This window comes from Salmo trutta, chromosome 14, assembly GCF_901001165.1.
Source record: "Salmo trutta chromosome 14, fSalTru1.1, whole genome shotgun sequence".
Taxonomy (NCBI): Eukaryota; Metazoa; Chordata; class Actinopteri; order Salmoniformes; family Salmonidae; genus Salmo; species Salmo trutta.
The window spans coordinates 48,812,723-48,956,901 of record NC_042970.1 but is presented as its reverse complement, the minus strand read 5'-3'; the positions used below and the strand labels follow the sequence as shown (position 1 = coordinate 48,956,901).

The window sequence follows — 144,179 nt, the reverse complement described above, 5'->3', positions numbered from 1 at the left end:
AGGTAGTCATTGAAAAATCATGTTAAACAGTATTATTGCACAGAGTCCATGCAACTTATTTGACTTATTAATCAAATTTTTTCTTCTGAACTTATTTAGGCTTGCCATTACAAACGGGTTGAATACTTGACTCAAGACAGCTTTTCCTTTTTTATTAGTTAGTAAACATTTCAAAAAACATAAATTCCACTTTGACATTACGGGGTATTGTTTGTAGGCCAGTGACACAAAATCTCAATTAATGAATTTTAAATTCAGGCTGTAACACAACATAATGTGAAAAAAGTCAAGGGGTGTGAATACTTTCTGAAGGCGCTGTATTTCAACATTATTTAGACATTGTTGAATCAAGTCAATTTGTTCATTCAATTTCACTTCAATCAGCTTAATGTTATCGTTTTTTTCCCCGTACTGCAGCCATATAAGTAGCCTCCAGTAAAACATATGTCTCAGTCATATACCGATACAGTCAGTCTAGCAGGGCCTCATACTATGGACAAGAATATTGAACTTCTTCTGGTTCAGTGTGTACCCACTACCCAGCATATCTTGCCGTGACATGAAACACTTTATTCTAAATGTACTACATTATACTTTTGATGAAAAAGTTAAGATTCAAGACCTCAATCAAGATGCAGTCTACAAATAAAGTGTTTAAAAAAAACATGATAGCTATTAACACAGTTTGAATAGGTGCTCTTACTTTAAATGTCAAGTTTTGATGCCATGGAAACAACTAAAGGTATTAATTTATTTTCCATCTGCTCTCAGTAGCTCATACTCCACAGCTCTGTATTTGAGGTTACACTGTAGTTACTGTGCAGCACACAGTAAGTTTAACAAATCAAGAGTCCTAACCTAGTACATGAACACTGCATTTATACAGTATATATTGCGTCTTAGATTTGAATTTAATTTTAAAAAAAGAATACATTTAATCAATCTCATAAATATGGTGGAAATATACATTTATTGGACAGCTTTGCAGGTTGTGTGTTAGGAAATAATTAACTTGTTCCACCTATAGGTTATGGGACAGAACCAGTATAGTCATTGCACATAATTTCATCAACTAACCTGAGGTCAATACAGGTCTCCTAGTATTTTTCAAACTTAAATGTACCCTTTTGTCTTTGAATTTAATAAAATGTTATGCCCCTTTAGGAACGGTCTTATCTCAATTTAGCAAATTAGTTAGCAACAAGGCTTGTCAGAGAGGCAGAAAATGCCTTTTTCAAGTGTGTCATTTTAAGTTTATGAGCACTGGATGGCAGAGCCCGCTCTGGTTGTCACTTTCGATCAGTCAGAGGACGGCACAGCAGCAATATGCAAACAGGTCATGATTGGCAAAGCAGCCATCCTTGAGAGAACATAGAAGATGGGAAAGTTGAAAGAGTGGTAGAAAGAAAGAGAGGGTTGGTGGGTTAGAGAGAGAGTGACAGTGAAAGAGAGGAGAAGAATATAGGGTGACAATGCAAGAGTCACTGTGAGAAGAGGGGAAGAAAAGGCAGGAGACCCCCATTCCTCAGTTGTTTGCTTTTCCTGCTTAGATGCATCTGCTATCGGCAAGTATAGCCATGGCAACCATGGAAACTGACATTTTTTATGAGGTTTGTGTGGGCCGTCACATGACCCATTCCACTCCTATTCTGTTCCCGTCATTAGCCAAGTCAATGCACATGCAATAAAACTCTTGCCTTCTTTGTTCACGCCACTTACTGTATACTATACTGTGCGCATCCCATTACCAACAATAAAGAAATCACTGCATCTGAAACACATTGCTCCCCTCTTGGAAAGGATCTAGATGTGAGGATTCTTGGAGAAAAATGTGGATGTATGCTTACAGAGGGAGAGAGGGGGGCACTTACCACTAGGCAGAAGAGGCAATTGCCTCAGGACTTACATCATTAATTTTAAGGTGCCTCGTGAGCTGGGAATAAAAATATATAGTGTAAAACAGTTATATATTATTATTTATTATTAAAACATTATTTATTATTCCTACGCTAGAGGAAAAATAAATTAAATAAATAAATGCAAATATTTTTTTGCATCTCAATCCAACTAATCCGCCAATGTCGGCCTTCCGCATCTGCGGTGTTTGTCAGACCAGGAGACATCTCGAAAATCTGTCTTCTCACGAAAACGTCTGTAGCATCTGAACGGTTTGGCCTACAAATGAATATGAGACATTCACGAATGTGGTGGTGTTCTCCATTTTATTTTTTGTGGGGACTCATCTGAAGGTAACCCAATACTGGGATAAAAAAATGTATGGAAGTGAATAAAGCATTTCCATCAAAGGTATACAGGTAATTCCACTCTAAAAAAAAAAAAAAATCCTGAGCTTTATTGGCTAAATTTTGTAATGTTTTTTTTCCAGTTAAGAATCTGTTATTGTGTTTATATGGGCTAATAGCAGTAAGGCCAAATTCAATGTTTCGTCAAATCATTTTTTTTTATATCATTTTTAGACCGACGGGGGTCCTAAAATTCCAAATCAAATAGTTAAATGATCCTTTGTATGACCATCTTAAAACAATTTCATACAGCTCACGTCGCTTTCACAACTCCCTTGCAGGTCTGGAGAATTTTGTATAACAATGGTCCGCTGGGAGCAAGATTTCGATTCGATGTTAGGCTGCATTTCAAGAACTCTTCAAGAACTCTCTCACTCGTTGGTGCTACGTGTTATGTTCGTCACAGTTTTCAGACCAGAAAGGACAGATTTTGCAGAGAGTTGCTAATTTCCGTTTCAAAAAAGTCCTACAGAAATCCTGCATGAAACATTTAGCAGAAATAGGAAGTCCTGCTGGACATCCCACAGGATTTTTGGGGCCACTTTCCTGTAGGACAATTCCCGATGGATCCTGTAGGAATTATGCAAGTAGCCCTTCAGGAAAAAACATATCCTGCAGGAAGGATCAACATTTATTCAAAGACTCCAGTCACCCAAGTCATGGACTGTTCTCTCTGCTACTGCACGGCAAGCGGTACCGGAGCGCCAAGTCTAGGTCCAAAAGGCTCCTTAACAACGTCTACCCCCAAGCCATAAGACTGCTGAACAATTAATCAAATGACCACCCGGACTATTTACATTGACACCCCCCCCCCCCTTGTTTTTACACTGCTGCTACACGCTGTTTATCATCTATACATAGTCACTTTACCCCTACATACATGTACAAATTACCTTGACTAACCTGTACCCCCGCACATTGACTGTCTGTATACCCTCTGTATATAGCCTCATTATTGCTATTTTATTGTGTTATTTTTCATTTTATTTTTTACTTTAGTTTATTTAGTAAATATTTTCAGAACTCTATTTCTTGAACTGCATTGTTGGTTAAAGGCTTGTAATGAAGCATTTCAAGGTAAGGTTGTTGTAATCAGTGCAGGATATCCAAAAGGATTTTTGGGGCCACTTTCCTGTATGACTATTCCTGCAGGATCCTGTAGGAATCATGCAGATAGTCCTTCAGAAAAACAATCCTGCAGGAATCCTGCAGATATTTCTCAACCTCTAGGAATTGTCCTACACAAAAATGGCCCCAAAATCCTGTGGGATATCCTGTAGGTAAGAGTGTCACACGCTGATTTGTTTCACCTGTCTTTGTGCTTGTCTCCACCCCCCTCCAGGTGTTGCCCATCTTCCCCATTATCTCCAGTGTACTTATACCTGTGTTCTCTGTTTGTCTGTTGCCAGTTCGTTTTGTTTCCTACCTGGGTGCATACGTGGTTGACTGGGGTGGTTTTCCCCATGCTCCTGTCTTCCCTAGTTCCTGTTTTCTAGCTTTCCCGGTTTTGACCATTCTGCCTGCCCTGACCCTGAGCCTGCTTTCCGTTCTGTACCTTGTCACACCCCACTGGATTACTGACCTCTGCCTACCCTGATCCTGCCTGCCGTTCTGTACATTTCAGACTCTGCTCTGGACTACTGACCTCTGCCTGCCCTTGACCTATCCTTTGCCTGACCCCTGTTTCTGTAGTAAACTTTTGTTACTCCAAACTGTCTGCATTTGGGTCTTCTCCTGAGCCTTGATAAAGAGTCCTGCAGGTAATTCCAGGGCCAAGATTTCCAGGGCCATTTTCCTGTAGGACAACCTGCTGGATTCCTTCCTCATCCTTTAGAGAATTTCATGTAGGACAATTCACATTCATTCAGAAGAATGGACAGATTGCGCAAGATATGTGATTGCATGGACATTTTATTATCCAATGAAGCAACAGCTGACATGTTTGATTGTCCATTTCACCAGCACTGCATAAAAGATGATTCCTAGAAGAAAATAAAAAAATGAGATTGAATAAATGGATGTCTGCAATGGTAAACTTGGTGATAGTTGGTTTTAATATGGCTGGTACACCAACAACATCTGTGAGTATGCATGTGTGTTAAGCTCTGTTTTAAAGGGGGAAATTACAGGCTGAAACTGTGTGTGGTGCTACCTTCGCCTGCATGGCTGTCCAGTGCTGCCTTCTGTTTTAGTCAGTCTCATTGTTGTTTACAGGCCCTGTCTTAACTGGGGAGGACAGGAGATAGATGAGAGGGGCAGAATAGCAGCAGAACAGAATGTAACAGCAGAAACTCTCTCTCTCTGTGTGTGTGTGTGTGTGTGTGTGTGTGTGTGTGTGTGTGTGTGTGTGTGTGTGTGTGTGTGTTTGAACTAGTTAGGAAAGGCTAAAAATGAGAGGGACAGAGGATGCAGTACATAACAGCTGAAACTGTGCTGTGTTACCTTCGCCTGCATGGCTGTCCAGTGCTGCATGTGTTAGTCTCACTGTTGTTCATAGGCTCAGTCTTAACTGGGGAGGAGAGGAAAGAGATGAGAGGGGCAGAGTTCACAGGATGTAACAGCAGAAACTGTGTGTGTTACATGACGAACAGTGACAAAGGAAATAACAAGTAACAGCTATGTCATACTTACCAGAATAGTACTATCATCAATCCAACTCAATGAAAGGGGTCGTACTTGGAACAGAAACAGAGCTGATCGTTGTTCAACATCGTTATTAAGCCCATATATGCAATATTACTAATAGGCTGTTAGCCCAGTCACATGGGTAATGATTGGCCTATGTAATGATATACTATTGAACATGTAACAAAAAAACACTGAAGACAACTTCCTTTTTCCTTTTATTAAATATTGATGATATTTTCTCTCTATGCTGAAATTAAAAAAGCACATCTCATTGGTCCGAACCATGCAAATGGCCTCATTGAAGTGACAACACTACAAAGCTCAGGTGTTGTGGAGCCTTCCACACAAGGCTCCGTTCCAGATGAAAAAGTTAAAAAGCTGACCCTCACCGGGACAAGTAGGAAGAAAAGCAAAGGAGGGGTTATATTATAACTAAATAAAAGGGTTGCCCATGTAAGCGTTTTTTGTCTGAAAAAAACAGAAGAAATGGTAATCCCCTCTGCCGATGGTCCTGACTGTATAAATGTTAACATAATCATACACTTATCTTAGCTCTGTCCAACGTTAAAAGATGACAAACACACTTTTTGAATGGCTAATTAAGCACTTACCTTTGGGGCTTGTGGTTGGGCAAGGACCTGAGAGGCTCGAGGCTGGGGCACAGCTTCAAGTTTTAGAAGCAAGGCGTTTCATCAGATTGAAAAACAGAAACAAATAAACCTATTTTCAATTCAATCATTTGAAAAGAGTGAGAGACAGACAGAAGAGAGACATTCAGGTGATTCCTTAATAACAATACATGCTTATAGCAATACAACCTCTCTGCAGAGACATGTTCAGGGTTGTCAGTTCATAGTTTTGGATCTTCAACTGTTTCTCCTCTTTTTCAAGAGCCTTAATCTCCTCTTCCTCCTCTTCCTTAGCCTTACTATCCCTTTCTGTGATCTTCTCCATAAGGAGAAGATCCTTTGTCCCGTCAGCAACTTAATCAGTCATATGTTTAATGTGAGAAATAGGAGCTCCTAGAAATTGACAGAGCAATTGAATGACTACATTTAAGTACCTGCACAAGAATAACAACTCTTGGGCCTACCTTGTCTTCTTTGTCAGATTGGCTTTAGTCCTGGCAGACTTTGGAGCGCTGTTGGGAGTGCATGGGTGCTTGGTCTGAGTTTGTTTTTTGCTTTTGGGTTCTTCCTCTTTCCTTTGACTTTTAGGTGCCACGAGTTCGAGTCATTTCTTCATAAATCTGTCTTTGTGCTCTATAAAGTGTGAGTTGATAGACAGCAACAATTAGGCAAACATTGCCTAAGAATGGCAAAATATAAGCCACCAGTTTAACATATCCATGCAAACATTAGAGACATAGAAGGACAACCAGCCAGACAGACTTGTGACAGAGAACTGATGTCACATAAGTTACAAACAGAACTAAACCTACCACTTGTTTCAATCACTTTGACAGAACTCTTGTCCTCCCACACAACATCCACTATTTCCCCCAGGTAGGAATCTATTTTTTGCAAGGTAGAATATCAATTTTGGGTGCTCCCCCTGCCACTCTATTAGCACCCACTTATCTGTAGGTTAAGCATAGAGAAATCATTACAATGGGGTCATTATCAGTAGGGATATGCCTTAGACTACGCAGCTATGTTAACGTTATAGCTAACTTTGTAAAACCCTTTAGCTTTCGTCTAATGTTAGCTAACGTTAGATAACCATGGCCTCCAACTAACCTACTGTTATGTGACTTAAGCTAGCAACTGTAAAGTTATGTTGTTTATGTCAGATCGCTAACTAGTTGGATAGGTGGCTAGTTATTCAATAAGACAAACTTATTACCAACATTTTTATTACCCAACATATTTACTTACTTGAATTTCATGCCATTTTAGGAGTCAGGATTGGAGAGTGGAATAGCTAGCTAGTGTAAAATATTACTGTTGGAAGAAATGTGAACATTCCTGTCTCGCTTTCCCGTCGTTCTCGCTGTCGTGTCCGCTCTAGCTACACCATTCTAAACCAATCACATGAAAGGAAATCAGTCAGGTTGCGGGGGGCGGGAACCACTTCAATCTAGCAGGCGGCTACATCAGGAGAAGACCAGATGTAGCCATGGTAAGTCTGAGCTAATTACTACTTATAAAGAATCTGTCTTTTTACATAATGTTAATTTGAATATACAGATATGTCGCTCTTTGTTCAATTAGCTAGTATGTTGTTTGGATGTTAGCTATATACAGTAGTTTGCTAGCACAGTCATGACATGGGTAGCTAGCTAACGTTAGCTAGCACAGCCATGACATAGCAGAATAGCTAAGTAGCTAGCTACATTAGCTAGAGTAGGAATATTAACTGAAAATACAAATTAGCTAGCTAGCTAGTGGGGATTTCAAAAATATACTTATTCTCCACCATTTTATTCTAAAAACAATATTACTCTTCTTCACTATAGGCTCAAGAGGGAACATCAACAGAGCCTAGATAGATAGATAGGTGGTGTTGTGGTGTTTTTTTCTCTGTCTGTCGCAACCCAGAACCTGAAAGGTCAGTTATTTCGGCAGTGTTTCCCCTATTCAGCAGTGGACAATGGTTTATATATATATATATATATATATATATATATATATATATATATATATATATATACTGCTCAAAAAAATAAAGGGAACACTTAAACAACACAATGTAACTCCAAGTCAATCACACTTCTGTGAAATCAAACTGTCCACTTAGGAAGCAACACTGATTGACAATAAATTTCACATGCTGTTGTGCAAATGGAATAGACAACAGGTGGAAATTATAGGCAATTAGCAAGACACCCCCAATAAAGGAGTGGTTCTGCAGGTGGTGACCACAGACCACTTCTCAGTTCCTATGCTTCCTGGCTGATGTTTTGGTCACTTTTGAATACTGGCGATGCTTTCACTCTAGTGGTAGCATGAGACGGAGTCTACAACCCACACAAGTGGCTCAGGTAGTGCAGCTCATCCAGGATGGCATATCAATGCGAGCTGTGGCAAGAAGGTTTGCTGTGTCTGTCAGCGTAGTGTCCAGAGCATGGAGGCGCTACCAGGAGACAGGCCAGTCCATCAGGAGACGTGGAGGAGGCCGTAGGACGGCAACAACCCAGCAGCAGGACCGCTACCTCCGCCTTTGTGCAAGGAGGAGCAGGAGGAGCACTGCCAGAGCCCTGCAAAATGACCTCCAGCAAGCCACAAATGTGTATGTGTCTGCTCAAACGGTCAGAAACAGACTCCATGAGGGTGGTATGAGGGCCCGACGTCCACAGGTGGGGGTTGTGCTTACAGCCCAACACCGTGCAGGACGTTTGGCATTTGCCAGAGAACACCAAGATTGGCAAATTCTCCACTGGCGCCCTGTGCTCTTCACAGATGAAAGCAGGTTCACACTGAGCACATGTGACAGTCTGGAGACGCCGTGGAGAACGTTCTGCTGCCTGCAACATCCTCCAGCATGACCGGTTTGGCGGTGGGTCAGTCATGGTGTGGGGTGGAATTTCTTTAGGAGGCCGCACAGCCCTTCATGTGCTCGTCAGAGGTAGCCTGACTGCCATTAGGTACCGAGATGAGATCCTCAGACCCCTTGTGAGACCATATGCTTTTGCGGTTGGCCCTGGGTTCCTCCAAATGCAAGACAATGCTAGACCTCATGTGGCTGGAGTGTGTCAGCAGTTCCTGCAAGAGGAAGGCATTGATGCTATGGACTGGCTCGCCCGTTCCCCAGACCTGAATCCAATTGAGCACATCTGGGACATCATGTCTCGCTCCATCCACCAACGCCACGTTGCACCACAGACTGTCCAGGAGTTGGCGGATGCTTTAGTCCAGGTCTGGGAGGAGATCCCTAAGGAGACCATCTGCCACCTCATCAGGAGCATGCCCAGGTGTTGTAGGGAGGTCAAACAGGCACATGGAGTCCACACACACTACTGAGCCTCACTTTGACTTGTTTTAAGGACATTACATCAAAGTTGGATCAGCCTGTAGTGTGGTTTTCCACTTTAATTTTGAGTGTGACTCCAAATCCAGACCTCCATGGGTTGATAAATTGGGTTTCCATTGATTATTTTTGTGTGATTTTGTTGTCAGCACATTCAACTATGTAAAGAAAAAAGTATTTAATAAGATTATTTCATTCATTCAGATCTAGGATGTGTTATTTTAGTGCTCCCTTTATTTTTTTGAGCAGTATGTATATATATATACACATATATACACATATATAAAGTTTTCAGACCCTTGACTTTTTCCACATTTTGTTGCATTACAGCCATATTCTAAAATTGATTAAATGTTTTCCTCATCAATCTATACACAATAACCCATAATGTCAAAGCAAAAACAGGTTTTTAGAAATGTTTACAAATATAAAACTGAAATATGACATTTACATAAGTATTCAGACCATTTACTCAGTACTTTGTTGAAGAATCTTTGGCAGTGATTAGAACCTAGAGTCTTCTTGGGTATGACAGTACAGGCTTGCGACACTTGTATTTGGGGAGTTTCTCCCATTCTTCTCTGCAGATCCTCTTTAGCTCTGTCAGGTATTTTCAGGTCTCTCCAGAGATCAAGTTCAAGTCTGGGCTCTGGCTGGGCCACTCATTGACATTCAGAGACTTGTCCCGAAGCCACTCCTGCATTGTCTTGGCTGTGTGCATAGGGTCGTTGTACTGTTGGAAGGTGAACCGTCATCCCAGTCTGAGGTCCTGAGCACTCTAGAGCAGATTTTAATCAAGGATCTCTCCGTACTTTTGCTCTCCGTACTTTGCTCGACACAGGCTGTCCTGTGCCTTTTACTGAGGAGTGGCTTCCATCTGGAAACTCTACCCGAAAGGCCTGATTGGTGGAGTGCTGCAGAGATGGTTGACCATCTGGAAGGTTCTCCCATCTCCACAGAGGAACTCTGGAGCTCTGTCAGAGTGACCATTATGGTCTTGGTCGGGCGGACAGCTCTAGGAAGAGTCTTGGTGGTTTCAAACTTCTTCCATTTAAGAATGATGGAGGACACTGTGTTCTTGGGGATCTTCAATGCTGCAGACATTTGTTGTACCCTTCCCCATATCTGTGACTCGACACAATCCTGTTTCGGAGCTCTACCGACAATTCCATCTCCACCTCATGGCTTGGTTTTTGTTCTGACATGCACAGTCAACTGTGGGACCATTCCAAATCATGTCCTATCAATTGATTTTACCACAGGTGGACTCCAATCAAGTTGCTGAAACATCTCAAGGATGATTAATGGAAACAGGATGCACCTGAGCTCAATTTCGAGACTCATAGCAAACTTATGTAAATAAGTACTGTATTTCATTTATTTTTTATTTTTAATACATTTGCAAAAAATTCTTAATCTGTTTTCGCTTTGTCATTATTTGGTATTCCTTATAAATTGATTAGGAAAAACATGTATTTAATTATATTGACTGGTACTATCTATCTATCTATCTATCTATCTATCTATCTATCTATCTATCTATCTATCTATCTATCTATCTATCTATCTATCTATCTATCTATCTAGATAGATAGATAGATAGATAGATAGATAGATAGATAGATAGATATCTATATATATATATATATATATATATATATATATATTAGTACCAGTCAAAAGTTTGGACACACCTACACATGCAAGGGTTTTACTTTATTATTACTATTTTCTACATTGTGGAATAATAGTGAAGAAATCAAAATGTTGAAATAACACACATGGAATCATGTAGTAACAAAAATAGTGTTAAAAACAGCTTAGCAACACTAAAACAATATGGAAGAAAATGAAACTGATTCTTCAAGAACTAACATCACTCCCTAAAAACATACCTTAGATAGCTTTTCAAATTCACAGATAAATTGGCCCACATGGAAAACTAAAGGCATAGAAACTGTAAATGACTAAAAGTAGAGACTCAGAGCTATACAATTTTATATCATACACTGCAGTTGAGGAACAATATGAAAATAATTCTGCTTTGAAAGTTGATAAACTTGTAACCCTGCGTTTGACAAAATGGCCCTTGAATGTTTGGTACACCTAATGGAGAGCTCTTCTTTGTCTACACCCATTCAGCATCATTGACAACCTCTTAAGCATTAGCCCCACCCATCTCTTTAAGGATTCACATGTAAAGCCATGTGGTAAACACATGCTAAAATCTAGGTTTATTTGTCACATGCACAGGATACAGAAGGTGTAAACGGTACAGTGAAGTGGTTACTTGCACAGTAGCAATATCAAAAACAGAAAGTGTCCAGATAAAATATTTTAGAAATATTTTATCATTATTAGATGACGCTTACCTGGCACACTTTTCTAAATTGATGGGTCATATGAACGACGTGCTATAACCACCCCCAAGCCACATCTACTAAGTGGATGAGTCACTATTGTCTAGACATGTACACATGTTCATGAAATACAATAGATGGCCGTAAATACCCCCAGACACACCTGGCTAATTTGATGGGTCATGTAATAATACTGCTGCGCAGTACACCCTCACCTTTCATACAGTGGCAGCATCCAGTGGATGGAATGAGCCAGCGCTCCGCACCTTGTTCAGAAGAGGATTGCGTGAGGAGTTCCAGTCGGAGCTGGCATGCTGAGACAACACTCTCTCATTGGATGCACTCATCATGATGGCCACCCATCTGAATAACCTCCTCCTGTCACATCTCTCCCTTCTTTTGACCTGGAAGTTTACCAGGATCTCCGGGAGGTTTTGTCCAAGACTTGTGCCAATTGTCTCCCTCCTCATCTCCCCTGAGACTGTACCATTGACCCGCTAACAGACTCCGCGCCTCAGCACAGCCACATCTACCCCCTGTTGGTGGCTGAAACCAAGGGTATGGATGCGTACATCCAGGAGGCTCTCTAACAGGGTTTCATCCTCCCATCCATCTCCCCTGCACGGGCTGGTTTCTTCTTCGTGGCCAAGAAGGGGGGGGGGGTCTTCGTCCGTGTATTGACTACAGAGGTCTCAATGCCATCGCCACCAAGCACCGCTATTGAACAGCTCCGCGGGGCCAAGCTGGACCTTTTTACCAAGCTGGACCTGCGGAGTGCCTACAGTTTGATCTGAATCCAGGAGGGAGATGAATGGAAGACGACCTTCAGCACTGTGTACTTTGTGATGCCTTATGGTTTAGCCAATGCTCCATCGGTGTTCCAGGCATTCGTGAACGAGGTGTTTCGGGACATGCTTGGGCGCCAGGTGGTCATGTATATCGATGACATCCTGCTCTACTTGGCCAGCTTGGAGGAGCACATCGCCCACGTCCGGGTAGTCCTGGGACGCCGCATGGAGAACCATCTGTACGTCAAACCTGTTCCAACAGGCCGCCATCTCCTTCTTTGGATATCGGATCAGCCTGCAGGGAGTGGTTATGGAGGAAAGGAAGGTACCAGTCCCAACCACCATAAAGTGACTACAACGGTTTGTGGGGCTGTTCAAGGTCCTCCAGAGGGTCAATGAGGTAACATACAGGTTACACCTGCCCATTAACTACCGGATCTCACCATCTTTTAATGTTTCCTTCCTCAGGCCGGTGATTCCTGGTTCCCTGGCTGATGCTGTTCCCCACGACCACCCTCCCCCGCCTATGTTGTCAGATTACTCCAGGACTCCCGACATCGTGGGGGTCGACTTCAGTACTTGGTGGACTGGGAGGGGTACGGTCCAGAGAACGGTGCTGGGTTCCGGTGGACGACATTCTAGATCCCAACATCAATTCCACCTTCGCTGTCTAGACCGGTCCGCTCCTAGCCCTCGGGGCCGTCCTCCTGGCCCGGCGTTGTCCTGTGGCTGGAGCCACGCGTCGGGGGCGGGGGGGGGGGGGGGTACTATCACATCTACTCCTGCTCCCCCTCTGCAGCACTCAACGTCGCAGGTCTACTAACGACCGGTCCTGGCAATCCCTCATTACGCACACCTGGCATGAGGCACACCTGGACTCCATCACTACCCTGATTACTTCCCCTTTATCTAACACTCCTTTGTTGTCACCCACCAGGCAAAATTGTTCATGTTTCCATGTTATACGCCTCTCTTGTTTTGTATCGTTCCATGTTCTTCGTCATTAAACTCACTAACTGCACTTGCTTCCTGAATCCCTGCGTCTACATTACAAAGACCCTGCATGTGTATGTAGGATGTGGTGATTTGTGTGCTCTGGTGTCCTTTGTCAATGAAGGCTCGATGGCAAGACAGATAAAAGGTCTTAGTCCATCTTTTGTGGCAAAGGATGATGTCAAAAGCGGGTAGGTGTAAATACATGAAAAGACATACATGAAAGTGCCATGGCCTCTTGGAGCTGTGGCTTTGAGAAGCCTGTATGTCTCCAATGTAGAGTCTTACGTGATTGATAGTATATTTTAAAGTGTGCCTTACATTCTGAAACTAATTTCCATAATTTTTCCATGCCAAAAAAACGATATAAACATTTGATGACCTTTCCAGGATTTTCATGACCATACGAACCCTGGATTTCACAACTTGAAACAGCGCATCGTGCCCATTCTCAAGGTGTGCATTCTTAATCTCGAACAGCCTCCTAGCCACTGTGTGTGAATCTGGGCCGGTGATAGGCTACTTTGTTTTATAGAGGAGTCAGTACACAGTTCCCCAAAAGGTAGAGCTACACCTCAAGTTAAGCACTGGTTAGTTATTCATAGGGTATGTTAAGAAACAGAATGCTGGACAGCTCTGAAATTAGAGCATAGAGTCTGTCAGGTAAAATCAGAGACCGTGGTAGACAATGGAGATGTCTGAGATCTACACCAATGTTGAGTTTGGCGTTGACAATAATGGGGCTGCAGAACGGGTTGAGAATCTTTATGCCAATGAAGATGGTATAACTTCTTTATATCAATTCTCATGACTCCAGAAGCAAGGAAAATGATTTCACCCCAAAGAGCAGACAATGGGCTAAAAACCCAGGTACTGAGAGTTCAGAGAGGAGACTGCTGCAGTGTCTTGTACTTCTGTGTGTTGTCCTACTGGCTGGGATCATAGGCCTCTGTGTCTACTATAATGAAGTGAAGGGCAGTTTTGAGGAGAACATCTTAGTTTCTAAAACCAACTCCTCAGCAGAAAGAGACCAGTTCCAGACCAGGTACAATGCCATGACTGAAAAGAGAGACCAGCCCGAGGTATAGAGAGAATATTTCCAGGCAAAGCTCTCTGTGCTAGAACAACGTGTAAAACAGGGATGGGGGTATTACAGGTCCAGTTTGTACTTCATCTCTACAAAGAAGAAAACCTGGGAAGAGAGCAGACATGACTGTCTAAGAAGAGGAGCAAAACTGGTGATCATAAACAGTAGAGAAGAACAGGTCTTTATCCATGGATTGAAAAAGGAGACATTCTGGATTGGTCTGACTGAAAGAGTTGAAGAGGCACTCTGGAAGTTGGTGGATGGCACAGCCCTGACCACAGGGTTCTGGTGAAGTGGACAGCCTAATAGTTATAAGGGCATGGAAGAGGATTTTGCGCTGCAATGGTTTGAGGATTCTACCCCAAAGGAGGTTTGGCATAATGCATCATGCAAACAATTGCACTTGTGTATATTTGAGAAAATGGCCTACGTCTACCTCTAACTGAACTATAACCAAAATAAGCCAATTGTGAGTAAAAAATACCAATGCTAACGTTTTCCTATTTCCTATTTTATTAAGTTTTATTTATTTGGTTTTACTGTATTTGATCATCTCTTGGAGAGACATCTTAATAATCTTAATATTTCAATAAAATAAATAATGCACAAATTGAGTCTGGAAAAACAGTTCCAAAAAATGTATCTAGTAAGTGGTGGACATTTCCATTTTCAGCATACCCTCTCTTTCCTACCCGCTCAGGACAACTGCTTACAATACATCTGATTTCAACTTCCTAATCCATTACTACAACAGAATACCGTTCCTAAATATTCTAGTTCAGTAAATATTCTGTTACTGCATTTCAAATGAAGTGTTACAAAAAACATTAGAAGACAGCTGAGTATAAAGATATGAGAAGTCACACATCTATTTGGAGACCATTTATCAAGATATGCACACCAAGCTTATTATAGTTTTGCGATTTAATATTTGTTTTGATTTCTATTCGTTTTTAGATTTTTATTTGAAATTCAGTTTAGTTTCAGTTAGTTTTGAGACTTGATTTTCTAGTTTTTATTTCGTTTCAGTTTTATAAAAAACATTTATTTCGTTTTTAGATTATTTAGTATTAGTGTTTTCGTGTTAGGGACAGAAATTAGCCTATGCGTGGGAGGATAGGAGCCATTTATGTGTCCAGTTTATACTTAATCTCTACTGAGAAGAAACCCTGGGAAGAGAGCAGACCTGGTGATCATAAACAGTAGAGAGAAACTGGTCTTTATCCATAGGGTGAACAAGGAGACCTTTTGGATTGGTCTGACTGCCAGAGTTGAAGAGGGGATCTAGAATTAACCCTTCGCTAAGCCCCGCCCCAGAATTTTGGGCAACCAGTTGCAACGCTCCAATAGAGAGTAACGGTCATCAATTCCGACAACTTGGACAAGCTCACTTAAATCGCATGAAAGCCAGTGAGGGCAATGACAAAAAACTGAGAGTTTTCTTTAGAAAATAAATGTTTAAATGGCTGAATAATTGAACAGTGCACCTGGGGTACTTGCTACTGTGATTCCTGAAATGCAGAGGCTGTTGGAGTATTTTTCAAATCTGAAAATATACTTTTGTTACATTGTTTGCTAGATCAGCTGGTTAGCAAGCGCTCATTCTCATTGACCACCAAACGTTACTAACGCTAGCTAGCTAGCCACCCACTAAATCTAACTTGCTTTCTCAAAATGTCTTAGCTAGCTAAGTTACCAGTGTCATGAATACTACTCCCATCTGCTGTCGATCTCAGGATATGATTTGAGAGCACTAGTTAGCTCCAAAAGTAGTTATAGCTTTGACTGCATGCTGACAGTGAATTCAGAGGCATTCAGTGGCTAGCTACATTAAAAACCTAATTTGACCAATTTACCATACCCAATAGTTTCCTAATTATCAATGAGTAGTCTGTGTTTAATTTAATTATTTATTAGAAACACAGTTTGGGATCATTGTGAGAGGATTTTGCCAGTGGTTGAATGGGAAATTAGGCTTCCTGGGAAAATCTAACCGAGGGGGGAAGGGCTTAGCGAACGAAGGGTCAATTGGGTGGACAGCACATCACTGACCAGAGGGTACTGGTGGAGAGGACAGCCTGATTGGGGCATGGAGGATTGTGCTGCACGATGGTCTGATGTTTCTACCCCAGAGGAGAGTTGGTATGCTGCAGTGTGCAACAGATTGCACTTCTGAATATGTCATAAAATGGCCTACCTGTCACTGAACTGTAACCAAAATAAGCCATTATAGCAAATTATGGTTCTGTCACATTTATATACAGTACAATAATACTGTACCAATGTTTGTGTTTTATTATACAATTATTATGAATTTCTTGTGTCTTTGTTTTTACTGTATTCAATTTCTTGGAAAGACATCCAAATAATCTTAATCTTTCAGTAAACAACTCTTTTCTACACAAATTGAGTTTGGAAACTTTCTCAGATTTCCTTTCTTCTCCTACATAAGTTATCTGGTAAGTAGCGGACATTTCCATTCTCAGCGTACCCTCTCTTTCCTACCTTCCCATGCAGTCAACTGACTTCAATTAATTTTGACTGTACCATTCCGTAGCCCATGATCCTGCGCTCCATTGGTAATAGACACGTCTCTAAGCGGCCGGTCCTCCATTAGTGACACTGATTAATCCCCGGGTGTCTGTCCGCTCTTTAGCTGATGGGGCCGGACAGGGGATGTCTTGGAATCAGGGCGGCCAGGAAGCGAGGGACACCAGCAGCTTTGTTAAAATATATGAGTTTTATCAAATCTCATTGAGGCCACTTCATTGTCTGATTGAAACAGAGCCCTATAAGAGTGCCATTGGATGAGATTTGGTATTTCCATTTTCACCGAGGTGTTGACCACCAGGCTGCCAATTTGGAAAATAAAAAAATGGGCTTGCTCAAATGTGTTCCCTCCTCATAGCATATGGCTCGATTCTACTACTGAGAAGCAGAGAGGATGGCTTTTACACTGGTAGGGGAAATAAAAGTGTTCTGAAGTGTCTTCGGGATGTTTTTGAAGCAAGAAAAAGGGAGATCTTGTTTTTTGCATATTGCAGAATTAATAAGCATGCGTATGTGCTAACAAACCTCAATGCAAGATGATTTTATGAGATTTGATCGTTTGAAAGATCCAACTTTTGATACCAATGTAGTGACACCAAGTCAGAGTATGTTATCAGACTTATGATCCATAACGTTATAAAGGTTATTAAGGCTATAAAGGTTAGCATATTACAAGCTCACACAAGTTCTTGCCGCATATCTATTTATTTTTCATCTATGATGAATTTGTCTTCACGCGCCAACAAGGCCAGGTGAGAGTTACAGTATCCATTGACATATCTTGGCAGTTAAGTCCAAAAAGAAGTGCTAGGACTGAGCTATGGAAACTTAATGAAATACACCAAAAAAATGTTTTATGTTACAATACATTTCTACAGTGTTCTGCACATGTTTAAACGGATGGCTTTCGATCAACCAATTTGAATCTTCTTTAATGTTGTCAATTACATAACGCATGAGAGATCTAATCACCCACCAGGCTGGCTGCATTCACCAACAGAACCTCTGACATATTACCTGGACTGGCTGAGTTTGTGAGGCGACCCACACAAAAGTGAGAGCTGGGAGAGAGAGTATGAAGGTTTTCATTTATTTTCTGAGATGGAGTGGGTGATGGAATTTCCTGAGCTATCCAATCAGAAGATTGAATGCCTTGGAGTCCTTGGGAAAAACTAGTGCCAGTAATTGAGTTGGTTCCGTTCGAGACAGTGGCAGTTTGGGTAGGAGGCTTACTCTTTCTCCCTCGATCTCCCATTCTCTTCCTCTCTTTCTCCCCTTCCCCTCCCTCCAGGGGTGGACTTAGTGATTTGGAGGCCCCAGGCAGAGGCCAGTCTGAGAAATGCGTATTGTATCCTCGTAGAGCCTAAGGGCCCGGGGCTGGGTTTCTACTAAGCTACCCTTGTCGAGAACCAGGCTTCTCTAATACGGGTAAGCTTGGGGAAGTTCATGGAAAAAAATAGCGAAATAAGGGTGGCGAACCGGTGTAAATCAGTGACGCCTCGCTAAATGTCAAACCAATCAAATGCATTGCTTGGGCAGAGCTCCTACAGTGCTCATCAGATTAGTGTAGTTGGTGCAACAGCGTGTGACAATTATTTTCACAGTCTATGGTGAGCCTCACAGATTAAAACACCATCAAAATATGTTGATGTCGATAATGTGTATAGAGCACACTTCTGACAAAACAGAATTTAATTGAATTTTCTGCAATGTTGCAACCCTTACAAAAAAGTCCTACAGAAATTCAACCTTTTGTGAAGTTATTGTGCAGGTGTCCTCCTGCAGGACTCCTGGAGGAGTATGGCTTGTCCTGCAGAAATGTTGAATATTTCTGAAGGATATAGCAATTCCAGCAGGACCAAGTCAATTTCAGGTTGAATCCTGCAGGACCAAAATCTGCAGGATTGTGATACTCGTACAGGATATGACAATACCTGCAGGACCAAGTACACTCCTGCAGGAATCATGCAGGACCAAAACCTGCAGGATTTTGATATTCCTGCAGGATATGGCAATTTCAAGTTAACTACAAGATGTGAGATACAGTATGTTGTGAAAACAGAAATAAGATACTTTTGAAATGTAGTGCAATATCAGAAATTTCTACTCAGCAGATGAGAAATGTAATAAATGACAATGTCCACATGCAATAAATATAGAGTATTCTATTTTTATTTGATAGATACCAACACAATTGATAATGGTTTCAATAGGCCCACAGTTCAGTCAGTGTAATTAATGTCAATGTAATAATGCATTGGTCATGCTGCCAGAAACACCTTCATTCATACATATTCTGAATAAATAAATACAATGTAAAAAAAGTTGTTTACAGTTAAGTTAAGCAGGTAAACCCTTTCTCATTCAATCTCCCATTTGTTGGGCTATAAAAGCATAGCCCACTTCACTGCCAACGTCAGCAAAAGACCTGACCATCCCCACTGACATATGTTAGGCGATGACTACATGGTTTAATCGTTTCGATAAGGTTCTTTCTGTTTTGGAAAGAATGCAATTCCCAATAACGATAGTTCTGTGGCGAAATGTACCTGGTTCTTTGTGAGTAACATCTGACTCTCCAAGGAGAAAAGCCTCCCTTGATGTAGGGTTCTGTGCAACAGGATACCCTAGTAAAAATAGTTGTTGTCGAGTTTGTAGCCCCTTAACATTTTTTCAACAAACCTTTTGCTAGCTTGGTTTGATTCTGTGCTGAATGTAATAGTGAGTAGTGTCGGGATGTGTTGGTAGATTGTCACAGGGGTCGTGGAATGGAGACCAAGACGCAGCGTGGATAGTGCTCATTCTTAATCTTTAATGAAGACACTTTAACCAAAAAACAACAAACGACCAACAACAGTCCCGTCAGGTAAAATGACTAAAACAGAAAACAACTACCCACAAACCCCAAAGGAAAACAGGCTGCCTAAGTATGGCTTCCAGTCAGAGACAATGAAAGACACCTGCCTCTGATTGGAAACCATACCCGGCCAAACATGGAAAAACAACACATAGAAATAGAAAACTAGAACACTCCCACATAGAAACAAAAAACCCACACCACCGCTGAAGGCTCTGGGTTGCAGACCACCGCTGAAGGATCTGGTTTGCAGACCACCGCTGAAGGCTCTGAGTTGCAGACCACCGCTGAAGGCTCTGGGTTGCAGACCACCGCTGAAGGCTCTGGGCTGCAGACCACCGCCGAAGGCTCCGGACTGAGAGGCGTTGCCGGAGGCTCCGGGCTGAGGAGCGTTGCCGGAGGCTCCGGGCTGAGGAGCGTCGCCGGAGGCTCCGGACTGAGGAGCATTGCTAGAGGCTCCGGGCTGAGGAGCATCGCTGGAGGCTCCGGGCTGAGGAGCGTCGCTGGAGGCTCCGGGCTGAGGAGCGGAGGGCGCACTGGGGGACGAGTGGGCGGAGCCGGCACCGGATATACTGGGCCATGGATTCTCACTGGAGGTCTGATGCTTACAGCTAGCAGGACGAACTGGGCTGTGCTGGGGAATACGGGGTACCGTGCGTGGAGCAGGCGTAGGATATACTGGGCCATGGATTCTCACTGGAGGTCTGACGCTTACAGCTAGCATAACCCATCCTGGCTCAATGCTGACTCTGGCCCGGCAAGGGCGAAGCGCTGGCACAGGACGAACTGGGCTGTGCTGGAGAATGCGGGGTATCGTGCGTGGAGCAGGCGTAGGATATCTTGGGCCGAGGAGCCGCACTGGAGGCCAGATACGTTGAGCCGGCGCACTTTCACCTGGCTGCCGGCTAACTGTCGCACGACAACGTTGAGGAGCCTGTATCGACCGCACCGGACTGTGTGTGCGTATGGGCGACATATTGCGCATTACTCCATACTGCATTGCTCGCCCCTCTGCGCGCCTGCTCCGTCGTGCCCTTTCCGCCAGTCCCTCTCTCCGGAATCTAGCGTCGTACTCCGCTCTTGATTTCCCGACTGGTTCTGGTTTCCTCCATGGCTCTCTCCGAAATGCCCGGGAAGTTAGGTCAGGGCTCCCCCCTGACCTAGCCAAACTCCCCTTATGCCCCCCCCCCCAATTTTTTTGGGGGGGGGCTGCCTCTTCACCTCCTCAATTGGAGGATACAATGCCTCATAATACCGTTGTTCCCTCTTCACTTCTTCCAGTTCCTCCTTCGGGCGCTGGTACTCCCCAGCCTGACTCCAGGGTCCCTTTCCATCTAGGATTTCTTCCCACGTCCATGACTCCAGGTACTTCCTCTCACGCTGCTTGGTCCTTTTATGGTGGGTAGTTCTGTCACAGGGGTCGTGGAATGGAGACCAAGACACAGCGTGGATAGTGCTCATTCTTAATCTTTAATGAAGACACTTTAACCAAAAACCAACAAAAACGACCAACAACAGTCCCGTCAGGTACAACGACTAAAACGGAAAACAACTACCCACAAACCCCAAAGGAAAACAGGCTGCCTAAGTATGGCTTCCAATCAGAGACAATGAAAGACACCTGCCTCTGATTGGAAACCATACCGGGCCAAACATGGAAAAACAACACATAGAAATAGAAAACTAGAACACTCCCACATAGAAACAAAAAACCCCACAACCCACACAAAACAACCCCCTGCCACGCCCTGGCCATATTACTATGGTAAATGACCTCTTTACCTGGTCAGGAAGTGACATAGATGGTGAACATTTCCAGTATTTGTACACCTTGAGTGCCATGGAAGAGTTTACCAAGTCTCCCATTACTACTTTCAAAGAATACACTTTGAGCACAAAAGGTCCCCAGGTTCTGACAGAGGTACAATGCCTTGCAAAAGTATTCATCCCCCTTGACGTTTTTCCTATTGTGTTGCATTACAACCTGTAATTTACATTTATTTTTATTTGGATTTCATGTGATGGAAAAACACAAAATAGTCCAAATTGGTGAAGTGAAATGAAAAAAATAACTTGCTTCAAAAAATTATTATAAAAAAAAGGAAAAGTGGTGCGTGCATATGTATTCACCCCCTTTGCTATGAAGCCCCTAAATAAGATCTGGTGCAACTAATTACCTTCAGAAGTCACAGAATTAGTTAAATGAAGTCCACCTGTGTGTAATCTAAGTGTCACATGATCTCAGTAAATATAAACCTGTCCTGAAAGGCCCCAGAGTCTGCAACACCACTAAGCAAGTGGCACCATGAAGACCAAGAAGCTCTCCAAACAGGTCAGGGACAAAGTTGTGGAGAAGTACAGATCAGGGTTGGGTTATAAAAAAATATCTGAAACTTTGAACATCCCGCTGAGCACCATTAAATCCATTATTATAAAATGTAAAGAATATGGCACCACAACAAACCTGCCAAGAGAGGGCCGCCCACCAAAAATCACGGACCAGGCAAGAAGGGCATTAATCAGAGAGGCAACAATGAGACAAAAGATAACCCTGAAGGAGCTGGAAAGCTCCACAGCGGAGATTGGAGTATTTGTCCATAGGACCACTTTAAGCCATACACTCCACAGAGCTGGGCTTTACGGAAGAGTGGCCAGAAAAAAAGCCATTGCTTAAAGAAAAAAATAAGCAAACACGTTTGGTGTTCACCAAAAGGCATGTGGGAGACTCCCCAAACATATGGAAGAAGGTACTCTGCTCAGATGAGACTAAAATTGAGATTTTTGGCCATCAAGGAAAACACTAAGTCTGGCACAAACCCAACACCTTTCATCACCCCGAGAACACTAACCCCAGTGAAGCATGGTAGTGGCAGCATCATGCTGTGGGGATGTTTTTCATCGGCAGGGACTGGGAAACTGGTCCGAATTGAAGGAATGATGGATGGAGCTAAATACAGGGAAATTCTTGATGGAAACCTGTTTGTCTTCCAGAGATTTGAGACCGGGACAGAGGTTCACCTTCCAGCAGGACAATGACCCTAAGCATACTGCTAAAGCAACACTCGAGTGGTTTAAGGGGAAACATTTAAATGTCTTGGAATGGCCTAGTCAAAGCCCAGACCTCAATCCAATTGAGAATCTGTGGTATGACTGAAAGATTGCCGTACACCAACAGAACCCATCCAACTTGGAGGAGCTGGAGCAGTTTTGCCTTGAAGAATGGGCAAAAATCCCAGTGGCTAAATGTGCCAAGTTTATAGAGACATACCCCAAGAGATTTGCAGCTGTAATTGCTGAAAAAGGTGTCTCTACAAAGTATTGACTTTGGGGGGTGAATAGTTATGCACCTCAAGTTTTCTGTTTGTTTTGTTTTATTTCTTGTTTGTTTCACAATAAAAAATATTTTCCATCTTCAAAGTGGTAAGCATGTTGTGTAAATCAAATGATACAAACCCCCAAAAATCTATTTTAATTCCAGGTTGTAAGGCAACAAAATAGGAAAAATGCCAAGGGGGTGAATACTTTTGCAAGCCACTGTAGTAAACTGTACATACGTACATTTGTGGGTGTCCCTCTCAACTGGCATGTCAAGCCCTCACCTTCAAGTGAAAAACACACATCCACAAAGGGCTGAAGGAAATAATTAATTATCGGCTCTTTGGCCCAAACCACAGCCCCACAAGAATGATGTGCTTCGCTCTTAGGTTTGGGGGAAGTTCATTAACTGTGACTTATAGGGGGCAGATGTGAAAGGGAGAGGACTTGAATATTGGAAAGCCAACCACATTCCACGAGAGTGAAAGGTTAATTACATCAGTGTCATTAAGGGCATCTATTGACTTATATAGTGCACCATCATAAATGTCATCTAAACCATCTGGACTGCTCTTGGACCTAGAATACTTATATTCTAATGCTTCACAGAATTTGGTGTCCGATAACTTTTCCTCTAGTTGCTTTTTGACTGTCAATTTCATGAACACTGATGCACTCTCGACAAGAGACGGCATATCCCCACATGGGATAACCACATGATGTGCAATGATCTGGCACTTCACCGCCAAAGAAATCCTGGCAAGTTGGACAAATACATTGCCTTTCAAAAGTGTCATTACAGTCAAAATACTTCATAAACCTGTAGAGACTGTTGGGAACGCCGTTTTTTCCCCACCGGACAATGGAGATTTATAATGTTGAATAAATCACTGAGAGAGAGAGCTATCTTGGTGGTTGTGTGTATTAGAACATAGCAGAGTATTGAGAGCAGAGACTCATCTTCAGTCATTTTAGCATTTGGATGGATTTAGCCTTTTCTCCCCCCTCCTTGTCCTCCGACCTGATTTTATGATGTCCCTGTTGTCTCCACCTGCGTTGTCTCCTTGTAAGCACATGAAATACCCAGATCAGAAGGAGGCTTGTAGACATAGTGTTAACATGAAGGAAGGCAGATCACTAAGAATCAGACAGTGGAACAGAAAGTAGACAAATGCAGGAGGTGAATAATGAAACAAAGGAGAAGACAGCCAACAAAAACTGTTGGCTTGCACCTCAGTCATCAACCTGTACTTTTGTATTGTTCCCATTTATTGATTCTACCCTGTATTCTTTTGGTAAGAGTTCCTCTTTTGAAGTCAGAAGGTTGGGTGTTCGATCCTGGCCAAGCCATACCAAGTTTTTGGAAAATGTGACCGTATGAGTCGCTGTTAGGCACTCAGCATTAAAGATATTGCACAGTGGATATTTTTAACACCACCCCCAAATATCTGACCTGTTGAGGAACTACATTCCCATTTTACCTAAAAACCTGCCAACTTCTAGGAAGGCTAAGTGATCATTGCAGTTACTTTTCACCACAAAGGTTGAGAGTTCAAGTCCCTCCTATGACCAATTCCCTACTATTTAATGGTGTAAGTATACCTTCTAAGTTCATGCTATTTCAATTGCTATGTTATTTTACCGGAATGGATGGATGCTGGGCGGTCTTGGGTCAAGCGCCGATCAACATCGCTCTCGGACGAGCTGCCCTGTGCGGAAGAGCCATGCATGTCAGGTGACTGTTGCAACTGTCAGTAACATTTCAGAAAGGAGTGAGTGTGTAGCACTGCTATGCTGTTTTAGCTGAGTGGAATACTTACTTGTAGCCATGACTTATAAGCCTTTTTCCTCTTCCAGTCTAAGGAGGGTAGATGTTGATGATAAGATTAAGGATACAGCACAGACAAAATCCAACCAATCATCATTATCATGCTCGGGGGAGTGCTCGGAAGTTCGGATGAATGACGTGCCCAAAGTAAACTGCCTGTTACTCAGGCCCAGAAGCTAGGATATGCATATAATTGGTAGCATTGGATAGAAAACACTCTGACGTTTCTAAAACTGATTATTTTTTTGAGGTCACTGGCCATTTCAATGATAGCCTATGGGAAAAACAAATAGATAGGACCCAGATTGCAGTTTCTATGGCTTCCACTAGATGTCAACAGTCTTTAGAAAGGGTTTCAGGCTTGTTTTTTAAAAAAATGAACAAGTAGTTCTAGTTTTTCCAAGGTGTCCCTCATTAGAAAAGTAGTCTTGTTGCGCGCGTGAATGAGGTGCGCACTCTTCGTTATTTATCTTCCCTATTGAACATACTATTCTCCGTCTTAAATCTTATAGTTTATTTAGATATTAGAGTACCTGTGGATTAATTAGAAACATCGTTTGACTTGTTTGGACGAACTTTACCGGTAACTTTTTGGATTCGTTTGTATGCGTGTTGAACTAGTGGATTAGTGAGATTAATGGCGCCAACTAAACTGACTTTTTGGATATAAAGAGGGACTTTATCGAACAAAACCACCATTCATTGTGTAGCTGGGACCCTTGGGATTGCAAACAGAGGAAGATCTTCAAAGGTAAGGGATTTATTTTATTGCTATTTGGGATTTTGTGAAGCCTGTGCTGGTTTGAAAAAGTATTTTGATGTGGGGCGCTGTCCTCAGATAATCGCATGGTATGCTTTCACCGTAATGCCTTTTTGAAATCTGACAACATGGTTGGATTAACAAGAAGTTAAGCTTTTAAATGGTATAAGATGTATTTTCATGAATGTTAAATATTATGATTTTTGTATTTTGAATTTCGCACTGCAATTTCACCGGATGTTGTCGTAGAGGAACGCTATCGGGACACCGATCCCAAAGAGTTAAGTCCATATACTGTAGGTACATTCGATTTGTTATGAATGTCTGAAAATCATACAGTAGCTACCTTTCTTGTTGTTGACCCGTGGCCATCTCCTTTTCATCTGTCTTGGGACTGGAGTAGGATCTTGGAGGAAGGCCTTCAATTCCATAACTAGGCCTATAGACTAGATGAAATGAATGGGGCTGAATAGGTAAGAGGATATTGAAAAGGAGATTAAAACCTCTTAAGGGTCGGCCCCTTTATTTTAAATTATCGCCTAAAATGACATACATGCAAGGATATGCATATTCTTGATACCATTTGAAAGGAAACTCTTTGAAGTTTGTGGAAATGTGAAAGGAATGTAGGAGAATATAACACATTAGATCTGGTAAAAGATAATACAAAGAAAAAAAAACGGCGTTTTTTGTATTTTTTTTGTACCATCATCTTTGAAATGCAGAGAATGATGCTAGGTAAAGCTCCGCCCTATCTCAGTTCACTGGTCACGATAACAACACCCACCCGTAGCACACGTTCCAGCAGGCATATCTCACTTGTCATCCCCAAAGTCAACACCTCATTTGGCCGCCTTTCCTTCCAGTTCTCTGCTGCCAGTGACTGGAACGAATTGCAAAAATCGCTGAAGATGGAGACTTTTATTTCCCTCACCAACTTTAAACATCAGCTATCTGAGCAGCTAACCAATCGCTGCAGCTGTACGTAGTCCATCTATAAATAGCACACCCAATCTACCTACCTCATCCTCATACTATTTTTATTACTTTTCTGCTCTTTTGCACACCAGTATCTCTACTTGCACATCATCATCTGCTCATTTATCACTCCAGTGTTAATCTGCTAAATTGTAATTCTTCGCTACTATGGCCTATTTATTGCTTACCTCCTCATGCCTTTTGCACACACTGTATATAGACTTTATTTTTTTCTACTGTGTCATTGACTTGTTTATTGTGTTATTGGCTTGTTTATTGTTTATTCCATGTGAAACTCTGTGTTGTTGTCTGTGTCACACTGCTTTGCTTTATCTTGGCCAGGTCACAGTTGTAAATGAGAACTTATTCTCAACTAGCCTACCTGGTTAAATACAGGTGAAATAAAAAATATATACTTTTTTAAAGAATGTCTTCAATTGGTATTACCAAAAATAAATGTTAAAACTTTGGGAGCCATGCCATTCTAAAGAGGTTTATTCTACCTGTAAGATTTATGGGAAGATTGTTCCATTTAATTAGATCTGCGTTCATGTTGTTGAGTAATGGGATAAAGTTATCTTTATATATTTGTTGTTTGTTGTTAAGCATCGTAAGTATTCAATATTTTTTTTGTGGTCCACTTACACGATTGCTGTAGATCATGAGTTATTATTTTTATTTTTCCCCATTTCATTTTTTCCACGTTAATTTTATATCCTGAGATTTTAAGAGTATTCTGGAAATATTTTTTACAAAGGGGGCATTGATTTTTCAATTTTAGTCAGGTATATCAGGAGATCGTCTGCAAATAAGTTTATACTTACGTTTACCAATACTGATACCTGTTCCTTGGGTCCTTTCTAATTCTTTCTGCAAGTGGTTCAATTGCCACTGCAAACAGGTGGGAGAGAAGACGTCGCTGTCTTCTGCCCCTTTCTAAAGCGATTTTTTATTTAACTAGGCAAGTCAGTTAAGAACAAATTCTTATTTACAATGACGGCCTAGGAACAGTGGGTTAGCTGCCTTGTTCAGGGGCAGAACGACAGAATTTTACCTTGTCAGTTCAGGGATTTGATCTAACAATCTTTCGGTTACTGGCCCAATGCTCTAACCACTAGGCTACCTGCCACCCCCCAAAAATGTTTATCAGATAATGTATTATTGGTATATATTTTTGCTTTAGAATATTTATATAATGTTTTTCTGAAATGTATTATTTCATGCGGAAAGTTAATGGCGTCCAAAGTTTGGACTGAAAAAGGCCATTCAAGACAGTCGAAAGTCTTTTTGGCATCAACAGCTACTATTGATAAATCTACATCTTGATGTTTAGCTTATTGTATTATACTGATACATTTGTTTGTTAGTGTCTATTTTGAATAAACCCATGTTTGATTAATATGTTTGAAGTCTGGTAAGACTTTTGCCATTCTGTTGCTTATAAGTTTTGTTATTATTTTATTGCCGCAATTTATTACATTTATAGGTCTGTAATCTGCAGGGGACTCCAGATTTTCCTGGTTTTAAATATAGCTGAGATTACTGTTTGATACATGGAACTAGGAAGCACTGAATTGAGTGACGTGTGTTGTCATTTCAGTAAATAGGTGTGCCACCCCCAGAATGCTGAATAAAATTCTATGGGAAATATACCTGCTGCTTTTCTCTGCACGAATGTTTTAACAGTGTCTAACGTAACACATTTCCGTTTGTTGGCAATGTCAACTCTTGCTAGCTGGACAGGCAAACGCCACTGAGTACTAAACTCTAAACCAATCAAAACCAATGGACTATCCATGGTACTATCTCTGCTGATCACGTCAGTCAATCACGTTATCCGTACCTAAGGTCGTAGACAGCTGGTCGCAGCTCAAGAGAGATCTCCATCCGACAAACTGCTATCATGATACCATCATTGCAAGCTGTAAAATAATTCCCAACTTAGAACGCAGCAACCTTAGTAATGTAGTTAGCTTGCTAGTTACCTAGCTAGTAATCTCTCGCTGACAGATTCACATGTAAATGTCTAATTATGTAATTACGAGCAGCAGTAGTTCCTCATTTTGGGTTTTCTTCATTGATTATTTGGACGAATCAGGATTAGCTAGATCCCATTAGCTATCTAGCTAGGTCCTACAGATGTAACCTGTATAATCCTGGAGTAACTTCCTGTCAGAGAGACTGTGATTAGAGGGTTAGGCAGGAGGCCCTGGGCCAGTAGGAGGCCAGAGGTGAGGGTTCTACTTCAAGCACACTCACTACCTCTATCCATCTCTTTCCAGATGCTACAGAGACCGAATGGTACAAGGACCTCAAGAGCCTTCTGACCAACTACCTGAAATCTCTCCAAAGCTCAGAGAAGTAAGCTCCACTCATAATAGTATACTTGATGCACCCTGTTAAATCTTCGTCACTATAGCAGTCTGCCTGCGTGATGGCATGGCATTTTATCCAGGGCGACTCGTTGGATTAGATTTAATGTACTTACTCAAACTCATGCTCTCTCCTCCCTGTAAAAGTCTCCCAGACTTTCATAAAAACTAACACGTGTCCATCCCCTTCTGGGCTATGGAACTCTTCTGGGCTATGGAATGCATTAAAAAAACTGCCACCCTGTTATCAGTTATCTGTAGGCAGTTCTCTGAGGAAGGATGAAACTAACTAACTACACTGAACAAGATATAAACACAACATATAAAGTGTTGGTCACATGTTTCATGAGCTGAAATTAAAGATCCCAGAAATGTTCCAGAAACACAAATAGCTTATTTCTCTCAAATTGTCCTCACAAATGAGTTTACATCCCTGTTAGTAAGCATGTCTCTTTTGCCAAGATAATCCATCCACCTGCCAGGTGGGGCATATCAAGAAGCTGATTAAACAGCATGATCATTACACAGGTGCACCTTGTGCTGGGGACAATAACAGGCCACACAAAATTGTGCAGTTTTATCACACAAGACAATGCCACAAATGTGAGGGATTGGCATGCTGACTGCAGGAATGTCTACAAGAGCTGTTGCCAGAGAATGTCATGTTAATTTCTATACCAATGTCGTTTTAGAGAATTTGGTACGTCCAAATGGCCTCACAACCGCAGCCCAGGACCTCCACATCCGGCTTCTTCACCTGCGGGATCGTCTGAGATCAGCCACCCGGACAGCTGATGAAACTGTGAGTTTGTACAACCGAAGAATGTCTGCACCATGTCAGAAACCGTCTCAGGGAAGCTTATCTGCGTGCTCGTCATCCTCACTAGTGGGCAAATGCGCACCTTCGAAGGCCACTTGCATGCTGTGCGGACAGATGGCAGACAGCGTGTATGGCATTCTGTGGGCAAGTGGTTTGCTGATGTCAATCAACAGCCTGATCAACTCTGCGAAGGAGATGTGTCGCGCTGCATGAGGCAAGTGGTGGTCACACCAGATACTGACTGTTTTTTTGATTAAGGTATCTGACCAACAGATGCATATCTGTATTCCCAGTCATGTGAAGTCCATAGGTAAGGGCCTAATAAATTCATTTCAATTGACTGATTTCTTTATATGAACTGTAACTCAATAAAATCTGAGAAATTATTGCATGTTGCTTTTATATTTTTGTTCAGTGTAACTTACCCTTTCTTTCAATAGCCACAGTTTAGGGGTTGACCAAATGCAATACAGTTTTGTATTAAAAAATCATTTTCATTTTTCAATTGTTAGATTACAAAACAATAATAGCATGTTTGGCATGTTGGTCTTCACTTCTTTTTTTTTATTTTACTTCTGTGGTAACTTCAACATCAAGACATAACTTAAAGCTTATGATTCAAAAAGTCTGATGTCCAGGGTGAATACATTTTAGACTGTTGCTGACGGGAGGAGCTACAGGATGACAGGCTCATTGTAATGGCTGGAATGGAATCAATGGAACAGAGTCAAACATGTGGTTTCCGTATGTTTGATACCATTCCATTAATTCCATTCCAGCTATTACAATGAGCTTGTCCTCCTATAGCTTCTCCCACCAGCCACCACTGGCTCCCAGGTAAGGTCCTTGCTTCCGGTAACACTGAAAGCCCCCAGTATTCAGTCAGGCAGCTTGAAGATGTGTCACAATCCAGGCCCGTGTCACGGCATGCAGTGGCCTGATAAGGAGAAGACAATAAATGCATTATGTACCTTTCATCAGCAAAGCCATGTTAGCATTTACTGCACATGTTGCTCAACAATTCAACATATTTGTTAGTGTCATTGATATATGGAAATTGACTTACATTCAGTTCATAAGTGTCGTGCCGTGACTATCATTAATGCGATGACGGCTATTCATCGAATAATTACATACATGTTCAATTATTCTGCGATTAACTTCTATAGGCTAGGTGGGACGCTAGGGACACAGCCAGTGAAATATCAGTGCGGCAAATTCAAAAACAACAAAATGTCATAATTCAACTTTCTCAAACATACAACTATTTTACACCATTTTAAAAAGATACACTTCTCATTAATCGAACCACATTGTCCGATTTCAAAAAGGCTTTACAGCGAAAGCAAAACATTAGATTATGTTAGGAGAGTACATAGCCAGAAATAACCACACAGCCATTTTTCAAGCAAGCATATATGTCAATAAAACCAAAAACGCAGCTAAACGCAGCACTAACCTTTGATGATCTTCATCAGATGACACTCCTAGGACATAATGTTATACAATACATGCATGTTTTGTTCAATCAAGTTCATATTTATATCACAAACCAGCTTTTTACATTAGCATGTGATGTTCAGAAAATGTATTCCCACCAAAACGTCCGGTGAATGTGCACATCAATTTACAAAAATACTCATCATAAACGTTGACAAATATCTAACAATGATTTAAAGAATTATAGATAGACTACCCCTGGATGCAACCGCTGTGTCAGATTTTAAAATAGCTTTACGGAGAAAGCAAATTTTTCAATATTCTGAGTACATAGCTCAGCCATCACGGCGAGCTATTCAGACACCCGTCAAGTTCGGGAAAACCTAAACTCAGAATTAGTATTAGAAATATGCTCTTACCTTTGCTGATCTTCGTCAGAATGCACTCCCAGGCCTGCTACTTACACAAGAAATGTTGTTTTTGTTCCAAATAATCCATATTTATGTACAAATACCTCCGTTTTGTTCGTGCGTACAGATCGCTTATCCAAAGGCATAACGCGCGAGCGCGGAATGAGAGACAAAGTCTAAATGTCCCATTACCGTACTTAGAAGCATGTCAAACGCTGTTTAAAATCAATCTTTATGGTATTTTTAACGTAGAATTGCGATAATATTCCAACCGGACAATAGCATATTCATTCAAGTACAAAAAGAAGGAACGGCGTGCTCGCGTGACCGCGCATATCCAATCCCTTTGTTGCCAGGCAGACCACTCAGTATCTGAGCTCCTATACTCTGCCCAGTGACAGGAAAATGCTCAAACCACTTTCTGAAGGCTTTAGACAGCCAATGGAAGCCTTAGGAAGTGCAACGTCACCCCACAGACACTGTAGCTTCGATAGAGAATCAAAAGAAGAACTACAATTCTCAGATCCTCCACTTCCTGGTTGACTTTTTCTCAGGTTTTTGCCTGCCATATGAGTTCTGTTATACTCACAGACACCATCCAAACAGTTTTAGAAACGTCAGAGTGTTTTCTATCCAAATCTACTAATAAACTATTCTAGTTTCTGGGCCAGAGTAGTAACCTGTTTAAATTGGGTACGTTTTTCATCCGGGCGTGAAAATACTGCCCCCTAGCCCAGACAGGTTATATTAGACATTTTGTTTCATTCTCCACTTTTGGATGATTGAGTTTTGGCAGGAAGAATGTCTTTGTTCCCCAGAGGTTCTCTCCCTCAAGACTCCATGGCAGTGAAGATACATTTTCTGCAAGGAATTTACGACGGTCATAAAGCGGCCAACTTCACCCCCTTTCCCCCCTTCCTCTCTGGTGGGAAAGAGGGGGGGCTCTCTCTGATCCTCACCCAGGAGGGAAGTCATGACATAAGCATTGACTGTAATACCTCTAGTTTCCTGTGATGAAACGACTGCTGTGCAAGGTATTGGGAAACAGTTTTCTTCCAGGGCCCATATTCCCAAAGCGTCTTTAGAGTAGGAATAGTGATCTGAAAGGCAAAACTGATCGTAAATCAGTACTGCTACTCTGAGATGCTTTGGGAATACGGGCCCTCGTCTGTCAGCTGCTTTCTGTGAGCCAACCCTTTCCACCTGAAATGCAGCAACATGAGTGACAATTAGCCTAGTCAGTCAGTAACTTAGCTAAGTAATGAAGCACTCAGGTAAATGTGCATTGTGCACAAGCCTAATCAGCAAAATTATATCAAAACAGCCTATTAGCAGTAAAATCAGTAGGGGAATTTAGCTAGATTGCCAACTTTTTCATTCTCCAATGCGTCAATAAACAGGCATGGGAACAAAAGTAGTTTGACAAAAAGTATTCAATAGTCAGTAACTAGTCTTTAAAATATAGCTAGCAATTATATAGCTAGTTATTATCTAGAAAACCTAGCTACAGTCCACTTCGCTAGCAAAGGTGAACTTAACTCAGACTGATGCTGGGAATTAACGTTTGCTAGCATTCCCCAGCAGTTTCAATCTTCTATCAAACTAGTTCATGGAGTTTTCTCAACTTCATCAATCAGATGGATAGCTAACAAATATATTTGTTTTCCCTCACATATAAAGCTGCCTGATAGAGTTTGACAGTAAGGCAGGATGAATGATACAGCTAGCTAGTTGCAATGGCAATGCCAATGGCTAGCCAGGAGTTTGTCTGAAATGTAGACTTATCAGTGAACAACAGTGTGCATTTCATCCACAGACAGTCCTATCAACTGCTTGCTGAACACGGATGTTTGCAGACCATCTCTCCAATATCACTTGATATGTTAAACTCTTGCCATAACCAGTTGCCAAGCATGCTAAAATGTCCCCTTTGCCAGTCAACATTTTTAAGCACAACTGTTGCAGTGGCTTAAATGACGGGATGGAATGGAGTCTGCTAAGATTCAAAATAGCTGTGTTGAAAACTCACTTCCATATTTACTGCTTTGTGTGTTTCCACACGGATAAAAATGAAATTAGCTTACATTTTAGTCATTTAGCTGACACTCTTATCCAGAGCGACTTACAGTAGTGAATGCATACATTTCATTTTTTATTTTTTTTGTACTGGCCCCCCATGGGAATCGAACGCACAACCCTGGCGTTGCACACACCATGCTGGCGTTGCAAACACCATGCTCTACCAACTGAGCCCTTGAGGGTTTTGGCTGAGAGTTGCCTTTTGCGAAAGAGGAGCCTTCGCTTCCTTCCTTCACACAAGAGAAATCACAATTGTTAATGTCATTCCCCCCAGAAGTTAAATGGGAAGTGACAACTTTTACTAGAAATGTACTTCTGGGTAAGCAAGATTGGCTAGCTAGTTACAACAAATCGATATGCTGCTAGCTAGAAGGAGCTAATATCTTGATCACTAGCTCACATGCCATTCCGGAATAAGGAGCGTTTTAGCTATCAGTTTATTCCAATTAATAATTGAAGACTACAAAAATCTATAGGAAAGCAGTCTAAAGTAATATAGTCATCAAGGCAGGACCCACTAATTTCATTCATACTGACAAATAAGAAATGCCACATTATTCCTGTCAATAGTTGGAGTATGATAATTGCAGAGCACCCTGCCTCAGACTGTCAGGATGTTCATTTTGTAGCTCACAAACTACATTCCTTTGCTGTGATGATTTATTTTATTTCTCACTTTTGTCTCACATGATCTATTCAGCTCTCCTGTGTCCTGCTCCCAGATATCAACCAAGTGCTATTCACCAAGCATGGGCTGATTCACTCACCTGTGAAGAGAACCATCCTACAGCAGTTTAAACTCGCCCTGCTGTAAATATTTTGATATTGGGACCACATCTGCATTTGTCTGTTGTAATTTCGATGTAGATTTTATCTTACACAATCTAGTGCATTTTAGAGTTGAAGAACACCCACTACAGATACACGTTTGTCTCCCATGATCTATTCACCAAGTCCTGCAGTTTGAACTAGCCCTGCTGTCACTACTTAGACATTTAGGACCACAAAGGCATTTGCTTGTTGTATTTTCTTTGTGGGTTTTATCTTGGTCAGGGATGTGACCAAGAACCCGATAGTCACTCTGACAAAGCTCCAGAGTTCCTCTCCGGAGATGGGAGAACCTTCCAGAAGGACAACCATCTCTGCAGCACTCCACCAATCAGGCCTTTATGGTAGAGGGGCCAGACGGAAGCCACTCCTCAGTAAAAGGCACATGACAGCCCGCTTGGGGTTTGCTGAAATGCACCTAAAGACTCTTAGACCATGAGAAACAAGATTCTCTGGTCTGATGAAACAAAGATTGAACTCTTTGGCCTGAATGCCAAGCGTCACATCTGGAGGAAACCTGGCGCCATCCCTACAGTGAAGAATGGTGGTGGCAACATGCTGTGGGAGGTTTTTCAGCAGCAGTGACTGGGAGACTAGTCAGAATCGAGGGAAAGATGAACGGAGCAAAGTACAGAGAGATTGTTGAGGAAAACCTGCTCCAGAGGGCTCAGAACCTGGGGCGAAGGTTTACCTTCCAACAGGACAATAACCCTAAGCACACAGCCAAGACAACGCAGGACTGGCTTTGGGACAAGTCTCTGAATGTCGTTGAGTGGCCCAGCCAGAGCCCGGACTTGAACCCGATCGAACATCTCTGGAGAGACCTGAAAGTAGCTTTGCAGCGACGCTCCCCATCCAACCTGACAGAGCTTGAGAGAATCTGCAGAGAAGAATGGGAGAAACTACAGGTGCGCCAAGCGTCGTACCCAAGAAGACTCAAGGCTATAGTCACTGCCAAAGGAGCTTCAACAAAGTACTGAGTTAAGGGTTTGAATATTTACGTAAATGTGATATTTCAGTTTTTAATTTGAACAAATTAGCAAAAATGTAATAAAAAACATGTTTTTCTTTGTCATTATGGTGTATTGTGTGTAGATTGATGAGGAGGAAAAACGTTTTAATCCATTTTAGAATAATAATAACGTAACAATGTGGGAAAAGTCAAGGGGTCTGAATACTTTCCGAATGCACTGTAAATGCATGAAACATACATTATGGAAAACATGCCTCACATTTGGTCATAGTTAATAGAATAATGAATGGATTGGCAAGATTTTGGCACTGTCAACATTTACAAAGTTAATAGGAAAGTGAATCATTGAAACCACCTAAATATATACTCACATTCACTGAACATTTAGTATTTTAAACTTTAACGTTCATTTTCCAACTGCTTTTTATATAATCCTACAGGCTCTGTATCATTCTCCATACCTTATATTCCAATTCATCCAACATTATGCATGCCCCCCATGGTATTGGGCAGCTGCCATTTAAGAACTCATCTGGTTTAGAAATCAAACTCTGGTTATCTTATTGCAGAGCACATTGTACAACTGTTTTTATAATAGATTGTATTGCAAAAAATGTTATATGTGTCAGCTATTCCATATGTATTGGCTAATATGCATATGCAGCTGTCATTTTTAAATCTCCATTATAGCATGTATGACACACACACATCTTTCTATCTATACACTTTTATTTGGGTGTCAATGCAAATTATATGATTTAGTGTTTCTTTAAGCCTGCAGCTAGTCACTTGAAATGAGACAGTCATGCCAAAACAGGATTCAAAACTGACAGAGATAGCTAATGAAACACTAGCTTCCAAAACAGGCACAAAGACATTTACAGTATAAGCTGCCAAAGCTAGTCAACTGTAACCTTGGCTAGCTTTCAATAAATTGGGTAATTGGTCAACGGAGTTCTCTCTTCATATGATCAAGACCATTCGTATTGCATGCTTCATATTTTTTAAGAGCACTCGAAAAACATATCTTATTTCAGTCATTGGAAGCTAATTTTAGTTATTCTTTACACACTGACTGCAGATCACGATTTCATGGTGATTGGTTCAAAGTTGAGCTGTTTGCAATTTTGCCAGAGCAGAATGTTGAAATATATTTTTTGTAGAAAATGTGCGAGAATTAAAGGTGCCAACAAATTTTACAGTAATCATACAAATATTTAATTGTCATATAATAAAAATCAGCTTCTCCCTCAAAGTAGATCGATCAACTTCACTGTTTTCACCGCCGGCCCACCATCTAAATAGTCTACTTGCCGATCAAGGAGGTGGAGGAGCACTGAGAAACAGCTAAGTAGGTAGTGGAGTAGGCAACAGCTATGGAACAAAATCATGCACATGCGCAGAAATCTCTGTATCTTTAGCCACGGAACATTTGGGTTCCAGAATATCCAGAACCGCAGCCACTCTGATAAATACATCCGTATTTTGGCTTATGGCCACATCTACAACCAACTTCTGAAATTTCTTAGGAAGAGTAATATTTAGGGAACATGATGCCATGCATGTTGTTTTCACATATATAGCCACTCCTCCCCCTTTTTGTAATCTATCACACCTGAAGATATTGTAACCACCAATTTCAATGTCCTTATCCTAGACCGAACCATTCAGCCAAGTCTCTAAGAACCAGAATATCAGGGCTTGTGTCCTGCACCCAGATATCAAGAAGGTCAATTTTTTTAAACCGAAGGGGCATCCATATTTATTTGAATTAACCTCTTACATCTAGACATTCCGCTAGCGGAACACCTGCTCCAATATCCAATGATGGGCGTGGCGCGAAATACAAACTCCTCTAAAATCCGAGTTTAGCCTTCACCAAAATCAGATTTACTATTAGAAAAGTTTGATTACCTTTCCTGTTCTTCGTCAGAATGCACTCCCAGGACTTCTACTTCAATAACAAATGTTGTTTTGGTCCAAAATAATCCATAGTTATGTTCCAACAGCGACGTTTTGTTCGTGCGTTCTAGACACTATCCGAATGGTAAATAAGGGTCACGCGCATGGCGCCTTTCGTGACAAAAGATTTCTAAATATTTCATTACCGTACTTCGAAGCATGTCAACCGCTGTTTAAAATCAATCTTTATGGTATTTTTCTCGTAAAATAGCGATAATATTCCGAATTTGGAAATTGGGAAAATTGAGAGGAGCACTACAAACCAAGGCTTATCCCACCACAAAATGTTCAAAGTTATCAAAAATGGGGATGGTATGCTTTGGGCGTTCGCTGTTGCCCTTATTAATAAGCATCAGAGATGAGTCCTCCATCAGCTGTAACAATCACAGTGTTGCACAGTAAATGTTGAATAAGTACTATGGCGTTCATTGAAATGCAATGTAACAGGCTACAGCCGCTCTAGAGTAGCAAAAAAAGTGGTTGGCTGGCAGCAGCTGTTGCGCGCAGGGCTCAGTATTAATCTAAATCAGTTGGTGCCAAATTACCTTCAACGCAGCGAGCAGGTGGATAATGAGCTGAGGCAGGGGATGGTGATCTGGAACGTGGGATGTGTTTGTGCAGAAACTAGCAACTTTAGCTGGTCTTTGCTGGGCTTTTGACCGGAACGTTCTTTATCTGGCCCACCTCCATCGAGAACCTTTTTCTGCAAATATAGCCTTTGATCATTTCAAGAGTTCTTCTGTGCAAATAATCTCGACACTCTCGTGATGACAAATGGTTTGGCTCAATTGAAGATAGTGTAGCAACATGGTGTTGTGTTTCCGCAAGTGGTACACAATGGTTAGAGATTGCAATTGGTAGCATTGGTTAAGTGTGTTCTCAAGTACAAAACCACTACATTTAAGCAAACTGGTTATCCCCTTGCCGGCATTGATGAGGGTGGGGACGCCAACAGACATGAATATAGCTGCAAGAACAGGTAGAGCTACAATTTATTGAGGTTGTCGACAAAGGTTAGGCTAGACTAAAAGTTAAAGTTAAGGAGGCATGTGAAGCCTCAGACAACTATCATCTTTCAATCTGTCATCTCAAACCCCAGAGATTTGACGTGTCTTGTCAAATTACATTTAAAATGTCTGACTCGTGGCCTGGGTGAATAGGTGTCTCAGAACTTTAAGGTTAATTAAGTTCTCCTTCCCACCACACATACACACACCACTTCACCCCAATGATAGGCTATTGAGATGCTGGGTAATTAAAATGAATTGACCTGTGAAATGAACATGTCCTTCTGCAGGCTGAGACAGATCGATGAGATGGATATTCTGGTATGGATAGAGAGGGTGAAGAGACGAGGGATATTTGGAGAGGTTATGGAAAGGTAGTTAACTCTCCCGTAGTCATGCTGCCAATCAATACAAAATGTATACAATTCTAGATGGATATTGCTCCATAGAATATTTTCGATATGGTGTGACCCCAGCTTCTGTAAGGTTTGCCGTAACAGTTTTATGGCTGTTTGCGGATACACACTGTACATGTTTGTTGATTTGAATGATCTAGGAAAGAGACAAACTTTATTCTGGTAGCATTTGAAATTGAAAAGAGGAGCATTTACGATTTCAGTGAACTACCTGGTTATGTAACAGAATCCTTGTCGGAACAGTGTCTTGAGGGAAGAAAGACAGGTTTCTGCCGCTTTTCCACTGAGGTTAATATTGTACTTGGCAATCCATGTCTATTTCCTAATGCAATTTTATGGTCAGAGTGCAGTGTGCGAACACACACACACACACACACACACACACACACACAGAGGAGTTCAATTATTTTTTACACCACAGTGAATACCTCAGAGAGAGTTGGACCAGTGACATGGGCTGCCCATATGACTGATATTCTGTAGTTGTAGAATAACAAATTAACTTCCTATATTTGTTGCAGGGCCCCAACACTGCTCTCAGTCTCCCAGGTATGGGACATTGGGAAAGGAGCCTGGTGGGTAGGCTAGGCTATTGGCAGGTCATGCACACGGCCTTCGTGGCATTGACAGATGGGCCACTCCTCTCTCTGACCCCCAGCTGGCTCTTTTCATCTACTCCTGCTGTTTTATTAGTTACCCCACTGAAGGGAGAGAGAGAGAGAGAGAGATAGGGAGAGAGAAGGAAACAGAGAGGGGTGGGCGAGAGGGAGAGAGGGGCAGTTTATTAACCATTACCATGCCAATTATCAGGAGACAGTGTTTATATAACAGTATGCCCATGGCTTGCTCAGTGTTGGAAGGCAGAATGGATACTCCCTATCTAGATACCTCCAAAAACAAATCAGGCTGTACAAAACCTTAATTATTCAAATAGGAAACACTTGAGTAAATGAGGTATACAAAGTATATTGAAAGCAGGTGCTAGCACACAGGTGCGGTTTCTTGAGAATATTAAGCAATTAAAATCCCATCATGCTCAGGGTCATGTTTAAAAATTCCCGGTTGCCCATTATTATGACTACCATGGCTAGAAGAGATCTCAGTGACTTTGAAAGAGGGGTCTCAAATTAGCATAGGGGGTTTAAAGGGTATGTGTGTGTCTCAGTCACCAGATCTCAACCCAATTGAACACTTATGGGAGATTCAGGAGCGGCGTCTGAGACAGCGTTTTCCACCACAATCAACAAAACACCAAATGATGGAATTTCAAGTGGAAGAATGGTGTATAGATGGTGTATAGAATTCCAGACAGTTGTAGAACATATGCCAAGGCGCATTGAAGCTGTTCTGGAGGTTAGTGGTGGCCCAACGACATATTAAGACACTTTATGTTGGTGTTTCCTTTATGTTGGCAGTTACCTGTATGTCACCTATGAAGATGTATTGGTTATATGTCACCTATGAAGATGTATTGGTTATATGTCACCTATGAAGATGTATTGGTTATATGTCACCTATGAAGATGTATTGGTTATATGTCACCTATGAAGATGTATTGGTTATATGTCACCTATGCAGTGCCTTCAAGAAAGTATTCACACCCCTTGATTTTTTCCACATTTTGTTGTGTTACAGCCTGAATTTAAAATGGATTACATTGAGATGTTTTGTCACTGGCCTACACGCAATATCCCATAATGTCAATGTGGATTTTTTTTATAAAAAATGAAAATCTGAAATGTTTTGAAATAAGTTAATGAGTAAAAATGTGTTTAACAAGTCACATAATAAATTGTATGGACTGTGCAATAATAATGTTTAACATGATTTTTGAATGACTGCCTCATCTCTGTACCCCACACGTCTGTAAGGTTCCTCAGTCGAGTAGTGAGTTTCAAACACAGATTCAACCACAAAGACCAGGGAGGTTTTCCAATACCTATCAAAGAAGGGCACCTATTGGTACAGTAGATCGGTAAAAAAAGCAGACATTGAATATTCCTTTGAGCATGGTGAAGTTATTAATTACACTTTGGATTGTGTATCAATACACCCAGTCACTACAAAGATAGAGTAAAAAGAAAGCATGTACAAAATACAACTTGTCCAAAACATGCATCCTGGTTCAACAAGGCACTAAAGTAATGCTGCAAAAAATGTAGCAAAGCAATTAACTCTTTAGTCCTGAATACAAAGTGTTATGTTTGGGGCGAATCCAATACAACACATTACTGAGTACCACTCTCCATATTTTCAAGCATAATGGTGGCTGCATTATGTTATGGGTATACTTTTAATAGTTAAGGACTGGGAGTTTTTGAGAATAAGAAATAAACGGAATGGAGCTAAGCACCGGCAAAAACCTAGAGGAAAACCTGGTTCGGTCTGCTTTCCATTAGACACTGGGAGATGAATTCACCTATTAGCAGAACAATAACCTACAACACAAAGCCAAATCTACACTGGAGTTGTCTACCAAGAAGACATCGAATGTTCCTGAGTGGGCGAGTTACAGTTTTGACTGAAATCTACTTGGAAATCTATATAAAGACCTGAAAATGGTTGTCTAGCAATGATCAACAACCAATTTGACAGAGCTTGAAGAAATGTGAAAATAATAATTGGCAAATGTTGCACAATCCAGCTGTGGAAAGCACTTAGAGACTTGCCCAGAAAGACTCAGAGCTGTAATCGCTGCCAAATGAGCTTCTAGTATTGACTCAGGGGTGTGAATACTTATGTGTTTGAGATATTTAATTTTCAATAAATGTGCAAACATTTCTCAAAACAGGTTTTCACTTTGTCATTAAGGGGTATTGTGTGTAGATGGGTGAGAACAAACATATATATTTAATCCATTTTGAATTCAGGCTGTAACACAATAAAATGTTGAATAAGTCAAGGGGTGTGAATACTTTCTGAAGGCACTGTATTAGACAGCCTTGATTCAACAATGGCCCTTTTAATGCAACATACCGCTTTAGGAGGCTATTCAAAAAAGTCAGTGTCCTTGAAATACACTGCTAATGACTATGTCACAGACTTCTGTTGAATGTGAAGAGCATGAGAAACATTAACATGCACTACAATGGCATTAATCATAAGAGCATAGGTATATCCTAGGGATATGCTACAGTATGCCCTTTAATAGCATTCTGCCATTGCCTGCCTCCCTGGCCATAGATTTTAATGATGCTATGTGAATGCTAAGGAGTGCGTATTCCATATTGGATTCTGCCATTGGATGACCTGATTACATGTAAAGCCTCAAGGGCCAGTGATATGAATTGATCCAAGCTACATACTTAAATGTGCCCCAAATGGCACCCTATTCCCTCTGTAGTGCACTACTTTTGACCAAAGTCTGGTGAAAAGTTGTGCACTATGCAGGGAATAGGGTGCCATTTGGGACATAACCCTTGGAATTCAGTTTAGAATGCTGTATATCAGAGTGGTGATGAAAATATATTCACATGATTTCATGGTTAAAGTGAATAGAAGCTGTGCTAGCCTTCATAGGAATGGTTTTAGATACACTACCGTTCAAAAGTTTGGGTTCACTTAAAAATGTCCTTGTTTTCGAAAGAAAAACACACTTTTTGTCCATCAAAATAACATCAAATTGATCAGAAATACAGTGTAGACATTGTTAATGTTGTAAATGACTCTTGTAGCTGGAAATGGCAGATTTTTATGGAATTTCTACATAGGTGTACAGAGGCCCATTATCAGCAACCATCACTCCTGTGTTCCAATGGCACGTTGTGTTAGCTAATCCAAGTTTATCATTTTAAAAGGCTAATTGATCATCAGAAAACCCTTTTGCAATTATGTTAGCACAGATGAAAATTGTTGTCCTGATTAAAGAAGCAATAAAACTGGCCTTCTTTAGACTAGTTGAGTATTTGGAGAATCAGCATTTGTCTGTTTGATTACAGGCTCAAAATGGCCAGAAACAAAGTACTTTCTTCTGAAACTCATCTATTCTTTTTCTGAAAAATGAAGGCTATTCCATGTGAGAAAACTGAAGATCTCGTACAACGCTGTATACTACTCCCTTCACAGAACAGAGCAAACTGGCTCTAACCAGAATAGAAAGAGGAGTGGGAGGCCCCGGTGCACAACTGAGCAAGAGGACAAGTACATTAGAGTGTCTAGTTTGAGAAACAGACGCCTCACAAGTCCTCAACTGGCAGCTTCATTAAATAGTACCCACAAAACTACAGTCTTAACATCAACAGTGAAGAGGCGACTCCGGGATGCTGGCCTTCTAGGCAGAGTTCCTCTGTCCAGTGTCTGTGTTTTTTTGCACATCTTAATCATTTCTTTTAATTGGCCAGTCTGAGATATGGCTTTTTCTTTGCAACTCTGCCTAGAAGGCCAGCATCCCGGAGTCGCCTCTTCACTGTTCACTGCCGTTTCCAGCTACAATAGTCATTTACAACATTAACACTGTCTACACTGTATTTCCGATCAATTTGACGTTATTTTAATGGACAAAAAAATGAAAGGAAATTTCTAAGTGACCCCAAACTTTTGAACGGTAGTGTACAGTATGTGCACAGTATATCAATGCACAAATTCAGAAGATGTAATGCCAAATGCCATCTCTAGTCACAATGTTTTCTCTCTGTAAGGTTGGGCTCATTAGTTGAAAAAAGCATGTGTTTACTGAAAGGGGATACTGCATAGGCTACTGAAAGAAGGTAAATGTCCACTCACAGTGATCTCCAGCTTCTGTGCCTATACGTTTGGATAATGAATAATGCATACACCCTGAAAACTGCATATTCTCATTCAATCATACTTAACAAGTATTCCAGTGTATCTGTGGTTTGCAACAAGGCTTTTCAGCAGCATCTTAGATTAATTTAATACCATGTTTTCCTGTGTGTGTGTGTGTGTGTGTGGGTGCCTGTGGTAAGGTGTGAAAGGTTGTTTAATAGAGGTAATAATTTCTCCCTGATGGGTGTCGACAAAGCGCCCTGCCACGGCTCCCTTTACTACCCTTCCCTCGCTATTATTTTCCCCACCAGCAGTTTTCAATTTAGATTGTAAAAACTAGTGGGTTCTTCTTTTAGCGTGCCAGGAAGTTAATTCGGGGACAGCTTATTTTCGCTCTGAAGAAGGTGAATTGGAATAAGCAATGCCTATTCAAGGCAATGATGCTGAAAACATTAATCTCAACTACATGTACATTAGATCAAATCTTTGGACTTCAGGTGAAAAAAGCTTCTTGAAAATATAATGATTGTTACAACCGCGGGACTGTTGAGCTAATGTAGGCTAATGTGATTAGCATGAGGTTGTAAGTAACAAGGAAACTTCCCAGGACATGGACATATCTGATATGGGCAGAAAGCTTAAATTCTTGTAGATCTAACTGTCACGACTCCTGCCGAGGGTGACTCCTCTCCCTGTTCGGGTGGCGCTCGGCGGTCGTCGTCACCGGCCTACTAGCTGCCACCGATCCCTTTTTCCCTTGTCTGTTGGTTTTGTCTTAATTGTTTGCACCTGTGTTGATTAGTGTTTAGTGGAGTATTTAAGCCCGTTTCCCCACCTGTTCTGTGTGCGGGCTTACTTTCTGTTGTCGACTGTCATTCATGCAGTGGTACGTGTTATTTGATCATTGTGTTTGTTGGATCACACCCAGTTGTGTTTTCGTGGGTGTACTTTTCTTTTACGGTGCAATTCATTAAAAGCCCGTTCGCAACTACTCCTGTTTCCTGCGCCTGACTCCACACCCACTACTGCAGACGTTACACTAACTGCACTGTCCAATTTACAGTAGCTATTACAGTGAAATAATACCATGCTATTGTTTGAGGAGAGTGCACAATTATGAACTTGAAAATGTATTAATAAACCAATTAGGCACATATGGGCAGTCTTGATACAACATTTTGAACAGATATACAATGGTTCATCGGATGAGTCTGAAACTTTGCACATACACTGCTGCCATCTATTGGCCAAAATCTAAGTTGCGCCTAACCTGGAATAATACATTATGGCCTTTCTCTTGCATTTTAAAGATGATGGTACAAAATAAAATAAAAATGCATGTTTCTTCTTTGTATTATCTTTTACCAGATCTAATGTGTTATATTCTCCTACATTAATTTCACAAGTACACAAACTTCAGTGTTTCCTTTCAAATGGTATCAAGAATATGCATTTCCTTGTTTCAGGTCCTGAGCTACAGGCAGTTAGATTTTGGTTCGTCATTTTAGGTGAAAATTGAAAAAAAGAGGACGATCCCACAACTCAACTTCCATCAAAGTACACCCATATTTGGCTGATTTCTGCAGGGTAGGATGATGAATATATTAAAGACAATAGTAGGAGGAGCCCATAGAGAACAGTCAAATGATATTACCTTTAGTACTTCTGTACATCTCCGCACAGCAGTTGCAGAAGCTCGTCCACTCCACGATTAGCTTGCCCTTGCAGATATTGATACTTAAGAGTAAGGAAAAATCTGCTAAAAATATATATGTTTTAAAGGTGGGGGACAGTTGTGTAACTGCCTCTCTTGGTTACACTACATCAGACAGTACAGATTAGCTTCAATGTATTGCTACAAAGAGTACCAACCTCTCTGCCTTGTTTTTCATTTCACTGTTATGGTTAAAGAAGGATCATCTAAAATTGGCCCACAATTCTGCGTAAGAAAGCCAATGGTCCCTCAAGTAGGCTGTGACATGGCTGCTACCCAGTTAGTCCAGTTCTCTGAACAGATGTTTTCTGAAGCTGTTCGTCTTGTAAAAACTTACAGAAAGGTAGTATAAGTTTGTTATTAACCTGTTTGGGATAGGGGGCAGTATTTTAACGGCCGGATAAAAAATGTACCCGATTTAATCTGGTTACTACTCTTGCCCAGAAACTAGAATATGCATATAATTAGTAGATTTGGATAGAAAACACTAAAGTTTCTAAAACTGTTTGAATGGTGTCTGTGAGTATAACAGAACTCATATGGCAGGCCAAAACCTGAGAAGATTCCATACAGGAAGTGCCCTGTCTGACAATTTATTGTCCTTCTGTAGTCTCTCTATCAAAAATACAGCATCTGTGCTGTAACGTGACATTTTCTAAGGCTTCCATTGGCTCTCAGAAGGTGCCAGAAAGTGTAATGAGATGTCTGCAGTCTCTGGGCTAAGAACAGCAGCAGAGTTTGTTACTGGCCTGCCTGGGGACAGTGACACTGGAGATGCGCGTTCATGTGAATTCTCCATTTTGTTCTTTCAGTCTTTGAATGAATACAACGTCGCCCGGTTGGAATATTTTCGCTATTTTACGAGAAAAATCGCAAAAAAATTGATTTTAAACAGCGTTTGACATGCTTCGAAGTACGGTAATGGAATATTTTGACATTTTTTGTCACGAAATGCGCTCGCGCGTCACCCTTCAGATAGTTACCTGAACGCACGAACAAAACGGAGGTATTTCAATATAACTATGGATTATTTCGAACCAAAACAACTTTTGTTGTTGAAGTAGAAGTTCTGGGAGTGCATTCTGATGAAGAACAGCAAAGGTAATCCAATTTTTCTTATAGTAAATCTGAGTTTGGTGAGGGCCAAACTTGGTGGGTGTCAAAATAGCTAGCCGTGATGGCCGGGCTGTCTACTCAGAATATTGCAAAATGTGCTTTCGCCGAAAAGCTATTTTAAAATCTGACACCGCGATTGCATAAAGGAGTTCTGTATCTATAATTCTTAAAATAATTATTATGTATTTTGTCAACGTTAATTGTGAGTAATTAAGTAAATTCACCGGAAGTTTGCGGTGTGTATGCTAGTTGCTAGTTCTGAACATCACATGCTAATGTAAAAAGCTGGTTTGTGATATAAATATGAACTTGATTGAACAAAACATGCATGTATTGTATAACATTATGTCCTAGGAGTGTCATCTGATGAAGATCATCAAAGGTTAGTGCTGCGTTTAGCTGCGTTTTTGGTTTTTGTGACATATATGCTTGCTTGAAAAATGGCTGTGTGGTTATTTCTGGCTATGTACTCTCCTAACATAATCTAATGTTTTGCTTTCGCTGTAAAGCCTTTTTGAAATCGGAGAATGTGGTTAGATTAATGAGAATCTTATCTTTCAAATGGTGTAAAATAGTCCTATATTTGAGAACTTTCAATTATGACATTTTGTGGTTTTAAATTTGGCTCTCTGATGTGTCACTGGCTGTTGAATAGTGCAGGACGATTTCGTCCCACCTACCCTAGAGAGGTTAATTTTGTCATTATGGGATGGGTGAGAAAAATGTTGATTTAATCCATTATGAATTCAGGCTGTAACACAACAAAATGTGTAATAAGTCAAGGGGTATGAATACTTTCTGAAGGCACTGTAAATGACATGGGTATCACCCCCAAAAGCAAGACTATTTGTGAGTCAAGTACAGGGAGTGGGAAAAGTTACTTTGCACAGGAAAATGTTTATTTTATTTGACCCCCCAATGTTATTTATATATGTTTTTATGTTTTTTTTGGTTTTATCCCTTTTTATCCCCAATTTCGTGGTATCCAATTGGTAGATACAGTCTTGTCTCATCTCTGCAACTCCCGTACATACTCGGGAGAGGCGAAGGTCGAGAGCCATGCGTCCCAGCCAAGCCGCACTTCTTATTAACACAATGCCCACTTAACCCGGAAGCCAGCCACACCAATGTGTCGGAGGAAACACCGTACACCTGGCGACCGTGTCAGTGTGCATTGCGCCCGGCCCGCCTCAGGAGTCGCTAGAGCACGATGGGACAAGAAAATCCCTGCCGGTCAAACCCTCCCCTAACCTGGACGACGCTGGGCCAATTGTGTGCCGCCCCATGGGTCTCTCGGTCCCGGCCACCTGCGACAGAACCAGGATTTCTAGTGGCACAGCTAGCACTGCAATACAGTGCCTTAGACCACTGCGCCACTCGGGATGCCGAGGACCCCCAATGTTTTATGAGCATTATTATATTTGGACATCTGTAGTATTCAGCTCAAAATTATTTTAGGAAATCTATTCCCAAGTATTTCCACTCATAAATACAGAGAAATACAGTATGTGATGGTGTACCAACGTAATCAAGATTTGAAATTATAAAGTTTTTGTTAAATGTGTTTTGCCTTCTTGCGTCAATTTGCATAGTACAAATGATTTCTGATTATTTTCTGGCCCCAAGACAATCCGCTCAAGAAAAAAATGGCCCACTTGTGTAGCTAGTCAGCCAGCTAGCTATACCAATATGAAATTTTGCTAGTTAGCTAGCAGGCTCAGGTAAATAAAATTCCCGCAAAGTACTTTACCACAGTATATCTCATAACAACGTCTCAGAGTGTAACGGCTGTCTTCTGAAATGAACCAAGGCGCAGCAGGTATGTGAATACTCATCTTTAATTAAAAATAAGGAGTAAAGCATCCACTTAACAACACAAAAGGGTGACAACAGTGACAGTTCTGCAGGCTATAAACGCAGTGCAAAAAACAACCACCCACAACCCCAAAGAAAAACACACACACCTATATAGGACTTCCAATCAAAGGCAACTATACACACCTGCCTTCAATTGGAAGTCCCAATCATCCACACAAACATTCCCAACACAAACATGCCACGTCCTGACCCCAAAACTAAAACACTAGCTCCATCTGCTGGTCAGGACGTGACACAGAGCCACATCATGACATTTGTAAATGAAAGAGAACTAGGTTGTCTCTATTGTTACATTCCCACAAGACACTCAATATGCCGCTGATCTTTGATTTTTATTAGACACTTTTTGTGCAGGACAACAAAGTGGAAAAACAGGTCCTGAAGGTGAAAATCTGATATTGAAGGTGAATCTAGCTCAGAAATCACATAACTCGGTATATAGATCTAGGTGTAATTGTTTTGTAATCTATTCAATTATATATATCAGTTGCATTCAACTTGCTGTTATTGCCTTGAGATGTAGAATATTAATTGCTTTGCATTAGTTGTTATTGCATTTGTTCTTATGTTATGTTGCCTTGACTCTTATCTCTGTTTAATAAGCTCTCCAGCTCTCTGTTTAATAAGCTCTATTATCTCTGTACTGATATGTGTGCAGCTGGTGGATGCTGCTGGGTGTGAATCGGATATAGGGGAATGAAAATAGAAATGTAAGACAAGTTGCTGAGGTGGAAACCATTAAGTTGAAACTTCAGCGGGAGGAAACTCCACACAACTCAAGGTTGCTGTGTTTATGTTAGGGGAATGTAGTGTGAGTGATACCTCAGTACAACTCCAGACGGTTCAAGGTTGCTGCGGTCATGTTTGGGAAAGTAGCGGGAGTGATACTTCGTTGCAACTCCATACGATTCAAGGTTCCTGCATTCACGTTAGGGGGACATAGCAGGAGTGAAACTTTGGGGCTCCATATCATTCAAGAGATTACATGTTACCCCAGGAAACCCTTTACTGGTGGTAATTGTAATAAAGACTATTTTACCCCAGGATACCCATTGCTGGCGGTAACTGTAGATGAAAAGGTAGCTTTATTCACGGCAACAAAGTAACTTTATTCACGTCAGGGGAATTTAGCAAAACAAGGTAGAGTGCCTAGTGAAAGTCTGCACACCCCTTGCACAGTCTTCACATTTTGCTGCCATAAAATTAAATCTAAAAAGGGATTACATTAGATTTTCCTCCAACAGATTTATGCAATGCAGCCTCCGCAGACATCAGGGCATTTATACTTGTTGCGCTTAGCGGAGCAGAGCAGAGCTACTGAGAAGGAAGTTGTCAAGGAAGTGAGTTTGTGTTTATACAGAACGTACCGCCCCCACCTACCGTCAACCAATCATTTCGATGCAGAGCTTTAAGGAGCACTCTGCATTGTTACAAAATTTAAGAGGAGCATGGCGATGCGGTACGGCGCTTAATTAGTCCTCTGTGTGCCTCTGGAACCTCCGCAATTACGCCACACCCTCCATAAGAAGCTTCCGACCACGTTTTCGGATCAAGCATATACTGGGTTTTACAGCTGTGAATCATTTTTATAATATTCTACCAACTTTGATCAACTCTTAGTGCAACATATGTGACGGACCGGCTCGATTCAGTCCTATTTAGCAAAATTTGAAATTGTGTTTTTTACATTGGATAAAAGACTCAGAGCTAGAACATTTGATATCATACACTACAGTTGAGGAACAATGGGAAAGTAATTCTGCTTTGAAAGTTGATAAACTTGTAACCTCACTTTTGAGAAAAAGGCCCTTGAATTTTTTGGTAAACCTACTGGAGAGCTCTTCTTTGTGTACACCCATTTAGCATCGTTCACAACCTATTAAGCCTTAGCCCCATCCGTCTCTTTAAGGATTCTCATGTGAGGCCATGCACTAAACCACCAAAGATTTCAAGACTAAATGCTGGTTTATACTACGTCTATCAACAGTTGTCGCAGTGACATAATGAACCTTCTATTGTCATCCGACGTCAAACTTGTCATTGTCGTTATGAAAAAGTATAAACACGGAAATTACAGGCTGGTGGTCCAAAATAGCATAACTAGTGTATTTTAACACCAATAAACCCACCTGTTTAAGAAGGATCGGACCCTTTTTTTTTTACAATTTTTGCCTAAAATGACACACCCAAATCTAACTGCCTGTAGCTCAGGATCTGAAACAAGGATATGCATATTCTTGATACCAATTGAAAGGAAACACTTTGAAGTTTGTGGACATGTGTATTGAATGTAGGAGAATATAACACATTAGATCTGGTAAAAGATAATATAAAGAAAAAAACATGCGTTGTTTTGTATTTTTTTGTATCATCTTTGAAATGCAAGAGAAAGGCCATAATGTATTAGTCCAGCCTAGGCGCAATTTAGATTTTGGTTACTGGATAGCAGCAGTGCATGTGCAAAGTTTTAGACTGATCAAATCGAATCAAATCAAATGTTATTAGTCACATGCACTGAATACAACAGGTGTAGACCTTACAGTGAAATGTTTACTTACAAGCCCCTAACCAACAGTGCAGTTTCAAAAAATATGGATAAGAATAAGAGATGAAAGTAATAAGTAATTAAAGAGCCGCAGTAAAAAACAACAATATATACAGGGGGCTGCCAGTACAGAGTCAATGTGCGGGGGCACCGGTTAGTTGAGGTAGTATGTACATGTAGGTAGAGTTATTAAAGTGACTATGCATAGATGACAACAGAGTGGCAGTGGTGTGGAGAGGGGAGGCGGGGGGGCAATGAAAAAAGTCTGGGTAGCCATTTGACTAGATGTTCAGGAGTCTTATGGCTTGGGGGTAGAAGCTCTTGGACCTAGACTTGGCGATCCGGTACCGCGTGCCGTGTGGTAGCAGAGAGAACAGTCTATGCCTAGGATGGCTGGAGTCTTTAACACCGCCTGGTGTAGAGGTCCTGGATTCGCACTACCCTCTGTAGTGCCTTGCGGTCAGAGGCAGAGCAGTTGCCATACTAGGCAGTGATGCAACCAGTCAGAATGCTCTCGAGTGCTGCTGTAGAGCCTTTTGAGGATCTGAGGACCCATGCCAAATCTTTTCAGTCTCCTCAGGGGGAATAGGTTTTGTCGTGCCCGCTTCACAACTGTCATGGTGTGCTTGGACCATGTTAGTTTGTTGGTGATGTGGATGCCATGGAACTGGATGCCATCAACCTGCTCCACTACAGCCCCGTCGATGAGAATGGGGGTGTGCTTGGTCTTCTTTGTTCTGTAGTCCTCTATCAGCTCCTTTGTCTTGATCACCTTGAGGAAGAGCTTGTTGTCCTGGCACAACACGGCCAGGTCTCTGACCTCCTCCCTATAGGCTGTCTCGTTGTTGTTGGTGATCAGGACTACCACTATTGTGTCATTGACAAATTTAATGATGGTGTTGGAGTCGTGCCTGATTGTGCAGTCATGAGTGAATAGGGAGTACAGGAGGGAGCTGAGCACGCACCCCTGAGGGGCCTGTATGGTGGATCAGCATGGAAGATGTGCTGTTACCTACCCTTACCACTTGGGGGCGGCCCGTCTGGAAGTCCGGAACCAGTCGCAGAGGGAGGCATTTAGTCCCTGGGTCCTTAACTTAGTGATGAGCTTTGAGGGCACTATGGTGTTGAACGCTGAGCTGTAGTCAATGAATAGCATTCTCACTTAGGTGTTCCTTTTGTCCAGGTGGGAAAGGGCAGTGTGGAGTGCAATAGTGACTGCATCATCTGTGGATCTGTTGGGGCGGTATGCAAATTGGAGTTGGTCTAGTTAGGGTTTCTGGGATAATGGTGTTGATGTGAGCCATGACCAGCCTTTCAAAGCATTTCATGGCTTCAGGCGTGAGTGCTTTGGGTCGGTAGTCATTTAGGCAGGTTACCTTAGTGTTCATGGCACAGGGACTATGGCGGTCTGCTTAAAACATGTTGGTATTACAGACTCGGAGAGGGAGAGGTTGAAAATGTCAGTGAAGACACTTACTAGTAGGTCAGCGCATGCTCACAGTACACGTCCTGGTAATCCCTTTGGCCCTGCGGCCTTGTGAAGGTTGACCTGTCGAAAGGTCTTACTCACATCGGCTGCGGAGAGCATGAACACACAGTCGTCCGGTACAGCTGGTGCTCTCATGTTTCAGTGTTATTTGCCTTGAAGCGAGCATAGAAGTAGTTTAGTTTGTCCGGTAGGCTTGTGTCACTGGGCAGCTCTCGTCTGTGCTTCCCTTTGTAGTCTGTAATGGTTTGCAGGCCCTACCACATCCGACGAGCGTCAGAGCAGGTGTAGTACGACTCGATCTTAGTCCTCTATTGATGCTTTGCCTGTTTGATGGTTCGTCGGAGGGCATAGCGGGATTTCTTATAAACTTCCGGGTTACGTACTGTCACTGTGGGGACGATGTCATTGATGCACTTATTTATGAAGCCAATGACATATGTGGTGTACTCCTGAATGCCATTGTAGGAATCCCGGAACATATTACAGTCTGTGCTAGCAAAACAGTCCTGTAGCTTAGCATCTGCTTTATCTGACCACTTTTTTATTGATCTAGTCACGGGTGCTTCCTGCTTAAATTTTTGCTTGTAAGCAGGAATCAGGAGGATGGAATTATGGTCAGATTTGCAAAATTGAGGGTGAGGGAGAGCTTTGTATGTATCTCTGTGTGGAGTATAGGTGGTCCAGAGTTATTTTACCTCTGGTTGTACATTGAACATGCTGATATAAATTAGGTAACACTAATTGAAGTTTGTGAGTGGTCAGGCTGAGAACAATGACACTGGAGTGCGCGTGCACGAGACGACTCCATGTTTTTCTTTCAGTCTATGAATGAATATAACGTCTCCCGGTTGGAATATTATTGCTATTTTATGAGAAAAATCGCATAAAAATTGATTTTAAACAGCATTTGACATGCTTCGAAGTACGGTAATGGAATATTTTGAATTGTTTTGTCACGAAAGGCGCCGGCGCGTCACCCTTCGGATAGTGATTTGAACGCACAAACAAAGCGGAGCTATTTGGATATAACTATGGATTATTTGGAACCAAAACAACATTGGGTGTTGAAGTAGAAGTCCTGGGAGTGCATTCTGATGAAGAACAGCAAAGGTAATCCAATTTTTCTTATAGTAAATCTGAGTTTGGTGAGTGCCAAACTTGGTGGGAGTCAAAATAGCTAGCCGTGATGGCCGGGCTATCTACTCAGAATATTGCAAAATGTGCTTTCACCGAAAAGCTATTTTAAAATCGGACACTGCGATTGCATAAAGGAGTTCTGTATCTATAATTCTTAAAATAATTGTTATGTTTTTTGTCAACGTTTATCGTGAGTAATTTAGTAAATTCACCGGAAGTTTTCGGTGGGTATGCTAGTTCTGAACGTCACATGCTAATGTAAAAAGCTGGTTTTTGATATAAATATGAACTTGATTGAACAAAACATGCATGTATTGTATAACATAATGTCCTAGGAGTGTCATCTGATGAAGATCATCAAAGGTTAGTGCTGCATTTAGCTGTGGTTTTGTTTTTTGTGACATTATATGCTAGCTTGAAAAATGGGTGTCTGATTATTTCTGGCTGGGTACTCTGCTGACAATCTAATGTTTTGCTTTCGCTGTAAAGCCTTTTTGTCACAGGATCCAACGAAAGTGGCGCCCCTCCTCGGTCGGGCGGCGCTCGGCGGTCGTCGTCGCCGGCCTATTAGCTGCCATCGATCGTTGTTTCTGTCGTTTAGTTTTGTCTGTCTGTTCCGCACCTGTTTTGTGTTGTCATTAGTGGGGATTTATTTAAGGTGTGTTTTCAGTTGGGATTTTGTGCGGGATTGTTGATTGTCCACTCAGGACGGTGGTCCGTGTTTTTATTACGGGTTGTTATCTGACAGTTTAAGGAGGAGAGAATTTACCGGGCTGCGCCCCGTGCCTTTTTGTGCCGCTAATATTTATAGTTTGTTCGCCATATCGGGAATACGTTTTTCCCAGGCAGTCTGTCTGTAGCGCCCTGTGCCTCGGGGTTTTGTTTTTTGTGTGTCAAATTATTAAAAGGACACTCAACTCCAGCACCTGTCTCCTGCATCTGATTCCGCCTTACACCAGTCCAAGTCAACTGTGACACTTTTTGAAATTGGACAGTGTGGTTAGATAAAGGAGAGTCTTGTCTTTAAAATGGTTTCAGATTTTCGTGGAGTTTGTATTTCACGCCACGCCTATCATTGGATATTGGAGCAGGTGTTCCGCTAGCGGAACGTCTAGATATAAGAGGTTAAACAGCTTGGAAAATTCCATAAAAATGTCATGGCTTTAGAAGCTTCTGATAGGCTAATTGACATTTGAGTCAATTGGAGGTGTACCTGTGGATGTATTTCAAGGCCTACCTTCAAACTCAGTGCCTCTTTGCTTGACACAATGGGAAAATCAAAAGAAATCAGTCAAGACCTCAGAATAAAAATTATAGACCTCCACAAGTCTGGTTCATCCTTGGGAGCAATTTCCAAATGCCTGAAGGAACCACGTTCATCTGTACAAACAACAGTACGCAAGTATAAACACCATGGAACCACGCAGCTCTCACACCGCTCAGGAAGGAGACACGTTCTGTCTCCTAGAGATGGACGTACTTTGGTGCGAAAAGTGCAAATCATTCCCAGAACAACAGCAAAGACAAAAGTGCAAAAGTATCTATATTCACAGTAAAATGAGTCCTAAATCGACATAACCTGAAAGGCCGCTCAGCAAGGAAGAAGCCACTGCTCCATAACCACCATAAAAAAGCCAGACTACTGTTTGCAACTGCAATGGGGACAAAGATCGTGCTTTTTGGAGAAATGTCCTTTGGTTTGATTATACAAAAATAGAACTGCTTGGCCATAATGGCCATCGTTATGTTTGGAGGAGAAAGGGGGAGTCTTGCAAGCCAAAGAACACCATCCCAACCATGAAGCACGGGGGTGGCAGCAACATGTTGTAGGAGTGCTTTGCTGCAGGAGGGACTGGTGCAATTCACAAAATAGATGGCATCATGAGGGAGGAAAATTAGGTGGATATATGGAAGCAACATCTCAAGACATCAGTCAGGAAGTTAAAGCTTGGTAGCAAATGGGTCTTCCAAATGGACAATGACCCAAAGCATACTTCCAAAGTTGTGGAAAAATGGCTCAAGGACAACAAAGTCAAGATATTGGAGTGGCCATCACAAAGCCCTCACCTCAATCCTATTGAAAATTTGTGGGCAGAACTGAAAAAACGTGTTCGAGCAAGTAGGCCTACAAACCTGACTCAGTTACACCAGCTCTGTCAGGGGGAATGGGCCAAAATTCACCCAACTTATTGTGGGAAGCTTGTGGAAGGCTACCCGAAACGTTTGACCCAAGTTAAACAACTTAAAGGCAATGCTATCAAATACTAATTCAGTGTATGTAAACTTCTGACCCATAGGGAATGTGATGAAAGAAATAAAAGCTGAAATAAATAACTCTACTATTATTCTGACATTTCACATTCTTAAAATAAAGTAGTGATCCTAACCGACCTAAGACAAGGAATTTTTACTCTGATTAAATGTCAGGAATTGTGAAAAACTGAGTTTTTAAATGTATTTGGCTAAGGTGTATGTAAACTTCTGACTTCAACTGTAGATGAAAACTCTCTTGTTAGGTAGTGTGGTCTGCAGCTTATCATGAGAAACTCTACCTCAGGCGAGCAACAGCTCGAGACTTCCTTAGATATTGTGCACCAGGTGTTGTTTACAAAAATATGGAATCGTTCATAAATTAGCAGAACATTTAGAACCCATTTATTGATGCTATATGTAGTGTCCTGTAAGACTTTGTTTGAAGTGAGACACCTTCAGTCATTAATAACACATCCATAAAGACTCTATCGCATGACGCTGTACTTATTTTAAAGTCCGACACCTTTGGTCATTCATCACACACACATAAATGCCTTATATTGTATGATGCTGCACTTACTATAAAGTCAGACACCTTTGGTCATTCATTACACATACATAAGGGCTTAATGATGAAAACACAAAGTATTAACACTTAAGGAATTATCACTAACAGCTAAAACAAATAAACAGTTTAAACCATATATTTCCTTTTTTTTTTTTTACATGTTAAACCGCTTCCCATTAATACCCCACCCCCACTTAACAACCTCCCTATCCCTAACACATGTGTCTGTAAAACGTGTATAAGATGTATAAACTGAAGGTAGAAGCCTAAGTGTTATTGTTTATTAGTTTACTCCAATTGGGGGAAGGGTGGTAGGATTTGCGGGGAATAATAAAGGTATATTCTAAAAAAAGTATGTATGTCTATATAGGTATGTGTATGTATATATGTGTATATGTATGCATATGTGTATGTATATGAATATATATTTACCCCCAAAAATATATGGGGGATTGGAAATGATGCAGACAATTACATTGATGGAAGCAACAATCTTTCCGCAATATTAAGCTGATCCACCCCTTAAAATTTTTAAATAAATAAATAAAACTAATGAACCCTCTATGGAAAGATGAGACTCTCACAAACACGATGGTGTTCTCCGTTTTGTTACGACCCCCACAAACGTCAGGGGACTCATTTGAAGTTCTGACAACTTCTGTCTGTAGCATCCGAACCGTTTGGGCTACACACTAAATGACCCCACCATCGAAAGGTGAGACTCACAAACACGTACACTACCGTTCAAAAGTTTGGGGTCACTTAGAAATGTATTGTTTCTGAAAGAAAAGCATATTTTTTGTCCATTAAAAAAACATCAAATTGATCAGAATTATAGTGTAGACATTGTTGATGTTGTAAATGACTATTGCAGCCGGAAATTGCTGATTTGTTATGGAATATCTACATAGGCGTACAGAGGCCCATTATAAGCAACATGCAAACACCAGTCTCAAGGTCAACAGTGAAGAGGCGACTCCGGGATGCTGGCCTTCTTGGCAGAGCTGCAAAGAAAAAGCCATATCTCAGACTGGCCAATAAAAATAAAAGATTAAGATGGGCAAAAGAACACAGACACTGGACAGAGGAAATCTGCCTAGAAGGCCAGCATCCCATAGAGTCACCTCTTCATCGTTGACCTTGAGACTGGTGTTTTGCAGGTACTATTTAATGAAGCTGCCAGTTGAGGACTTGTGAAGTGTCTGTTTCTCAAACTAGACACTAATGTACTTGTCTTCATGCTCAGTTCTGCACCGGGGCCTCCCATTCCTCTTTCTATTCTGGTTAGAGACAGTTTTTGCTGTTCTTTGAAGGGAGTAGTACACAGCGTTGTACGAGATCTTCAGTTTCTTTGCAATTTCTCGCGTTGAATAGCCTTCATTTTACAGAACAAGAATAGACTGACGAGCTTCAGAAGAAAGTTCTTTGTTTCTAGCCATTTTGAGCCTGTAATCGAACCCAGAAATGCTGATGCTCCAGATCCTCAACTAGTCTAAAGTAGGCCAGTTTTATTGCTTTTTTTATCAGAACAACCGTTTTCAGCTTTGCTAACATAATTGCAAAAGGGTTTTCTAATGACCAATTAGCCTTTTAAAATGATAAACTTGGATTAGCTAACAACGTGCCATTGGAACACAGGAGTGATGGTTGCTGATCATGGGCCTCTGTACACCTAAGTAGATATTCCATAAAAAAATCTGCCGTTTCCAGCTACAATAGTCATTTACAACATTAACAATGTCTACACTTAATTTTTTTATCAATTTCATGTTATTTTAATGGACAAAAAATGTGCTTTTCTTTCAAAAACAAGGAAATATCTAAGTGACCCCAAACCTTTGAACGGTAGTGTACATGTCGGTTGTTTTGCACTAGGATGCCCAAAAGCCTGACAAGACTCATCTGAAGGTAGCCCAGTACCAGTTTAAAAGAAGAAATGGAAGTATACACTGAGTGTACAAAACATTAGGATCCTTCCTAATATTGCGTTACAGACCCTTTTGCCTTCAGAAAAGCCTCAATTGGTCAGGGCATGGACTCTACAATGTGTCTAAAGTGTTCCAAAGGGATACTGGCCCATGTTGACTCCAATGCTTTCCACATTTGTGTCAAGTTTGCTGGATGTCCTTTGGGTGGTGGACCATTCTTGATACACACAGGAAACTGGTGAGTGTGAAAAACCCAACAGCGTTGCAGTTCTTGACACACTCAAACCTGGTGCGCCTGGCACCTTCTACCATACCCCTTTCAAAGGCACTTAAATATTTTGTCTTGCCCATTCACCCTCTGACACATTTCTCAATAATATCAAGGCTTACATTTTTTTTTTACTGCACCTAATGTCTCCTCCCCTTCATCTACATCAGCGTTTCCCAAACTCGGTCCCCGGGACCCCAAGGGGTGCACGTTTTGGTTTTTCCCTAGCCCTACACAGCTGATTCAAATAATCAACTTATCAAAAAGCGTTGATCATTTGAATCAGCTGTGTAGTGTTAGGGCAACACTTGGGGTCTCGAGGACTGAGTTTGGGAAACGCTGATTTTCACTGATTGGATTTAACAAGTGACATCAATAAGGGATCATAGCTTCACCTGGATTCACCTGGTCATGTTTTGTACACTCAGTGAATATGGAAGTAATTTAGTGACAGAAGAAATTGGTTAATATGGGTAAAATGTCTCTCAGATATACGACCGACACTTCCAAACATACTACCGTTCTATATTTTTTTTGACTGTATGTTTTGCCATGTATGAAAATGTTATTCAATGCGTTTCTATGGGCTAATGGCAATAAGGCCAAATTCAATGTTTCATCAAATAACTTGTAAAACATTTTTATGTACTTACAGGTGTACTGTTGCTTGTCAAATGCAAGTCTCATAAGATGCTGTGTCTGTTGAGAGCTATACATCCATCCATCTATCCGCCAAATGCATAGGGATACACTGCTCAAGGGATGTGTGGCAAGGCTTCAATGGGGCCTAAAGTGTTTACAATCATTCATATATGGACAAACAAGGCCATACAGGTCTCCCCAATGCAGTTGATGTGATGGAATGCCAATTGTGATACATAATGTTCCCCAAACCGCCAGAGACATCATGCCAAATGCATGTCATGTGTGGCCCATTCATCACAACCAGTGGCCTCTTTTCATAGCCATATCCATATTAATTTCATGTCTTTGTCAAGCCACATTAACCCTTGGGAGGAAGGCAGCGAATGCTAAAGTAAGTTAATGTTCAGAAACTCCAGCTGCTGGGTGGCTGGTTGACATCTCTGCTCTCCGAGGCAGCGAGTTGAAATTGCTCTGGAAATGAACAGCGAAAGATCTACTGGAGCAGGAAGTCATAGTCAGTGAACCAGGAAATGGCGGCGAAGTTTCACCATCATATAATTTTTCCTGAACGGTCAGCCCGATGACAGGTGGAGACAGAGGAAGGGCCTGACCAGAGCAGCTCCTGACTGGAAATTGATGGGACTGCTGGGGTGTGAAAAAACATGTATTCCTTCTGTTGAAAACATAAATGTTATTTAGAGGTCATTTTGGCAAATGCAGCACCGTAGCCAGGACTGCAATGCAGCAGTAGACACAGCCTCTATGGTCTGTCAGCTGGACGGCCCTACAATACAAAATACATTGTTTGTTTAACATGTAGTTGTATTTGATTATAGAATTATATCGCTACAACTGACATATTATGGTGAATACAGAGTAATGAATACCGATTTAGTCTTACAAGTGCTATTTTAGTGCTATCAAAACAATGTACTGCCACTTTCCTTGTATTGCAATTCATACTTCCCTCCCAGGTTCTAAAATAGAAAACCAGGCCCCCACACATTTACCCCTGTTTCTGTTCCATTATGCTTTTCAGACTCTCACTGTCCCGAGAGAAACTCTCCTCAAAGCATAATCCCTGCACATCCTTACAGTGCAAAGTTACATTTCCCACTCCCTACATTTGACTCACAAAATAGTCTCAGTTTTGGAGGGGATACCGATGTCATTTACAGTAACTTCAGAAAGTATTTATACCCTTCGACTTATTCCACATTTTGTTGTGTTACAGTCTGAATTCAAAATGTATAAATATATATATTTCACCCATCTACACACAATACCCCATAATGACAAAGTGAAAACATGTTTTCAGAATTTTTTACAAATGTATTGAAAATAAGTACAGCAATATCTAATTTACATAAGTATTCACACCCCTGAGTCAATACATGTTAGAATCACCTTTGGCAGTGATTACAGCTGTGAGTCTTTCTGGTTTCTAAGAGCATTGCACACCTGGATTGTACAATATTTGCCCATTATTATTTAAAAAATTCTTTAATCTCTGCAAATTTGTTGTTGATCATTGGTAGACAACCATTTTTAAGTCTTGCCATAGATTTCAAGCAGATTTAAATCAAAACTGTAACTCGACCACAACATTCACTGTCTTTTTGGTAAGAAACTCCAGTGTAGATTTACCCTTGTGTTTTAGGTTGGTGTCCTGCTGAAAGGTGACTTAATCTCACAGTGTCCCAGGCTTTCCTGCTTAGCTCCATTCCGTTTCTTTTTTATCCTGAAAACAAGTGCCCTTCTTTGGAAGGCATTGGAAAACCTCCCTGGTCTTTGAGGTTGAATCTGTGTTTGAAATTCACTGCTTGACTGAGGGACCTTACAGATAATTGTATGTGCGGGTTACAGATATGTAGTCATTCAAAGGGATTGAACATTAAATTACTCAAGACATTTCAGCTTTTCATTTGAAATGAATTTGTCAAAATTTCAAAAAGCATAATTCCACTTTGACATTATGGGGGTATTGTGTGTAGGCCAGTGACAAAAATATATAAAAGGAACACAATTTTAAATTCAGACTATAACACAACAAAATGTGGAAAAAGTCAAGGGGTGTGAATAATGTACTTTCTGAAGCCGCTGTACATGCTATAGAGCCTTAGCCATTGGAGAAAGTGAAGCCCAGGGAGTTAAACACCTCCGGATCTAAATCCCTGCTGATCTTATAAAGGATTGCAGCGGCTTCCCGAAACAGCCTCATAACACTGGCAACAATTGAGCACACAAACAGCTTCACCCACATTAAGCCATTACCTCTTGCAGTAAAGCTCCGGTTATTTGGTTTCTTCAAAGCTCGGAGCATGGTTTAATATTCGTAAAGGTGTCGAGATCTCTGGTCACATGGGAGCTAATATATATTTTGTTCTACCGGCATTAAAATGGTGGATGAGGTAAACAACAGTGATGAAAAAGTAACTACACAGGAGAGAAGCCATTTTCAAGACAAACTACAACTTCCTTTCCTTAGCCTTTTTGGAATATCAGCAGATGTAATAGAACTTCAAAGCCATCAGAAATCCGACAGAAAATGCTTACAAGTTCCATTACTTAGCAGAAAGTCTAACATATAGCCAGACACATTTATGCCTACACATACTGACAACCTGTCTTTGAGAAAGCAAATTATTTATTCCATCATGAACAATGCCTAGAATCATATTTCTTTCATGACAGAGTACAAGTAGAAGAAGTATGCATGGTTGAGAGAATTCAAGAGAATAACCATTGTTTTCTACCTGTTGATGGTGCACTGGCCTTGAAAGTAAATTAACCTCATAAATGTAAAACCTGTCCTGTAAAAGGAATATTGTATTCAAATGCAGCAGTTAAAAAGTCAACCTATATTAATGTGTCAGAAACTCAATACATTCTGAGTTTAAAGACCATGGAAAAGCCACATCTTTGACATTCTTCCAGTTCTACACACACACACTCACACATACCTTCCACATCTCTGGATGGGCTGTCTAAAGCATTTAGTGCTGGGAGGTGTGGAGCTCAGGGCTGCCAGGCAGGTGTTGTGTCCTTCTCAGTGCCTCACGTCTGCATACATCAGTTTCACTTCCCTCACAGCTCCCCCGGCTGCAGCCTGGACATGACACTTCCAGGGAGAGAGCAGAGAGGAGTGGACCTCCTGGAGAGAAGAAAAAAGACATGGACCTGACAAAAAGTCAAAATGAGAGAGTTTCTGCAAGACCCTAAAGGTTAACTGCTTTTCAAGGCCTTGACAGGATTTCTGACTTCTCTTCAAAGGGGATGTTCAAATCCTCTACTGTATGTCTTCTTGAGAGAAACAAACATTTCCAGGTTTGATATAACAAAGTGCTGTATGTTAATTAAATGCTCAAATACATGATATTCAAACTGAAAATGTATATCATGTACTTAGATACAGTTAAATACAGAATATACACTGAGTATACAAAACGTTAGGAACACCTTCTCTTTCCATGACATAGAATGACCAGGTGAATCCAGGTGAAAGCTATGATCCCTTGTTGATGTCTCTTGTTAAATCCACATCAATCAGTGTAGATGAAGGGGAGGAGACAGTTTAAAGAAGGATTTGTAAGTCTTGAGACAATTAAGACATGGATGATGTATTTGTGCAATTCAGAGGGTTAATGAGCAAGACAACATTTTTAAGTGCCTTTGAAAGTGGTATGGTAGAAGGTGCCAGCCGCACCGGTTTGAGTGTGCCAAGAACTGTAACGCTGTTGGGTTTTTCACGCTCAACAGTTTCCTGTGTGTATCAAGAATGGTCCACCACCCAAACGACATCCAGCCAACTTGACACAACTGTGGTAAGCATTGGAGTCAACATGGGCCAGCATTCCTGTGGAACACTGTAGACACCTTGTAGAGTCCATGCCCCGACGAATTGAGGCTGTTCTGAAGGCAAAAGGGTCTTTAACTCAATATTAGGAAGGTTCCTAATGTTTTGTACACTCAGTGTAAATAAAACCACTTCATTCTCATTGACAGGAATATTTTCATATTGCTCTCTGAAGTTCAACCTTATGAAATCGGAAGTTCAAAAAATGAAATTAGATGGGAAAAATTCTGAATAATCTTAATCTGCAAATAATACTACAGACTCATAACTGCATAATTTTCAATGTTCCTAGCAGTTTGTCCCCCACATTGAACATTGTACCACAGATGGAGTTTTGTCAACAGGCTAAATAGTCCTCCTTAGTGCTAATGGTAATTAATAGCCACCCTTTGCCTTGATGACAGCTTTGCAAACTCTTGGCATTATCTGAACAAGCTCCATGAGGTAGTCACCTGGAAAGCATTTCAATTAACAGGTGTGCCTTGTTAAAAGTTAAATAAATTCCACAAATTTCTTCTTAATGCGTTTGAGCTAGTCAATTGTGTTGCGACAAGGTAGGGGTGGTATACAGAAGATAGCCCTATTTGGTAAAAGACCAAGTCCATATTATGGCAAGAACAGCTCAAATAAGCAAAGAGAAACAACAGTCCATCATTACTTTAAGACATGAAGGTCAGTCAATGCGGAAAATGTCAAAAACTTTGAAAGTTTCTTCAAGTGCAGTCGCAAAAACCATCAAGCGCTATGATGAAACTGGCTCTCATGTGGACCGCTACAGGAAAGGAATAACCAGAGTGACCTCTGCTGCAGAGTATGTGTTCATTAGAGTTACCAGCCTCAGAAATTGCAGCCCAAATAAATGCTTCACAGAGTTCAAGTAACAGACTGCGTGATTCAGGCCTTCATGGTTGAATTGCTGCAAAGAAATTCTACTAAAGGACACCAATAATAAGAAGAGACTTGCTTGGGCCAAGAAACACAATCAATGGACATTAGATCAATGGAAATCTGTCCTTTGGTCTGATGAGTCCGAATTTGATATTTTTGGTTACAACCGCTGTGTCTTTGTGAGACACGTAGTAGGTGAACGGAGGATCTCCACATGTGTGGTTCCCACCGTGAAGCATGGAGGAGGAGGTGAGATGGTGTGGGGGTGCTTTCCTGGTGACACTGTCAGTGATTTATTTAGAATTCAAGGCACACTTAACCAGCATGGCTACCACAGCATTCTACAGTGATATGCCATCCTATCTGGTTTGCTCTTAGTGGAACTATCATTTGTTTTTCAACATGACAATGACCCAACACACCTCCAGGCTGTGTAAGGGCTATTTGAACAAAAAGGAGAGTGATGGAGTGTTGTATCAGATGACCTGGCTTCCACAATCACCCAACCTCAACCCAATTGAGATTGTTTGGGATGAGTTGGACCGCAGAGTGAAGGAAAAGCAGCCAACAAGTGCTCATATGTGGGAACTCCTTCAAGACGGTTGGAAAAGCATTCCTCAGGAAGCTGGTTGAGAGAATGCCAAGTGTGTGCAAAGCTGTTATCAAGGCAAAGGGTGGCTACTTTGAAGAATCTCAAATATAACATATATTTAGATTTGTATAACACTTTTTTTGGTTACTACATGATTCCATATGTCTTATTTCATGGATTTGATGTCTTCACTATTATTCTACAATGTAGAAAATTTTAAAAAAATTAAGAAAAACCCTTGAATGAGTACAGTAGGTGTGTCCAAACTTTTGACTGGTACTGTACTTCTTAGAAACGTATAGAGCTAAATAGGTTTAATGTCTTGTTAGGCCTACTAGCAGGTCGGTATGTTAAGTTTGTTGAATTGTTAACAAGAGAACGCTGATTCCTCAAGATACATTATCAATACATGTATTATTGTATCCAAGCCTTGGTAAGTAAGTCAACTAGTCTAGTAAGACAGCACATTTTCTGTTTTTGTGCCTGCCTATTGAACACAACCCTGTTGACAATTGAAATGTTTTTAAGTAGATCTCCTCAATGAATTAGTATACTGAAACTGGACAAAAATCAAGGAAAATGTATCTTTGCGATGTGCTGTAAAGCTTTCACATATAGCACAGGTTGTGAGAGACAGAATGTTAACCAAGCCACTGTTGTTTCTGTGAGAGTTGGGACATTCAATGAATTCCAATTGTAAGTACACTTGAAGCTCAATCCTGTGTTGTGTGTGACTGTAACCAGAGAATCAGGTCTTTGTTAGCTTGTGGCTTGGTGAGACCTCATGACTGTAGGAATTATGTTTGCTTGAGCAGCTGTACAGTACAGTAAGCAGCAAAAACGTGCCTTTTCTACAAGAGAAAGTATTGATTTATCTCTATATGTGGGCAGAACCCTTACTAACTTGTATAGAAGCTAGTGTTGCCAAACGTAGCTCATTCAGTATGACGAACGAGGCTCACATGTTTTTTTTATTAATGCCCTGTGTAGGTGTTCAACAACACTATGTGTTCAACCACACGTGTCCCTTAATTAAGAGCCTGCGAGCCCACTGCATGCCAATACGAGCCCCATAGGAGGAAATGTACGGTTAGGCTAACAGCTGTAGTAGCGCTGAGTCCTAGGTTAATAATGCCGTAATGCCCTGTGTTAGATGTGATGACAGCAGGTTAGTTGATGTATTCCTCTAGTGGTTTGGAAAAGGACAGTCTCGCATAAAGTAACATTTCTATGGAATCAATCTGTTTGCAGAAGGCTGAGAATCATATGCCTAACCCAATATCACATTTGATCAAATATAACAAATATATCCATTATACTATAGTGGAATGATTTTGAGATGCTTTTTTCCCTATTATTTGGGGAGATTTGAATGTCGTGGTCCTTCTTGAATAAACTGATGAATAGATAGATTTCTATACCATGCTAGGTATATGGAATGCAATACAGGCCAACTGCAATTGTAAACGTTGCCTATATAGCAAGTTAAAAAATATTTGTAAAGAAGTAAGAATAACAGTACAGGAGCTTTGACTATTGAACATATCTTTTTATAATGAGTATTCAGAATAAAGGATGTTAATAAAACCTCAGAACCCCAAATGTAACTTGTTATAAAAGTTAATAACAGTAGGCCTATAATTTTTCTAGATCCCTCCGCCTAATTTACTTTCTCTGCAAGCCACTGCACTTGTCCCCATGTATTTCTCCGTCCGCCTCTACTGGAGGTGCTTGCTTGCCGAAATACAGGGAACCAGTGCTGATAATATCCCGCAGGCGTATAGCATCATAGCGCAATTTTTGTCCGGTGCTATTTTGTATTTCCGAGGGTGCTGTCATCCAGGAAGGATTTGGATACTATTTAGTGAGCGTGCTCCGCCTAATATGAGCTTTTCGTCCACGACTTGAAACAAGAACAAAAGCAATGGGAGCATTTGGAGTGATAATATGGATTTTACATTATATGGGACTCTATATTCAACTTAACGCCGCTTACAAACCGACTGTGCGAACCGAGGTGGACAATCATATATCTGGAAATGGTAGGTTTAATTCCGTCGGTAATTATGTAGCAAATTTATTATGTTGCATATTTAAAACAACTGATACATTGTGCCATGCACTCGCGACTATTCTGATTGGGTGGGGTTGACTGATGTCAAGATGGTGATGATAGTTGCGACTATTGTTTAAGAGTATAAAGTTATCTGGGACACACATTAATAGTGTATTGTAAACCCATCTGGGCCGGGCACCGGTAGCTAGGTGTATGACACTTAAATAAAATAAATCATTCAATCATTAACATTTTTATGACAGAATATCATTTTAATCCATTTGGCTCTTATTAAGACTTCCCTGGACTCTTTAGCATGTATCTGTGAAGATTGCTTTGTTATTATAATACATTAACGATGTGTGATATTAATGAACGCAACAGTCCTTTATATGGCAAGTTTGAGTATTGAAAAGATGAATGAGTTCATGTCAACCTGGAACAACTGTTACATTAATCCAACAGTACAATACCATTTTATGACCTCAAAGACCATTTTGTGAGAGGCAGTTCAAACTTGATATCTGACAATGCTATATTTGGAGCAACTATTTTGAGCAATTGCTGTTGGATTTCGTATATGGTATTTCCAGTTAGGTAGCAGTGCATCTTGGGCTAATTTACTGACAGAACAGTACAGACAAGAGGAAAATCAATGTTCATGTCCCAAAGCTATAAATCATCCATGTCATTTTAAGTTTGTTGGAGGAGATATTTTCTTTTTCAACTTTTGCTTCGTTTGCATGCTGTGAAATCAAGGGTGGCAGGGGTGTGCATTGTTGGCAGAGGTGGGATTTTAAGGGGAGGATTTTTGGAGGGAAGGTGTAGATAGGTGGCAGGTGATTCAAACCCATATATGGCAGGTGTGAGGGCACTAGTCACGGTATGTTGAGGGTAAATGTATGCCTTACTTAGGAAGTTACTATGGGAATAACGGGTGAACAAAGACCTCACATAGGAGCGCAGTGTGCAAGAGTCTTATTTCACTTTCGAATAGATTTGTTTTTGTAGCCAGCACCTGCTCAGAGACAATGGATGTGTGTAATCGTTCCCTATTCTAAGGTACTATGGGAGACATTGGTAGTGGTAATGGTAACCCTGAGACCCTGGAGTTAGGTTGGGAGGAAACATGAACAAACCAATCTATCTCATTAATAAGATTGCTGGACTTTTTATTTTAATGATTTCATGATTTTCTTCAGATTTTTTTCAGATCCCCATTAGCTGTTGAAGAAGCGGCAGCTATTTTTTCCTGGGGTTGACACAAAACATAGAACATGACAAAATACAGAACACTAATGGACAAGAACAGCAATGATCTGTTGATGCATTATTTTAACAGCAGTATCTTACCAGCAATGAGCGTGCTTGTACATACTCAGATAAAATGTAGCTCCAGTAGAAGCTTACTAATTGGTGTGGCACTGCATTTTTGCCATATTCCCTGTCACAAAGATGTTTCTACAGAATTTTGGCTCTAACTGCAGGCTGCTATACAATTTCATTTGATTGTCTGCGATAAACACTTTATCATTGTGTCTCCCTTTTCTGTCCCAGGAGCGCTCTCTCTCTCTCTCTCTCTTTCTCTCTCTCTCTCTCTCTCTCTCTCTCTCTCATCAGCTTTAGCCAAATCAATATGAATGAGTGTAGCGTATACTGGCGATGGATGAATTGACAATCTTGGATGGGTAGAAATATCGATTACGCGCATCACTCCCAGAGGGAGTTAATTGAAATGGGGTTTAACTGCAATGTTCTCTCCACAGTCTTACGTCTAACCAGCCACAAAAGAGAATGGCTCAGGGTGGGAATTTCGTAAAAGGGGAAAGCTCATAATTTCAAAATAGGCTACTGTAGCGTAGCTATAACTCAGATCCTACTATTTTCATTAGCTGTTCTCTGTTTGGTGACCTGGAAAAAATAGCCTTTTGTTTCACTCTTGGAGGTGACTGGCTTCTCAACTGAAATGAGAGCTGCATCCCATTGAGGTTAAGTCGTACCTCAACGTCAACTAAACAAATTAGCTGATCGTGGACTACAGGAGACAGCAGAGAGAGCATTCCCCCATCCACATCGGCCGCAGTGGAGAGGGTCAAAAGCTTAAAGTTCCTCGGCGTGCACATCACAGACAACCTGAAATGGTCCGTTCACACAGACAGTGTGGTGAAAAAGCTGCAACAGCGCCTCTTCAACCTCAGGAGGCTACAGATGCACCATTGAGAGCATCCTTCCCGGCTCTATCACTGTACCATGTGGCTATTGAGAAAGTTGAGGAGACTAAACTGGTGGGTGTAACCCTAGATAGCAAGCAGTCATGGTCAAAACATATAGACTCAATGGTTGCTAAAATGGGACAAGGTCTGTCCATGATAAGGTGTTGCTCTGCGTTCGTGACATCTCAGTTGATCAGACAGGCTGACCAGTACCCTGCCCTGAACCCTAGTTTTGTCGCACCTGGGCCACTGCCCAGCTTTGTGGTCATGTGCAGCTAAGAAGGACATAGGTCAATTGCAGTTGGTTCAGAACAAAGCAGCACGTGTTGCACTTAGATGTATACAGAGGTAAAGGGTCCGTAACATGCATGTCAGTCTCTCCTGGTTGAAAGTTGAGGAGAGATTGTCTGCATTACTGTTGGTATTAGTTCAATGTATTGTTGTGTTGAAGGTACCGAACTGTCTGTTCAAGCAGTTGGCCCACAGGTTAGACACTCTTCGATACAACACAAGACATGCAACCAGAGGTCTCTTCACAGTCGTCAGGTCCAGAACAGAAGCTGGGAAATGCAAAGTATTACATAGAGCCATGACGTCGGCTATCGGTAGCTGATGTGAACAAAACCTTTAAACAGGTCAACATTCACAAAAGCCACTGGGCCAGACGGATTACCAGGATGTGTACACAAAGCATGCGCGGAACAACTGTCAAGTATCTTCACTGACATTTTCAACCTCTCCCTGACCGAGTCTATAATACCTACATGTTTCAAGCAGACCACCATAGTCCCTGTGCCCAAGAAAGCGAAGGTAACCTGCCTAAATTATTACCGCCCTGTGGCACTCATGTCAGTAGCCATAAAGTGCTTTGAAAGGCTGGTCATGTCTCACATCAACAGCATCCTCCCGGACACCCTAGACCCACTCCAATTCGCATACCGCCCCAACAGATCCACAGATGACACAATCTCAATCGCACTCCACACTGCCCTTTCTCGCCTGGACAAAAGGAACACCTATGTGAGAATGCTGTTCACTGACTACAGCTCAGCGTTCAACACCATAGTGCCCACAAAGCTCATCACTAAGCTAAGGACTCTGGGACTAAACACCTCCCTCTGCAACTGGATCCTGGACTTCCTGATGGGCCGCCCCTAGGTGGTAAGAGTAGGCAACAACACGTCTGCCATGCTGATTAGAGGTCGTCCGATTAATCGGAATGGCCGATTAATTAGGGCCGATTGCAAGTTTTCATAACAATCGAAAATCTGTGTTTTGGGACGCCGATTTGGCCGATTGTTTAAAAAAAAAAAGACCTTTATTATAAGACCTTTACTAAAAAATAAAAACATGGTGTCGGCTCGTGCACGCGCCTCAGTCTCATTGTTCTCAGATCGATCACTATCCAAATGCGCTACTGTTTTTCAGCCATGGCCTGCAAAGTCACCATTCATCGTTCTGGCGCCTTCTGAGAGCCTATGGGAGCGTTAGAAAATGTCACGTTATGCCAGAGATCCCCTGTTTTGGTTAGAGATGATCAAGAAGGCCAAGAAATAGTCAGAGAGAGCGCTTCCTGTTTGGAATCTTCTCAGGTTTTGGCCTGCCAAATGAGTTCTGTTATACTCACAGACACCATTCAAACAGTTTTAGAAACTTTAGGGTGTTTTCTATCCAAATCAAACAATTATATGCATATTCTAGTTACTGGGCAGGAGTAGTAACCAGATTAAATCGGGTACGTTTTTTATCCGGCCGTGTAAATACTGCCCCCTAGCCCTAACAGGTTAACATTGACAGGGCTGTAGTGGAGCGGGTCGAGAGTTTCAAGTTCCTTGGTGTCCACATCACCAACGAACTATCATGGTCCAAACATACCAAGACAGTTGTGAAGAGGGCACGACAAAACCTTTTCCCTTCAGGAGAATGAAAAGATTACGCATGGGTCCCTAGATCCTCAAAAGGTTCTACAGCTGCACCATCGAGAGCATCCTGACCGGTTGCATCACCGCCTGGTATGGCAACTGCTCGGCATCTGACCATAAGGCGCTACAGAGGGTAGTGCGAATGGCCCAGTACAGCTTCTAGCCCCCCCCCCCCCCCCACCCCCCCGTACACTGCTGCTACTCGCTGTTTGTTAGTTACCTACATTGTCACTTCGCCCCCACCTACATGTACAGATTACCTCAACTAGCCTGTACCCGTGCACACTGACTCGGTACCGGTGCCCCCGGTATATAGCCTCTTTAATTTTATTCTTATTGTGCTACTTTTTAGTATTACTTTTTATTTTAGCCTAGTTGGTAAATATTTTATTTTTCTTGAACTGCACTGTTGGTTAAGGGCGTGTAAGTAAGCATTTCACGGTAAAGTCTACACTTGTTGTATTCGGCGCAAACAGGTAAAAGAACACCTGACTGCACAAACGGGACTGTGAAGAGACAGCCATTTTATATCTTGTATTGTAATTTGCATTGTACTATGTATTCAGTGGCGATTTTAGCATGTAAATCTTGGTGGGTCAAAAAAAAGTGGGATGCATGCCAGCAAAGCCACTACACAGAAAAACATTGCAGATATGGCAGACTTACTTAAAAAATATATATATTTTATTTATTTCACCTTTATTTAACCAGGTAGGCAAGTTGAGAACAAGTTCTCATTTACAACTGCGACCTGGCCAAGATAAAGCAAAGCAGTTCGACACATATAACACATGGAGTAAAACAAACATACAGTCAATAATACAGTAGAAAAATAAGTCCATATACAATGTGAGCAAATGAGGTGAGATAAGGGAGGTAAAGGCAATAAATCGGCCATGGTGGCAAAGCAAATACTATATAGCAATTAAAACACTGGAATGGTAGATTTGACAGTAGATGAGTGTGCAAAGTAGAAATACTGGGGTGCGAAGGAGCAAAATAAATAAATAAATACACTAGGGGAAGAGGTAGTTGTTTGGGCTATTTATAGATGGGCTATGTACAGGTGCAGTGATCTGTGAGCTGCTCTGACAGCTGGTGCTTAAAGCTAGTGAGGGAGATAAGTGTTTCCAGTTTCAGAGATTTTTGTAGTTCGTTCCAGTCATTGGCAGCAGAGAACTGGAAGGAGAGGCACCCAAAGGAGGAATTGGCTTTGGGGGTGACAAGTGAGATATACCTGCTGGAACGAGTGCTACAGGTGGGTGCAGCTATGGTGACCAGCGAGCAGAGATAGGCGGGACTTTACCTAGCAGGGTCTTGTAGATGACCTGGAGCCAGTGGGTTAGGCGACAAGTGTGAAGCGAGGGCCAGCCAACGAGAGCATACAGGTCGCAGTGGTGGGTAGTATATGGGGCTTTGGTGACAAAACGGATGGCACTGTGATAGACTGCATCCAATTTGTTGAGTAGGGTGTTGGAGGCTATTTTGTAAATGACATCGCCAAAGTCGAGGATCGGTAAGATGGTCAGTTTTACGAGGGTATGTTTGGCAGCATGAGTGAAGGATGCTTTGTTGCGAAATAGGAAGCCAATTCTAGATTTAACTTTGGATTGGAGATGTTTTATGTGAGTCTGAAAGGAGAGTTTACAGTCTAACCAGACACCTAGGTATTAGTAGTTGTCCACATATTCTAAGTCAGAACCGTCCAGAGTAGTGATGCTGGACGGGCGGGCAGGTGCAGGCAGCGATTGGTTGAAGAGCATGCATTTAGTTTTACTTGTATTTAAGAGCAGTTGTAGGCCACGGAAGGATTGTGGTTTCTACTGACCTTGAGCCTTCTTGGATGGGCACTTCTAATATAACTCTATGGCAGAACCCAAGGGGCAAATATTTTTGAGCTCTAACCTTAGAATTGAGAATGACGTACTGTCCATGAGTGACAGAAAACTGAGTCAATCATGACAGAAAACTGAGCCAATCAGGCTCAACGCTCTGTATTTTCTGCTGGCTAGCCCCACCACCACAGCAAGCACTGAGCTAGGCTGCCTCTGTCAGGTTGGATGGGGAGTGTTGCTGCACAGCTATTTTCAGGTATCTACAGAGATATTCGATCAGGTTCAAGTCCGGGCTCTGGCTGGGCCACTCAAGGACATTCAGAGACTTGTCCGGAAGCCACTCCTTTGTTGTCTTGGCTGTGTGCGTTGGGTAGTTGTCTTGTTGTAAGGTGAATCTTCACCCCAGTCTGAGGTCCTGAGCGCTCTGGAGCAGGTTTTCATCAAGGATCTCTCTGTACTTTGATCCATTCATCTTTCCCTCGATCCTGACTAGTCTCCCAGTCCCTGCCACTGAAAAACATCCCCACTGCATGATGCTGCTACCACCATGCTTCACAGCAGGGATGGTGCCAGGTTTCCTCCAGATGTGACGCTTGGCATTCACGCCAAACAGTTCAATCTTGGATTCATCAGACCAGAGAATTTTGTTTCTCAGAGTCTTTACATGCCCTTTGGAAAACTCCAAGCGGGCTGTAATTTGTCATTTACTGAGGAGTGGCTTCCATCTAGCCACTCTACCATAAAGGCCTGATTGGTGGAGTGCTGCAGAGATGGTTGTCCTTCTGGAAGTTTCTCCCATCTCCACAGAGACACTCTAGAGCTCTGTCAGAGTGACCGTCAATTTCTTGGTTACTTGGTTTTCTCTCAGTGTCTGTTGGGGGAGGGGATCCCGAGTGGCGCAGGGGCTCCCGAGTCAATCCTGTCTTGGAGCTCTACGGACAATTCCTTTGACCTCATGGCTTGGTTTTTGCTCTGACATACACTGTCAACTGTGGGACCTTACTGTGGGACCAATCAATTGAATTTATCACAGGTGGACTCCAATCATGTTGTAGAAACATACCAAGGATGATCAATGGAAGCAGGATGCACCTGAACTCAATTTCAAGTTTCATAAAAAAGGGTTGAAATACTTATGTACTGTAAATAAGGTATTTCTGTTTAAAAAATGTTATACGTTAGCAAAAAATTCTAAAAACCTGTTTTTGCTTTGTCATTATTGGGTATTGTGTGTATTTTAAAAAAAAATCAATTTTAGAATAAGTCTGTATCATAACAAAATATGGAAAAAGTTAAGGGGTCTTAATACTTTCCGAAGGCACTGTATACAGTATACAGATGCTGTATGCACCTGTACTGTGTCCTCCTTCTAAATGGAAGCAGGATGAAGAGGCCATGGCTCGTGTTGCTGATGTCCTTGATGAACTTCTTAGCCTTCCTGTGACACCAGGTGTCCTGGAGGGCAGGCAGTGTGCCCCCAATAATGCTTTGGTCTGACCTCACCACCCTCTGGAGAGCACTGCGTTTGTGGACGGTGCATTTGCCATACCAGGTGGTATTGGTATTTGGTATTTATTAGGATCCCCATTAGCCACTGCAAAAGCATCAGCTACTCTTCCTGTGATCCACATGAAACATGACATAATACATAGTACAGAACATTATTAGTCAAGGACTGAAATACCCATCACTCAGGGCAGGTGGGCCCCACCTGTTTTGAGCACCACACTTTTAGGTTAAAAAATGTATTAATATTGAGTGACGGGTCGCCACTGTATGTATATATATATATGTCTGTTTTGCTTGTTATTTTGGCATTAATACATATCACGTATCAGTTTGCAAACAATGTAAACCTTTTTTTTTAAATACATTTAATAAAGCTGTATACAAACATGGTCTCTTTTTTGATTTCTTGATTAACCTCTACGGGCCACGGGGGCAGTATTGAGAATTTTGAAAAAAATATGTGCCCATTTTTAACTGCCTCCTACACCAACTCAGAAGCTAGGATATGCATATTATTAACACATTCGGATAGAAAACACTCTGAATTTTCTAAAACAGTTTGAATGGTGTCTGTAAGTATAACAAAACTCAAATTGCAGGCAAAAACCTGAGAAAAATAGATCAAAAAAATTAGAATTTTGTGGCTGTACTATTTAGTGTCATTGTTTATTAGATACCATAGTGAGAAAGGATTCAGTTCGCAACTCCTACGGCTTCCACTAGATGTCAGCGATCTTTATAAAGTTGTTTGAAGCTTCTATGATTAACAGGGAGCAAATTAGAATGCATTGAAGTTGACGTCCCTGGGATGTCGTCACTTCCATTATGGCCTGCACCTGCGCAATCATGAGACACGAGACATTTTAAAAAAACGTTTTTCTAGACACAGGTGAGGTCGGGTTGAAACATTACTGATGTTTCACGTTAAAAATGGCTCTAAAGATTGATGCTAAACAACGTTTGACATGTTTGAACAAACGTAAATAGATTATTTTTGTAACTTTTTTAACTTTTCACCGTGACTTCACACACCCCCCCCCCCGCGCTACTTTTTAGTAGCCACCGAAGCGCTAACAACATGGAACAACTTGGAGTTATTTGGACATCAATTATGAACTTTGTCAAAAGAAACCACATTTGTTGTGGACCTGGAATTCCTGGAACTGCCAATGGATGAAGATAATCAAAGGTAATGGATTATTGACAATAGTATTATTGATATTACATGGTTACAAGATGATGCTAAGCTAATTAGGCTAGCTTATTGTTCTTAGCACAGCACCCGGTTTATTGCAACTTGTGATTTCCCAGTAAAGTTATTTTGAAATCTGGCAAGACAGTATCATTTACGAAATGTTAAACTATAATTATTTGAATGACAATATTATAATTTACCAATGTTTTCGAATAGTAATTTTGAAAATTGTAACGTTGTTCACCGGAAGCATTTCAGAGAAGAAAAAAATCAGAATTTCACCGCTACTGTAAAATGCGTTTTTTGGATATAAATGTGAACTTGATGGAACAAAAAATGCATGTATTGTATAACATAATGTCCTAGGAGTGTCATCTGATGGAGATTGTCAAAGGTTGGTGCATAATTTTAGCTGGTTTCTGCTTTTGGTGACGCCTGACCTTGAATTGAAAATGGATGTTTGTACTTTTGTGGCTATGTACTGTCCTAACATAATCTAACTTTATGCTTTTGCCGTAAAGCCTCTTTGAAAATCGAACAATGTGGTTAGATTAAGGAGATGTTTATCTTTTAAATGGTGTAAAATAGTTGATTGTTTGAGAAATTGAAATTATTAGATTTTTGATGTTTTGAATTTCCAGCCTTGCTAGCAATCCCGTCTCAGGGTTCATTGCTAACCCGTGGCCTCAACAGGTTTAAACAATATTAAACAATTATTTGATAAAATGTTGAATTTAGCCTTTACTACTATAGCCCATAGACACGCATTGAATATCACATTCATAATGGCAAAAAAGACAGTCCAAAAATAAATCATAAGTGTCGGTCCTTTATCTAGGACATAAACTCAGCAAAAAAAGAAACATCCTCTCACTGTCAATTGCGTTTATTTTCAGCAAACTTAACATGTGTAAATATTTGTATGAACATAACAAGATTCAACAACTGAGACTTAAACTGAACATGTTCCACGGACATGTGACTAACAGAAATCATAAGTAACAGTCAGTATCTGGTGTGGCCACCAGCTGCATTAAGTACTGCAGTGCATCTCTTCCTCATGGACTGCACCAGATTTGCCAGTTCTTGCTGTGAGATGTTACCCCACTCTTCCACCAAGGAACCTGCAAGTTCCCAGACATTTCTGGGGGGAATGGCCCTAGCCCTCACCCTCCGATCCAACAGGTCACAGACGTGCTCAATGGGATTTGAGATCCGGGCTCTTCGCTGGCCATGGCAGAACACTGACATTACTGTCTTGCAGGAAATCACGCACAGAACGATGAAGATCTGTGAAGTTATTTGGATTTTTACAAATTATCTTTGAAAGAAAGGGTCCTGAAAAAGGGCCGTTTATTTTTTTTGCTGAGTTTATAAGAAAGCTTTTTTTTACACATATTGAACCACTTTTTTTGCGTAGACACAAAACTACCTCTATACTTACATTACATTTTTAAAGCCGGTACCAGTTACCTACAGACAAGTCTCGTGACACTCATGAGAGTTTCCCCTTTCCACAGAGTGGTCATAATCGATTGTAGGCCAAACCGTTCGGAGGCTATAGACGTTTTCATGATAAGACCAGTTTTCGGGATATCTCATGGTCTGACAAACTCCACTGTAGCTCGGCCACCTTCCACCGCAGATGCGGAAGGCCGCGACAGGCAGATCCGGTGGATTATTAAACAGATATCTCTTTCTTAAACTGATAGATTTTGATGTGGATTTTTTTATTATGTTACTTAGATTGACGCAACGGTGTGTCAATTTACTCTAGAAGTCATTAACTTCACCACTGCTCAAAGGGATATTCAATGTCTACTTTAAAAAATAATCTATATATTCATATTATGGAATTGTTTTAAGATGGTCATACTATGGATCATTTCGCTATTTGATTTTGAATTTTAGGCCCCATTTAGAAATACCAGAAAAATATTTTTCAAAACCGGTGCGTCAATCGACTTTTAATAACTTCACCATGCTCAAAGGGATATTCAATGTCTGTTTTTTGACATTTTTACCCATCTACCAATATGTGCCCTTCTCTGCGAGGCATTGGAAAACCTCCCTGGTCTTTGTGGTTGAATCTGTGTTTGAAATGCACTGCTTGACTGAGGGACCTTACAGATAATTGTGTGTGGTACAGAGATAAGGTAGTCATAAAACAATTATATTAAACGCTGTTATGGTGTATTGTGTGTAGGGCTGTGACACAAAATCTCAATTTCCTAAATGTTAAATTCAGGCTTTAACACAACAAAATGTGGAAGAAGTCAAGGGGTGTGAATTATTTCTGAAGGCATAGTATATCTATCTATCTATCTATATATATATATATATATATATATATATATAAATATATATATAGATATATATTTACAATACCAGTCAAAAGTTTGGACACAAGGGTTTTCCTTTATTTGTACTATTTTTTACACTCTACATCGAAGCTGCTTGAGAGTGTGCAAAGCTGTCATCAAGGCAAATGGTGGCTACTTTGAAGAATCTGAAATATAAAATATATTTTGATTTGTTTAACACTTTTTGGGTTACTACATGATTCTGTAAGTGTTATTTCAGTGTTGATGTCTTCACTATTATTTTGCAATGTATAAAATAGTAAAAATAAAGAAATACCCTTGAATGAGTAGGTGTGTCCAAACTTTTGACTTGTACTGCGTATATATACTGTATTTATACAGCTCTGGAACAAATTAAGAGACCACTGCAAAATTACCAGTTTCTCTGGTTTTACTATTTGAATCCTACAGACGAACAGATGTGACAATTTTCCATTTTAAGATAATCAGTTATTTTTATATTATTATTTGTGTGTACCACATTAGGTGTTTTATGGTTGACAAATAATTCACCATACTCATATCTTCCAACAACAATTGATATTTTTTTGTTATTTCAAAAAATACTTTTTTTATTGCCGTTTTAATTTTTAGAATGTGGAATAACAGTATATCTCCAGTGATGATTTCAGTTTGTGGAAGAACAGTATATGTGACATTTTACATGACACTTGTAAGTTGTCCTTTTTTAACACCTGATATGATGTTTTAAGTACTTTCAAGTACAGATGCCCTTCATGTAAATAACTTAAATGCAATATGTAGCTAATTCATTTGTATGGAAGTTCATTTAAAGGTGGTCTATCAACTTTAGCACTGATGACTTTTCTTAAAAGTTGAGTCATGAAATCTTAGTCTCATGTAAAATGAAGCCCTCAATGTGAACATACCATAGAATAACTACAAAAATAGAATACAATTAAATTAATTCAATCAAAAGAAGCACAACTTGTACATATCAAATATGGATCAATGTGATGTGCCAATATGCATGTCCATTATGCAGGTCCGTAAGGTCAATATTACAAAACGTTCAGAAAACCATTCTCTTTGCATTTAACACTATGATCAGCAATTAAGTTTTGAATTGCGTTAAACCCATGCTAAAGGCAAGAAATGTCCTTCTGTACTGAGGTGACAACAGTAAATAAGTATTAACTGCTTAGAGTTAATGCTAAATGTGGTGACAGAGAGATGTACTGTATATTGTAATGAATAAAAGAAGGGAATCATTAGGATATTTTATTGTTAGAACAACATGTTGCATGTTAATGGGATGTTAGTAAACTATTCTCTGTGCAATACCTGTGAATTTTAACCACCTCACTGAGGTGATCTGTTGTCCAGCTGGTCGCTTGAGGACAGAATCTGGAAGGTGCCTGAAGTCTTCACATTGCATCCTCATCACCTTGAATGGTTTTGCTGGTTGTGCTTCAAGTATCATCTTTGAAACATCAGGTGTATGAAGGACTGACTCCTTGCACCTCTTCTCGATGGTGGCAAAAGATCGATCACAAGGAAGAAAAGAATGACCAGAGACCATGAACTTCTGCTCAACTTGGGTAAAGTAACCCATAGAGACGAGCATCGACATCAGATTGAGCATCCGCCAGTTGTTATTCTGCCCACAGCATCTGTCACTGAAGATGATCAACTTGCGCACCTCTGGTTTGGTGAATGGCGTGAATTTTGTCTTCACACACTTCAATATGCAGCTTGCTACCTCAATGGACCCTCGGTGTGCAATCCCCTCATGCCAAACACACATGTATGCAGGATCTTCTTTTCCAAGTCCCTGGATGCAAAGGTTAAAATTTGACAGCTGCCGCTGGTAGTAGACATTGGAGTGGGTCAGATTAGGGGTGTACATCACCCCCTGTAGATCCACAGAAATGACATGGCAGTCAGCATTGGCTTTAGCCCACTCAGTGTCACTTTGAAGCTGTGTGTAGGCCTTTTCGGCTTTTCGATGGTGCAACTCACTTTCAACTGCAATCTTCCTCTTCTCCTCTTCAGATGTTGCTGCTGACATCTTAGTGAAGAATGCGTCACATTTGCCACAGGTGTCACTCCTGGGTTGGCCGAAATTGAGACTGCTGTTTGAAAATGTCCCTATAAACCCAGAGTTTTGCAGATGATGTGGTATTCTTCTCTTTGTAGAACATATACATTTATTGATAGTAAAACATAGCACATTCAGGGTATTGCTTGATCAGGACCCCCATCTTTCACACACTCACCAACCTATACACAGAATGAGTTTGTATTGCACCATTGTGTAACACTGCACTTTTAGAGTTAACGTTAATGTACGTATCATTACTGTCAAAGTTAAACTATGCAAGTGTTCAATATAGCTATTATAATAATAGGAGTTTTGTCCTATTTCTAACCTGTTCTAAGCCGGAGAGAATCAACGCTTGTTGTTTCTCGTATGGGACAGTGTAGAAACTGTTGAACAGATGCAGCTTGCGCTCATCAGTCAACTTTCCACAATCCTTTCTGCACGTCGTGGAACACGCTCTTCCCTGCAGGATACAGTGTAACGTTACATATAACTAGCTAGCTACTGTAGCCATGTCGAATCATCCGGTGGATGGAGAAAAAGTAGCTAGCTATGTTTCTTCTATAATCTAGCAATAACATTTGTAACGATAATGTATAAGTTAGTAGCCAACGAACTTTAGCTAATATGTTTTCTCTATAGTTACAAATTAGACAACCCAGAACATACATGTTAGTTACTGTACTCTATAGCTAGCTAGCTTGATTGTTTGATATACGGTTCTTCCACATACCTCTTTTGGACAGCTTTTCCCAGTTTTTTCTTGACCCTTACGATTTGTATAGGGTTTTCCCGCATCCCGTAAGATCTTCCTTTGCCTGTCTTTCCATTCTTTTAGTTTTGTTTTACATTTTTTTCCCACATTTCGGCGATTTTCATCAGCAACAGAAAAGTTGTGCGCTTGTCCGTCCATTCTGAGTGGTGCACATAAACGGTTATTCCACGAGAGCCTATCTTTAAAGTTAAAATGATTGTTAATTAGCGCGTGGAAAGCTTGTGAAACCTGTTCACTATAGAAAAAGGGTGTCCAATAATGATTTTTCATGTATATCTCTTTTTTTTGTTGAAAAATGCCACATATATGGTTCTTCGTCTGTAGGATTCATTTATAGGTATGTGTTTGGGTAAAATTAGCATTTTTGTTTTATTCTATAAACTACTGACAACATTTCTCCCAAATTCCAAATAAAAATATTGTCATTTAGAGCATTTATTTGCAGAAAATGACAACTGGTCAAAATAACAAAAAATATGCAGAGTTGTCAGACCTCAAATAATGCAAAGAAAATAAGTTCAAATTCATTTTTAAACAACACAATACTAATGTTTTAACTTGGGAAGAGTTCAGAAATCAATATTTGGTGGAATAAGCCTGATTTTCAATCACAGCTTTCATGTGTCTTGGCATGCTGTCCACCAGTCTTTCACAATGGTGTTGGGTGACTTTATGCCACTCCTGGTGCAAAAATTCAAGCAGCTCAGCTTTTTTTGATGGCTTGTGACCATCCATTTTTCTCTTGATCACATTCCAGAGGTTTTCAGTGGGGTTCAGGTCTGGAGATTTGGCTGGCCATGACAAGGTCTTGATCAGGTGCTCCTCCATCAACACCTTGATTGACCTGGCTGTGTGGCATGGAGCATTGTCCTGCTGGAAAAACCAATCCTCAGAGTTGCGGAACATTGTCAGAGCAGAAGTAAGCAAGTTTTCTTCCAGGACAACCTTGTACGTGGCTTGATTCATGCATCCTTCACAAAGACAAATCTGCCCGATTCCAGCCTTGCTGAAGCACCCCCCAGATCATCACCGATCCTCCACCAACTTTCACAGTGGGTGCGAGACCTGGAGAGGCCTACAAGCCACAGTGTCTTGCACCCAGTGTGAATCTGGTGGATCCTCCACCAAATCTCTGACATTGTTTGTTCTGATATTTCATTTCTTTCTTTTTACTTTTTGGATTATGTGCATATTGTTTTGTTTTGGTTGGTATTATTACTGTACTGTTGGAGCTAGAAACACAAGCATTTCGCTGCACCTGCGATAACATCTGCAAATCTGTGTACACGACCAATAAACTTTGATTTCATTTATCAGGCCAGACACTTATGGGTTGATATATTGACCTGGCACTCAGCACCGGCACTTATGTGTGGCTCAGTGGGTAGTGTACCCCGCTTGCAAATGCCCAGGGTTGAGGGTTTGATTCCCCATAGGGCCACCCATATGTAAATTGTATGCGTACATGACTGTAAGTTGTGTTGGATAAAAGCACCTGCGAGATGGCATTTTATATTATATTATAGAACACAGCAGCCGATGCAGTGTTCCATAGAGCGTTTGTTATATTTAGCCCAGGCTCATTTGTATCCAGCCCCAGATAAGTGCATTTGTCCCAGGTTTCGTGGCCCTGCATGGCCACTGCTCATCCGACGTGTACAGGTCTATAGGTCTAACACCTGTGCAGCTAGGCGGAACATTGTATGGCATCGGAAGGGAAGGTGAAGAAGTCAGGTCTAACAACACCTGGCTCCTTTGACACGTGTGTCTGGGTCTGCCCCGGTCCTGCCAATCTCACAGCATCAGGTCTCGGAAGGTTGCACAGAGAAAAGACGAGGGGGGGGGGCAATGTTGAGTGTGTGTCCATGTGTACCTGGAAGAGTAATAATGAACACAGTACAAGACATAAGATCTACTCTAGTAGGTAAAATGCGACATGGGAGGTCATAATTGTCTGATTGTAAATTGGTTCCCTAATTGTAGAGGCATCAGCTTATCACGAGGAAAATATGTATATTTTGTTCACGATGACACCAAGACGTCTAGCAAAGATGGCACATCGTTGTCTGGTAAGATATCCAGGTAACAACCATCAAAACAAAAACACCAGACAACACCGGATGATCCCGATCAACACAACACCAGATGTATTTCTCCTGGTTGCTAAAAGAACATGAAAAAAACATGATCTGTAGGCCTATACAACCTGACCATGACCTCACAAAATATGTTATTGTAGTCAGAATTCCCCAGGACACTTTTGTTGAATATTCTGCACTGTGAAGGCACAGTCCAATTTGGCACCATTTGAAATCCCACCCAACAGGACATCATTGTACTCTGGTTGTTTCACCATGTAATCATTGTCACACTAAATTTACCACCTGGGCGTACTGTATAAATTCCTTACGCACAAAAAGTATTTGAAATCCTCCTCCACAGTATTGTCAATACCAATACTGACCACAACAACAACCATCATCAATACTGTCACACCCTGATTTGTTTCACCTGTCTTGGTGATTGTCTCCACCCCCTCCAGGTGTCACCCATCTTCCCCATTATCCCCTGTGTATTTATACCTGTGTTCTCTGTTCGTCTGTTGCCAGTTCGTCTTGTTTGTCAAGGCAACCAGCGTTTTGTCTCAGCTCCTGCTTTTCCCTAGTCTTTCTTTTTCTCACCCTCCTGGTTTTGTCCCTTGCCTGTCCTGACTCTGTACCCGCCCGCCTGACCACTCTGCCTGACCCTGACCCTGAGCCTGCCTGCCGTCCTGTACCTTTGCCCCACCTCTGGATTACCGACCTCTGCCTAACCTGACCCTGATCCTGCCTGTCACCCTGTACTTTTGCCCTCCTACTCTGGATTACCGACCCCTGCCTGCCTTGACCTGTCGTTTGCCTGCCCCTGTTGCTGTAATAAACATTGTTACTTCAACACAGTCTGCATTTGGATCTTACCCGAAACGTGATAAATACCTAATCACCACCAAGTTCCTACCTTTTATTCCCTTGTTATCTTCACCAATAAGGAATAATATTACTCATAATATTGGCATTAATCATAAACACGGTCATATTAATAGCTATAATAAGAGTAATAATAGTTATAATAATAATATCAACGACAATACAATCATCATCCTCATCACTGTCACCATCAATAAGTCAATCGAAAAACTACTAGCCACATGCACAAACAGCAAAAACAAGAATGTGCAGATATTCATATACAGCAGCTCATTATCTTCTCATTTTGTAAGTTGGCAGTCTTCAATCACAACATAAGGTATATCAGACAATTTTGTTCAGTTCATTAGATCTCCTTGCCAATGAAAATGGAAGAAAAGTTCAGAAACAACATTTTAGGCTCACTTAGGCCTAGATTCCATCAGATCAAGCCTTAACCAGTCATAGCAGACAGCAGCATAGCAGATGTTTTGCTGGTGTTGGAACTGCTGGTGTTGGAACTGCTTTTGCCATCATTCTCACAAAGCCACAACTTCAGAACAAGAAAGTGGGCTGCATGGGATTTCTCTTAATGTGACTCCGTTCAGCCACTGGCATTGTCCGCTTTAGGTATAATGCCAGGAGCCGCTTGTGGATTTGACAGCTCTAACGCAGTTCCAACTGCGTCACCGTCAAACAACCTCTATGTGGATGTCGGCTGAAGCGGATCTGATTGAATAGAGCCCTTATTCACATTCAGACAATCACAATAGAGGAAAGGCACAGCGGCCCAGTTCGTTTCAATTCATTAGATCCGAATGTCAGTAAAATGAGAGAAAGAAATTGAAAACAACAAGAACAGTTTTAATGTTCATTACTCGCACGTTGCCTATTAGGCAGAGAACATATTTCCACATGGCATCCTTGTTATATTCTAGCATTAAAAATACTAATTTAAAGAACTGGCAATAACTGATGACGGGTATCCGCTTTACACATCACAACACCCTTGAAAGAACACATAATCCTAATTTATAATCGCCCTAGACACTGAAGGACAAGTAGGGAAAAATAATCTCAATATGCAGATCTGGTAATTAGAGCAATTATTATATATGTATATTTTAACTGTAGATATACCTATATGAAATATTATTCCATGACACCCTTTTTGCACCATTGTCAGGCTGTTTTACAGATTTGGAAAAAGGGTGGGAGAGAGAAAGGTAGCGTAGACGAAACGAATCAGATCAAAATGTCCCGCCCCATGGAAAGTAGTGGTTTAAAATGTACTTTCTTAAACCACATACTATTGGATTTACTCATTTCATTTAGGCTAACATTAGTTTGACCCAATGTTAATTCCCCACAACACTTCCCTCCATCAGAAGACCAAGGGGAACAAAGTTAACATTGGACTTCATATCTTCATCTCAACACCCTGCCTCACGGAGGGTTTTTCTGGTTCACCTTTTAAGGAGCTGTAATGGTTAGTGCAGTGCAAAGTGGCCACACTTCTACTAATGTGATCAGCATTAAGGTTATGTCTGTCTCTATATCCTTTCCATTGCCTAATGGTTGAACTTAATTCGAGTTTGCTTTTCAGGAGTTATTCACAACTTGGATGCTATGGTTCATGTACCTACAGCAAATGCCACAGGTATCAGAGAGTCAAAAGTGAAGAATTCCATCTCATGGAACCAGTTTTTACCACAGGTGAAAGTTCAGAATTGCAAATATGGAGTCTTCAATACACCTGCTTGAGTGAGTAATTCACCAGTTTTGCACGGTAAACCCTTTGATTCTTGAACCTCACATGGGGGATATCCAGGCTTTCGACAGCCAAGAATAGATAAGGCCTTGCAGGCTTGCACAAAGCCCAATCCCCCAGGCTCCATGCTAAGTGTCACGCTCTGTGGACCTATTTCTCGAAGACTCCTCTCAACAGATCAAAGGCTCAGAGCATTTCTTTTGATATTCCTTGCCATAATTTCAGTGCCATGTCTAGCCCCAAACTCCCCAGGAGCCTAATTGTTATTACACCACATTCAATTGATAACATGGCAGAGAAGCATGTGCCTATTTCAGAATCTGTGTATTGGTCCTACAAGACTCTCAGATGACCGTCATATTGAGATGCAACACATTTAGATTTGAAGTATTTCCAACTTCCTGAAACTGAATGTGACAAAATGTGACGTTGGTGACAGACTTCTTTTTGGTGTCATACTAACAGTAAACATTTGACAGGAAACAGTATAATTCTACCACAGAAACAAATTCCCAGACCAATCTATCACACAGTCATAGAGTCTTAGAAAACTACTTTTGTGTAGAAATCTTGTGGATTGACCGTCCACGGTTCAATCTTTGCTACAAAGTGGAGCTCTCCTTTCCCCGGTGTCCTCCTCCTCCAAAACACACCACTGTGCATCACTTCATCCATTTCAGACCTGTCATTCTGCTCCACTCACTCACCAGGTCTCTGTCATGACCCTCTGCTGTGACATTGTAAGTGTCCAATCTGTTGGCCCCTCTCTCACAGCCAGAGCCACATTAAATTGAAAGCCAATGCAAACTGCCTGGGCAGATGACTCATTAAATGGACACCAAGCAGAGTGTGGAGGAGGATTTCAAAGACTTTTTGTGCGTAATTAACTTATACAGTACGCCCAGACGGTAAATTTAGTGTGAACAATGATTACATGGTGAAACAATCAGAGTACATTGAGGTGGGATTTCAAATGGTGCCAAATTGGACTGTGCCTTCACAGTGCAGAATATTCAACAAAAGAGTGTCCTAGGGCAAACGGATTTCAACTACAATAACATATTTTGTGAGGTCATGGTCAGGTTGTATAGGCCTATAGATGTTTTTTTTTTTCATGCTTTTTAAGCATACCAGGAGAAATACATCTGGTGTTGTGTTGATCCGGATCACCCTGTGTTGTCTGGTGTTTTTGTTCTTATGGTTGTTACCTGGATATCTTACCAGACAACGATGTGCCATCTTTGCTAGACGTTTTGGTGTCGTCGTGAACAATTATGATGTCCAATGTCGCATTTTACCTACTAGGGTAGATCTTATGTCTTCATTTTTGCACTTCCAGGTACACATGGACACACAATCGACATTGCCTGCCCCCCCCCCCCCCCCCCCCCCCCCCACACCACTGCCACTCTGTTGTCATCTATGCATAGTCACTTTAATTAAGTCTACCTACATGTACATACCACCTCAACTAACCGGTGCCCCCACACATTGACTCTGTACCGGCACCCCCCTGTATATATTGTTATTTTTTACTGCTGCTCTTTAATTACCTGTTACTTTTATCTCTTACTCTTATCCGTATTTTTTGAAAATGCACTGTCGGTTAGGGGCTCGTAAGTAAGCATTTTCACTGTAAGGTCTACACCTGTTGTATTCGCCGCATGTGACTAATACATTTTGATTTGATTAGACATTTCCCCTCCCTCCCCCCCGTTTCCCTCGTCTTTTCTCTGTGAATCCTTCCGAGACCTGATGCTGTGAGATTGACAGGACCGGGGCAGACCCAGACACACGTGTCAAAGGAGCCAGGTGTTGTTAGACCTGACTTCTTCACCTTCCCTTCCGATGCCATGCAATGTTCCGCCTAGCTGCACAGGTGTTAGACCTACAGACCTGGACACATCGGATGAGCAGTGGCCACGAAACCCCAGACGAATGCAGTTATCTGGGGCTGGATACAAATGAGCCTAGACCAAATCTAACAATACTAATATATAATTATAATAATATACACTGCTCTTTCCATGACAGACTGACCAGGTTAAATCTATGATCCCTTATTGATGTCACTTGTTAAATCTGCTTCAATCAGTGTAGATTAAGGGCATGAGACAGGTTAAAGAAGGATGTTTAAGCCTTGAGACAATTGAGACAAGGATTGTGTATTTGTGCCATTCAGAGGGTGAATGGGCAAGACAAAAGTGCCTTTGAACTGAGTATGGTAGTAGGTGCCAGCAATGCTTAATTTGAGCCAGATCCTGCCAGAACAGAGATCCGGCACCTCTCAGATTTGACCTTGTTCATTCCGGCACCTATTTGCCCGGCTACGGTACCTCTCACGGCATTATTTATACAGTTTGTTCACTGTTTGCATTGTAAACATTTTTTTAAGCAATCAGAGTTAAATCAAGTTGCCTCCTGGTTATTTCTCCCGCCTCCCAGAAAAACCATGATGTTCACATTTCAGTCATTTAGCAGACGCTCTTATCCAGAGCGACTTACAGTAGTGAATGCACACATTTCATACTTTTTTTTCCCATACTGGTCCCCCGTGGGAATCGAACCCACAACCCTGGCATTGCAAACATCATGCTCTACCAACTGAGCCACACGGTTGGTAGATTAAAAGCACGGTGATCCTTCTGTGCAATCATCCTATCCTTCCAAACTGATTTCAGACCTGCTCTCTTATTTGTACATATAGGTTATGGGGTGGGCCGGCAAGGTAAGTAACTGATTTTGAAGCAGGTCTTGGCAGTGGTGGTCAGCTAGTGAAGGAGGTCCCTACGTAATCATGTCAGACAGCATAGGCTAGTAGTCTTCCTACTGAATTTGAAACATGGAAAAGACAAATTAAAATGGATAAGCAAAGGCAATCAACTTTAATCAAATCAAATGTATTTATATTGCCCTTCGTACATCAGCTGAAATCTCAAAGTGCTGTACAGAAACCCAGCCTAAAACCCCAAACAGCAAGCAATGCATGTGAAAGAAGCATGGTGGCTAGGAAAAACTCCCTAGGAAAAACTCCCTAGAAAGGCAAAAAACCTAGGAAGAAACCTAGAGAGGAACCAGGCTATGAGGGGTGGCCAGTCCTCTTCTGGCTGTGCCGGGTGGATATTATAACAGAACATGGTCAAGATGTTAAAATGTTCATAAATGACCAGCATGGTCAAATAATAATAATCATAGTAGTTGTCGAGGGTGCAACAAGCACGTCCGGTGAACAGGTCAGGGTTCCATAGCCGCAGGCAGAACAGTTGAAACTGGAGCAGCAGCATGGCCAGGTGGACTGGGGACAGCAAGGAGTCATCATGCCAGGTAGTCCTGAGGCATGGTCCTAGGGCTCAGGTCCTCCGAGAGAAAGAGAGAAAGAGAGAATTAGAGAGAGCATATTTAAATTCACACAGGACACCGGATAAGACAAGAGAAATACTCCAGATGTAACAGACTGACCCTAGCCCCCCGACACAAACTACTGCAGCATAAATACTGGAGGCTGAGACAATGAAGAATGAAGATTTTCAAGTCCAAAAATCCTGAAAAATATGGTGAATCGAACCCGAAACGAGCTAGAGGACTGTCAGTGGCGGATGAGAGGAATGAGGGGAAAACTGTTCCTGATGACGAAGCCATAACTAGCAGCGCTGCTAATCCCGACTGTTCAGCATAACCACCGACACCTTCATTAGGGGGGGCTTAATTTGGACAGAGGCTCAGTCCAAGAACAAGCAAATGTATAAACCTGGCTTGTCAGGCAAAGGTAGGAGCTTGGGCCCGGAAAAGACTGGAGGGATGTAACTAGCAACTTACTTCTGCCTCCGACGTAAAAAAGCAACAAAGAACCCTCAGAAAAAAGGTTTTTGAACATGCCCAAACCAAGGCCCAATTAGCGGCAGCAAGCATTGTAGACAAGGCTAAAGAGCTTAACCTTAACACAGCTTATAGTTAACACTCAAAATAAAAACATTGACACCACAGCCAAAGTCTTACAAAAAGCGTATGGCGAGGCTGAACGTCGCAGGCCCGCTCACGATTTTTAGCAAGAAATTGACTGACAGGAGTTAAATGGACTTGACATGGGGATAATTGTCCATTGCAATGTTGCTTGCTACAACATACAGCATCATATTCAATCTGAAATGAAGTGAAAACTATTGGAAAGAATAGTAGAGTGCTCTCCCAAAATCAGCCTAATGCTCGAGGAGGCTACTAATTTGAATAAAAGAGTGCTTTGATTGTATACATCCGACTTTAGCTGGCAGATATGGACGTACCAGCAAACATTTTTGTTGATCTTGTGGAACTGGAGGATGTACAGTTTAAGTCGGAAGTTTACATACACTTAGGTTGGGGTCATTAAAACTCGTTTTTCAACCACTCCACAAATTTCTTGTTAACAAACTAGAGTTTTGGCAAGTCGGTTAGGACATCTTCTTTGTGCATGACACAAGTCATTTTTCCAACAATTGTTTACAGACAGATTATTTCACTTATTATTCACTGTATCACAATTCCAGTGGGTCAGAAGTTTACATACACTAAGTTGACTGTGCCTTTAAACAGCTTGGAAAATTCCAGAAAATGTCATGGCTTTAGAAGCTTCTGACAGGCTAATTGACGTCAATTGGAGGTGTACCTGTGGATGTATTTCAAGGCCTACCTTCAAACTCAGTGCCTCTTTGCTTGACATCATGGGAAAATCAAAAGAAATCAGCCAAGACCTCCGAATAAAAATGGTAGACCTCCACAAGTCTGGTTCATCTTTGGGAGCAATTTCCAAATGCCTGAATGTACCACGTTCATCTGTACAAACAATAGTACACAAGTATAAACACCATGGGACCACACAGCCGTCATACCCCTCAGGAAGGAGACGTGTTCTGTCTCCTAGACATTAATGTACTTTGGTGTGAAAAGTGCAAATCAATCCCAGAACAACAGCAAAGGACCTTGTGAAGATGCTGGAGGAAACAGGAACAAAAGTATCTATATCCACAGTAAAACGAGTCCTATATCGACATAACCTGAAAGGCCGCTCAGCAAGGAAGAAGCCACTGCTCCAAAACCGTCATTCAACTGCACATGGGGACAAAGTTCGTACTTTTTGGAGAAATGTCCTCTGGTCTGATGAAACAAAAATAGAAATGTTTGGTCATAATGACCATCGTTATGTTTGGAGGAAAAAGGGGGAGGCTTGCAAGCCGAAGAACATCATTCCAACCGTGAAGCACGGGGGTGGCAGCATCATGTTGTGGGGGTGATTTGCTGCAGGAGGGACTGGTGCAATTCACAAAATAGACGGCACCATGAGGAAGGAAAATTATGTGGATATATTGAAGCAACATCTCAAGACATCAGTCAGGAAGTTAAAGCTTGGTCGCAAATGGGTCTTCCAAATGTACAATGACCCCAAGCATACTTCCAAAGTTGTGGCAAAATGGCTTAAGGACAACAAAGTCAAGGTACTGGAGTGGCCATCACAAAGCCCTGACCTCAATCCTATAGAAAATTTGTGGGCAGAACTGAAAAAGTGTGTGCGAGCAAGGAAGCCTACAAACCTGACTCAGTTACACCAGCTTTGTCAGGAGGAATGGGCCAAAATTCACCCAACTTATTGTGGGAAGCTTGGGGAAGGCTACTCGAGACATTTGACCCAAGTTAAACAATTTAAAGGCAATGCTACCAAATACTAATTGAGTGTATGTTAACTTCTGACCCACTGGGAATGTGATGCAATAAATAAAAGCTGAAATAAATCATTCTCTCTACTATTATACTGACATTTCACATTCTTAAAATAAAGTGGTGATCCTAACCGACCTAAGACAGGGGATTTTTACTCTGATTAAATGTCAGGAATTGTGAAAAACTGATTTTAAATGTATTTGGCTAAGGTGTATGTAAACTTCTGACTTCAACTGTTTCTGCTGGTGGAATTGTCCGTAATCTGTTATCTACGTTAGAGGGTGTGAAGTTTACTGAGGACCTTCTCTCCAAAACCCTCATTGAAATTACGTGTGATTGTTCGTCTGTCATGCTGCGTTGCAAGAGCGAAGTAGTAACAAGGCTCCAGGCCCTCTTCCCTAGTATAACTGTTTGGCACTGCTCGGCACACAGGCTTGAGCTCGCAGGAGGCAATGTGGTAAAGAGAGCAATCAATTATTTTAAAATACTTATGGACAAGCTATATACGCTTCATAGCGTATCCAACAAAAAACGAATGGAGCTAAGGGAGTGCACAGAGAGTTTAGACATTCAGCTGTACAAAATCGGCAGGATCTTTGATGGGTGGCATCCAGTTTTAGAACTGTAGAGGAAAAATTACCCAGCTCTTCACAAGCATTTCACCACAGCAGCAGAGGATGCCCCCCGAGCTTAAGTGGCCTTGCCATGTAAATATCCTCGCTTGCGTTTGTTAAGAATCTAGGCTTTATGTTTGATGAACTATCTGAATTCTCACTCGAGCTCCAAAAGAGAGATTGCACAATTATTACTGCACACAGGGCAGTCATCAGGGAAGCATTGCAATGGCAGAGCAGCCAGGCCGACACACACGACTCAGCCAGAGAGGGATTGAGGAGAACTCTTTCCAAGGTGTCAAACTGAATGGTGGAAGACCCCGCGACAGAGTCCTTAATCAGAGGGAGTTTTTTGAGGGCTTGACTCGGAACATGGAGGCTAGAATGTTATCTCAAGGAGGACGGACGGTGGACAATACAGGATACAGCCAGTTCATCAAGGAGCTGAAGATGCTTTACGCGCAATACTGGCCGGAGGACGCAGGAGCACTGTACAGAGAAACAGAGATAGAATCTCTCTGCCAGCGGTTTGGCATTGACAGTCCACTTAGGGTCATACAGGCCTACAGGCAGTACAGGTATTACAGGTACACTAATGGTAATGATAAAGGAGCCATTCTAGATGGACTTAAAGAGCTGTTGGTGGCAGTCAGCACCAATGTAGAATGCGAGTGGGGATTTTGTCATATGAATCTGATTTGCACCTCAACCTGCGCCCCTCTGCATACCTCCACTATATCAGGGCTTCTCTTTCTGAACCTTGTTATCTCAGCCCTGATCAAATTCAAGCCAGTTCCCTATGTGAGATCATGGATTTCTAAAGGACACAGATGTCACAGACACCAGGAGCAAAACCAGAAATAGGGAGAAGACGCACAAGGAAATGTCTGTGTTGAGGGAGATTTTTTGAAAACTAAGGTAGGAACATATTTTTCCTTTACAAACTTGTTCTGTACTGTGAAGTTAATCTGAATATGCACTTCATGTTATCACATAAGTAGGAGGCCTATATATTCTCATATGTGTGTTCTGCTGTAGCCTACATTGGATACTGAACAGAAATCGAAACACAATGTGTAAAGTGTTGGTCCCATGTTTCATGAGCTGAAATTAAAGATCCCTGAAATGTTCCATACACACACAAAGCTTATTCCTCTCAAACTTTGTGCACAAATTTGTTAACGTCCCTGTTAGTGAGCATTTCTGCTTTATCAAGATAATCCATCCACCTGACAGGTGCGGCATATCAAGAAGCTGATTAAACAGCATGATCATTACACAGGAGCGTTAAATGGTAGGAACCCGATTACCGGGATTCACCGCCCACAATCACTCCCTTTTCCCAGTATAAATAACTGTGAGAAACCGGTAAATTATAATAAACTATTTATATTAACAGAATGGCGTGAAATAGAACTGTTAAATTATATGTAATGTTCAAATCTGGCTTCTCTATGGCCTCTGCATGATGATCAACTCTCAAGGTGGGGACAGACAACCCATCTCAGTATGGAGCGCAGTTCACAATGCATGTAGACCTATCATCTCATCATGGTAACGTTTTTTCTTGTGACAGGTAGGCCTACATTTGTTACAGCATAGCCTATGCTACACTGATATAAAGACCGAGTGCGCGTCTAATTTACCCTTCTCCATCTGACTTTTGGGCGTCACCTTGGTTTTTAATTGTAATGATTTGTTTTTTGAATTGCAAATGCAAAGTTTTAAAACAGCCAATCACTTTAGCAGTCTATCTCTCTCTCCATCAACTCCATTCAAATTGCATCCAAAATAGATCACCCTGTTCTAGATTGATATATGGCCTTAAATATAAATGTCCTCGTCTACCTCTTTCAGGTAATAAGTTCAATGTAATATTAGCCTCATAGTTAGCTAATTATTGATGGTTTATGCATAATAAGCTTCTAATGTAGAGCCGTTGTCTCTTGCGCAATACACACACACACACACACCTCTGCTCCACTGGCCTCTCCTTCAAAAACACTCCTTAGCTATTGAACTAGAATAGCTTGCTGGACATAATTCTTTTGTATTTCTTATACCAATAGACTATTCCAAGAGGGATGCAAGCTCTTTTTTCCTCAATGATAAATACAGCAGCCAATAGAACTCATGGGTAGTTTGAAAGAAGAGGGAAAGCGCGATGGCAGTAGACTATAGCAGTTATTTATTCAAACCCATAACCAGAGCCCCACCTGTTTTGAGCCCCACATTTTTAGCATTTATTTTTTGGTGCTTGCCTGGTTTGCATGTTATTTTGGCATTAATACATGTTACATATCAGTTTCCAAACAATGTCAAAAATAATATATATATATTTTCTTGAGTGAGACAGCTCCTAAAGGCAAGTGTTTCAGCCTAGCTCAGTGCTTTTTGTGGTGGTGGGGCAAACCAGCAGAAAATACGGAGCGTTGCACCGTGATTGTCTCAGTGTTCTGTCACTCATGGGGACTTTACGTCACTGCCAAGTGTAAGAGGAGACATTGAAAATTCTAGCCCTTCGGCTGCTGCCATAGAAGTGCCCATCCAAGAAGGCTCAAGGTTATTGGCCACAGATAAAATGATGTCAAATCACTTTATATGTACAGTAGCTTTGATTGGACTGATCATGTCAACATCACACTTACACATTCTTAGCCTAATAGTTCGGTCTATTTACCCCTCTTTAATTTTGCCTACTGTTCTACCGTAGACTATAAACTGTTATAGATAAATGCAATCATCGAATATTGTAAGAGCTTTCATTGTCTGCTTATATGCCCCCTTTATTTATCCTACGGTTCTAACTTGGCGTACAGGGAGAATACTGTAAGAATGGCCCATGTTCTGAATTCTGTCGCTGTACATTTCAAAAGTGCTAAACAAATAGTTATATTGACTAACGTTACGTCTGTTCTAGCTCGCTCATTGTCTTAATCGGAATTACGAATAGCCGCTTATGCATATGTCGTCGCCTTATGCCGTAGCTTGTACTTCTCAATTGTCATTAGAAACCACATTTGCTAAAGCAAGTCAGCCATATCAGCTATGTTTTTTTTATTCAGTAAATGAGGTTGAATGAACTGTTTCACTGCCAGAAAAGGCTCCGCTGATAACCAGGTGTAGCAGTGGTAAGATGTTGGGACAGCTTTATATAGGCCCTATCAGTTTGTGGGCACCGTTTGTCAACGTTATAGTGCAATTCATGTATTGTTTAGTGTTGTGTAGTGGGTTTGCTGGCATGCTTTCCACTTTTTTTCTTTTTTTCCCTACCAAGCTTATATGCTAAAATAAATGTCAACTTGTCGTGTGTATTGTGCACTAGCCTATATCATATAGCCTATCCTATTGGATAACGACACAATCATTTGGGCTTTTTTGGGCTTGGGCTCGTTAAAGGTCCAATGTATTTCATGTATGTCTCATCAGGCTCAGGTAGCATCAGGCTTGCATTTTCGATCAAAGCTTTATTCAAATCCAGACCTCGGCCTATTTATATGCTTTATAATGCTTTTGAATGACGCTTTTGTTTTTGGGACATGGAACATTTGTAAAATACTGGAAAAGTATTAAACCTTATTACACAACTGCACCTTGTGCTGGAGACAACTTTAAAATATGCATTTTTGTCACACAACACAATGCCACAGATGTCTCAAGTTTTGAGGGAGCGTGCACTTTCTCTACCATAAGCCGCCTCCAATGTTGTTTTAGAGAATTTGGGAGTACAACCGGCCTCACAACCACAGACTATGTGTAACCACGCCAGCCCAGGACCTCTACATCCGGCTCCTTCACCTATGGCTTTGTCTGAGACTAGCAAACCTGGACAGCTGATGAAACTGAGGAGTATTTCTGTCTGCGATGAAGCCCTTTTGTGGGGAAAAATTAATTCTGATTGGCTGGGCCTGGTTCCTAAGTGGGTGGGCTTTTCAAGCTATTAATGATGTACATTAATAGCTTGAAAATCAGGCTATAAGAAATTCTGACTTGTAAGCCCCACAGCTGTATGCACTGTATACATACAAATGCACTATATATATACAGTACCAGTCAAAAGATTGGATACACCTACTCATTCAAGGGTTTTTCTTTATTTGACTATTTTCTACATTGTAGAATAATAGTGAACACATCAAAACTATGAAATAACACATATGGAATCATATAGGAACCAAAAAAAGTGTTAAACATAATATATTGTATATTTGAGATTCTTCAAAGTAGTCACCCTTTGCCTTGATGACGACTTTGCACACTCTTGGCATTCTCTCAACCAGCTTCACCTGGAATAATTTTCCAACAGTCTTGAAGGAGTTCCCACATATGCTGAGCACTTTTTGGCTGCTTTTCCTTCACTCTGCAATCCAACTCATCCAAAATCATCTCAACTGGGTTGAGGTCGGGTGATTGTGAAAGCCAGGTCATGCAGCACTCCATCACTCTCCTTCTTGGTCAAATAGCCCTTACACACGCTGGAGGTGTGTTGGGTCATTGTCCTGTTGAAAATCAAATGATCGTCCCACTAAGTGCAAACCAGATGCGATGGTGTATCACTGTCACGTCGGACTTGGACTGGCTGATAGGTGGAATCAAGTGCAGGAGACAGAGGTGCTGGAGGTGAGTGTCTTTTAATAATCCTACTCACACACACGCCGAAAAGCACAGGGCGCTATACAAAGTTCCAGTAATTAGTTAACTGCGCCCGTACAGCACAAAATAAAATTCCTAAGGCAAGGAGCGCAGCCCGGTAAATCTTTCTACAAAAACAAACTGTCGATCACACAACGTGGACAATAAACAATCCCGCACAAAATCCCAACTGAAAACACACATTAAATAAGTCCCCACTAATGACATACACAAAACAGGTGCGGAACAGACAGACAAAACTAAACGACAGAAACAACGATCGGTGGCAGCTAATAGGCCGGCGACGACGACCGCCGAGCGCCGCCCGACCGAGGAGGGGCGGCACTTTTGTTGGATCCTGTGACAATCGCTGCAGAATGCTGTGGTAGCCATGCTGGTTAAGTGTGCCTTGAATTCCAAATAAATCACTGACAGTGTCACCAGCAAAGCACACACCATCAGATCTCCTCCTCCATGCTTCACGGAGGGAACCACACATGCGGCGATCATCCGTTCACCTACTCTGCGTCTCACAAAGACACAGTGGCTGGAACCAAAAATATCACATTTGGACTCATCAGTCCAAAGGACAGATTTCCACCTGTCTAATGTCCATTGCTCGTGTTTCTTGGCCCAAGCAAGTCTCTTCTTATTATTGGTGTCCTTTATTAGTGGTTTCTTTGCAGCAATTCAACCATAAAGTCTCCTCTGAACAGTTGATGTTGAGATGTGTCTGTTACTTTAACTCTGTGAAGCATTTATTTAGGATGCATTTTCTGAGGCTGGTAACTCTTATGAACTTATCCTATGCAGCAGAGGTAACTCTGTGTCTTCCTTTCCTGTGGCGGTTCTCATGAGAGACAGTTTCATCATAGCCCTTGATGTTTTTTTGACTCCACTTGAAGAAACTTTCAAAGTTCTTGACATTATCCAGATTGACTGACCCTCATGTCTTAAAGTAATGATGGACTTGGTCTTTAACCAAATAGGGTTATCTTCTGTATACCACCCCTACCTTGTCACAACACAACTGGTTGGCTCAAACGCATTAATAAGAAAGAAATTCCACAAAATAACTTTTAACAAGGCACACCTGTTAATTGAACTGGTTGAGAGAATGCCAAAAGTGTGCAAAGCTGTCATCAAGGCTAAAAGGTGGCTACTTTGAAGAATCTCAAATATAAAAATAATTTCATGTTTAACACTTTTTTGGCTACTGTCATGTCTACTCCCGCTCCTCCCCTCTGGCGTTCGACGTTGCCGGTATATTAACCACCAGTCCTGGGATCCATCATTACACGCACCTGGCATCAATCATTATGCGCACATGCACGTCATCATGAGGCGCACATGGACTCCATTACCTCAATTATTACCTCCCCTATATCTGGCACTCCCTTAGGTTCCTTCCCCAGTCAGTATTGATCCTGTGTTTATGCAAAGACGCTACTGTTATATTGTCTCGTTTGTTGTTTTATTAAACGTTTCACCTGCACCTGCTTCTCTACTCACAGCGTCTTCGTTACAGTTACTACATTACATGATTCCATATGTGTTATTTCATAGTTTTGATGTCTTCACTATTATTCTACAATGTAGAATATAGTAAAAATAAAGAAAAACCCTGGAATGAGTAGGTGTGTCCAAACCTTTGACTGGTACTGTATATATACAGTGCATTTGGAAAGTATCAGACCACTTCACTTTTTCCACATTTTTGTTACGTTACAGCCTTATGCAAAAATGTATTAAATATATTTTTTCCTCATCAATCTGCACACAATGCCCCATAATGACAAAGCAAAAACAGTTTTTTAGACATTTTTGCAAATGTATAAAAAATAATAAAACATATACCTTATTTACATAAGTATTCAGACCCTGAGCTCAGGTGCATCCTGTTTCCATTGATCATCCTTGAGATGTTTCTACAACTTGACTGGAGTCCATATGTTGTAAATTCAATCGATTGGACATGATTTGGAAAGGCACACACCTGTCTACATAAGCTCCCACAGTTGACAGTGCATGGCAGAGCAAAAATCAAGCCATGAGGTCAAATGAATTGCCCGTAGAACTCCGAGACAGGATTGTGTTGAGGCACAGATCTGGGGAAGGGTACCAAAACATTTCTGCAGCATTGTCCCCAAGAACAGAGTTGTCTCCATCATTCTTAAATGGAAGAAGTTTGGAACCACCAAGACTCTTCCTAAAGCTGTCCGCCCGGCCAAACTGAGCAATTGGGGGAGAAGGGCCTTGGTCAGGGAAGTGACTAAGAACCCAATGGTCACTCTGACAGAGCTCCAGAGATCCTCTGTCGAGATGAGAGAACCTTCCAGAAGGACAGCGCTCCACCAATCAGGCCTTTATGGAAGAGTGGCCAGAGGGAAGCCACTCCTCAGTAATAGGCACATGACACCCCACTTGGAGTTTGCCAAAAGGTACCTAAAGGACTATCAGACCATGAGAAACAAGATTGTTTGGTCTAGAAGAAACCGGACAACAGCAGCATCATGCTGTAGGGATGTTCTTCAGCGGCAGGGACTGGGAGAATAGTCAGGATCAAGGGAAAGATGAACAGAGCAAAGTACAGAGAGATCCTTGATGAAAATCTGCTCCAGAGCGCTCAGGACCTCAGACTGGGGCTAAGGTTCATCTTCCAACAGGACAATGACCCTAAGCACACAGCCAAAGCAATGCAAGAGTGGCTTCGGGACAAGTTGCTGAATGTCCTTGAGTGGCCCAGCCAGGGCCCGGACTTGAACCCCATCGAACATCTCTGGAGGGACCTGAAAATAGCTGTGCTGCGACGCTCCCCATCCATCTGAGCAATTGGGGGAGGACCTGCATAGAAGAATGGGAGAAACTCCCCAAATCAGTTCTGCCAAGCTGTATACAGTGCCTTCAAAAAGCATCCACAAGTTGATTAAATGTAGATTTTTTAACACTGATCTACACACAATACCCCATAATGTCAAAGTGGAAATATGTTCTTCGAAATGTTTACAAATGAATAAAAATGTTAAATCTGTCTTGAGTCAATATGAATTTTGTTCTGGTAAGCCAAAATAAATTCAGGAGTAAAAATGTGCTTAACAAGTCACATAATAAGTTGGACTCTGTGCAATAATGGTGTTTAACATGATTCTTTAATTACTACCAGACTGAAAACTACCCTCCATTAATTGCCACAGTTTAGACTACCAATAGATCAGCGTTCTAACTCCCCCTTGTGATAGTGTGGTGCAATGACAGAATGCCACCATCTACCACAAACGGTTGCAGCATAGACTCGTAACTTTTAAAGAACCACTGTAGCCTACATTTGACCAGCTAATCGCTTAACCACCGATCAAGCAACGTTATGGACTAAATGTTCAAATCCTGTTGCTGCAGGATTATTTTGCTGTGACAACTGATCCTACGTCTCTAGATTTCTGAAAGCTAATTGTTGAGCTACCAATAACTTTCTTTACATGTCTTTTTGTTGTGCACTGCACACTATACTTTAAGCATAACTACATGTTTCAGAACTGGTCTGTCGTAGTATAAGGTGTGATCAATGAAAAGCACCGTGATCAACTACCCTACTTGTAATGCAGTAGTTGTACATTAAAACTCACAACATTACACTACACTGAACATGATAAATTAGCTATCTTGATACAAGAAGCAACAGTTTGTTACAGCAACTATCCCATTTGGACTGCTCTAATTATTAAACTTATTCATCACTTTAGTGCACATTGTCCATTCCCAAAGGGTACTACTACTCAATGGCTATACAGTATGCATTCACCTTGGTGGAGGTTTACATGGATTTTCTTTGTGCTGGGAATCCAGTATATACAGTATATCCCTTTTGTTATAGCACTATGTATCTTAGTTCTGTCTCTCACCATCCGGATGTGACTCAAATGTAAGTGATGAGTCAATGACCCTTTGACTCTGTCATCTCAAGGTGGTACATTTAATTTGACATTTTTTTTGCATTTAACTGTGAGACGGATTCACCAGCTGTTTCCAGACACTGCTGTTATGACTGTCCTGTGAGGATCAGACTGGTGGGGGTTGACAGTAACCAGGCCTCCCTCTCTCCCACAGGGGGATGGTCGACCATTCACACCCTGTTTTAAATTACAGGAGAAAGATACTTTCTTTTCCCCCTCCAGTATTTAACACAAGGAATGTGCTTTGTTAACAGACTTTTCCTGATGAAACTTGAACACGGTCAAACGTGAATACTGGAACAATAATTGTAACATAAGAATGTGGGGAATGGTTAGTGGGGAGCTATAGAAAATGAATGTCATTTTGATTTTCATTTTGTTATGTCATTAAAAATTGTATGGACGAAATAATGCAACTTGGAAAGTATCCGCTTTATCTGTCAAGTTTCCATCCAATACGTTGTGCATATGATATGGAAAATTATTAAAGTAGTTTGTTAAGATAGGAATGTGATTTTAGGAGTCATAAGTGATAACTTCCAATCATATCTTTTGCACATTTTGAACATAAATGATTTTGCACATTTTGCAATATTCTGAGTACATAGCTCAGCCATCACAGGCTAGCTATTCAGACACCCGCCAATTTCCGGGGCTCACTAAACTCAGAATTACTATTAGAAAAATTGTATTACCTTTGCTGTTCTTCGTCAGAATGCACTCCCAGGACTGCTACTTCCACAACAAATGTTGTTTTTGTTCCAAATAATCCATAGTTATGTCCAAATACCCCCATTTTGTTTGTGCGTTCAGGTCACTATCCAAAGGGTAACGAGCGAGCGCATTTCCAGACAAAAAAAATCAAAATGTTCCATTACCGTACTTAGAAGCATGTCAAACGCTGTTTAAAATCAATTTTTATGCTATTTTTCTCGTAAAATAGCGATAATATTCCAACCGGACAATGCTGTATTCATTCAAAGAGGAAAAGAAAAAATGGCGTGATCTCGTGAATGCGCATCTCCAATCTCTTTGTCACCAGGCAGTCCACTGACAAACTGTGCTGCTATTATCTGCCCAGAGACAGGAGATGCCTCAATCCGGTTTCTGAAGGCTTTAGAGAGCCAATGGAAGCCTTAGAAAGTGTCACGTAACAGCTCAGATACTGTAATTTCGATAGAGAAGCAACAGAAGGACTACAAATTCGCAGACAGGCCACTTCCTGCTTGGAATCTTCTCAGGTTTTTGCCTGCCATATGAGTTCTGTTATACTCACAGACACCATTCAAACAGTTTTAGAATATGTAGAGTGTTTTCTATACAAATCTACTAATAATTTGCATATTCTCGTTTCTGGGCAAGAGTAGTAACCAGTTTAAATCGGGTATGTTTTTTATCCGGCCGTGAAAATACTGCCCCCTCTCCCAGACAGGTTAAGTAGCCACGCCCCGAGTGAGGTCAGAAGAGCGTGTCAGCCTGACGGAACCGTCCTTTTCGACCAGAGTGCTTAAAAGGACTGGCTAAGAATTAACATTTGAGACCAGAACATTGCCAGGTTGCAGCTGCGTGTAAAGTGGTCTGAATCCTGAATAATCAACATGAGGTGCAGGCGAAAAGCTCACCTCCCAGACAATCACTGGTACGGCTGATTAGCTGTCCTAAATCAGACATCAAGAAAACCATCCCATCCTACTAAGAGTCTCAAATCACTGTATCCTCCTACCATCATCACCAATGGGAACCGTTGACACGGCTAGCTATCTTCCAGAGTGAACAAACAACATTAGAAGAGACGCGTCCCGACCATTTCGGACAAGCAGAGCCTTACAAGCGTGCTGCTGAAAGGCCAACCCACATCCTTCCTAAGAAGTCCTGGTTCCGACAGAGATAAACGGTGAACAAAGGCGCTCACAAGTAAATAAATTCATGATTTCTTATTCCAAATGGGCGGCGGTTCGTATGCAATGTATATGATTAATCTGAGAATAGTTCTGAAATTTGTTAACAATAAGTGTCCCTTTTTCTCTCTCTCTCTCTCTCTCCTCCACCCCTCTTCATTTTCGGTGTAACAAGCCACCATACTTTAAACAGTCTGCTAGGGACCTTTGTCTCATGTAGTAAGTGTGTAACGTTATGTTTATTTTGTGCTAATATTTAGTTAGCTAGTAAATAAATAATTAAACCAATTTGTGTAGTGCTGAATCATGAGTAAGGCTGGGGTTTTTGTAGATGCATGAGGATACGACTGTTCAGAATGATGATAAGAGGTTATGATTAATATGTTGACTGTTTTATGGATGTTATAGGTAAAGACCTTATAGAGTTTAATTCGGGAGATGGTAACTCTTTAAACAAGCTCTTCCGTGGTGCCCCAAATTCCTAATGAGTTAATTGCTACATGATTAATTTAATTGGGTAAAAATTAAGCATAGTTAGTGGATTAAATAATAACGGTCATCAGATGAATGAAACTAATGTCATGACACTGCTGTTACATCACATACCTTACGCCATGTATCACTCAAAACCTCTCAGTATGTTTATATGTGGGATGATGGTGCTCTTAAATTACTCTCTGCGTGTATAAGACTGACGACTGTGTAATATGTTATTTTCAACAAATTACTCTACAAGCTAGTATCTATTTGATAGTACATGATATGACAGTTCAGTTACTACACACAAAGGTCGAAGCGATCGGAACGTCCAGTGACTACAATCCCTACTCTTTGTTGACTACGGATGACCATTTAGGATTACTATTTAGGCCTGACAGAAAACAAGTGCAGGAAAGGAAGCAGGATGGATGGAGAGTGTTGAATGGAATGAGAGAATGAGCAATGACAACACATGACTTTGACAACACAGTGTTTTTTTGTTTTCTGTCACTGTTGTCCGTCTTTCGCCTGATCAGGCATCTGGTTCTCGGTTCTAGACCTAACGCATATGGCTCTAACCCATGGTAATTAGAATTCTGTGATTTGGCCAAACTCATCCAACTCCCTTTAGAAAGACTGAAAGACTGAAAGAGAGAGAGGGAAGGAAGAGAGAAATAAAAAGAGATTGCCAGATTGACCTCACGCTGGTACTTCCTAGCCAAATTTCTCTGTCTAATTTCATGTTGGACTCCCGTGAGAAGGGAGCGAATTTTATAGAGTGGGGTCTCTCGGGATTGAACTATATACGTGAATTTGTTTAGATATTTATTTACTTAAAGCACTTTCCGCTTTATTTAATTATTTATCCCCTTTTCATTTTTAATGAGGCTTCAGTCAACAGCTTCCGGCAGTGTCTGCGTGTCAGGGCCACATTTCTATCATAGCACTCCAAGTCATACAGTGAAAATGCCATGTCTGCATAGGGCGTTTAAAAATGCACGTGTTGCATCTTCAAACGAGCATCATCTGCAACTGCCGGGGGAGGATTATGACACCACTGCCTTTTATGAGTTTTCTGCTTGAAACTGCACAGTAGCAAATTTTAAATTGCTGGCTAGCAAGGCTGACTGTACATAACATTATTCAAGTTGACTGAACAAGAATGTTTCAATTTAGAAACTGCTTCCCTCTCCTGGAATGATTTTTGTGGTAGTACGAAATACCACAAAGGTGTCAGCATTAAAATTCAAATGTTGCCGTTTGATTCCCGCTCTCGTTCTCAGTGGCGAGAGGCCATTGAAGCGGACTGGAGGTATGCAACATGTTGACTTATCATCCAGCCAAGGTTAGAGGATTGATTTCCCACCACACTAATGTGATTTAAGTCACGAACGTGCTGGATGTTTGCTGAGCAGGCCTGTCAGGACCTGACGTTGGCACAAAGCACCCTGGGATATGGCCTGTTTGTCAACAATTCATGTTTTATACTTCGCTGGAAGAAGGCGCCTGCATACTGAGGTGGAAGGCAATTTGACATCTGTCAGATCAATAAGACAGGGAGACAGAGAGAGAGAGAGATGCAGAGCCCTTTTCCAAGCATTATTTGCTGGTGGTGATGATGTGTTGTAGATAGAAGTGTGTGCTCAGCATGAAGTGTTGATGTGAGTGGGTGGATGGAGATGTGAGTGAGTTTGTGGGTGTGTTGTATGTGTTTATGTGTGAGTGTATAGGCAACGCTATGATGATTGAAAAAAATATATACAGTGCCATCAGAAAGGATTCATACTCCTTGACTTATTCTACATTTTGTTGTGTTGCAGCCTGAATTCAAAATGGATTAAACAGATTTTTTTTTCTCACACATCTACACACAATTAAGTGATAAAGAAACAAGAGGCCGTACAGTATGATGAATATAGTCACAGGTAAATGGCATTGTTTGGCCAGACGCGATAGCGGGGGGTCGGTCAACCCATTTACCTGTGACTGTATTCATGATACAGCACTGCCTCATGTGTCTTATTGCTTTAATAATGTGTCACCAACATATTAATAACATTAATTCCAATGAATTACATATTTTCAATACAACTGTATTTTAATAAATACATTCTACCAGAAGATCTACAAAAATCAAAAAAAAGATCTCACAAAAATCAGGTTGTTAGTTATTTTGGTCATGTTGCTACAGACACGACCCAGTAATTAATTATTTTTGTATAGTTGCTATGCAAAACAAAATGGTTGCTATGTAGGCTGGATAATGTCCTTGTTACTTGCTAGCTCGCCAGCCAACTTTTCAGCTAACTCATTCACGTCAAACATTGAACCTGGAATGACAGTACACAAGCTGCATTTTCATTTGTTTTATATTTTTTTCTATTGGCATTTACTTGGATTTGTCCATGATAATGACGTTGTTGAGTGATTTATAATGACATTGTTGGTTGATTTCATCTAGCTTGGGAAAAGTTGTCTCGTCTTGACACTCTCTATGTTTAGTACAGAGCTCAAAATTCAAAAGTGAAACAATGTTTTTAGGCTTATATTAACCCCCACTGTACCAAACTAAAGGCTAGGCTGGAAGCAAGGGGAAATAATGTGCGAGTTGAGATAAATACAAGAGATGATTCGGACAGCAGCATGAACATTATATTCTTATGAAGGCATAGGGATCATTTTCAGATGGAACTGTTAGCAGGCATAGTGTGCCTGTGCCAGCAAATACAGTGCGGCTTGGAATGCTGCTTGTCCAATCAGAATCCAGGGTCAAAACAACTAGTTTTATAATACCCCATAATGACAAAGTGAAAACATGTTTTCATACATTTTTGCTAATTTATTGACAATGAAATACAGAAATATGTAATTTACATAAGTATTCTCACCCCTGTGTCAATACATGGCTGTGATTACAGCTTTGAGTCTTTCTGGGTAAGTCTCTTAGAGCTTTGTACACCTGGATTGTACAATATTTGCACATTCAAGTTTTATCAAGCTCTGTCAAGTTGATTGTTGATCATTGCTAGACAGACATTTTCAAGTCTTCCATAGATTTTCATGGCGATTTAAGTCAAAACTGTAACCAGGCCTGAATCACGTTTTCCTCTAGGATTTTTTTCAATTTTTTTATTAGAGGGTAGAGCAGCTTTAATATTACAGATAGATTGTGGCTTCTATTTATGTCATTGTCTGCATCATTTCCAATCCCCCATATATAGAGGTGAAGTTGGAAGTTTACATCCACTTAGGTTGGAGTCATTAAAAAACTTGTTTTTCAAACACTCCACAAATTTCTTGTTAAAAAACTAGAGTTTTGGCAAGTCGGTTAGGACATCTACTTTGTGCATGACACAAGTCATTGTTTACAGACAGATTATTTCACTTATAATTCACTGTATCACAATTCCAGTGGGTCAGAAGTTTACATACACTAAGTTGACTGTGCCTTTAAACAGCTTGTAAAATTCCAGAAAATTATGGCCTGGCTTTAGAAGCTTCTGATAGCCTAATTGACATCATTTGAGTCAATTGGATGTGTACCTATGGATGTATTTAAAGGCCTACCTTCAAACTCAGTGCCTCTGCTTGACATCATGGGAAAATCAAAAGAAATCAGTCAAGACCAGGAGAAAATAAATTATAGACCTCCACAAGTCTGGTTCATCTTTGGGAGACATTTCCAAACGCCTGAAGGTACCACGTTCATCTGTACAAACAATAGTACGCAAGTATAAACACCATGGGACCACACAGCCGTCTTACTGCTCAGGAAGGAGACACGTTCTGTCTCCTAGAGATGAATGTACTTTGGTGCAAAAAGTGCAAATCAATCCCAGAACAACAGCAAAGGACCTTGTGAAGATTCTGTAGGAAACAGGTAGAAAAGTATCTATATCCACAGTAAAACGAGTCCTATATCGACATAACCTGAAAGGCCGCTCAGCAAGGTAGAAGCCACTGCTCCAAAACCGCCATAAAAAAGACAGACTACGGTTTGCAACTGCACATGGGGACAAAGATCGTACTTTTTGGAGAAATGTCCTCTGGTCTGATGAAACAAAAATAGAACTGTTTGTCCATAATGGCCATCGTTATGTTTAGAGGAAAAAGGGGGAGTCTTGCAAGCTGAAGAACACCATCCCAACCGTGAAGCACGGGGGTGGCAGCATCATGTTGTGGGGGTGCTTTGCTGCAGGAGGGACTGGTGCACTTCACAAAGTAGATGGCATCATGAGGAAGGGACATCATGAGGATTTATTGAAGCAACATCGCTAGACATCAGTCAGGAAGTTAAAGCTTGGTTGCAAATGGGTCTTCCAAATGTACAATGACCCCAAGCATACTTCCAAAGTTGTGACAAAACGGCTCAAGGACAACAAAGTCAAGGTATTGGAGGGGCCATCACAAAGCCCTCACCTCAATCCTATAGAAAATGTGTGTGCAGAACTGAAAAAGAGTGTGCGAGCAAGGAGGCCTACAAACCTGACTCAGTTACACTAGCTCTGTCAGCAGGAATGGGACAAAATTCACCCAACTTATTGTGGGAAGCTTGTGGAAAGCTACCCCAAATATTTGACCCAAGTTAAACAATTTAAAGGCAATGCTACCAAATACTAATTGAGTGTATGTAAACGTCTGACCCACTGGGAATGTGATGAAAGAAATAAAAGCTGAAATAATTCATTCTCTCTACTATTATTCTGACATTTCACTGACCGAAGACAGGGAATTTTTACTAGGATTAAATGTCAGGAATTGTGAAAAACTTAGTTTAAACGTATTTAGCTAGGTGAATGTAAACTTCCGACTTCAACTGTGTTTTTTTTAAATTAAATATATATATTTGTTTTTATTAAATATATGTTCCTTCTTTAGTATTTTCCCCTAACCCTACCACCCCTCCCCTAATTGGAGTAAACTAATTGAAAACAATACTTAGTATGTATAAGCTGGAAGTAAAAACCTATATCAATTTTATGGATACAGTATATTTTACATTAGTCATCTTTTTTTATTATTCAGCTACCTTCAACCCCATCCATCTATCTCTCAAAACCATCCAGTTTTGATTTCTAATTGCCATATATTTTTCAACTGTGCTGTGATGTTTCACAAAGTTTCTGAACCTTTATATTCTCATAGATTCTACAGATTGTAAATGAAAGATAAACATTTTTGCTAAGAGTATTATTATATTATTGATGGATTGACTATGGCATTTCAAGTCACCCAGCAGTGCTACTTGCAGAGTTAGCTCCAGGTAAATGTTTAAATTCTTCAACCATTCCTGAACCTGCGAGCAAAAAAAAGCAACATTTATTTCATTTATCACTATTTTCTTTAAACAATTTTGGTCTTTAATGTAGGGCTGACAGACAAGTTCCTTACCTTCTCCCCCTTCCACTTGCCTCTTCCAGTTTTGCGGTAATGCTGCAATCAGTTGGTTGTCATTTTGGATAGAGCAGACATTTCCATATATTTTTGTTAACTGCATGCTGTGACATAACTCCACCAGTCCTATGATATAATTTACAAAGATTATACTGTTTTTTGTTCTTCCCAAATATATATATATGTTTATCAATTAGTATACAGTGCCTTGCAAAAGTATTCATCCCCCTTGGCATTTTTTCTATTTTGTTGCATTACAACCTGTAATTTAAATACATTTTTATTTGGATTTCATGTAATGGACATACACAAAATAGTCCAAATAGTGAAATCAAAAAAATAACTTGTTTCAAAAAATTCTGCAAAATAAAAAAACGGAAAAGTGGTGCGTGCATATGTATTCACCCCATTTGCTATGAAGCCCCTAAATAAGATCTAGTGCAACCAATTACCTTCAGAAGTCACAAAATGCATGAAATAACGTCCACCTGTATGCAATCTAAGTGTCACATGTCACAATCTATCTGTCACATGATCTCAGTATATATACACCTGTTCTGAAAGGCCCCAGAGTCTGCAACACCACAAAGCAAGGGGCACCACCAAGTAAGTGGCACCATGAAGGAGCTCTCCAAACAAGTCAGGAACTAAGTTGTGGAGAATTACAGATCAGGGTTGGGTTATAAAAAAATATCTGAAACGTTGAACATCCCACGGAGCACAATTAAATCCATTATTAAAACATGGAAAGAATATGGCACCACAACAAACCTGCCAAGAGAGGGCCGCCCACCAAAACTCACGGACCAGGCAAGGATTGCATTAATCAGAGAGGCAACAAAGAGACCAAAAATTACCCTGAAGGAGCTGCAACGCTCCACAGTGGAGATTGGAGTATCTGTCCATAGGACCACTTTAAGCCATACACTCCACAGAGTTGGGCTTTACGGAAGAGTGGCCAGAAAAAAAATAAGAAAACATGTTTGGTGTTCGCCAAAAGGCATGTGGGAGACTCCCCAAAAATATGGAAGAAGGTACTCTGGTCAGATGAGACTAAAATTGAGCTTTTTGGCCATCAAGGAAAACGCTATGTCTGGCGCAAACCCAACACCTCTCATCACCCCGAGAACAACATTCCCACAGTGAAGCATGGTGGTGGCAGCATCATGCTGTGGGGATGTTTTTCATCGGCAGGGACTGGGAAACTAGTCAGAATTGAAGGAATGATGGCGCTAAATACAGGGAAATTCTTGCGGGAAACCTGTTTGTCTTCCAGAGATTTGAGACTGGGATGGAGGTTCACCTTCCAGCAGGACAATGACCCTAAGCTTACTGCTAAAGCAACACTCAAATGATTTAACCTGTTTGGGGTAGGGGGCAGTATTGAGAATTTTGGAAAAAATATGTTCCCATTTTTAACTGCCTCCTACACCAACTCAGAAGCTAGAATATGCATATTATTGTTCAGGTTTGGATAGAAAACACTCTGAATTTTCTAAAACTGTTTGAATGGTGTCTGTGAGTATAACAGAACTCCTATGGCAGGCAAAAACCTGACAAGGTTTCAAGCAGGAAGTACCCTGTCTGACAAGGAGTCGTGCGTCTTACATCTTTTTATTGAAAAGTAAGGATCTTAGCTGTAACGTGACAATTCCCAGGGCTCCAATAGGCTCTCAGAGCCCGCGAAATAACTGAAGGTTTACGAGGGAGCCTCAGGTTGAAACAGATTATCGCCTTTTGTAAGTGGATGCTCCGAGGACCTTTGAATGATGCTCGTGCATGAGTCGCTTCTGAGGAGAAATTTTATTCGGCTGTTTAGGCTCAATGCATACTCCCGGTCGGAATATTATCACTAATCTACGAGTTGAATGGCATAAAAATTGGTTTTAAACAGCGGTTGACATGCTTCGAAGTACGGTAATGGAATAGTTAGACATTTTTGACAAGCCAACGCGCCATGCGCGGGACCGTGAAAAAGCATTCTAGAACTCACGAACAAAACGTCGCTGTTTGGATATAACGATGGATTATTTGGGACCAAACCAACATTTGTTATTGAAGTAGAAGTCCTGGCAGTGTATTCTGATGAAGAACAAGCAAGGTAAGAACATTTTTCTTATAGGAAATGTGATTTTGGTGGATGCTGACCTGGGTGGGTATCTAAATAGCTAGCCCTGTAATGCCGGGCTATGTACTTAGATTATTGCAAAATGTGCTTCATCCGAAAAGCTATTTTAAAATCGGACATATCGAGTGCATAGAGGAGTAATGTATCTATAATTCTTAAAATAATTGTTATGCTTTTTGTGAACGTTTATCGTGAGTAATTTAGCAAACTGTTAGTAAATTCAACGGAAGTTTGCCGGGGGTTATGCGTTTTCTGAACGTCACATGCTAATGCAAAAAGCTGTTTTTTGATATAAATATGAACTTGATTGAACAGACATGCATGTATTGTATAACACAATGTCCTAGGTGTGTCATCTGATGAAGATCATCAAAGGTTAGTGCTGCATTTAGCTGTGGTTTGGGTTTTTGTGACATTATATGCTAGCTTGAAAAATGGCTGTCTGATTTTTTCTGGCTGGGCACTCTGCTGACATAATCTAATGTTTTGCTTTCGTTGTAAAGCCTTTTTGAAATCGGACAGTGGGGTTAGATTAACGAGATTCTTGTCTTTAAATAGCCGTAAAATAGTCATATGTTTGAGAAATTGAAGTAATAGTATTTCTAACGATTCAAAAATCGCGCCACTGGAATTTCAGTAGCTGTTACGTAGGTGGGACGAAATCGTCCCACATACCCGAGAGAGGTTAAGGGGAAACATTTAAATGTCTTAGAATGACCTAGTCAAAGCCCAGACCTCAATCCAATTGAGAATCTGTGGTATGACTTAAAGATTGCTGTACACCAGCAGAACCCATCCTACTTGAAGGAGCTGGAGCTGTTTTGCCTTGAAGAATGGGCAAAAATCCAAGATGTGCCAAGTTTATAGAGACATACCACAAGAGACTTGCAGCTGTAATTGCTGCAAAAGGTGGCTTTACAAAGTATTGACTTTGGGTGGGTGAATAGTTATACACTCTCAGGTTTTCATTTTTTTGTCTTATTTCTTGTTTGTTTCACAATAAAACATATTTTGCATCTTTTAAATGGTAGGCATGTTGTGTAAATCAAATGATACAAAACCCCCCAAAATATATTTTAATTCCAGGTTGTAAGGCAACAAAATAGGAAAAATGCCAAGGGGCTGACTATTTTCACAATTTTAACTATAATATTTGTTGTAATATAAACTGAAATTGAAACCAGCTTTCTATGGCTTGTTTTAAAAATAGCAATAATTTGGAGATTATGTTATTTTCAGATAACCGAAAGGGAGAGGTTGTTATCTGAATAAAGAGAGAAATACCATTCTTGAACATGGGGTGAGCCATTCTTACTAATCTGCTACAACTGGTTTGGGATTTAAGTATACCTTTGTATGACTGAAGCCTTTAGTGAGATGTCCAATGTTTAAATATTTACTCCTTTCTGCCCTCCAAATTCATATTCGATATATAAATATACCAGATACATTTTATCTGGCTTGCTGTTCCAAATAAAGTGGAATATTTTTTGCTCATATAATTAAAAAACAAGTGGTTAGGTGTATGCAGCGCCATGAGTAAATAAGTATACTGGGATATGACTAAAGAGTTATTAATCAGGGTAATTTTTCCTCAAATAGACAGGTATTGCCCTTTCCATAGTAGCAAGATCTTATCGCTTTTTGCTAACTTTCTATGAAAATGTATTGTAGTGAAATAATTTCTTCCTTTCGGAATATAAATACTGATTGTAATCCAGAGCGGTTAGAAAAATTCTGTGTGGCTGTGCAGCAATCCAAATTGCGGATATAAAAAAAAACATGAATCGTCAGCATACAATGACTTTTGTTTTTAAGCCCTGGATTTATAGCACCTTGATATTATTGTTGGATCTGATATTAATAGCTAACATTTCGATAGCCATAATAAATAGATATGCCTATGGTGGACAACCTTGTTTTACTCCTCTTGACAGTTTAACACTTTCTGAAAAGTAGCCAGAATTTTTTTGTACATCTGGGGTTACTATACATAATTTTAACCCAATGTAAAAGAGATTCTCCAAAATGAAAATAGTCCAGGCATTTCTATATAAATTCTAAACGTACTTTATCAAAGGCCTTTTCAAAGTCAGCTGTGGATACCAGGCCTGGTTTCCCAGATTTTTCATAGTATTCTATTGTTTCCAGTACTTGTCTTATATTATCTCTAATGTATCATCAATGTAAAACACCTGTCTGATTAGGATTAATAATATCTGACAATACCTTTTTAATTCTGTGCTCTATGCATTTTGCTATCTTTTTTGCATCACAACACGGAAGTGTAAGAAGCCTCCTGTTTTTTAAATGGACTGGATCTTTATTTACCACCTGGGTCCTGTTTCAGTAATAGTGAAATCAGACCTTCTTGCTGAGTGTCTGACAGTCTACCATTTTTATAGGAATGGTTAAAACATGCTAATAACAGACCCTCTGAGTACATCAAATAAGGTTTGATACACCTCAACTAGTATGCCACCCAGCCCTGGAGTTTAAAGCCTTTTATTCCATCAAGAAGTTCAGAAAATAATCGGATAGGATCATTCTGACCCACATACAACAATATCAAGATCACCGAATCCGGATTTTCAGTGCTTTGAACAGGCCTACACCATGCAATCTACTGGACAGGTTGTGGTACTACTTCCACACTGTCGTGGGGAAACAAAAAGTTAACTACATAAATTAAAGTAAGATACATTTTTTCTTTACAGATTTCATATCAGTTATAAGTAAGTAGATGCATGTATTTGACATGTCTCAATATAACAACTGACCACATACCTATACTAGGGTCAATTTAACATAATAAACCTTTGGTTTTCAGATGTAAGAACGTTTTTTAAGGTGCCTTTCACCTTTAAAATCCCCCCTGAATCCTCCCTTCCAGTGGGATCAAGATAGTTTTGATGCCGGAAATCTGAATTATCATAACTTCTTTTGAGTTTTGAAAAACTTAAAAATAACAATTAATCCAGTTTAAAGGTCAGATTGGACTACCAAATCCTTATTCCTTTTCAGAGGATCAGAATAAAAAATGTCAGTTTTGAAAAACCCAATTCCAACATTTAATCCTATCCAATTGCCAAAATCTGATGAATTAACTTAAAAAAACTGGACCCTGGTTTCCTGCACAATAGTAGAATAAATAAGACAAACAGGACAATAGGAGAAACAGTGACAAAAAAGTGTTGCATTTTATAAGCCATGGTCCTGCTGGGTTTTTCACGCTCAACAGTTTTCCATGTGTATCAAGAATGGTCCACCACCCAAAGGTGTAGTGGGTATAATTATATTTATTGCTATCTTTTCACCCCTTTTTCACCACAATTTCGTGATATCCAATTGGCAGTTACAGTCTTGTCCTATCGCTGCAACTCCTATATGGACTCAGGAGAGGCGAAGGTCGAGAGCCATGCGTCCCCCGAAACACGACCCTGCCAAGCCGCACTGCTTCTTGACACACTGCTCACTTAACCCAGAAGCCAGCCGCACCAATGTGTCGGAGGAAACACCGTACAACTGGTGACTGAAATCAGCGTGCATGCCCGCCAAAAGGAGTCGCTAGAGCATGATGGGACAAGGACATCCCAGCTGGCCAAACCCTCCCCTAACCCGGACGACGCTAGGCCAAATGTGCGCTGCCTCATGGGTCTCGGCCAGCTGCGACACAGCCTGCGATCGAACCCGGGTCTGTAATGACGCCTCAAGCGCTGCGCCACTCGGGAGGCTGGGAATTAGTATTTGACATGTGTACATACAGTATATATATGTTGTCTTCCAAATACTTTAGGTGAGCTTGATTTAACTTTTCTGGTGCACTTAAACCAATAGTCCCGTGTGTAAACCCTGCCCACCCAAGCCAAATCAAGCACACCTACAGTGGCAAGAAAAAGTATGTGAACCCTTTGGAAATATCTGGATTTCTGCATAAATTGGTCATAAAGTTTGATCTGATCTTCATCTTCTGATCTTGTTTTCGTGTCTTTATTGAACACACCATGTAAACCTTCACAGTGCAGGGTGGGAAAAGTATGTGAACCCTTGGATTTAAAAGCTGTTAGGGATAGGGGGCAGTATTTTCACATTCGGATGAAAAGCGTGCCCAGAGTAAACTGCCTGCTACTCGGGCCCAGAGTCAAATATTCGCGTATTATTAGTAGATTTGGATAGAAAACACTCTGAAGTTTCTATTTCTATAAACTGTTTGAATGATGCCTGTGAGTATAACAGAACTCATATGGCAGGCAAAAACCTGAGAAAAATCCAACCAGGAAGTAGGAAATCTGAGGCTTGTAGTTTTTCTATCTAATCCCTATCCAAACTACAGTGTCTGTGGGGTCATATTGCACTTCCTAAGGCTTCCACTAGATGTCAACAGTCTTTAGAACCTTGTTTCATGCATCTACTGTTACTGGGCAGAGAATAAGCGCCCAGTCAACCAGTGGACTGCCTGAGACCAAGGAGTTTTTTACTGCCGAGCACACAGGTGCGCCGCTCCTTCTTTTTCCTCTGTAATGAATAACCTATTGTCGTAATATTATCGAATATTTATGTTAAAAAGACCCTAAGGATTGATTGTAAACATTGTTTGACATGTTTCTACGAACGGTAATGGAACATTTTTACTTTTCGTCTCTTGTTTTTCGCTCGCGCATTTTGCCTTTGGATAGTGATCTGAACGCGCAAACAAAAGGAGGTATTTGGACATAAATATGGAGTTTATCGAACAAAAATAACATTTCTTGTGGGAGTCCTGGGAGTGCATTCCGACGAAGATCAGCAAAGGTAAATAAAGATTTATAATACTCTTTCTGAGTTTAGTTGACTCCAGAACTTGGCAGGTAACTGTATAGCTTGCTTTGAAGGCTGTGCTCTGTACTCAGAATATTGAACAATGTGCTTTTGCCGTAAAGCTATTTTGAAATTTGACACAGCTGTTGCATTAAGGAGAAGTGTATCTATAATTCTTTCAATAAGTCTTGTAAAGTTTATCAACGTTTATGATGAGTTTTTTTGTAAATTGATGTGCTCATTGAAGTTTTGGGAGGCAATACATTTTCTGAACATCACGCGCCAATGTAAAATGGGGTTTTTGGATATAAATATGAACTTTATCGAACAAAACATACATGTATTGTGTAACATTGAGTCCTGGGAGTGTCATCTGATGAAGATCATCAAAGGTTAGTGATTCATTTTAGCTGTATTTCTGTTTTTTGCTTGGAAAATGGCTGTGTGTTTCTTTCTTGTCAAGTTGATGTCCTAACATAATCTAATGTTATGCTTTCGCTGTAAAGCCTTTTTGACAATGGGGTTGGATTAATGAGAAGATTATCTTTAAAATGGTGTATAATAGTTGTATGTTTGAGAAAATTGAATTATGAGATTTTTGCTGTTTTGTATTTCGCGCCCTGCTATTACATTGGCTAGCTAACATTCCGCTTCGGAACTCCTGTCCATAACAGGTTTTAATAACCTGGTTGACCCTCCTTTGACAGCAATTACCTCAAAAAATCGTTTTCTGTAGTTGCAGATCAGACATGCACAACGGTCAGGAGGAATTGTGGACCATTCCTCTATACAAAACTGTTTCATGTCAGTAATATTCTTGGGATGTCTGGTGTGAACTGCTCTCTTGAGGTCATACCACAGCATCTCAATTGGGTTGAGGTCAGGACTGTGACTGGCCTCTCCAAAGGGCGTATTTTCTTCTGTTGAAGCTTTTCTATTGTTGGTTTACTTCTGTGTTTTGGGTCGTTGTCCTGTTGCATCACTGTTGCATCACCCAACTTCTGTTGAGCTTCAATTGGTGGACTGCAAAATGTCTTGATAAACTTGGGAATAAATTTTTCTGTCAATGATAGCAAGCTGTCCAGGCCCTGAGGCAGCAAGCAGCTCCAAACCATGATGCTCCCTCCCCCATACTTTACAGTTGGGATGAGGTTTTGATGTTGGTGTGCTGTGCCTTTTTTTCTCCACACATAGTGTTGTGTGTTCCTTCCAAACAACTCAACTGTAGTTTCATCTGTCCACAGAATATTTTGCCAGTAGCGCTGTGGAACATCCAGGTGCACTTTTGCAAACTTCAAACGTGCTGAAAAGTTTTTTTTGGACTGCAGTGGCTTCTTCCGTGGTGTTCTCCCATGAACACCATTCTTGTTTAGTGTTTTACGTATCGTAGACTCGTCAACAGAGATGTAAGCATGCTCCAGAGATTTCTGTAAGTCTTTAGCTGACACTCTAGGATTCTTCTTAACCTCATTGATCATTCTGCGATGTGCTCTTGCGGTCATCTTTACAGGACGGCCACTCCTAGGGAGAGTAGCAACAGTGCTGAACTTTCCTCATTTATAGACAGTTTGTCTTTCCATGGACTGATGAACATCAAGGCTTTTAGAGGTACTTTTGTAACCCTTTCCAGCTTTATACAGGTCAACAATTCTTTATCTTAGGTCTTCTGAGATCTCTTTTGTTCGAGACATGATTCACATCAGGCAATGCTTAAGCACACTATGTTTGTCTATTGTTGTGACTTAGATGAAAATCTCCATAGACAAACATTGGCAGTAGAATGGCCTTACAGAAGAGCTAAGTGACTTTCAACATGGCACCGTCATAGGATGCCACCTTTCCAAAAAGTCAGTTGGTCAAATTTTTGCCCTGCTAGAGCTTCCCCGGTCAACTGTAAGTGCTATTTTTGTGAAGTGGAAACAAGGAGCAACAACAGCTCAGCCATGAAGGGGTAGGCCACACAAGCTCACAGAACAGGACCGTCAAGTGCTGACGCGCATAGTGTGTAAAAATCATCTGTCCTCGGTTGCAACACTCACTACCGAGTTCCAAACTGCACTGGGAGCAACGTAAGCACAAGAACTGTTTGTCGGGAGCTTCATGAAATGGGTTTCCATGGCCAAGCAGCCGCACACAAGCGTAAGATCACCATGTGCAATGCCAAGCGTCGGCTGGAGTGGTATGAAGCTCGTCGCCATTGGACTCTGGAGCAGTGGAAATGCACAAATCTGGGTTTGCCAGGAGAATGCTATCTACCCCAATGCATAGTGCCAACTGTAAAGTTTGGTGGAGGAGGGAAAATGGTTTGGGGCTGTTTTCATGGTTCTGGCTAGGCCCCTTAGCTCCTGCATACAATGACATTCTAGACGATTCTGTGCTTCCAACTTTGTGGCAACAGTTTGGGAAAGGTCCTTTCTATTTCAGCATGACAATTTCCCCGTGCACAACGCGAGTTTCATACAGAAATGTTTTGTCTAGATTGGTGTGAAAGAACTTGACTGGCTTGCACAGTGCCCTGTCCTCAACCCTATCTAACACCTTTGGGATGAATTGGAACACTGACTGCGAGCCAGGCCTAATCGCCCAACATCAGTGCCCGACCTCACGAATGCTCTTGTGGCTGAATGGAAGCAAGGCCCTGCAGCCATGTTCCAACATCTAGTGGAAAGCCTTTCCCAGAAGAGTGGAGGCTGTTATAGCAGTAAAGGTAGGACCAACTCCATATTAATGCCCATGATTTTAGAATGAGATGCTCGACTAGCTGGTGTCCACATTCCTTTGGCCATGTAGTGAATCGTGCTCTGTATTTTTAAGCCTGAAGCATTACTGATATGAAACCAGTTATTTTCACATTTCTAAAACAGGCATGAGCAAGCACAAACAAGATTAAAAAACACATACAGTACCAGTCAAAAGTTTGGACACACCTACTCATTCAAGGGTTTTTCTTTATTTTTACTATTTTCTACATTGTAGACATCAAAACTATGAAATAACGCATATGGAATCATGCAGTAACCAAAAAAAGTGTTAAACAAATGTTATACTTGAGATTCTTCAAAGTAGCCACCCTTTGCCTTGATGACAGCTTTGCACACTCTTGGCATTCTCTCAACCAGCTTCATGAGGTAGTCACCTGGAATGCATTTGTCACGTCCTGACCAGTATAAGGGGTTATTGGTTATTGTAGTTTGGTCAGGACGTGGCAGGGGGTATTTGTTTTATGTGGTTCGGGGTTTAATGGGATATGTATTTATGTAAGAGGGGTGTTTGATTTATGTGTTCCGGGGTTTTTGGGTAATGTTCTTGTTTTGTATTTCTATTTTTTCTATGTTGTGTATTTCTTTGTTGGCCTGGTATGGCTCTCAATCAGGAACAGCTGTACATCGTTGTTGCTGATTGAGAGTCATACTGTTTTCACCTGTCCCTTTGTGGGAAGTTGTTGTACTGCTGTGTGTTAGCCTGCAACACTGTTCGTTCGATCGTTTTCTTGTTTAGTTTGTTACGTGTTCTAATAAAGTTAAGATGAGCACTCAACCCGTGGCGCCTTGGTCCATTACGTACGACGACCGTTACAGCATTTCAATTCACAGGTGTGCCTTGTTACTGTAAATGCTAATTTGATGAATTACAATAACATCACATCAAAAACCCTCTCTACCACTGCATGGTTAAGAAAATCAGCAACTCTAATTAAGAACGTTACCATGTCGCTGATTTTGCAAAATAATTCACTGTTTCCTTGCATGCAGTCAATGCATATAGAATCACTCTTCTGTGTTATTTTTTCTCAGATGCAATCTGTCCATTTCTCTCTTCCTATACATAGAGGATACAATTCTTGTTTTCATCTTTGATCTTTGAAATGGTTCTAATTATCTGTAATTTGGTAGGGCCAAGGCTGCATGCATCCTTCCTCTCTTGGAGTATAGAAGGACATCGTGGATGGAATTCCTACCTAGAGATGTCCTTTCCACTCTGCACTCACACACACACACCCACACACAGACACACATAAGGAGACACATAAGCACTAGTGTGCCACTGATAGTGTGAGAGCATCACTGTATGCCAGACAGGAGAGTAGGAACGGACTGCACACTCAGCGAGAGAAGAGAGAGAGATGGAGGGGGGTTATAGAGAGGGAGTGAGTGAGAAAGAGAGAGAGAACAGAGATGCAGGGGGTATAGAGTGGGAGGAAGGAGTGAGAGAATAAGAGGAGAGGCAACAGCTCTCAGTAGAGGGGAACCAAGAGGGTTTGTTTTAGAGGAAGAAAGCAACTCAGTGTGAGTGTGAAACTGTAGGTAAGGGAGAGAGAGAAGGAACAGAAAATAAAGGGATACACACCACAGGAGGTTGGTGGCACCTTAGTTGGGGAGGACTGGCTCGTGGTAATGACTGGAGCAGAACAAGTGGAACAGTATCAAATACGTCAAACACATGGTTTGATTCCATTGCATTCCCTCAATTTCAGCCATTATTATGAGCCGTCCTCCCCTCAGCAGCCTCCTCTGATACACACATATGAGAGAGTGAAAGATAACAATCGAGAGAGAGGGAGGGGAAATCGAGAGAAAAGGCTTGAGTCTGCAGAATTAGTGTTTTTAGTAAGTCTCTTTTGGGTTGGATGGATTTGAAAGAACAGGGTCTACCTCAAAGCTACAAGAAGGCAATTCCATGGTAACAAATTTGGTTTGTATGGACTGGACCAAATCTGCTCCAATCATAGACATCTATTTTTAAGTTTGGACATCACAGTACAGCACAGTAGATTATGGTTCACTCTACTCTAGGGTGCACTACTGTACAGTACTGTAATGTATTGTACTGACCTATACTCTACTCTACTTTTCTTTACTGTACTTTACTGTGCTGTCCAAACTTGTGAAAAAGACATATGTGATTGGTTCAGATTTGGACTGAACACATTTCAACTACTTTTCAATGCCCATAGATGTCCAGTGTCGGTCTGTGTTTAGTGGGTGAGAGGGCTGGTTACAGTAAATGGAAATAGAGGGGACTCATGGGTAGGTGTCAGTAAGAGCTGGAAGAGGTGACATTAACTGAAAAGAGAGAGACAGGGAGAGAGAGGGAGGGCAGTCCAGACTGTTTTCACACTTTTGCTTTGACCACCACGCAACAGAAAGAGAAAGAAAACAGTTATGAGCTGAACATAACAGTATGCCAGTAGCAGGTGACCCAACTGTGGTTTGTGACTACAATGAATTCCCATTGTAGCCAATTCAGTTGAATCATATAAAATCTAAATGTATTTGTCACATGCGCTGAATACCTGGGGGGTGGTAAGGGTTATGTGTTATGTGGTGGAATATTATATTCATTTTGAGAGAGACTTTGTCATTTCTTCAAACAATCATCTTTATTCAATATCAATTAATTATTGCAATAATGAAACCGTCGATCCAACAGTCTTGACTTTTGGGCCGAGAGCCTACCCTTTACAGACCATGCTGTTCCTTATAAACCTGTTACCAAGATTGCTCAGTCATAGCTGCTTCAACCCCTCCCATATAGATTGGGGGCAACATAAGCCACTTTGGGTTCATCCTGTGGTCATCTGCCAGAATAATTAGGAATACTGAGGCCTTTCTTCTGTTCTTCCAGGCTATCTCTATCTCGGTGACTCCCACCACATCTGATCTATGGAATGCCAGCTGTAGGTTTTTTATCACCAAGCCATCACTTAATCAGTTGCCAGACCAAGCTCCATAAATACTCCTCTCAGTTAACTCAGAAAATGAGAGAGAGAGAGTCCTAAGAACCTTACTCTAATAAATTAAACAACCATTTGGTGCATAAATATAACATTATATTGTAATCCTGCTACCACATTGCCCCATTTTGAGAATTCTCTCAATTTAAAAGCAGAATTACAAGATTTAATGCCTAAAGTGCCTAATGAACATGCCCTAGGTTAAGTATCATGATTCCACCATATGTAAGGCATCGCCTATGGACTCTATGTACCATTAGCATAAACCTGCTATAGTTCCTGAGTATTATCATTATCAAAAATTACAATTGGCAATGGATATAAATCCAATAGATTAGTATCAATTTTACTCTCAGGACCAGAGTTCACCTCTCCATTCACCTAGGCATGCTGAGACTAGTCATTGGTCAACATTTTCAGTACACAAACAACTTCTTTACCTATGTCACAATCATCATAACAACAATCAGAACAATAAATCCATAATACATTAATTGCTCCGATTAACATACCAAAACTTTCTCAAATCAATCAGACAGTTTTAAAAATCATTCAGCTTCCAAATCATAATTAAAACCCAAATAATTATTCTAAGAAAATTTAGAATGACATTGCTCAGTGATTCACATTGGTTCTATCACCCAAAATGAAAACCCTCAACTTAACACACTGACAGAATGTACATTTATATTACTATACAATATATTCATCTCATAATTCTAGTATTAAGTTTCTCATCAGGGTTATAATTACAGATCAGTATCTCAATGCATTCTTAGCCTAAATCACTATACATTTTGCAGTGTATAAACCTCCTCAATCAACCTGATACCCAGAAATAACAATTTTAGACAAGTCTAAATCAATTACGGGCACAGGTGACCAACCCGCTGCTTTTCCCGGCAAACAATCTTGTGGCATGTCTTCATTTTTCTTCTGCAGATAGCTTTACAGTTCAATGTGGATGGCCCATGACAATGTCCCAATTTCAATGTCTCACCTGAACCCCACCACAACTCCTACTATGTCTTGGACTCAGGTCACTCGATAGAGGTGGTGCAGGACAGCGCCGTAGTGAACGCCATTTCTTCAGCTGGTTAGAGGAGGTTTTGAGGAACACACCATTTGGTAAAATTACCCCTCCCATGCATTTAGATACCATCTCCACCATAATCTTGAGAAAGGACAGATCAGTTCAGTGCGTCTTTGATTCTGGAAAATACAAACAAATGATCTACTGTATGACAAATTATTACTACAATCCAATATTCTTAATGCAAATCTCTAAAACATATGTCTTTGAAAAAAAAATATCACATTCTGTTGAAACAATTTTTCCAATTAGCCTATACTCCCCTTATCACACTGTCAACCTCATTGCAGAGTCATAGGATCAGGAAATGATCCATCATCCAGCAGACCCAATCTGGTGAGATTTGTCGAAACAACCATTTGGTGCATAAATATAACATAATCTTGTAATCCTGCAACCACAGTTACTTCTGTGAAATGTCATTATCTTCCCTCCTCATGAAGGAGAGAAATAAGAAAATATCTTAAAGATAGGTGGGGTTTTTGTAACAGAATGAAACTAAATATAAATGTTGATATTATTTGGCAGGGTCTTTAATTCAACATGAATGTGTTTTCATGTATTTTTAATAGCTGTCACGTCCTGGCCAGTATAAGGTTAATTGGTATTGTAGTTTGGTCAGGACGTGGCAGAGGGTATTCGTTTTATGTGGTTCGGGGTGGTGTGTTTGTTGAAGGGGCATTTGATTTAAGTATTCCGGGGTTTTTGGGCACTGTTTGGTTTTCATGTATTCTATGGTTAGTCTAGTGTGTGTGTTTCTATGTTGAGTTAATTGGGGTTGGACTTCCAATTGAAGGCAGCTGTTTGGTGTTGCCTTTGATTGGAATTCCTATATTAGTTGGGTGTGTTTGTCTTGTATTTTGTGGGAGATTGTTCTGTGTTTAGCCTTGTGCCTTACCAGACTGTTTTTGTTGATCGTTCGTTCTGTTATTTTGGTGTTCATTTTGTATTTATTAAAAAGCAAGATGAGCATACACATACCTGCTGCGTTTTGGTCCCCCATTACCGACGACAACCGTGACAATAGCTTTTAAGACTTTTTATGCTCAATGTTTTCTAAGACTGCTTTTCCTTCTGATTACCAGAAATCAGTTTTGCTTATTCCACATTTTTAGGATGGAAAATGGTTGAAAAATGTATATGCCTTAATTTCTCAAATATCGATTCTTATCTTTCATTTTATGTGCTTCTATGAACTTCACGTTAGTGCTCATGGGGATTTTTTTACATGGAAATGTCGAAGACCATCCTACTGTGGTGTGGAATCCCAAATCTAAGCCTCATACAGGACTCCCTGCATATCGATGTCCTTGAGATGACTTTGCTTTGCTTTAGGGTTCCATCTGTTAGGCTATAGATACAGAAGACTGTGGGCAGCAAAGGCAGTTTGTCAAAATTAGACTTCACTGTCTGCTCACTCTCTTTCAAGGCTCTTCCCAGGCTGTATGTCCATATGAAAGTGATCACAAACCAAAGCAATAGTTCATTGTTTGTTAAAAATACATAATTTTCATAACTTCGCTATGATCCTTTTTGTTCATTTTCTCTCTGTCAACCACCATCCTTCACCTATTTATTTGTGCTCGTGTTTAGCTTATTTTAAGTTAGATAACATGAGCAAACAACTGTCTGGTGTATGCTGTTGTCAGTAGACTGCCTCAAGCACTGTTGCTATCTTGGGTATGCCACACTTGAATTTGGATGTCCCGATAAACCACTTTTATAAAAGGAGGGTGCATGCCTTCACTCTGTTCATGATTCAAAAAACGACGATGGTTAGTCAATGTTCGGGTCACTTTCTGTTCTGTGTAATGCACCCTTTGTAGCATTAAGTGTGTGTAGGCACCCTTTAATTATATGTGTGCAGTTTTCAGCCAGTTTTATAATGTAGCATGTACCATGACCATTGCCCTCCATAAGTGTTGTTGAGTTTATCTCAGCGGTATAAAGTGGCCGACAGATATGGCAGCTCTGCTTCTAGCTCCGAAGAAACTTTGCAGTATTTAATTTTTTTGTGTTATTTCTTACATTATTAGCCCAGATTTTTTTGGTGTTATTACATACGGCCGGAAAGAACTTTTGGATATCAGAGCGGCGGTAACTCACCAGCATTACGACCAGGAATATGACTTTCCTGAATTGGATCCTGTGTTCGTACCCCCCAGGGCAATTTAACTTATTCCAGAGGCTGCTCCAAAACACCACTGGCAGTGAAGAGGTATTTGGAGTGGACTTCTAATCCAACTCAGGAGGCGTGCACACTATCCACCACTTCTGAGTACAATACTTGCTAATGTTCAGTCTTTGGATAATAAAGTAGACGAGCTCAGGGCGAGGATCTCCTTCCAGAGAGACATCAGGGATTGTAACATACTGTTTCACGGAAACATGGCTCTCTCGGGATATACTGTCCCCATCTATTCAGCTATCTGTGTTCTCAGTACATTGTGCAGACAGGAATTAAGAACTCTCTGGGAAGAAGAAAGGCGGGGGTATATGTTTCATGATTAATCACTCTTGGTGTGATTGTGATATCAAACAGAAACTGAAGTCCTTTTGTTCACTCAACCTAGAATACCTCACAATCAAATGCCGACCATATTACCTCCCAAGGTAATTCTCTTCGGTTATAGTCACAGCCCTCAAGCCGATACCATGACGGCCATCAAAGAACTACACTGGACTTTATGCAATCTGGAAACCACAAATCCTGAGGCCGCATTTATTGTAGCTGGGGATTTTAACAAAGCAAATTTGAGGAAAAGGCTACCGAAGTTCTACCAAAACTTGACTGTAGTACTTGCACTGGTAAAACGTTGGACCCCTGCTACTCAACTTTTCGAAATTCCTACAAGGACCTCCCCAGCCCTCCCTTTGACAAATCTGATCACGACTCCATTTTGCTCCTCCCTTCCTATAGGCAGAAACTCAAACAGGAAGTACCCGTGCTAAGGTCTATTCAACGCTGGTCTGACCAATCGGAATCCATACTTCAACATTGTTTTGATCACGCGAACTGGGATATATTCCGGTTAGCCTCTGAGAATAACATCAACGAAAACACGGATACAGTGACGGAGTTCATCAGGAAGTGTATAGGAGATGTTCTGTGACTATTAAAACCTACCCAAACCAGAAAATGTGGATCGATGGCAGCATTCACACAAAACTGAAAGTGCGAACCACCGTATTTAAGCATGGCAAGGTGACTGGAAGTATGGCCAAAAACAAACAGTGTAGTTATTCCTTCCATAAGGCAATCAAACAGGCAACACATCAGTACAGAGACAAAGTGGAGTCGCAATTCAACGGCTCAGACATGAGACATATGTGGCTGGGTTGACAGACAATCACGGACTACAAAGGGAAAACCAGCCACGTCGCGGACACCGACGTCTTGCTTCCGGACAAGCTAAACACCTCCTTCGTCTGCTTTGATGATAACAAGGTGTCACCGACGCAGCCTGCTACCAAGGACTGTGGGCTCTCCTTCTCCGTGGCCAGCATGAGTAAGACATTTAAGTGTGTTAACCCTCGCAAGGCTGCCGGTCCAGACGGCATCCCTAGCCGCGTCCTCAGAGCATGCGCAGACCAGCTGGCTGGAGTATTTATCCCAGTCTGCTGTCCCCACTTGCTTCAAGATGTCCACCATTGTTTCATTAACATCGACGGGGCTGTAGTGGAGCAGGTCGAGAGTTTCAAGTTCCTTGGTGTCCACATCACCAACGATCTGTCACGGTCCAAATACTCCATGACAGTCGTGAAGAGGCCACAACAAAACCTTTTCCCCCTCAAGAGACTGAAAAGATTTGGCATGGGTCCCCAGATCCTCAAAAAGTTCTACAGCTGCACCATTGAGAGCATCCTGACCGTTTGCATCACTGCCTGGTATGGCAACTGCTCGGCATCTGACCATAAGGCGCTGCAAAGGGTAGTGCGTATGGACCAGTACATCACTGGGGCCAAGCTTCCTGCAATCCAGGACCTATATAATAGGCGGTGTCAGAGAAAAACTCATGAAATTGTCAGAAACTCCAGTCACCCAAGTCATAGACTGTTTTCTTTGCTACTGCACAGCAAATGGTACCGGTCTAGGACCAAAAGGCTCCCTAACAGCTTCTACCCCCAAGCCATAAGACTGCTGAACAGTTAATCAAGTGGCCACCGGACTATTACATTGACCCCCCCTCCCCTCCATTTGTTTTGTACACTGCTGCTACTCGCTGTTTATTATCTATGCATAGTCACTTCACCCCTACCTACATGTACAAATTACCTCTAATCTGTACCCCCGCACACTGACTCGGTACCGGTACCCCCTGTATATAGCCTCGCTATTGTAATGTTACTTTTTATTATGTTTTATTTCTGTTTATTTGGTAAATATTTTCTTAACTCTTCTGGAACTGCACTGTTGGTTAAGGGCTTGTAAGTAAGCATTTCACGGTAAGGTCTACACTAGTTGTATTCGGTGCATGTGACAACTAAAGTTTGATTTGATTTGAAAACCATCAAACCTTTACAGATGCACAATTGAGAGCATCCTGTCGGGCTGTATAACTGCTTGGTACGTCAACTGCACCGCCCGCAACCGCAGGGCTCTCTAGAGGATGGTGCCCAACATAACACCGGGGGCAAACTACCTGCCCTCCAGGACACCAACAGCACCTGATGTCACAGGAAGGCCAAAAAGATCATCAAGGACATCAACCACCCAAGCCACGGCCTGTTCACCCCACTATCATCCAGAAGGCAAGATCAGTACAGGTGCATAAAAGCTGGGATCGAGAGACTGAAAAACAGCTTCTATCTTAAGGCCATCAGACTGTGAAATAGCCATCACTAGCCGGCTTCCACCTGGTTGCACAACCCTGCACCTTAGAGGCTTCTGCTCTATATACATAGAATTGGAATCACTGGCCACTTTAATAGTGGAACACTAGTCACTTTAATTAGGTTTAAATAATGTATTCTACTGTATTTGAGTCAATGCAACTCCAACATTGCTCGATCTTATATTTATATATTTCTTAATTACATTCTTTTACTTTTGGATTTGTTTGTATTGTTGTGAATCATGTTTAGATACTACTGCACTGTTAGATACTAATGCACTGTTGGAGTTAGGAACACAAGCATTTCGCTACACCTGTAATAACATCTGCTAAATATGTGTACGTGACCAATAAAATTAGATTTGATTTGATGTTGACTCCTTTCAGATCAGTGTGAAGATGAAGGAGATGAGTAAAGGATGTCATCTCAAGACTATTGAGATACACCCATGGTCTGTGATTGTCAGTTGTATTGGTCCTTCAGTTGGTCTTGTGCACAAGACGGAAGTACATGCACATGACACATGCATCTAACCTTCTTCTGTGGGGTGTTACGGGGGACTACATCATATGATGGTCTATTGCAGCCACCTATTTGGTGGGGTGAAAAGGGGGAAGCTTTAATGCCAAAAAAAGGTATAAAAGGGGAAGGGTGAAAACATAATATTTTACAAAAAACATAAACGAAACAAAAAATGAAACCAAAAAAATCCACTTTCTTTACACACTACACCTGGTCATGTTCTCTTGGTTGACAAATACTCACTATGGGCTGTAATGCATCCACTACCATCTCCTCAACCCAAGTGTCACTTGTTCTATCAATTATTTTGATTGCCCGCCCAAACTTTGGCCCCTTCAACCTCTTTCACCCTTATAGGGCACTCCACAAACTCTGGGTCATGATCCCCACCACAATTGCAACACGGCCGTTCTTCACTCCGATTTTTGTTCACTCCACTCGTCTACACACACTTGAAACATGGCCAAATCCTTTACAGTTTTTACATTGTAGTGGTTTTCGGACAAATGCTCTTACCTCATACCCTAAGTGCTCACTATCAAAAAAATCATATAACTGACATGCTTTCTTCCTTTTCTCCATCTACCATGCGGGTCAAGCGATGAGCAGTAACCACACCTGGGATTCTCGATGCAAGGTTTTCCGCCTTAACTTCCCTCAACACCCTTGAGATAACTTCCGTCGACACCCCTGAGATGACTCCCTTAACAGATTCCCAACTCCGGAGTTCGAAGCACGATACTTCAGATGACACGATTCTTGTGAGACCACTGTCCTCTTCCTCTATTCCTCAGGCACATAATTCATTATTAGGACAAGCCCAGGTCACTGATTGATTGATTTCACATTTCCCGGAAAATGATTCACCCTCTTCATGACCCCAGATGGATCTCCCAGATTTTTCCTTGTTAAAAAAATCGCAGCCCAATAAGAAATGAACCCTTGTCCGACATACACTTAATCATACCCTTCAATTTTCGACACCTTCTTCTTTTTCATTCCATTCTTCGACTATTACTGTTGTCTATTCATCTTCTCCAACTCTGCACTTCTCATTTCAAATTTGACATCCACCATGATTCCTCATGGTCCTCGACCTATGCATGTAACCAAAATCTACAGGTGTTTACTTGGTTTTGCGCATGTGTCGGTGAAATAAATTTCAACGACAATACCGGTGTGATGAGAACTTGTGCTCCATAAACCACACCCCAGTGGGCAGAGGCATGTTGCTTGTTCACTGGGACACATTTTACTACGAGAAAGACAGATAGCCCTCTCATTTTACAATGGTCTACCCTAGTTGACAAGACAGACCTGCTTGACATTCCCTCTCTTGTCGCCCTCTGTCCCTCTCTCTCTCCTTCTCACAAATGAGGCTGCTCCCTGGCCACGAGCAGTGGAGCGTCGAGGACAGACTTGTGGGAGCTCAGTCAGTCAGTCTGTGCTGAACCTCCCTCCCGAAAGAAAATGTATTTCAATGAAGACAATAGCATTTTCATTAGTTTATGCAACTGTAGGCTATATGTGCAAAAGAATAAACACTAAAACACCACAATGTTAAAATCCATTAAATAAACAACATCGCAAGGACCATTCATTATTAATTTGTTAAGGGCAGGTCTTAAGGAATTCATTTATGAATTAAAAATGCATTTCAAAAAAACAGTGTCATATTTTTAGTTTAAATATATTACTGTGCTTTGAGTGTAGGAGTGCATGTGGGGAGCGGATCTAATAGCAGTAATTCTGCCCCCAAAAGTTATTTTTTGAAATATAGCTCATTTGCCAGAGTTGTTTGGCAAGCATAGGTGATTTGGAAAGAACGGAGCGCAGGGTGTGCTAAATAAAAGGCACCACCCTCTTACGAATGATAACCAAGGACGCAGCCCAAATACAATACTTTGTAATCCCAAGAGGGAAAAACACAGATCCTCATAAACAACATACAACCCTGACAACAAACAATCCCGCACAAACCACAAACCTAACTAGCTAGCCTAAATACCCCTCCCCACTAACAACTAATACAAAACAGGTGCGTAACTAACCTAGGCCTAACTAACAGAACGTGAAACATAAATCAGTGGCAGCTAGTAGGCCGGCGACGACGACCGCCGAGCACCGCCCAGGCGAGGAGGGGCGCCACCTTTCGTAGGTGTCGTGACAGTGACACTGTAAGAGAATTAGCAAATGTCACTTTTTGGCACTCCATTTCATTTCCCTGCCTCTGTTGTCAATTCCAAACTGTGCTGTTTATCAGATTGTTCATATACAATCTAACAATTGATAATATTCGGACCCACTGGACTATAGTCAATTTAATGTTGTCTTTAGGCTAACTCTATTATTATATGTGTGAAATTAGTTTCGAAATAGTTTAGATTTTGTTTCAGTGGGCCATCATTAGCTGCAGATGCCTGACAGGCAGGGGGGAAACATTGATATGTCCTCTTAAAACTGCTTATAACACAAATTCTGTTTGTGTTATTAAGATTCTAACAACGATAGTGTGTTAGACTTATTTAGCAAAGTCAAGGACGGGTGGGACATAACTTTAAAAATGACAGAGTAATAAAAAAGTGCATGTGTTTTGAGTCAATATGATGCTCTCTGCTCTCCTAGTGTTAAATGGTTACATTTGTGGCCGCCAAGTCACTATCTCCTGGTCCCTGAGCCTAACATACTACCTCCTGGTCCCTGAGCCTAGTCACTATCTCCTGGTCCCTGAGCCTAACATACTACCTCCTGGTCCCTGAGCCTAGTCACTATCTCCTGGTCCCTGAGCCTAACCTACTACCTCCTGGTCCCTGAGCCTAGCCTACTATCTCCTGGTCCCTGAGCCTAGCCTAGCCTACTATCTCCTGAGCCTAGCATAGCCTACCATCTCCTGGTCCCTGAGCCTAGCCTACAATCTCCTGGTCCCTGAGCCTAGCCTATTGTCTTCTGGTCCCTGAGCCTAGCCTACTATCTACTGGTCGCTGAGCCTAGCCTACTATCTCCTGGTCGCTGAGCCAAGCCTACTATCTCCTATTTGCTGAGCCAGTGAGATGTTGCCAAGCCTATTGGGATTATTACTGTTATAGGGCATTATGTTCCAGCCTCATAGTCTATTAATTACCGGCCTATGGTTTACTATGTGTAGGTCTATGTAAGTTGCATGTTAAATGCAAGAGTCATGGATTTACATAGGCCTATAAGACTATTTGGTCTGTAATGCGACATGTTAGATGGTTTGTTGTGTGCTATCAATTACAGTCGGGTATACGATAGGTTATGTTTTTATGATGATTTAATGATGATTTGAGTGCCCAAATGTTGACCCTTCTCACTTATAAATCGATCTGTGGACACCATAGATCGAAATTGCTTACATTGAGCAATAGCCCAGGTTCCCACAGACAGAGTAGTATAATTTCTGTGTGACATAGGATGTGAAATCTGAAACCACTTGAAGCTGGAATGTCCCTCTTAGCATTTCATTGGCTCTTCTGACTGTCCATCAACTCCTGTCTAAATCCTGCATCACAGACACTGACAAAGCACATGCTTGCAATCCATATATCATAGTGCAGCAGGAGAGAGTACTTTCATCACTGTAGCACATTTATAGCCATTCATCTAAAATAATTCCTACATTTTAAACAAAAAAAACACTTTGTTTTTCACAGACGGGCAAGATTAATATGAGATGAAAGGTGAGTTTATAACGGGTTCAGGAAGCCAATGTAAAGCTCTGTGAGACATTCACAGCGATGAGGGCAGGCATTTTGATCAAGAGAGAACATTTACAAAATATGCACATTTTCTCTTACACTAAACATAAGGTGAAATCTTATAGTTAGTAATTTTATCATTAGATTATACTATATTTATAAAGAATATAAGTAATTTCAAGCCTTATTCATACCATTTTGTTGAATAGGAAATTCATAATATAAAATATTTTGTATTTTCATATTTGTATCATATTTGTACTGTGTACTTGAGCTTGTGTCCTCAAAAGTGACTACACCTCAGCAATTTATAACAATTTGTATCTGAAAGGGGAGATTTTAACCTTTCTTGGAATATGCAGCATTACTAGTTATTGTTTATGGCCCTCTCATGATAAATAATTACTTTTGGGGATTACGTAGATTGCATTTTGTTACATTTAGGTGTTTTAAAGGCACTGTTATCACCCTCTTCAGAGGAGCTTTATTTCATAGACTAAAGCATGTTACCTCTCACGCCCCCAGTCTTGCGCAATACTCGGTCTCTCTGGAAGATAGATGTATCCTATCATAATAAATACACTACTTTGACAGACAGCACCTCCCCTAACCTACTCTCTACCCACCACGATACCTCGTATGGCTACGCTTTTCATGGTCAACTTTTCCTTTGAACCGTACTCCAGGTCGCAAGTTTTCAGTTCCCAACTTTCTTCCTTCCCACCATTCTCAGGCAGAGCAGCAGCTGCACCTTCCAGACCCTCCGCTATTTCTCCACTCTTCGACTCACACTTACTCTCTACAGCTTTCCCAATCTCCATTTCACTCCCTCTATGATCACTACTATCCAGAGGAGGCTGGTGGGATGCGCTATAGGAGGACAGGCTCATTGTATTGGCTAGAATGGAATAAATGGAATGGAGTCACAAGTGGTTTTCATGTGATTGATTAGTTTGATACCGTTACATTATTCCAATCCAGCCATTACAATGAGCCCATCCTCCTATAGCCCCTCCTCCACTGCTACTATCAGAAGTAGAAGGATCAAGGAACTCAAGCATAGTTTTATTTTATTATTCATGAAAAGCAGGAGGTGTATAAACTTGAGATGCAGGTTTCCTTTTTGGAGATCTGCTTCCGATTTTCCGCCATCTTTTTTTGCTCGTCTTATCTTCGCATTAGTCATCGTGATCATTATTTTTCTTCTTGTCCTCCATCCTGCTCAAGTTCTCACTTTTCTGCTCATTTAGCAGCATTTTTCTGTAGCCCGCCCTGAGTAGATCTAGCTTGCTTCGTGGTATACCACTCAGGTTTTTATGAGAAGGACCCCGTATAGTGATGAGGTGTCCTCAAACTTGCCTATATTATGGTTCTAGACGCAGGGAATTCAGAACACAGCCTTTCCTCTCAAGGTTAAAGCATTTGGCTGCTGAAGTACAGCAGTGTTTATGTACCTTTAACGTATTTACCATTTGCCCTCACCAAGTTGAGTATCCCTTGGTAAATGGGCAGATGTATAATCATTTAAAATACATTTCAACCATGAGGTTTTCATTCCATCTTTTATGCATACTTTTAGCTATCTCTCGTGTCCTGTGCAAAATGTAATTGTCTTGAAACTACTCTGCATGATCTGTTTATTGAGAAACAATATTTGTGCAAGAATATAAAATAAACAAATAGGAGAAACCCACTTGTACAGAACAAAGCACTTACTCCCAAAATAACTCACCACTGTAAGTACATAGTCATATAAAATCAATATGGAGAGAGAGTGAGCAAGAGAGATCTTTATAGTAAAAAATGTGAGACTCAATGGGGTGTGATGAGTGTACAATCACACATGACCTCAGGCTTCTACGCTGTGTAGAGCAGGAACCTAATGTACTGAACATACATCTAGTTTCACCACACATTATTAACCACCATCATTAGTGTGATGATAGATCAAATGAAGATAGATCAAAATGATTGATGTGAACGAAATGAACCAGCTGTCATTGTCCTGAAGAGCTACTGGGGATGCAGGCCTTCGTTCCAGCCCAGCACTACCACACCTGATTTAACTTCGCATGGTCCAGATTGAAGATCATGATTAGTTGATTGTTTGAAACAGGGGTGTTAATGCTAGGCTGAAGCAAATGCCGGCACACCATGAATGGGATTTGGAGGCCCCTGGAATAGACCTTGATTTAATAGAGGCATGATATGGTGATAATGTGTATTGTGTTCTCTAAGCTTTTGTCGTGCAGGGATGTTGGGACAATATTTTATCACTACACAAGACAAAGGCTGCTGTATGACAGGTGTAGAGTTTCCTTAATGTTTCTTTGCATGTTCTATACACAAGGGGTCGCTGCAGGAGAGATGGGAAAACAATAGGCAGTCAGGAAGGATTGCGAAATGTAATGGACACAGAAATGCCTACAACACTTTTAATTATTGTCCGTAGGGGTATATCTTTTCAGGGTTAAATCACTTAGATAAGACACACATTTTCACAATCTTACTATCCATATCTATTGATGTAGTTATTTATTATGATGCATTTTGTACACATGCTTCTCATTACCTAAAGGACAACATCCTTAAAAAGCATGACTCAAAATGCAATTAGATGAGCCAGTCGAATTGCATTTGTCTGATACATCTGTAATGTCTTTAAGAATTTACTAAGACACACAAAACAGCTCCCAACAGCATACAAGAAAATCCCCTCCAAAATCCCCAAAGTGCCCTTCAACTTAATTATCTTCATCCGCCTGTTGTTTCTTGCTGAAGTTTTATCCTCATAGCAGATGGTGCATCTTAAACAACAACACATCGCTTAAACAGAATACCTTATCTTTCAAAGACTTGTCTATAAGACTGAAGCTCTTGGTGGTGGAAGCCTTTGTGGTGGTGAAGTTATAAAGGATGATTAGTCCATGAATTAGCAATGTGTTTTAACCTGTTGAGGATCTTATCCCGATCTTATCCCGGTATTGGGATTCATTGTCATGTGACCATGGCGGGGAATTCAAAACTGCAAGAGTAATCATTTCAAAAAATCAAATAATCAGCAGTTAACAGGATGTAGCGATGGTCTAATAGCTGGATGTGTGGGGATAGATAGGGGATATGGGGGGGTGATGTCTTTGTTTGAGAGATGTCCCAGGCTACTTTAGCCCTCATTAGGTGCCAAATGGAAAACAAACGACTGAAACAGGGAGGGACTACCTGAAGATGTCCAATAAGAAACACTATTTTTAGTGTTACTGTTCTTTGGCAATTATTTTGCTAAGGTTTCACAGACAGGGACTTTTTGACCCTTTCGTGATTTAAAGGCACAAATATCTAACTTTTATTTCCAGTGCTACCCCTGGTTGGTCACTTTTCGGGTGCATAAATGCTCAGTCTCTTCACTCTTTCTCCACTCAGCTCTCTTCACGGAGGTCCCTCATGACACCACAACGCATAGCGGTCAGGATGTGGAGATGGCCTGTTCATTCCGGGGGGCGGGGCCCTCCTACTCCCTGGAGATCCAGTGGTGGTACATGAAGAACCACAGAGACTGGGGAGAGAAACCCGCCTGGACCTCCAATCAGGTGAGCCGCTGAGAGGAAAGTTACGGTTGGAGGGCGGGACTTGCCTTTTAAGGGGAGAATGTTTTTGGCCGTTGGGTGTTTGAGTGACACGTGAGCCAATGATCCGAGTTACTAGTCTGTGATATTTTCTTGTTTCATAAAAGAGTAGCCCTGTATCTGATTATCATTATCATCAATATTTGATTAATTCTCAGCTAAGATATTTATGTATTCTAAATGTACAGCAGTCGGGTTTCAGACCAGGTCATAGAACTACCTCTGCTGCATCCACAGTTATAAAGTATGTTAAGTGTATGGATAAAAAGCAACATTGTGCTGCCCTCTTCATTGACCTGTCAAAGGCTTTCGATATTGTTGATCACTCACTGCTAATTCAGAGGCTTTCCTCAAATTGACCTAGACCAGGCTGCATGTAACTAGTTAAGAAATACTATAGAGATAAAACTCAATGTACAGTACATTATGAAAATATTTAGACCCCTTGAATAAAAATATTTTTGGTGCGTTACAGCCTTATTCAAAAATTGCTAAAATAGTTTTTTTCAATCAATCTACACACAATACCCCATAGCGACAAAGCAAAAACTGTTTTTTAGACATTTTTGCATTGTTTTATTTTTAAATGAACTGAAATATTATTATTTACATACATTTTCAGACCCTTTACACAGTACTTTGTTGAAGCGCCTTTGGCAGCAATTACAGCCTTGAGCATTCTTGGGCATAACACTACAAACTTGGCACACCTGTATTTGGGAAGTTTCTCCCATTCTTCGCTGCAGATCCTCTCAAGCTCTGTCAGGTTGGATGGGGAGCGTCGATGCACAGATATTTTCAGGTCTCTTCAGAAATGTTCGATCAGGTTCAAGTCGGGGTTCTGGCCCAGCAATTACAGCCTTGAGTATTCTTGGGTATAACGCGACAAACTTGGCACACCTGTCTGTATTTGGGAAGTTTTTCCCATTCTTCTCTGCAGATCCTCTCAAGCTCTGTCAGGTTGGATGGGGAGTGTCGCTGCACAGTTATTTTCAGGTCTCTTCAGAAATGTTCGATCAGGTTCAAGTCCGGGTTCTGGCTGGGCCACTCAAGGACATTCAGAGACCCGTTGAGTTGATGCCAAAGAGTTCCATTTTGGTCTCATCTGACCACAACACTTTCACCCAGTTGTCCTCTGACTCATTCAGATGTTCATTGGCAAACTTCAGACGGGCATGTATTTGTGCTTTCTTGAGCAGGGGGACCTTGTGGGCGCTGCAGGATTTCAGTCCTTCACGGCATAGTGTGTTACCAATTGTTTTCTTGGTGACTATGGTCCCAGCTGCCTTGAGATCATTGACAAGATCCTCCCCTGTAGTTCTGGGCTGTTTCCTCACCGTTCTCATGATCATTGCAACTCCACGAGGTGAGATCTTGCATGGAGCCCCAGGCCGAGGGAGATTGACAGTTCTTTTGTGTTTCTTCCATTTGCGAATAATAATCGCACCAACTGTTGTTACCTTCTCACCAAGCTGCTTGGCGATGTAGGTCTACAATCTTGTCCCTGACATCCTTGAAGAGCTCTTTGGTCTTGGCCATGTTTAGAGTTTGGAATCTGATTGATTGATTGCTTCTGTGCACAGGTGTCTTTTATACAGGTAACAAGCTGAGATTAGGAGCACTCTCTTTAAGAGTGTGCTCCTAATCTCAGCTCGTTACCTGTATAAAAGACACCTGGGAGCCAGAAATCTTTCTGATTGAGAGGGGGTCAAATACTTATTTCCCTCATTAAAATGCAAATCAATTTATAACATTTTTGACATGCGTTTTTCTGGATTTTTGTTTTGTTATTCTGTCTCTCACTGTTCAAATAAACCTACTATTAAAATTATAGACTGATCATTTCTTTGTAAGTGGGCAAACGTACAACATAAGCAGGGGATCAAATACTTTTTCCTCCACTGTACTTTGGATGGTGTCCATATTGATTGTGTCTGTGTGTAACGAGTGTGCTGAGAGTCGGGAAGCAAGTTCAGGGAGTAAGTGTTTTATTAAATAAAATGAGGGAGTGTCATGAGGTGAGTGTCATGAGGTGCAAGTGTGTGAGACAATGGTGACAGGTGTGTGGGATTATCAGCAGCCTGATGACCTAGAGGCCGGAGAGGAAATATACGTGACAGTAGCCCCTCCCTGACGCATAGCTCCAGCCGCAAGACGTCGTCAAAGGGGACTAACCCGGGGATCACGAGCGGACTGGTCATCCCTGCTGATGCGCGAGAACCTGTCACGCCAGGAGAACCTGTCACAGGAACCTGTCGAGTCAGCTGGGGCGCGGGAACCTGAGAGATTGGTTGAGGCAGGGGAGCCTGGCGATCCGGCTGAGGCATGAGAACCTGACGAGCTGGTGGAAGCAGGGAAGCCTGGCGATCAGGTTGAGGGATGAGAGCCTGTAGCAGTTCCTGGACCCTTCGTCATTAATTTAATTTTAAAAAACACTCCCTGTTGCTTCCCTTAGGTGAGGTGTTATTCTGTAACAAGTGCGCTGAGAGTCGCGAAGCAAGTTCAGGGAGTGAGTGTTTTATTAAATAAAATAAAGACGAACCACAAACGCACCGACATGAAAACAGAGTCAATAACACCTGAGGAAAGAACCAAGGGGAGGACAGATATAGGGAAGATAATCAAGTAGGTGATGGAGTCCAGGTGAGTATCATGAGGCACAGGTGCGCAAGACGATGGTGTGTGATAATCAGCAGCCTGATGACCTAGAGGCCAGAGAGGGTGTATATGTGACACTGTGCTTACAAATATATGGGCATCTGGATAGATGAAAAGCTGTCTTTTAAAAAGCATGTTGATGAGTTAGTTAATTAAGAAGTTGAGAATAAAGATGGGCTTCTTCTATAGAAATAGGTCTTGCCTCTCGCTAAATAGTAGAAAGCAGAAACATCAGTCGATGTTCCTATCGGTCCTACACTATGGCGACATCATGTATATGAACACAGCAGCCACTTCATTAACGCCATTAGATGCAATTTACCATTGCACACTCCGCTTTATTACGGGTGACAGTTTTAGTACTCATCACTGTATTCTCTACCAGAAAGTTGGTTGGCCCTCTTTGATGTCACATAGATTGATACATTGCTAAGTTTTCATTCCTAAAGCCCTTTTACAAAAAGTCCCACTGTACCTAACATCATTACTAAACTTTAGACATACGAGTTACCACATCCGGTCTCAGGGATGGCTAATTCTGGAAATTCCTTTGATCTCTATTGAGTTAGGTAAATCAGCTCTTAGTTTTCTTGCATCTTATTTGTGGAACACTTTTTTTAAAGTTCTGGTGCCTCTAGGGCAATTCAGAAAGCTGATTGAGGACCTTATTACTGATGAATGTGTTTGTTTTTTATGACTGTGTTTTTCTTGCATTTTTGCATGCATTTTGTATTTATATTTTGTTATGTTTTTGTTATGTATTTTTTTCTACTGCATCATTGATTGTATGTTGTTTTACTCCATGTGTAACTCTGTGTTTTTGTATGTTGTCGAACTGCTTTGCTTTATCTTGGCCAGGTCGCAATTGTAAATGAGAACTTGTTCTCAACTTGCCTACCTGGTTAAATAAAGGTGAAATAAATAAATAAATAAATAAATAAAAATGTGTATTTTATGTAATTTATGTAATTCATGGCTCATCTGTAAAGGAAATCTTGGTCTCAGTATGACTCCCTGATAAAATATAGGTTAAATAAAATAAATAAAAAAAATGTAAAAAACATTCATTAAGCCCACATGGACTTTGTTAACACACTATTACCATAAATAGAGATAATGTTCATTACTGTTGACAGAACTGAATCGACTGAATCCACATTTGTCTATAATACAGCACACAGAGGAAATACATTACCCGCAGCCCTTGGCATTGGAAATAATATATAATTGCTGATTAGCATTTTACTAGCGCTGTGGGATGAGGTTGACTATTATAACTTATGGAAACTTAAACCCCCTGCTGTGACGCTAGACACTATAATTGGCACTAAGGAAGGAATAGATTTTCCAAATCTCTGTTCAATGCATAATGCATACCTATGCCCCTAAGAGCATTAACAACTTCATAGTTAAGAACACTATAATAATATGGAAGAAAATGAAACATATTCTACAAGAACCAATATCACTCCCTAAAAATATAACCTTATGGAACAATCCTTGGATAGGTTTTCAGAATAAATTGGTCCAAATGTAAAACTAAAGACATAGAAACCATAAATGAATTGGTAACAGGAAATACATTTATCTCCATGACAGAATAAAAAATACATTTTGGACTGACCAATGTATATAGTTTCAAATACATGCAATTTAAAGTTTAAATATCACAAAATTACGATTTGAAATACTTTGGACACCAGAGCAATCTTGAGGGAATCTTATTTGAGTCAAAAAATAATGTTCATATGATAGGGAAGATATACTGTACAAAACCTTGTAGAGAGCATATCCAACTGACAATCTTTTAGAAAAATAAAATAAACTATTGGAACCAAGACTTAAAAAGAACTGATGTTGGCACAAGATGGGGGGGAAGTTGGAGCATAACTAACGAAATTACAGTTAACGAAAATGTACGATTAATCTAGTATAAACGAATGTATAGAATTTATTGTACAAGAGACAAAATTCACAAATTAGCACAACAGCAGAGTCATGTCTTAAGTGTAAAACTAATAATGACTCAATAATCCATGCTTTCTGGGAATGCTATGAAGGCCAAAAGTTATGGGCGGAGCTAGAAAGTTGGCTGTCAGAAGTATTACAATGTAAACTTATTTGAATCTGTCTGCGGCATATTTCAAGACATACCCACTGATCTTGAAAAAACGTATACTAAAAACTTGGAAATCAATCAATCCGCCATCATTAACACAATGGAAAGATCTAATGATTTATTATTGTAATATTGAAATGGCCTGCAGGTCTGGGCAAATGAGATGTATCCATCCGTCTGTAAGTTGTTGTTTGTATGTATAAGTTTGTATCTGGAGTGAAAAAAAAGACAAATAAAATATGATTTAAAAATAATGAATACCTTCCCCTCCCCAACTTTCCCAGATAGCCTCTTCAATTGACGCCACGAAATAGCTAGCAGACATAACAACAAAAAATATATTAGACTACCCAGTGTGGATAGGAAGTAGTTTATTTGAGCACAGTGCTAAAGGTTTTGAATTGCAGATGTGCAAAAGCAAATATATGTATGCAGTATCGCATTCCACTGGTTCAGGTGCTGTCACGTCCTGACCAGTAAAAGGGTCATTTGTCATTGTAGTATGGTCAGGGTGTGGCAGGGGGTGTTGTTTCTGTGTGTTTTGGGGTTTGTTTGTTTCCAGGGGATATGTTCTAGTTTTCTTTTTCTATGTGTGGCCAGGTATGGCTTCCGGTGTCTTTCGTTGTCTCTGATTGGAAGCCATACTTAGGCAGCCTGTTTTTCCTGTGTTTTTGTGGGTGGTTGCTTTCTGTATAGTCTGTGTACCTTGCAGAACTGTTGATTGTCGGTTTGTTGTTTTCGTTTAAGTGTTCACTCTCTTTAATAAATTACGAAGATGAGCACTATACCCGCTGCGTTTTGGTCACCTTTCATCGACGCCTGTGACAGATGGTGGAGTCTAACACATTTTCATTTGTTGATTGTCTGACGTTTGACATATTTGAAAGTATGTTGACATATACGGTATATGCTATATATATATATATATATATATATATATTTACCTTTATTTTAACAGGGAGTCATGCTGAGATCAAGGTGTCTTTCACAGATGAGCCCTGTATACACATCAATATACATCAATATACAATCTGCACATCAATAAACATCAATATACACATCAATATTCACATCAATACACTAAAAGCAAAACACAATCATAGAAAAACGTGAAGTCATATTTGATTATATCTCAATTGATACTGTATGTCACTTGCTAATGTTATTTCAGCCATATGCCTGACTTATTTTAATAAATTCCTTATAGGTGGTGCCAATGGAGGAGATGTCTAAGGATGCCACCAAAATAAGTGTGAGGAGACACATGTACAGTATACAGTACTGCACTTTAAACTAAATGGACTCTTAACTAAACATGATTAACTCATTATTAACCTAATTACTTCTGTTGAAACCCAGGAATATGATTCATATTCATATGACTCACAAATACATGATCTCCTGCCACAGGTGGTGAAAGTGGCTGGGAGCAACATCTCCCACAAGCTCCGTCTCTCCAGCGTCAAGCAGTCCGACGAGGGCACATACGAGTGCCGTGTCATCGACTTCAGCGGCAGCGTGGCGCAGCACCACCGCGTCCGGGCCTACCTCCAGGTGGAAGCTGAGAGATGGCTGGGCCACGGGTCAGCAGACACCCAGCCCCAGGAGCCCCGACACAAGGGACAGGGGAGCCAGGTGCACCCCCACCAAACAGAGGACCGGGAACTGAAGAGGCGATCGGCCGATGACAGCACAGCAGACTGCACTGAGAGCTGTGTGCTCTAGAGTTTGGTTCTGTGTCCAGATAGGAAGAACAGGAGTGCATGTTCCCGATTATCTTAAGAAGGATGATTATTTTTACACCAGCAGAGGCCTGGACAAAAACTGCTTAATTTATATGTTCGTTTATGAATCGATTTGTTTGGTTGTTTGTTAATCTGAGATTTGTTTTTGCTTGTTTGAATTCGGATTGTCACAGACCACCAGAGGGCATGATCGTGTTGTCTTGGTTCTTAATGTAATGTTATTTCTCATTGTCTTTGTTAAATGCTTTGTCCATGATTTCTGACTCTGGGGTTGTGATGTGTGAAGATGAGGGTGTCGTTGGGTGGAAAGGATGCAGGGAAGGCCTGTATCTCAATAGTCTCAAGTATCTTCCTTCCTTTGTCTCCTTTCCTTAATAAGCACTTATCTGAAATGAATGGAAAGGACAAAGCAATATATACTTTCGGGCTCCTGAGTGGCGCAGCGGTCTAAGGCACTGCATCTCAGTGATAGAGACGTCACTACAGACCCTGGTTCGATTCTAGGCTGTATCACAACTGGCCGTGATTGGGAGTCCCATAGGATGGTGCACAATTGGATTCCTGCATCATCCAGGTTAGGGTTTGGCCAGGGTAGACTGTCATTATAAATAAGAATTTGTTCTTAACCGACTTGCCTAGTTAAAAGGTTAAATAAATAAAATACTGAACAAAAATATAAACGCAACATGCAACAATTTCAAAGATGTTATTGAGTTACAGTTCATAGAAGGAAATCAGTCAATTTAAATACATTTATTAGCCCTAATCTATGGAGTTCACATGACTGGCCAGGGGCGCAGCCATGGGTGGGCCTGGGAGGGCATAGGCCCACTCACTTGGGAGCCAGGTCCACCCACTGGGAAGCCTGGCCCAGACAATCAGAATGAGTTTTTCCCCACAAAAGGGCTTTATTACGATCCCGCAGGTGAAGAAGCCAGATGTGGAGGTCCTGGGCTGGCGTGGTTACACGTGGGCTGCGGTTTTGTGGCCAGTTGGACGTACTGCTAAATTCTCTAAAATGATGTTATGGCTTATGGTAGAGAAATTAACATTACATTCTCTGGAAACAGCTCTGTTGGATATTCCTGCAGTCACCATGCCAATTGCATGCCCCCCTAAAAACTTGAGATATCTGTGGCATTGTGTTGTGTGACAAAACTGTACATTTTAGAGTGGCCTTTTATTGTCCCTAGCACAAGGGGCAGCTGTGTAATGATCATGCTGTTTAATCAGCTTTTTGATATGCCACACCTGTCAGGTGGATGGATTCCTGCTCTTGGAAAATAATAAATGCTCACTAACATGTAAACAAATTTGTGCACATAATTTGAAAGAAAGACGCTTTTTTTGCATACAGCATGAATCATTTCTGGGTTCTTTCATTTCAGCTCAAGAGAAATGGGGCCAAAACTTTACATGTTATGTTTACAATTTTGTTCAGTATAGTAGCTACCAACCCAGGTATTTCTGTATATGAAGTTATGAATTAGAGGAAGTGATTCAGGAGTATTTAGACCCCATAGTTCATCGAAAGATACATTTTACTCTCCGTGACATACACTTTGAAATACCTTGTTTCTTAATGGTCTTTAATGGAAACGTATTCCAAAAAAAGCTGCAGTATTTACATGTAAATAACAGTTTAATTGATCAAGCTCTGTGAAAGGACTTTGAAGGTTGTTCTTTGGTTTGTACCTACATTTTGCTTTGATGTTTTGTAAAAAAAATCTTGATCGAAATGTGTAACTTTCTAAACCACATCTAGAATATCCAACGTAAACCCAAACATACATGTATGCCTTCATCACGTTGAATAAATTGTATATTATCTCCACACTGTACACACACACACACACTTTTCCTATCAGCACAACACAATGTACTAAGTGCTAATTAACCAAATGAATCATTGCACACTAAGGGCCAGTTTCCCAGCCCCAGATTAAACCTAGTCCTGGACTAAAATGCATTTTTAATGGAAATTCTCCATTGAGAATGATTGTTAGTCCAGAACTACGCTAAAACTGTGTCTGGGAAACCTGCCCTGAGAGTATGTTAATTCTAGCTTTTTTGTCTCAACTAACGCCGGGCCTTTTTTTGTGCAATTATTTCGTCAATGGAGTTAAAATGACAAGCTATGTTTTTTTTAAACTCTTCTCATCCTCCTCTTCTTGACTGTATTTGTTCTTCAATCTAAGTGATGCTGCTTGATAGCTATTCTGTTAAATACATTGATTTGATGGAGAAAAAAAAACCTTGGTCTTTGGAATTCTTTTTTATTGTTCAGTTACAGGACTACGATGTCTGCGTGATCTCCTGTCAGACAAAAATCGAAACGTTTCATCACGATAGTTGATTAAACAGTTGTATCTCAATGGAGGTATTGAATGCACAACAGGGCAATGGATGCTTCTGTTCTTTTACATCTGCTTTGCTGTGATCAGGAATCTACCAGAAAATACTTTGAAGCATCTACAGTATCAATATACATTGAGTGTACAAAACATTTAGCATCTCCAGTATCAATATACACAGGGTGTACAAAACATTAAGAACACCCCCCCCCCCCCTGCCCTTAGAACAGCCTTAATTTGTCGGGGCATGGACTCTGCAAGGTGTCGAAAGTGTTCCACAGGGATGCTGGTCCATGTTGACTCCAATGCTTCCCACAGATGTGTCAAGTTGGCTGGATGTCCTTTGGGTGGTGGACAATTCGTGATACACACAGGAAAAACCCAGCACCGTAGGCAGTTCTTGACTCCAACCTTATTGATGTCACTTGTTAAATCCACTTCAATCAGTGTAGATAAGGGGAAGGTACCAAATACAGATAAAATCTACTTTTAAGCCATGAACTCACCAGTAGTGTTCAGTGCAGAGAACCTTGTGTTCCTCAGTCGACGGTTTGTTCTGTCTTTTTCCTCTCAATAATGAAAAGGTAACAAGGTGTATGAAAGTAATGTATTCAAATAAAAAAATTGTGAATACCATAGAATAGAAGACAGGCAGTTAGTGTTACGCATTTTATGAATCTTTTTTAAAGATTCTCCAATGGTAATAGATAGTAAGGACAACCATTCATATTTTAATTTAGTCAAGTTGGTTTTAACATACAGTACATACAACAATGGAATAATACTACAAGGGTTATAAGCTAGGTTTAATAGAAGGGATACAAGCCACAATAAAACTAGGGTTAATTGAACTATTTCACATTCTCTGTTTGTTCATAGCAGATTGGGATACAGTGCACTGCAGCTACCTATAGTGATAACAATGAATTACAATTACTGATGCTCTTCAGTCTGCCTAGCTGCACTTCTCTTGTACAGATGATAGAAGTCATTGTAACACTATCCAATCACCTGACTCCTACTTGTTCTCCATTTCACAGTGATACATTAAATGCAATGTGTGATTTTAAGGCATTACAGTTCGAAGAGGGTTAATGTTTAGCAAGCATACACACACACACACACACACACACACACACACACACACACACACACGACCTATATCAGCCTTCATTCAACCAGTGGGGGACTTCTAATCTTTTTCTCGATGGTGGCTGTTAT

General features: G+C 41.0%; 1 protein-coding gene across 1 annotated transcript; it reads left to right on the top strand.

The window, feature by feature from the left end:
• The first annotated feature begins 66,133 nt into the window (after window positions 1-66,133).
• LOC115208304 (V-set and transmembrane domain-containing protein 2-like protein) lies at window positions 66,134-140,860 on the top strand. Its single transcript, XM_029776243.1, has 4 exons — window positions 66,134-66,367; window positions 133,880-134,046; window positions 140,067-140,111; window positions 140,270-140,860. The coding sequence occupies exons 1-4, from the start codon at window positions 66,250-66,252 to the stop codon at window positions 140,582-140,584; spliced, it is 645 nt and encodes a 214-aa protein (XP_029632103.1). The 5' UTR covers window positions 66,134-66,249; the 3' UTR covers window positions 140,585-140,860.
• The last annotated feature ends 3,319 nt before the right edge of the window (window positions 140,861-144,179 follow it).

Coding starts and splice junctions, on each gene's coding strand:
- LOC115208304 (XM_029776243.1), top strand. CDS start 66,250: ATGGGAGCATTTGGAGTGATAATATGGATTTTACATTATATGGGACTC. Junction 66,368..133,879: donor CAATCATATATCTGGAAATG/GTAGGTTTAATT, acceptor TTCTCCACTCAG/CTCTCTTCACGGAGGTCCCT. Junction 134,047..140,066: donor CCGCCTGGACCTCCAATCAG/GTGAGCCGCTGA, acceptor AATTCCTTATAG/GTGGTGCCAATGGAGGAGAT.